Source organism: Peromyscus californicus, unplaced genomic scaffold (genome assembly GCF_007827085.1).
Source record: "Peromyscus californicus insignis strain IS unplaced genomic scaffold, ASM782708v3 Scaffold_3__1_contigs__length_106647218, whole genome shotgun sequence".
Taxonomy (NCBI): domain Eukaryota; kingdom Metazoa; phylum Chordata; class Mammalia; order Rodentia; family Cricetidae; genus Peromyscus; species Peromyscus californicus.
Window position 1 is genome coordinate 79,424,270 of NW_026294551.1, and position 115,792 is coordinate 79,540,061.

The following is a 115,792-nucleotide window of genomic DNA, read 5'->3' on the forward strand; positions in this document are numbered from 1 at the left end:
AATGTGGGAGCTAGTCTCCTACAGTATGTGTGTGTGTGTGTGTGTGTGTGTGTGTGTGCACATGCCACAGCACATGTGTGCCAAAGGGCAACATTGCTGGGGTTGGTTCTCTTTTCCTATCGTGTGGGTCCTGGGGATTGAACTCAGGCCATCAGGCTTGGTGGTGAGTACCTTAGCCCAATGAGCCATCTTGCTGGCCCTATTTTATTATTTCTTAAATTAATCAATTATTATTTTTCTAAGACAGTGTCTCACTCTGGAGCACCCGCTGTCCTGAAATTCTGGATAATCCTTCTGTCTCAGTCTCCCAAGTGCTAAGAATACAGGTATGCACCACAATGCCCTTCTAGATACATTTTAAATACAAGACCCTTTTTGTGTGGTGTGGTGGCATATACCTTTAATCCCAGACCTGGGAGTCAGAGATAGGCAAATCTCTGAGTTCAAGACCAGCCTAGGCTACACAGTGACACCTTGTCTCAGAGCGATTTGTTCCAGGAATATTATGCTTAGTAATCCACCCTTTATTTTTTTTATTTGTTGTACAAAACAATAAGGGTTTCTTCAACATACAGGGCTTTCATGTGTATCTCAGTTTGGTTGGTTCTCCCCCCACCCCCGCCCCCCAGCTCTCATCCCTCTAGCGCTCTTCCCCATTGTACCTTTAATCCCAGTATTTGTCCCTTCCATGTCGCCCTACTGTCTTCCTTACCGTCTCCCTTGGGACCTTTCCCCTCACCCCAGTCATATGGCCCCTGTCTTGCTTAGGAATCCATCCTTAGCAGTAGTCCTAGCTCATTCTCTGATATACACCTAGAGGTATTAACAATAATTACTTAGTTATAATAGAAGAGAATTGCAAACAACCCAAAGATCCAGATAGAAAGTAAATTATCCATAGACTACAATATGATTGATTGATTGATTGATTGATTGTGGTGCTGTGGATAGAACCCAAGACCATGCCCATCCTAGGCAAGCTCTCTACCACTGAGCAATTTAAAATGATATAAACACTAAACGTATTGGTGTGTGTCTGTAGTTCCGCTTTTTGGGAGGGTAAGACAGGAGGGTTGGGTGTTTAAGGTCATCCTAGACTACACAGGGAGTGTGAGGCCTGTCTGGGCTGCTTGAGACTCTGTCTCAGAGAGAGAGAGAGAGAGAGAGAGAGAGAGAGAGAGAGAGAGAGAGAGAGAGAGAGAGAGAAGGGGAGGGGAGGGGAGGGAGGGGAGGAGAGGAGAGAAGAGAAGAGAAGAAAAGAAAGGAAGGAAGGAGGGAAGGAAGAAAGAAAAAGAAAGAAGAAAGAAAGGAAAAACTCATTGGGATAATGAATTCTAGGACTGGAGACTGAAGAATGGGAAAGCATGTGTCAAAGCTGACTTTCATCAGTTTAGAAAGTACTGAGGGTCAGTGAGATGGCTCTTCAGAGAAAGGCACTTGCTGCCAGGCTTGACCTGAATTCAATCTCTGGGCCCCACATGGTAGAAGAGACAGGGAACCCATTTCTGAAAGTTGCCTTCTGACACACACACACACACACACACACACACACACACACACACACACACACACGGCACACATGAGCACATACACACTCAAAAGAAAGAGAGAGGGGTCGGGGACAGACAGAGAAACCACTTAGTCTCAGGTTTGGGAGTCAGCAACTGTGGTCAATTCTGCTTTGAACAGAAATGATGGGCTCTCATAGAGAGGAAACCCCAGAAAAGGAGAGTTTTTATTTGTTTGCTTTTGGTTTGTTTCTGAAACAGGACCTTACTCTGTATCCCATGCTGTCGTTGGCCTTATGGCAATCCTCCTGCCTTAGCCTGCCAAATACTAAGGCTATAGATGTGAACCACAGTATCTGGCCGAAACTTTGTAATTAAAGTAGTAATGATGAAGATGCTGATGAGGGCCTTTGTAGATACATTGCACTGCTATTTTTGTGTGGCCCAGGAGCCACCCAACAAGCAAAGCAGGCAGCCGTCACCCCAAAGACTGGAGCCTCCATTTGTAAAGTGTCACAGATCACATCTAGCTTACACATTGCGCGCACGCGCACACACACACACACATATGCCTTGGGTCTGAGTTGGCCTGGGTGCTTCCTGGGAAAGACGCATGCCTCATTCTTCTGGGTCACCACATACAGTTCAATGCACAGTACTTGGTGAATGAAGGCTAGAACGAGTAAGCGAAGGATGAGGAGAGCATGGGAAAGAGGCATGGTAGGGATGAATGGAGGGTGGGATGAGCAGAGAGGTGAACGACCACACTCAATGGCAGTCCTGGCCCTGACCTTGCTGACAGCGGTAGTGGGTTTGCAGGTGATTTCTCCAGGGTGAATAACCTCAGGGCTCTGCCCCTCCATGTCCTGCCCATATCATAAAACAGCAAACACCTCCTGATTAGGGGCAGGACCGAGAAGTGGGGTGACTTTGGGGCTGAGCCTTGGCAGTTGGGAGTGTTTATAAACTGGGACTCCAGCCTCCTCAGGACCAACCTTCTTCCTCAGCTCGCTGCTCTCTGCTGCCAGCTATCTCCCAGCACTATGGCCTTCAGCGGCAAATTCGAATTTGAGAGTGAGAAGAATTATGACGAGTTCATGAAGCGCCTGGGTGAGTTCCTTTATATCCCTTCCCTGGGGCTGGCTGCTTACAACCAGCTCTGGGATAGGAACCTAAACCCTTGGGGTAGAGTGGGACAGAATTCCATCCATCCATCCATCCATCCATCCATCCATCCATCCATCCATCCATCCTCACTTTTGCTGAGTATTCTGTCCTGTCTCCAAGGATAATAGAAGCTGTAAGACATCCTTCGATTTGAAAAGACTTAGAATCTTACCATTTCTAGTATCTTCGTATTTCCAGTTTGAGCTTGAGGCTCAGACAAGTCACATTAATATTCCAAGTCACATAGTAGTGACAGGTGAAGTAGAGATTTGATCTCTAGTCATTCACATGTTTGTTGTTGTTGTTAGAGATCTGAGAAGCCTATCAAAATTTCCGTGCACTAGCACTGAGGCCACACAATTGTCAAGGGGCAGATGTAAGATGTAGCTCAGCTGGTAGAGGGTTTGCCTAGCATGCATGAGGCCCTGGTTCCATCATCAGCAATGCACAATCCAGGCATTGTCATGAATGCCTATGATCCCATCACTCTGGAGACAGAGGAACGAAGGCCATCCTCAGGGCACTTTGGCAACTTTGCCAAAAAAAAAAAAAAAAAAAGAAGAAAAGAAGGAAAGCTCCATGAGACCTGTGGGCCTTCCTCTTGTGGTCACATCTGTGGTGTCAGAGTGGCCCTGAGAGCAGAGCCTTGTCCCCGAGGCCTTGGGGACAAGCTCCTTTCCCTTCTGGGTCTTCATTTCTTTGGTGTGTGTGTGTGTATGTGTGCTGAAATTTATTTCTATATGTGTTATTTTATATGTGTTTATATGAGTTTTGCCTATATATATGTAACCGCCTGATGTCCCCAGAGGCCAGAAGAGGGCACCAGATTCTTGCAACTAGAGTTACAGATGGTTGTAAATTGCCTGTGGGTTCTGGGAACTGAACCCTGGAGCTCTGCAAGAGCAGTGGTCTCTCTTCAGCTCCAGGTCTCCATTTTCTCATCTGTAGAATAAAAGTATTAGAAGACTGAATCTTGAGCACTGCATCCATTCCAGAACTTTCTGGGCTTTGCAAGTTTCTGCTATATTGGTATATTACTGTAGGAAGATTTGCTATTATTATTATTATTATTTTTTAAATTTAGATTTTTTTAATGTATATGAGTGTTTTGCTCCTATGTATGTCTGTGTACCACAATGTTACAGATGGTTGTGAGCAGCCATGTGCGTGCTGAGAATTGAACCCGGGTCCTCTGCAAGAACAAGTGCTCTTAACTGCTCAGCCATCTCCTCAGCCCCTAAGATTTGCTATTTTTGAAGAGCACCAAGTAGTTGTGAGGTGCTGCAGAGACACAACCACATTGAATTTAATTCTCACAATGGCTCTAAGAGTCAGACCTTACTGTCACCATCTTGTAAACGAAGACAGTGGGGCAATGTCCTGCTCAAGCCACGGGTCTCGTGACAGAGCTGGGATTTGAACCATGTGCTAGCTATGTCTCAGACACTGTTATTAGACCTGCAGGGTTATAAGTAGATCCCGTGTGAACTCTCTGCTTGTCACTGGGCCCAGGCCTTCCAGGAGATGTGATTGAAAAGGGACGTAACTTCAAGATCATCACAGAGGTCCAGCAGGATGGACAAGACTTCACCTGGACCCAGTCTTATGCTGGGGGCAACATTATGACCAACAAGTTCACCATTGGCAAAGAATGTGAAATGCAGACCATGGGGGGCAAGAAGTTCAAGGTGAGAGGCCCCTGGCTGCCCTTTCCTGTCCCCCCAGGCCAAAGGCTAGCTTCTCCATTTCAGATACGGCTCCTCTGCTCCCCAGGCTGAGGCTTCTGTCTATAGTTTAGCCTTCAGTATGAAAAGCTTTCTTTCTTGGTGTTTTTAATGCTGGGTCATGGCTGCCATTAGAAAGGAACACAACACTGAGACACAAATGGCTGATGTGCTGTGTGTGATGGTGCATGTCATTAATCCCAGCACTTGGAATGCAGAGCTAGGAGGTTCTCTGTGAGCTCCAGGCCAGCCTGGTCTACACAATGAGTTCCAGGACAGCGAGGGATACATAGAGAGATGCTGTCTTAAACAAACAACCCCAAAACTCAAACAAACAAACATAGTCTAATTTTCTGAGCATGGTGCATGCTAGTAGTTACAGCACTTAGGAGGCAGAAGCAGGCCATCTCTGTGAGTTCTGAGCCAGTGAAGACCTCTTCTCAACAAGAACAAAAAAAGCTGGGCGGCGGGTGGCACACGCCTTTAATTATATATATATATATAATTTTTATTTTTCGAGACAGGGTTTCTCTGTGTAACAAACAATCCTAGTTGTCCTGGAACTCAACCTGTAGAACCAGGCTGGCCTCAAACTCACAGAGACCCGCCTGCCTCTGCAGGATTAAAGACGTGTGCCACCACTGCCAGGCCTACATGCTATTTTTAAAAGACCTTAATTGATGCCTAAAGACTTGTTAGCCTTGTTAGGCTTTGTGTTCAATGCTCTGTCTCTCTCCCAGGCCACTGTGAAGATGGAGAATGGGAAGGTGGTGGCAGATTTCCCCAACTATCACCAGACCTCGGAGATCGTGGGTGACAAGTTGGTGGAGGTGAGTTCATAGAGCTTCCTATTATTTCTATTTCATTATTTATTTATCTTTATTTTATGTACATTGGTGTTTTGCCTACATGCATGTCTGTGTGTGAGTGTTACATCTTGGAGTTACAGACAGTTATTAGCTGCTATGTGAGTGCTGGGAAATGAACCCAGGTCCTCTGGAAGAGCAGTCGGAGCTCCCAACAACTGAGCCATCTCTCCAGCCTCCTATTATTTCCATTTTTAAAAGGTGCTTTATGAGGCTCAGAGATAGCATGTGACCTGCCTGAGGTCACATAGATAGCACATTGTGGGGGCAGACCCTCTTAGCTGATTTCTAGAGGAAGTTCTCAGCCTTTCCTCGAAGACCAGTGGGTCTCTGCCACCCTGCCATGTTTCTTTCTCATAGAATTAAAATACATCTGATCATGTCATGGTGGCAAATACCTGTAATCTCTGGAGGCCAAAGCAGGAGAATCTTGAGTTCCAGGTCAGCCTGGACTAGAGTGAGACACTGATCCCTCAAATCACACCCACCCACCACCACCACCGCCACCGCCACCACCACCACCACCACCCACCACCACCATACACCACCACCACCACCCACCACCACCACTCACCACTCACCACCACCACCACCACCACCATACACCACCAGGGGATATATTTCAATGGAAACTGTATGCTTATTTGCATAAGGTTCTAGGTTCAACCTTCAGTACTGCCAAAATCAATACTATTTAATTGATACAATAAGACTACAATAAGAACTAGAAAATAAATGTAGTAGTGTTGAAACAAACAAACAAACAAACAAACAAACAAAAAGGTGGTCCAAAGGATAAATTGCTTGCCACCAAGTCTGAGGATCTGAGTTCGATTCCTGAGACCCACATGATGGAAGGCGAGAACTAACTCCTGCAAGCTGTCTTCCGACCCCTGTGCGCACATGGCACAGGCGCCCACACACATGAAAAGAACAAAGGCGTATTCTGATCTGGGTGAACACTAGCCCATTGGGAGATTTGATGAGAGTTACCAGTGAAATGTCAGCCAGTGGGTCCTGACTCCCAAGGTTCCCAGGCCTGAGGTGTGCAGGGAGAGCTGTGGGCAGGAGACTTGAAGCTTCGTGTCCACAGGACTTAATCTTCACAGGCTGAATCAACCTTCAGTTTGCTCCCCTGTATAACGAGAACAACCCCCTGGGGCTCTTGGGAATTACAGATGGGGATAATGTGAAGAGGGGCCTGGCATGCAAGAGTCAAAAGGGAGCAGTGGTAGAATAGGGGCTAACATACCCCCAGCCCATCACTCTTGCTTCTGTTCAGCATATGACCACATTTGCTCTGCAGTGGCTCCTGTAACTGACACGGAATCTAAGCCCCAGAATGCAGTGCGGCCTGCCTTGCATCCACTAGCAATGGCAATGGTGGCTGGCCTTGCTTCCTCTACACCCCATGATCACCTCAGGGCCGCTGCCTGGGGGAGTAGCACTGATGTCCTCTGTTCTGGTTTCTTCTTTCAGATCTCCACCATTGGGGGTGTGACCTATGAGCGCGTAAGCAAGAGGCTGGCTTGAGCCACAAGGCTGGGCTCTGAAGGGCTGCAACCCACCAATAAAAGTGCTCCATGAACTACCATTGCTGACTCCGGAGTTTCTTTGTTTCTGTTGACTGGTGTCTTAGGGCAGCCCTTGCCTGAATGGGAGTAGGAAAGCATCCCAGGATGGCTGCACTGACCAAATGTTGGCCCTGAGATGCCTGTGGGTTCTACCACGGCAGAGGGAGGTGTGAATGTTCAATCTGGAGTGCAGTGCCCCCCATCCTTGGGAGTGGCCACAGGGGGAACATGGTGGCACACTTCTGTGGACCATCTGCCACTGTCTTGTTCCCAGGCTCCTTTAAAGACACAGTTCGGGGCCAAAGAGATGGCTCAGAGGGTAAGAGTGTTCGGCAAATGTGAAGACATGAGTTCAAACCTGAGTAAAAAGGCAGGTGTGGCTGTGCTTATGCCTATAACCCCAACTCTGTGAGGAGCAGAGACTGGAGAAGCTTTGGGACTTCATGGTCTCCAGCCTACCTCCAGGTTCAGTGAGAGGTTCTGGCTCAAGGGAGTAAGACAGAGGGATGGAGCAGAACACCCATATCTTCCTGTGGCTGCCATGTGTGTACACAAACACCACACACATACCCCACACACAGATACACACCTGCACACAAGGACACTGTTGTGCATGCCTGACTGTCCTCTGAGCCAGGCAATCAAAATCTTGGGGAGTTCAGCTGCGCCTACTTGCAAAAGGATTTTCTTAGCTGGGCTTGTTGACTGTTTACAGCCCCTCGTGGAGGGGGAGGGAGGGTCATAGGACCCTTAGAACACAGCTTATCCCTACTTCCTGTTGCATGCAATGCTGTCTTAACTGCATATGGCTCCAGGGAGGGGGCTACAGGATATTGGTCCTGGAAGACTAGAGAAGGGAGGCTCCATCTTTGAATGGGGGAGCCTTCATCTCTGCTGGGTAAGGCTTTCCAGGTACAGCCTGTTGGGGAAGGAGCACCCACACCCCTGTAAGTAACCCCTCAGCTATGATCTGTAAGGTCCAATAAACTTACTGGTTCCCCAGAGTGAACTTTGGCAGAATGGAGCTTGGGTTTGTTCCTGGTATTTAGGAAGGGGTAGACATTACCTTACCTATGTCTTCTGCCTCCACCGGCCCCAGGGAGGAATGTTATCAACAGTCACAGTTGTCTGAGAAGGGTGACATGATTTTCAACACAGGACAAGCCTATCCTGACTCTTGGTGAGAAGGTGTGGGTGGCAGGCAGTTACACCTTTAGGAAGAGCCCTGCCTACCAGGCTCCAAGATAGGGCAGACATGGATTCTTTAGCTCTTACCCAGGGAAGCCATTTCAGCTTGGTTGTGCAACTGCTGTCCTTTGGCCTCGGTGTATCCACTGGTACAAAAGGGGCTGTACGGATCACCCAGGGCTGGAAGAGAACAGCAGCCTAGGATACAGCAAAGGTTCTTAGATGTGGCGAGAGAGACTTCCCCAGATGTCCTGGACTGGAACCTGGGGTCTGGGAGGAAGTGCTAGGAAGCGTGGGTAGGAGGCTGCTGACTCCATGGTGGGTACCAGAGCCATGGGTTGAGAAGGATGCTGAAGTGGTGTTTGGGTTTAACAGCTGGTTTGTGACTGCTCATGGGAAACTCAAGCTCTCCAGGCATGGAGCAGAGCAGGCAGCCTGCTGGTCCTCTCGCTAACCCAGAGGACAGAACTGCTCTGCTTCCATCTTCCTCGCTCCTTTGGAGTGCTCGCCACATCTGGGTGTTCACTCAACTTCTTTTTCCCCACTAGTTTTTGTTTTGTGTTGTATGAAGTATCATTTAGTTTTATTGTGATGGAAACTTGAGGTCACTTTCCTTTGTGGAAACTCTAGCTCATCTGCCACTGGCAAAGCAAACTGTAAAGAGGTCAAAGATGAGTGATGTTGACTTTGCAAGCAGGATTGTTACCCCAGCCCTGAGCTGAGAGAGAGCCATATCAGTACCCACTGGGATGCTTACTCTTAACACAGTGAAATGACATAAGCCTTCTTGGAAGAGGACGAGTTCCTACACAAGAGTTGAACTATTGGCCATGCCTGGTGGCACATTCCTGTCACCCCAGTTACTTAGGGAGCTAAGGCAAGAGTATTGCAAGTATAATAAGGACTATACAGACCAGTGGTTCTCAATCTTCCTAATGCTGTGACCCTTTAATACAGTTCTTCACATTGTGGTGGCCCCCAAACATAAAATTATTCCATTGCTACTTCATGACTATAATTTTGCTACTGTTGTGAATTATAATGTAAACATCTGACATGCGATCCCAAAGGGGTCATGACCCACAGGTGGACAATCACTGATACAGACCACTAAGCAAGTCTGAAGTCAGCTGGGGCTAGCAAGAGTTCAAGGCTAGCTTGGACAACTTAGTGTGACCCTATCTAAAAATAAAAAAGTACAAAGGGGACTGAGAATGGAGCCCAGAGGCAGAGAATTTGCTCAACATGTATGAGGCCCTGAGTTCAATCCCCAGTGCTGAAAAAAAAAAGTTGAATTATCAAAGGCAGGCAGGCACACTGAGATTATCTTGGATACAAATACTGCATGGCAGACATAAGAAATAAGGTGTAATTGGGCATGGTGGCACATGTCTTTAATCCCAGCACTGAGAAGTAGAGGTAGGCATCTCTCTGTGAGTTAGAGGCCAGCCTGGTCTATATACATAGCAGGCTTCAAGCCAGTCAAGGATACACAGTGAAACCCTGCCTCCAAAAAAAAAAAAAAAGTTTACCTAGCACCCATGTAGCAGCTGGCTTCTGCACAGCTTACTAAGCGGCCCTGAAGGCACTTCTCCTTTCATGTAATCTCCAATCTTTTGTTTTCAAGGCTTCCTTGACTTGGACAACAGTTCTGCCCAGTTCACTGGTAGTGTCCCTTGGGGCTTTCCTTACTCTGTCAAGACTTTGCCCATCTTTTCAAGGATAGCATGCAGAGTCTCCTATCCACCCACCCAGCAGCCCAAGAATTCCACCATTTTTGCCAAAACTTACTGCTAATTAAATGAACTAGGTAAGCATTAAATTAAAGGAGTAACATCACTGTTTCCCCTCCAGACTGAATAATGACTCATAGTGGGCTTGGATAATAAGTCGCTGAATAACAGAGTTAACCACAATTAGGCTGCAAATCGTAAGAGGGAGAGGGAGGAAGAAAGGAGAGAACTGAAGAAGGAACGGAAGTGGGGGGCGCAGAGGGCAGGAGACAGAGGAGAGGAAGGTAGTGAAGAGTTCATCATTGTACTTGATTCAAAGATAAATTCAAGGGTTGGGGAGATGGCACAATTGGTAAACTGGCTATCCCCGAAAGCATGAGGTCCTGAGTTCAGATCCCCAGAACCCAAAAAAGGCAGAGACGGTGGCATATGACAGTAACTGCTCTGTTAGGTGGGTAGAGATAAGTGGATCCCTGAGGCTCAGGGGCTAACATGGATAGTCAGTAACCTGAGGTTCAAAGAGAGACTCTATCTTAATAATAAAGGAAATTGCCGGGCGGTGGTGGCGCACGCCTTTAATCCTAGCACTCGGGAGGCAGAGGCAGGCGGATCTCTGTGAGTTCAAGGCCAGCCTGGGCTACCAAGTGAGTTCCAGGAAAGGCGCAAAGCTACACAGAGAAACCCTGTCTTGAAAAACCAAAATAATAATAATAATAGTAATAGTAATAATAATAATAATAATAATAATAATAATAATAATAATAATAATAAAGGAAATTAACCAGATCCAAAGAATACAGCTTAATGAACTTATATAGTTAGAATTCACATTTATTTATTTATTTATTTATTTTTTTTTTTTTTGGTTTTTCGAGACAGGGTTTCTCTGTGTAGCTTTGCGCCTGTCCTGGAACTCACTTGGTAGCCCAGGCTGGCCTCGAACTCACAGAGATCCGCCTGGCTCTGCCTCCCGAGTGCTGGGATTAAAGGCGTGCGCCACCACCGCCCGGCTTCACATTTAATTTTTAATTTGGTGTGTGATGTTCTCATTTAGTTCCAAGTTTTTTTTTTTTTTTTTAAATAATAAAAACAACAAAAAAAGCAAAGACACCTGAGGTTGAACTCTGGCCTCCATATGCACGCCCACATACATGCATGTGCAATTGCACACACTCACACTAACAAGTACACACTCCATACACAAACACTACACATGTTCATGCGTGTACACACACACACACACACACACACACACACACACACACACAAAACAAACAAATAAATAAATAAATAAAATAAATTCAAATAGCTGAAGGAGAAGGAGAAAGTCTTAAGTCTGTGTTGAGAGTCTCCCAGACCCAGGAAATATGTAATCAAAGAACCTTAGCTCACGACTGAGATACATCTCACAGATACAGAAACAGGTTCACAGCTGGGGAGAGGTCCACTTAAGGTCATACAGCAGGAAGCAGGGTATGTCTGAGAGTATTGGGACCGGGCTTCATTCCCTAATGGAGACCACAGTTTTGCAGGTAAATGGAGCGAGGGACCAAGGGTAAAGTGTCACCTTGCTGGCCTGGTAGGGGTTAAGAACTTCCACTCTGGAGTTCAAGGCCCCCTTTGCACTGCCAGGGTTCAAGTCCCTCTTTCGTCATCTGGTAGCAGCGCCGTCTTTCCGAGTCCATCCCTCCTCTGAGCCTGTCTCTTCAGCTGTAAGTGGGGATAACAGGTGAACGTATCCAAATAGTTCCACACCAGCAAGTCAGTGTGACCAGTGGGTCAGGAGAGCCTCTGCCACTAGCTTGTAAGTCATGTGGGAGCGTCACTGGACATTGCTGATGGGTCATCTTGACCCATCTTGTCCCTGTGTTGGGGGGTGGGGTGGGATAGTAAGGCCTCTCTTTCTTAGCCACAGGCAGGTAGGCCACTAGGTGTGAACTGTGGCTCTTTCCTTTATTGTTCTACTTCAGCAAATTTTTTCTGTACTCTGATTGATGATGATGATGATGATGATGATGATGATGATGATTTTGAGATAGAGTCTTACCATGTAACCTCAGCTGGCCTTGAACTCACAGAGATCACCTCCCCCTGCCTCTCAAGTGCTGGGCTTAAAGGCATGCACCACCATGCCCAGCAGCAGCTCCTTCTTGGTGAGGTTTCTAGGATGATTATGAGGGCTATTGGCCAGGGCCTGAAGCCGAGTCAATGCTCAGCTAGCACCAGTAGCCGGGACTCCCAGCACTACCACCATCTACCGAGAGGCGGCCGCTGGAGTCTCAGCTCCTTCCCCTGTGGACTGTGACCCTACATGGAGGATGAAAACAGTAATTTGTTTATATGTTTATATGTGGCAACAGTAAGAGGTTTAAAGGTGCAATCCAAAATGCATTAAAAATCAAATAGATAGCGAACCTGAGGTTTCTGGCAGCCTTTGTCCATGCTGCCCTGTGCAACCTCTCAGCACAGATCCTTGGTTCTGAACACACAACATGCACACTTTGCACCATGCATGCCTGCACACCAACACCACCCACCAACCAATCCTTCCTGAAATACCTCAGCTCACATTCCAGACCAGTTTCTTATGGATTACGGTGTTTGTTCTGTACAGGCTTCTTGCTCCGTTTTTTTGTTTTTTTTTTGTTGTTGTTGTTGTTTTTCCTTTTGTTTTTCTTTGAGACAAGGTTTCTCTGTGTAGCTCTGACTGTCCTGGAACTCGCTCTGTAGGCCTGAAACTCAGAGAGATCTACCGGTCTCTGCCTCCCAAGTGCTGGCATGAAGGATGAAAGGCTTGGGTTACCACCACCGCCCCTTAAGGTTTCGATACACATATAATGCTTCAGTTATGGGAAGCAAAGGCATGCAATGTTTCCCTACCACCACTCCTCATCATGTATCGAATTGGTCTATCTTTCAGTTGTACCATGTTAAAATGTTTAATTTTTAAAAAATTATATTTGTTTATTAATTGATTGTGACAAAGCCTAGCTCAGGCTTTTCTCAAATTCACTTTATAGCTATCAAAGATGCCAGTATGTTCTGAAGTATGAAACTTTCAGCCAAAATTTTAACTTTTTATGTAAAAAAATCTGTAAGGCGTTTCTGTCTTATCAGTATGCAAATCTGTGTTAATAAGTCCTAAATTATACGTACCAAAGAGTTATTTTTAAAATGAATATGATTTATTGTCAGTAAATGTCTTATTTGTATGCTTATTCTATGCCTCTATATACCTGGGTCACATAAAAAATTTCTTGGGTGAAAAGGGCTTGGGGGGGCAGCGAGTGGGGAAGTTCCACGGGCTCCGGCTTAGGGCGTCACTGCTACACCAAACGGACAAATGAGTAAGTGCATCTTAGGGTTGAAGCCAAGACAGGAGTAATGAGAGCACCCTGCACTACTGCAGAGGCTTATCTGCCACCTACCACGACCTCAGTCGGGCTCCTCAACTCCAGAATCCAGCCATCTGTGGTTGGTTCATCCTTTGCCATGGGGGGAGGGGGGCGGTTTGTCCTCTACATGTAATATGTTCAGCAGCACCCCAATCTCTACCCACTGGGTACCAAGAGCAGATACCCCCAGTTACAGGAACACATTGTATCTCTTGATTATTACTAAATGTTCTCTTGGTCCCAGTGTGACTCTGGCTGCAATTTGCTGGGATGGGAAAGGAGTCCATCTCAATGGGATGAAGTGGGAACAGTCCAGATGAGAGAGGTCAAATAGTTTTGCAGTCAGGGACCAGGCATTTATAGTATGATCCTAGAAGGAAGCAGGCTGTCCTTGGAAAAGGAGTCTGGCTGTCTCCACCCTTCACACAGCTCCCAGCTCAAAGAAATACTATATAGAATCAAGGTAGGTTTTGGGGGGTTGTTTTTTTTTTGAGATCTCCACTCCCCAGCCTCCTGAGGGCTAGGAGTAAAGGTGTGTACTCCCATACACAGTACAACAGAGAATCTGAGAACTCACAGGGTCCAAATGTGGGTTCTCCTCTGAGGATGGCAGCCAGGCCTTGCACATTTAACCTTTCCTTGGATAGCTGAAGAATTCTCACATCTGTACTTATGAGGAAGCTGACTAAACATGCTGATTCTGTGTCCCATCCCAATTAGAGAAGACTCCAGGTCATTCTGCAGCTCGTGCATGTCTGGTCTGCCGCATTCATGGAGATAGCAGGCCTGGGGGAGCCTTTAAGGCGTTCTCCATGCTTTGTGGCTGTTGTTTTTGTTTACAGACAGGGTCCTGCTAGGTAGCCCTGGCACCCATTATGTAGACTGACCCAGGGATCAGTCTGTCTGCTGAGATTAAAAGGGAGTGTGTGTGTGTGTGTGTGTGTGTGTGTGTGTGTGTGTGTGTGTGAGAGAGAGAGAGAGAGAGAGAGAGAGAGAGAGAGAGAGAGAGAGAGAGAGAGAGAGACCATGCCCAGCCATCTCTGCTTTTCAACCTTTTCTAGTCATGATCTGGTATGGCAACAAAGTCTTTAAACAGAATACCCATGTCTGTGTGATCCCTCTGGTTGAAGGCTGTAGCTGTGACTCTGTGGCTCAGCTTTACCTAGAGCTCATCTCAGGCCAAAAGTTCAATGGTCTCCATGGTAACGGATGGGGAGTAAAGCCACAGGAAAGGATGTGTCCAAAGTGAATCCATTGTTCTTGGTAAACTCAATTTATTTTATCAGCATTCTCCGAAGCTAGAGCTCCCTGCCTCAGTGAGTCTTGTGTGCAGGGGTTGGGTGGTCCAGTTCTCTACCAATGGACATGGTCCCCAAATGTCCTTCACAGTCTGGTCCTAATCTTCATGTCATAAAATGTCACTCAGCAAGACATCTGTGCTGGGTGAATACCTCTTAACCCCACATGACAGCAGCTCTCACCAATGGTTTTCCTGCAGGACAGAGCAGAGGGGCCAAGAAGAGTGGACTGGGACATTCTCCGCCATAGTTCTAGCACACACATTGTGGTTTTTGAATTAGGGTCTCACAGTGTAGCTCAGGCTGGCCCTCAAAGTCACAAACCTCCTGCTTGATCCCACTGAGTGCTAGAATTACAGGCACAGGCCACCATGGCTGGCTTGTGTTTTACCTTTTTTTAAAAAATTTTTTATGTATGACGTATGTTTTCCTGTGAGTGGATCCATGCCATGACATGTGTGGAGGTCAGAGGGAACTTTCGGTATTGGTCCTTGCTTGAGACTAGGTCTCTTCTTATTTGCTGCTGCATATGCCAGGCCAGAGCATCCGGAGAGTCTCATCTCCGAATCCCATCCTGTTGTCTAAATGCTGGGATTGCAGACGTACACTACTGGATCTGGCACATAAAGAAAGATGTGTGCTCTGGAGACCTGACCTCAGGTTTTCCCTCTTGAACGGTGAGCCCCTTACCCACTTAGCCATCTCCTCGGCCCGTTTTCCCTTTCTTCTTTTTCTCTCTGCCTTTTCCTCCTTCTGTGTTGCTGTGAGCTGTGAGCAGATCTCTGTGCATGCTAGCCAAGTACACTGCCACCCTGTACTCAGCCCTGCCACCAACCTTCATTCCCAGCCCTTGGAAGGTGTCTTAGCCAGGCAGTGTCCTCCTGCATCTGTCTTTGCTACTTGGGAGGCCAAGATGGGAAGGTCAGCTGAAGACCAGGCTGGGCAATATAGTCTGCTATTATTGCAAACAAAATGCCTTTATTGTTGTAATAAATAACACTTCATCTTATGTTTGAGGAGCTGTATAATAACCACCTTTTATTAGGAGGTACTGGCCTTGGTGTACATTATATTGTTGATCATGAGACCCCAATAGCAAGTGCTGTCATCACACCCATTTTAGTAGATAAGAAGGCAGGTTGGGAGGGGCTGGCCAATTTGTCTCCCAACACCTTGGGAACCTATGGTGCTCAGTTACTTGATTAAAAAAAAAAAAAACCAACTAGTTTCGGTGTTGCTGTGAAGATTTTTTTCCAGGTGTGATTATTTCTTAAATGTGTGACTTTAAGAAAAGCAGGGGAGAGGGTCCCTTCCAGCCAGGGAAAGGCCTTAAGAGCAAAGAAAAGGAATTTTGCCTCCAGGCTGCAATAAAGAAATGGCCCAAGTTTCTGGTTTACTGGCCCACCCTGCAGAGTTTAGACTTGACTTGCTGTAGCAGCCTCTTCGGCCTGCTGGCATGCACTCTAAAAATTCTGGGTTTGCCAGCTTCCATGGTTGTGCGACTCAATTCCTTGTAGTGAATCTATTATTGGTTTGCCTCTGGACAGTGATGATTGATGCAGGAGTAGGGTTGGAAGGTCAAGCTTCACACACTCCTGTTGTGGAATATTATTTTAAGATGTGGGGCATTGGTTTCAATGATGCAGAGATGTGTTGCATTCTTTTTTTTTTTTTTTTTTTTTTTTTTTTTGGTTTTTCGAGACAGGGTTTCTCTGTGTAGCTTTGCGCCTTTCCTGGGACTCACTTGGTAGCCCAGGCTGGCCTCGAACTCACAGAGATCCGCCTGGCTCTGCCTCCCGAGTGCTGGGATTAAAGGCGTGCGCCACCACCGCCCGGCGTGTTGCATTCTTTTATGTTGCATTTGTTTAACTCTGTGAAACTGTGTTACTGTGCCTGTCTAAAACACCTGATTGGTCTAATGAAGAGCTGAACGGCCAATAGCAAGGCAGGAGAAAGGATAGGCGGGGCTGGCAAGCAGAGAGAAAAAATAGAAAAGGAGGGAGATCTAGGAGAGAGAGAGAGAGAAAGAGAGAGAGAGAGAGAGAGAGAGAGAGAGAGAGAGAGAGAGAGAGAGAAAAGAGAAAGAGAAAGAGAAAGAGAAAGAAAAGGAGGAGGACTCCAGGGGCCAGCCACCCAGCTACACATCAAGCCACAGATTAAGAAGTAAAGAAAGGTACACAGAAATAAAGGTAAAAGCCCAGAGGCAAAAGGTAGATGGGATAATTTAAGAAAAGCTGGCTAGAAACAAGCCAAGCTAAGGCCAAGCTTATTCTTTATAGGAAATAATAAGCCTCTCTGTGTGATTTATTTGGGAGCGGGGTAGTGTGCCCCCAAAGAGTAAAGAGTAAAAGCAACCAACAACATACTCCTTTGCCCAGGGAAGCCCAGCTTCTGCTTAGAGGGAAGGGCTCAGGTCCAGAGCAGCTGGTGTTGCTGCTGATGTCTCCAATATTGTAAAAGGTCCTTCACAGGCTGACTTATTGGAACATTTGGTTCTCAGCTGGTGGCATTGTCTTGGGAGGTTATGGAACCTTTTGGAGTTGGGACCTAGCTAGTGGAAGTAGATCTCTAGGGACCCAGCCCTGAGGTTGATAGCCCGGCTCCACTTCCTGTCCCATCTTTGCTCCTGACCCATGGAGATGTGAGCAAGCAGCCTCATACTCCTGCCATAGCCATCACAGCTGTTCTTGCCCACCATGGCTTTCCTGCCACAGTGGACTGCATTCTCAAACCAGGAGCTGAAACAAACATTTTCTCCTTTAGGTTGTTCTATCGGGTCATTTTGTCACAGCAATGAGAAAACTCATAAATCCCTTGATCTCTCTAACATCTCATCCAGGGAAGACTCCCACAGAGGTGGGCTAGAGAGAGGAGGGGAAGGGCTGGCCTGCAAAGAGATGTCCAGACAAAGAAGGAAGAGACCAAGAGCAGGTGATGTATTTATTGCAGGACACCTGGGCCTGGGAATCAGGCTAGCTCTGGGGCCCCAGTGGAGATGTTTCTCATAAGCCCCAGCCCAGAACAGACAGATACAGTAACTCCAAACCAGTTGCACATGAATACAAAGAGGCTGGTAATGGGGGTGAAGGGGTGGGAGCCAAAAACACACAAAAAAAAATAACAAACAAACGTGCAGGTTCCTATGCTAACTGACAAAACGGCAGCGCCTCATCTGCATCCAGCTCTTTCCTTATTCACTTCCCGTGAGACATTCATCGGCTCAGAAAAGTCCCATCCCTGTCATATCCGACTCAGCAGCCTGTGGCTGCCTCCCTGGCAGTCCCTGCTATGGTCTCTTGGCTTGGCAAGCGAGTCAAAGAGAACCAAGATGGGAGGCAAGGTGTCATGGCATACAGGGTAAGCTGAAGCACGAGGATCAGGAGTTCAAGGCCAGCCTTGGCTATGTACTAAGTTTGAGGCTAGCCTTAGCTACATTAGACCTGTCTCAAAATTAAAGGAACCTCCCCCCAGCCCCCGCCGCCAAAGAAAGAAAAAAGAAAATCAAAATAATAATAATAATAATAATAATAAAAAAAAAACCAAGACACAATCTTTTCAAAAAGAAAACTAAAATTTGTTTTTGTGGTCTTTTGCACCTCCCTCCCAATTCTGATGGGTGAACAGCATGTCCCCTGACACAAAACAAAACCAACCACAAGAACATCCTAAGCACAGGCTATGTATGAGTCAGTCCTAACATATTGCACATGGTGAGTCTTCCTGAGCCCTCCCACTGCAGATCCCCAGACACCGGCTTTTGCTCCAGCCATCCCTTGCCTGCCAATGCTGGTGTCATAGACCACGTTCATCCCCCCTACTTCTCAAATATTCCACAGTATTATTACCCTTTACTATTGGGCCAAACTCAAACAAAGCTGGGGGCGGTTCACCCTCAGCACTACAAGCCTGTGTGTGGTGGAGGGAAGTGAGGACCCAGCGGTTCAAACCTTTGTCTTCCTTTCCACAACGGCCCCCCACCAGGGGGCCGTGATCCAAGTTCAGCAGGTGAAGCCTAGCACCCCAGGGGCTGACTCTTCAGAGCCACGAGCCTGGGAGGTGCTCTCTCTCCCTGCTGTTCTTACCCACCAGTTGCTCACAAGCTGGGTTCATAAAAGATACAGCCTCAACATGGGACAGACAGTGTGGCAATTCAAACTTTTTTTCTCCTACGGAATTTTCAAGTATCACAAAATCCCTGACACAGTATGTAAACAAGATGTTTTTTTTTTTTTTTTTGCAGGATAGAGAGCTAGATTGTTCCAGGAAGCAGCAGCAGCATGTGAAATCTCGAGAAGGACAAACAAGGTTTGGGGTTCAAAAACAAAAGGGCAAGATAGCCACTGTGCCTCAAGGGGCCAGTGCTCAGGCATAAACATGGGGAATGGGGCCCTTGGTGTGGAGCTAAGGAGGGAAACACACTCAGGATGGATCTTCTAGAGACACAGAGGATATGCCAGGTGCCACTTCTTTCTTTTTCTTTGCTTTTGTTTGTTTGTTTTTCCAGACAGGGTTTCTCTGTGTAACCCTGGCTGTCTTGGAACTTGCTCTGTAGAGCAGGCTGGCCTCGAACTCACAAAGATCTGCCTGCCTCTGCTTCCTGAGTGCTTGGATGAAAGGCATGTGCCTCCACCGCCCAACTGCCCTTTCTTTTTCAGTGGCAAAGCTGTGAAAAGTAGTCTTTGAAAAGTCCAGATGTGCTACTGATCTCTATGCAGTCCTCAATGTCCAAGCCTCTCATCAGGTCTGATGTGCTCCACTGGATCCCCCAACTCAAGGGAGTGAATGGCCACGGTCACGTCTTTGTCCTCCAGGCACTCGTGGAAGAGGTTCCCAGAGAGATGCTGTTGGGTGAGGTATGTCCCTGGATGTTGGCTCTGGGTTGTTTGTTTGTTTAAAGCACACAGACCCTCACTATTGAAGGGTACTAGGTTCTCTGCCTCACCTGGCTGAACTCTCCCTCTTAGGTGCTCACTTCTTCGGTCTGGGTCTTCCAGGGTTCTCCATGTGGTCCAAATGTGGCCTAGCTGTCAAAACAACCTGTGGGGAACATATGGCTCCCGCTGAAGTAGCTGCTTCCGTAGGTGGCTGTAAGACAGTGCCTGGGTTCAGCTGCAATGGCCATCTGCATGCTAAGGGATGCAGGGACGGGCACAGGACACATATCCAAGGGTTGGAGGGTTGGGTATGGGGTGTGGAGGGATGGACCAGTGTCTCCTGAGAGCAGGGTTCCTGAGCGATGGGCCTGTAATGAGTCCCGATAAGCCAAGCACAAGTCCTGCGCTGGACTCTGGAACTGGGCTAGTGTTGGCGGTGGTTGGCTGAGCGCAGGGTAGGCGGGCGGCTGGAACAGCACTTGGGTGGGAGCTGGTGATGTGCCAGGCACCATGGCCAATGCCTGGCTCTTGACTGTAACTGCATCCTTGAGGACATTGTCATATGCTCTGAAAGGAAAAGACTCAGGTGAGCCTTGGAGAGAAAACGTCACCAGACACCTGCTTACCTTCTCCAGTAGGTGGGACGGGGAGACTGGCACACCATGCTATAGCAGTCTGTGACAGCAAGCTACAACACAGCCTCGCCTGCTCACCAACTAGACTCTGGCCCCAGGTCTCAGCTTGGAGCTGCTTCTGTCCCACAACCTCTCTGATCCTGTGCAAGATCAGCTGAACTTGTCCCCGGAGCCCCAGTACCAACACATCTGGGCTGTTAAAACCTCGGAAGGTAATTTGGGTCCCATCTGCTTCTGTTCACTCCTGCATTCCAGCACTTGGCAGAGTACCAGCACTACTCTCCAGGTTCTTCTGGGCCAGTTCTGTCCCCAGCTGGGAAAATCCTTAGCTTCTGGACACCAAGGAAACATTTGAAAAGAGGGGACACAGCGGATACTTTTTGTTATTTTCCCCCATCTTAAACAAACAAAACTTTTTGAGAAAGTAAAGACAGAGTCACCTGGAAGAAAGGAGCCTATGGAGTCTAGAACTTATTTGAGCAAGGATTTCCCAGGGTGAGAGCCAGCAATGACAAACAGGGCTGGGTTGGTGACTGATAATGGAGTAGCCATCAGTTGTCAAAACAAGCTGTGTTCTGACTTGGGGACTTTTTGCTTTTTGAGGGAAGAGTTTCTCTGTGTAGCCCTGGCTGTCCTGGAACTCACTCTGTAGACCAGGCTGGCCTCAAACTCACAGAGCTCCACCTGCCTCTGCCTCCTCAGTGCCGGGATTAAAGACGTGCGCCGCTGCCGCCACCACCACCAAGCTTGACTTGGGGACTTCTAAAAGCATACGATTCAAGATGGCCTAGGGAGCAGGACTAACATTTCAGAGCAGGACTCAGGTAGCACAGTGAAGCTGCTCACATTGGGAAGCTGAGAGATGGCTCTTCAGGGGCTGAAGGACTTTTGTTTCTGCCTCCCAGACCCCTGATCGATTAGGCCAGCACACAGAGGTCATTATTATCCACTGGGAGAAGAGGGAGTTGACTGGAGGTAGCCACTTAAGGGCTGCTCTGTCCTGTCTGCCCTCCTCCTGACAGCCATTATAGACCTCTTGGGCTGCCAATCTCTATTTCACTGTGTTAGATTTAAGATGACCCTTGAAAGGAGGCTGTGACCTCTTAGTTGAAGTCACTCTGGACTTGGCTGGTTAAGTGATAAGTTTTGCAGCTTGCCTGAGAAAAGGAACTACATGAGAGAATGAATTCACGATCGTTCACGAAATCACACTGGACATTAGAAATTTGCCCATACAGGATGAGTTCAGCTGATAAGAGTACTTGCCTGGTGGCACACACCTATAATACCAGCACCCAGGAGCAAGGGGCAGGAAGATCGGAAGTTCCAGGATACCCCACTAGCTACATAATGAGATTGAGGTTAGCCTACGTTACATGACACCCTGTCTCAATAACGAAACAAAATGATAGGATGAGTCCAGACATATAGGAGCAGGTGTCCCCAGCCCCACTCCTCTTGCCCCTCACTTCCCAGTGTTAAAAACACAAAGAGAAATAGGCAACTCTCTAAGACCCACTTCTTAAGTTTTTTTTTTTTGAGACAGAGTCTCACTATTTATCCTAGGCTGGCCTCCAGCTTTCAATCCTCCTGTTTCAGCTTCCCAAGGATTACAGTTGCATACTGCCATACCCCACTGTCCACAATACCACTTCTGTCAAGGGGCACTCTGCTCCTTTACATCCAACACCTTACCTGGGGAAGCTACCATCTGTCCCAGACTCAGGAACACCCCCCCCCCCAAAACTGGGGTGGGGCCCTAAGGGCAAATAGAAGGTCAGTATTTTATAAACTTAGCCAACCAGGAGAGGACTTACACCAGCAGGATTTCGATACATGTGCTGAGATGCTCCAGGGAGTAGCTTGAGACCCTTTGCAAGTCTCTGGTCCAGTAGGGAGAAAGCTGAAGGCAGATCCTGGAGGCCCCAACACAGGCTGCAGCGACCACAGAAGGCTGGAATTTGTAAAAGATATGATCTGAAAGAGAATTGTAGAGGGTGTAAGCACTGGAAAGCGTCTCCATGGAGTCTTCTGCTTGGTCCGCCCAACAGCAGACAAATGAGTCAGTTCAAGGAAGGGCTATGCAATGCTGGCTTTTTACAAACGGGGTAAGAAGAGACCAGGAACCCATTGTTGAGTCTTAAAGGTTTTGGCGTTCAGTCTGTGGTTTCTGGCATCAGCCTAGAGGGACAATTTTTCAAAATGTCTACAGCTCCCAGAATGCTGTAAAGGTGCTTGCTGATGGGCTACAAACAGAACCACAAAGATTTCTATTCTTTTTTTGATATTATTATTAATAGACAGAGTCTGACTAAAGGTTATGTGCATAGCAACCATGTCTGGTCCTTAGCAGACACTGGAAATTGGATGAAAACCAAATGAATGGCTGTACAAGTTTGATATTCATAACTTTGTCTAGGTTTATGAAGTAACATTAAAAAGATTAAATCACATTTATTTATGTTACTGTGTAGGCACATGAAGTGTCTGATATTCATACATGTGGAGGTCAAAGGGAGTTGATTCTTTCCTTGCACCAAGTGAGAGTCAAGGATCAAACAGCCCCATCTTTCCACTGAGCAATCTCACCAACCCAAGAAATTTTATGTTCCATTGAGACATCTGAAGCTATGGTGAATGGATACAATGAGCATTCCTAAACTTTTCAATGATGATACTCAGGGTCCAGTGCATTACTATCTGTTATCAATTGCTCATAACTTTCAATTACTAGAAGTTTTGCCTTTGAAAGTATCAATTAGTTAGAGTGGTATAATTAGAAGTAGAGTCACAGAGTCAGACTTCCAGCTTCAAATGCTGTCAGTGGCCTTGGGGAAGTGATTTCACTTCTTGAGTATACATTTTCTCATTTATAAAATGGGAATGACTGAAACTACTTTGAAAGGGGTCTGTCTTATTAGGGTTACTATTTTTGTGATGAAGCACCATGACCAAAGCAATTTGGGGATGAAAGGGTTTATTTGACTTATATAGAGTCCACTGACGGAAGCCAAGACAGGAACTCAAACAGGCCAGGAACCTGGAGGCAGGAGCTGATGCAGAGGCCATGGAGGGGTTACATTCTGGTTTGCTTCTCCTGGCTTTTTCACCTTGCTGTTAACCCAGGACCACCAGCTCAGGGATGGTACCACCCACAATGGGCTTGGCCCTCCCCCATTGATCACTAATAAAGAAAATGCCCTACAGACTTGCCTACAGCCCCATCTTAGAGACATTTTCTCAGTTAAGGCTTCCTCCTCTCCGCCTCCCTGGCTCTGGGATTACAGGTGTAATGTCTGGCTTTCTATGTGGGTTCTGCATGTTGAACTCAGAACTCCACATGCTTTCACAGCAAGCACATTATCACCTGAGCTGTCTTCTCAGCCCCCAAAGAAGCCAACTTACTGCTAACGTAGATGAGAAGAACACTGTCACCTCCCCACAAACCCTATTTAATCTGTGGTGGCAGCTGTTTGGGAACGAGCCACTTGTGAAAACTTCCCAGGTGAGCTGCTAGTCTCTGGGTACCAGTGGCTTTTGTGTAAGCTGCTATTTTGTTTATGTATTACTCTGCAACTCTGGGTATATCCTTGCATTTCTTTGCAAAGGGGGAGTGATATGGGTGTGGGGACTCTGGGCATGAAAGAAGACCCTCTCTGATTGACACCCCTCTTGAGCCACTGCATCCCAGCCCCTGGGCTCCCCCCTCCCCCCACTGCCTCTGTGCCCTCACCTTGCAGGGTAACTTCCAGGAAGTAGTGGGCATACTCCTTCAGGCACTCTTTGGTCTTTCGGAGGCAGGTGGTGGGCCAGGTGTGGCAGTGGTGGTCCTTCTGGCTGATGGAGGCCAAGAGGTAGTAGTCCAGAAAGTGGGCAGGTGTGGGCAGGCAGAGGTCCCAGCTGAAAGCCTCCAGGAGCAGAAGTTCTGTGGCCAGCAGCTCCTTCTTAGTGAGGGAAAAGTTTTGGCTGCTCAGGATCCTCGTACTGTTTATCTGCTCCAATTTGGGCACACGGTCTTCTCTGTCCTCAAACTTACCTACAGTGAGGCAGAAGCAGAATTTACCTGAGGAAACCGAACCCCGGACAGTAATTTCTCCCCTGGGATATGGGGACGGCATTGGCAAAAGTGACCGAAAGCAACAGGCAGGAAGAACTACCTAGGAACAAAAGGACACATTTGGACCGCGAATCTCCACGCCATCACTTCCTGCTGTGTGATCAGGATGAGGTGTCTCAATCTCTCTGTGGCCCCAGCTGTAAGGCTTTTGTTTGAGCCCACGAGAAGATGCACACTAATGCTCAGATAGGTGCCAAGAACATAGAAGGTGCTGGAGAGCAGCCACAGGCAGCCTTGAGGTTCTAGGGGCGAGGTTCCCACATTCCCTGTCCAGCCCTCACCAATTCAGGCAGAGTCATAACGGCCTCAAGTCTGACCCCATCCTTCTGTGTGCAGAAGAGCCCGTCCGCTGCTCTCCACTGTCCTCTATGGGACTCATAGTCTAACCATATGTAGTTTTAGTTTGGGTTGCCTAGGACACAGCTTGCTTGGAAGATGAGTTCAGAAAAGAGCAGCAAATTGGGGAAGGAAAGAGGGAAAGGAAGAAAGCCCCAAAGGAATCATTAGGAGGTGCTGCTGTGGACAACGGGAGCCTGACCATATACCGGGGTTCTGAGAGATGGTTAAAAGTGCGGGCTTTAGGCCTTGGGTTATAACTCAATAGCCAGAAACAGAGGGGCTTCTCCTGCACTGAGGGTTCAGACCAGAAGCTCCTGGGAGACATGGCAGGCCCACTTTGTGAGGCTCTGCAGGCTGGAAACCTCCAGACTCAGCACTCCTTTCTGGGGGTACCACTCCACATCTGGCAGTGGACCCCACCACTGGCAGTTCTTCAAAAGCACTGTGTCTCCTGGCCTTGTTTGCACAGCTCTATAGCCTGGAATACCTGTCTTTATCCCCTCTCTTCACTCGGCCAAGCTTGGTGTCCTTCACCTTCCTTCCAAGTTACTGCCTCCGGTAAGCCTTCCCCAACTGAGTCCCTTGAGAGTCAGCCTTGGCCTGGTCACCTGTGATCTCTGAATAGCCTTATAGGGTGCAGAGGAGCTGCTGAGCAAATGTGTTGGGAAGGGCACAAGTACCTTTGTGTACCTGCTCGTGGCTGTGGCAAGTGACTCCCTGACCCAATTCGTCACCAGCTTTTCCATCTCCCCAGAAAGGTAAGAAGTACCCACCCACCCGGGGCTGCTCTGCAGACACACCCATTCCAAATGCAAGGATGCCACTGCAAAGCGAAATGAAACTCTGGGCAGCCCAGGATCTGTCTCATTAGGGAGCCGGCAACAACCCTCAAAGAGGGGAAAGATGGATGGACACGAATTCAGAAGCAGAGCGGGGAAGTGGATATACCACAGGGAGGAAGCAGAGACTACTCTGGTCAAGGGCAATCTCCTCCCAGAGCGCAGTGTGTGGCTGCAATGGTGCTACCTGCGGAGCATGCACCCCCACGGAGAGCTGGCAGAGGTAAGGGCAAGGGCAAACTGTCCAAGGGGGAGGAGCTTCTTCTACAGCTGCGATCTGGGACCTACTGGTGTCTGCAGCCTCAGATCCAGGCCTTCCTCCTCATCAGCAGGATGCAGTCCATGGACCAATGACCCTCCCCTGTGGAGTACTCTTTAATTCTCTCTCATCCTGTGTCTTTCAAAGCTTAGCTGAAAGGCCATGTTAACATGAATCACTACCACCAGATTCTAAGACCTCCTGTAGGTAGACAAATGAATGGATGGGTGGTTCTCTCTGATCACTGGAATCCAATACTGTTTGTACTTTCTCTGGGGAGTTTAATATTCCCTATGGTTTTCTCCAATGACCATATATTTATTTAACTTTTTAAGTTTAAAAATTTTCTTTTTAAGAATATTTTTATTAGTCTTTTCATTTTTTGTTTTATTGAGACAGGATCTTTTTTTTTTTTTTTCAAGACAGGGTTTCTCTGACCTGGAACTCACTCTGTAGCCCAAGCTGGCCTCAAACTCACAGAGATCCACCTGCCTCTGCCTCCCAAGTGCTGGGATTAAAGGCATGCGCCACCACTGCCTGGCATGAGACAGGATCTTATTATATAGCTGTGGTTGGCCTCGAACTCACAGAGATCCACCTACCTCTGCCTCCTGAGTGCTGGGATTAAAGGTGTGCACAATCATACTCTGCTTTTTAGTAATTTTAATTGTGTGTGTGTGTGTGGGGGGGGTCTGGGTGGCTGGCTCTGTCTGAGTGTGGTTATGTGAACATGACTACAGGTGCTGTCAGGATCCAAAGGGTATCAGATCCCCTGGAGCTGCAGTTAAAGATGGTTGTGGGTTCTGGTAACCAGTCCTCTGCAAGAACATCACATGCTCTTAACCACTGAACCATCTTTCCAGCCCCTGACCCCTTTTCAAGACAAGTCTATTCAGTAACTACAAGAGTGCAATAGGCAAGATCACATATTTTAATAATCATGTAAAAGCTGCTACATGCCCCCCCCTCAATTGCCCAGCTTTCCCTGAACCTTATACAGAACTGAGCTAATCTTGGCAACATATACTAACAGATATGACCCCCCCACACCCAATTTTGTGCTAATCATTGAGTTCGCACCCTCCCACATATAAGGGAAGTGATCTACCACTGAGTCACACCCTTGTCCCCATGAGGTTTTTTTGGGGGGTGGGGTGGGGAGGCATAAAATGGCAGGGTATTCAGCCCAGGCAGGATGGTACACTGTGCTCAGGGTGGCCCCGAGACCCTGGAGCAGCACTGCTGGCAGTCAGCCATCTATCTGGAGGCACCAGCTGATGTCTTCAATCAGATTAGTTTCCTCTGCTCCTCCCTGCTTTTCAAACCTTTCAGAGCCTTGCTACCAGGCCTCAGAGGATTAACCCCCAAAGGAGGGGTCATGGCTTAGGGAGAAGGGATCTCACTTCCCGGGCTCCCTCTACTCCCCATACAAGTGGGGAGGCCTCTTGGGGACCCTCCACACTGCAGGCGACAGCCAGGCAGGGCTGGGCCTGCATCCTCAATGAGTGTGCTCTGGTGCTAGCGGCATGAAACCCTCCAGGCCGTTCTTTTGTTTATGACTAGGAATATACCCCACGTGGAAAGAGAATGATCTTGCAGAATGGAAAGTGCTTCTTCATTAGCACCCAGTACACAGAATGCACCGTGCCTCACCATGCTGAGTTCTCAAAGGAACCCTAAGCATCCCCAGGGCTCAAAAAAAAAAAAAAAAAAAAAAAAAAAAGGATGGGAGATTTGGTCTTTATCCCCAGAAGTGGCTTCAGAATCCCTGCTCCTTTTTCCTGGCCACAATGACTTCAATATACACATTGTTATCCAACATACATACACTTAGCAGTCAGGAATAGCTCTGAGTTGCCTAGCAGTTCACGTGCCCAGCAGACATTACCTCCCCTCCTCCCACAGCCTTAAGTGGCCTAGCCCTTTGTCCCGGGTGCTGCCACCACCAAGCACCATTGCACTTAGCTGCTTTCTCCTTATGAGCAAAATGCACAGAAAACAGTCGCTTATAAGTCTTCAGGGCTGCTCCCGGAGAGATGCTGGGACCCAAGTGGGAGTCAGATAAAGGCCAGGCTCTCCTCAACTTCCTTGGTACACTTTTGATTTTCAAAGCCTTTTACTCCATAGAAATGAGAGGATGAGGACCACACCTAACCCTTCACCCAGCTGCAGACAGTTGGTCCATACTTACTCCGTTTCTGTGTGTTGTACAGAAAATACAGGCATTGCAGGTTATAGATGGGATATGCCACTACCCCCAGCACCCAAGCATCTCCTCCTGAAGACATTTTCATACAAATGCCAAGACATTAATAACACTAATACACCAACCCCTAATGCAATAACTTCTCTTTTGTTTTTGAGACAGGGTCTCATGTAGCCCAGGATAGCCTCAAATTCACTATGTTGTTGAGGCTGTCCTTGAACTCTGGTCCTCTTGCCTCTACCTCTCAAACACTGGGAGCGGGGCGGGGGGGGGGGGGGTGGGTGGGTTGGGGGGGATATTACAAACCTGCATGCAATAACATTTTAATGTTCAGTCCACATTTGATTTGCTCCAGGCGTTCTGAAAACATATTTACTATCCTCCTTTGTTTTGGATCCCAGAGCCGAACTAGGTTCACACCAAGAGTCTAAAATCTTTCAGTCTTAAATCTTAGTGTTTTGAGAACACAGAGTCCAGATATATTTTAAAGTGTTCCCCATTCTTGATTGGCTGGATTGTTTCCTTGTGGATAGATACATTTTGGACAGTGTGCAGGAAAGCATAGAGGTGCCCAATCCTCCTTGCTGAGTCATACTGGGATTTACAGATCTAGTCGGGTGTATCCCAGCAACAGAAAGCCAGCTTGTATTGCTTGGCTAAGGTGGGGACATGGGTTCTCTCGGTTCTAAAGAGTTCCCACTTTGCCCGTGAAATTCACAAGTAGCCAAGGTGATACCTTGAGACAAAATGTCCTGTTTTCTCCACAACTTTGTCTCACTGGCTTGTCAGCCATGGGTGAAGCTTTCCTGGATACATTGTTACACCGGAGCAGAAAAGGCTGTTTTATATATGTTGTCATTTCATTTACATTTTTTTCTTTTATTTTTTTTTCCTTGTCTCAATTTTAATAGTCAAGAGTCCTCTTGACACTGTTCCGAGATTAAAAACAACCATGGACTTATAAAGGAACTCACGATGGCTCCCAAAGGTCAGGTATGTAAGCAAAGTACCGCATATGTCCATTTTCACACCTGGCTAACTGAGTGGCAACCCCAAGGCCGGTGTACAAAGAGCTGGGGTATTCATGGCAGGTCACACTAGTGGACAAAACAGCCAGCTAGTGACCAGAATTCCAGTCCATTGATCTAAACACCCCCTCCCCCAAAGCATTTACTTTTTCTAAGATAGGGTCTCTTAAACTAGACTAATCTGAAACTCACTATGTATCTCAGGCCTCACATTCATGCAATTCTCCTGCCTCAGCCTCCCAAGTATTGGGATTACCAATGTGAGCCCCCATGCTTGGGTTGGCTTAGGCTCATTTTAAAGACATTTATCTTGTATGTACGAATGTTTTGTCTGCATGTATGTATGTGCATCACAAGCATGCCTGGTGCCCTTATAGGTCAGAAGAGAGCCCTGGATCCTCTGGAAATGGAATTATAGATGACTATGAACCACCGTGTGGGTACTGGGAACTAAACCCAGGTCCTCTGCAAGAGTAACAAGTGCTCCTAAGTATGGAGCCATCTTTCCAGCTCCATTGGCCTAAACTCTGAACATTAGGCCACAGTGGTAAGATATTATTGACCCTGCTTCAGGCTAGCTTGGCTTTCCTTCCCTGCCTCCTCCCCTGGTGGTGGTGTGGGGGCTGGTGTGAGACAGGATCTTACTACATAGCCCAAGCCTTGAGCTCTTAGCAGTTCTCAGGCATCAGACTCCAAATCCTGTGCTTACGGGTTGGGGGTGGGGGAATCTCTCTTCCTCTCACACTCTTCCTCCTTTCCAGTGTGAGTGTGTGTGTGTGTTCAAATGTGTGCACATGCGTTGTGGGATATTTGAACAACATGTGTGCACACATTTGAACACTGAGTAAAGGTGTATTGCTATGATTGGTGTAATAAAAAGCTGAACAGCCAGTAGCTAGGCAGGAGGTATCGATGAGATGTCTGGTGAGGGAGAGGAAGAGGAGGAGGAGGAGGAATCTAGGTGGAGGGTGGGGATGTGGGGGGGCAGAGATGCCATGGAGACGTGGAATGAGTTGTCCATGTAGAATGGGAGAGAGGTAAAAGCCACGTGATAGAACACAGATTAATATAAATAGGTTAATTTAAGTTATAAGGGCTAGTGGGACAAGCCTAAGCTAAGGCCGAGCTTTCATAATTAATAATATATCTCCATGTCAGTATTTCAGAGCTGTCTGTCTGGACAGAAAAAGACTGCTTACACACACGGGTGTAGAGGCTCAGCAGATATTAGGTGTCTCCTTCTACCACTCCCCACATTATTTGTTTTTTGAGTCAGGGTTTCTCACTGAACCTGGAACTTGAACACTAGGCCTGAGTGGCTGGCCAGTAGGCTCCAGGGACCCCGTCTCTACCTCCCATCCTCACAGCTCTGGGATCACAGACACATGCTCCAGAGCCTCCCTTTTACTCCATACAGTGTGGAGTAAAAAAAAATCTGAAAGCACTGTACTCACCGAGTCAGCCCCTCAGCCCCAGCTTTTCCCTTTAGAGGGGGAAAAAAATAAAATAAGACTGTGGTTACAAACTAAAAACCACATTACAGGAAACTGACCATTTTAAAATGTACAGTTCAGTGATATTACGTACTCGACAACAGCTGTAGCCATCACCACCCCACTTGTCCGGAACCCAGCACCTTGCAAACCGGAAACTCTGTCCTCATGAAACACTAGCTCCTGATTTCTGCCCACTTCAGTCCTGGCGACTGCCATTCTTACTGTCTCTATGACTGGGGCTTCCCTAACGACTGGCTAGTCTGTTGCTACTTACTTGTCCTGGCAATTGAGCCACAATGAAGCCTCGATCAGAGCCAAGAGAAGCAACATGGTTAACTGCTGTTCAAAAAATAACTCACCTCTCTATTCTGGAAAATTTATGCCATAGGAACAAGAGTTAAAAAAAAAAAAAAGCAAAAACAGGAAGAAGAAGAGAATGTGTTGTAATAACCACTGGGAACGCATTACTCAGCTTCAATAGTCATGGTATTTATCTATCTACATTGCCTCTGAAAGAAAAAATTTGTAAGTTTAATTTTATTTTGCACATATGAATGTTTTGCCTGCAGGTATATATGTGTACCACATGTGTGCCTGGTGTCCTCAGAGGTCAGGAGTGGGCATTGGATCCCTTGGAATAAGAGTCATGGGTGGTTGTGAGTCACCCCGTAAGTGCTGGGAAACAAACCCAGGTCGTGCGCAAAAAGGAGCCATCTTTCCAGCCCTGCTAAAAAAAATTCTTAAACAAAAACACAGACTTAGAACGAGGTTCTAAGAAACTTCAGTAATTGGCCTATCCCTGCTGCCCAGGTTCCGGCACAGTCCTTTCTCAACTGTTCAGGCTGCACCCAGTTAAGCTCCAGCATTGTTTTGTGGTTGGCAGGATACTGGACTCACTCGAGATACCTGTTGCCCATCCAGGTTCTAAGCCGAGGCTCAGAGGAGGCCAACGTTTCTCGGCTCAAAAGAACTGGGTTTTAAAACAGGCAATGGCTGGCAGTCCTTCCCTCTAAAGGCAGCGATTCTGAAAACAGAACCACCTGTCATCAGGGACGTTTTTCTCTCTGAAAAACAGCTCTCCCTCCGCTCCTCTGAGAACAAGAACCACAACTGGATCAGGAGTTGGGACTCTGTGGCAACTGGTACGGTTGCAGCTGGTTGCCTCCCGCCCAGCACGGTGTTGATGAGGGCAAGAGGGGAGCTGGGTCAGAGGGACAAAAAACTGCTTCACTATCATCCTGGCTTGGCCTCATGCCCGTGGGTATCCTGACATCTTTCCAGGTAAATGTGGGAAATACCAAGCAGCAGAGGCAGGGCCCTCACAGGCCTCACATGGAAAGAGCACTTGTTGCTCTTGCAGAGGTCCTGGGTTAGAAAGCCCACGGCCAGGTTGTAACCCTTGCCAGGAAGGTGAGGCCAGGGTCCCAGGAGTGGCAGCCTAAGCAGGACAGGCTCTCAAGAAATCTTTGAGATATCAATTTTTTTTTCTTCTTCTCAGATTCTACCCTCCTCAGAGGAGAGATGTGGTCACCAGCAGGGGAACAACTCAGCCAGGTCTTTACAGCAGTGGAACCAGTGACCAGAGAGAAGACCCTGGAAGATACTCTCCCTCGAGTCTCACGTTACCTAGCCCCACTCCAGTTATCACTGTGTGAATTTGAGCAATTGAGCTGATGCCTCACAGGGCAGGGGAGTGGGCTCAAGGGACATCCCAGGGAACATAACAAAGGAACCCTGGTACATGGGAGGTGCCCAGCAGTGGTAGCAGCTGCTGCTGTATTAGTTACAGAATATGATATGATTTTTTTTTTTTTCATCAAATGGGCAGCTTTGAGAGACCTGTCAGTTAGGCACAGGTGAACTGTGAGTGTGGTGGCTAATGTCAGAAGACACTTTCCTACAGGTTCTGAAAAGGGTGTAGAAATCATCCCAACAACAGGCACCTTCGGCTCCAACGCGCTGTACAGTGGTGCTGGTGAGGAGAGTGGACGCTACACTCCCAGCCTCCTTCCTCAGGTATGGCACCTTGCACTCGGCCGGTTGGTAATTACCAGGCCCAGAAGGGAGAAGTGAGACAGAGGGTAGTGCTGGGTTCGACTCTCTCCCCAGATCCATGTCTCCTCAGGGATGGGATTTCTCCCAGCTGGTTAGAGCAAGAGACGAGAGTCTGCCCACCAAACTGGGAGCTACAGGAGGTGGAGGACACCTGGTTCTTAGCGGCAAACACGCCCCCCCCACCCTCCCCACCCCCACCCCTGCATCCAAGCAGGATTAAGTCTGGCTGCTTGCTCCATGAGGCCAGGGCACACATCCTCCATGAAAAACACCAGAGCATAGCTTCTGGCCTAAGGATAATACTCAACAGATAGCTCTGGTTTTCTTTCATAAATGGTTCCAAAGTCTAGAATTTTCTATACCACAAGCATGGACCTCATATACACGCTCCCAAGGCAGCCCAGTTTCCAGGAATAACCCTGTGGGTGCAGGCTTCCCACAGGCGTGGGTGTGAGGCCAGCTGCTGCCTCTTCCTGTCTAGCCACTCTGTGCTCCACAATATTTTCACCTCCCGTTTCCTTTATGCTAATGAGCAACTGAATTCCAAAGCTTTTCTGGGGAAGACCTCTAGGGTCAACAGGTTTTAGCTTATTCTACACACAACAGAACTGAAGTCAAAAGGGGGACTCACTACCAAGATACTTTCTGTAGTGAACAAACCCTTCAGCCCACCTGAAAAACACACACAACCAACCCCAACCTTTTTGGCTTTTTGTAGTTAACCGAGGCCGTTAGGAAAGGTGCTTCCTACTCTTCCCCAAGGGAGGCACAGCCAGGAACTGGGACACAGGCGGAACAATATGGCTGAAAAGCCAACCAGACAATAGCCCAGAAACCACCGGAGGGCATCGTCCTCAGAAGAGATCCGTAACCACGTGGCATGCATAGCACAGAGGTCAAAAACGCACCGATGACAACCATAAGGTGTCAGAGGCTCAGCCAGGTCACTTTCTGGCATATGTACTCTGGGTTGAGTATCAACCCCTTGGGTCTATGCTTTCTGCTCTGTGGCATGGGAATAACAGAGTGAGTTAGGGATGCACTTAGAATGGCATTTTTCTAGATCTTACTATATCCAGAACTAGCCCCATCCTCAGTTACAGATACAATGGCAGTTAGGTTTCTGGATGGACCTTGATAAAAGGGACAACGAAAGCCAGGGACAAAGAGAGAGAAGCACCCCCTCCACATCAGTATTTGGTGATCTCTGGGAAAGAAAGAGAGCTGTGATAGCCACAGGGCTTGGGGCCCAGGCAGCACCCAACCCCACTGTTCCTATGGTCCTGCTGCAGCTGGGTACAATATCTCTGGCTTCTGTAAAGATCAGGTTAGGGATGTCCTGGAGGAACAAACTTTCATTACCAGCCGACTTTGGGCTTTGGAGCCTTGGGCATATCTGGCAGGAAGGTGGCCTTGGGACCCATCTGGCTGGGCTGCCTCCTCCCTTAGGAACAAAGAAAAAACTCCCTTCCTTCCCCCATCTCTCTTACAAGCAAAGCCACTCTGTCCACGGCTGTCTCCAGTGAGTGCATACAGCAGGCTGGATAAATAATGCATGAATGGACCTACGGACGGACGGATGGGTGGAGGAATGAGAAGGAGCACATTTCCGATGGCCTGAATCAATTCCTCAGTCTCATTCGGGGGAAGAGCCTAAGGTGAGGCTGTGACTGGCTGTTTTCTTCAAGAGGAAATTGTGGAAATGCCTCTCAGGGTTTGTGGTGGCATCTAGCCAGCTGGGTCACACACAGGCTTCCCTTCTCACTGCAGGGACGTCGCTGCCTCAGGATGTAGAAATAGGAGTGATGACTTCACCGGGCAGCTTCAGCCAATCCCTGGTTCCATTGTGTCCTACTTTATAGGTGACCCAAATAATTCCACTGACCGAAATCGAGCATTTTAGGACAGGAGCCCATTTGTCACGTGCACAGCTGGCACAGGGTTTTGGGTAAGTGCTTTGTGTGGAAGAACCGAGTCCCAGCGTGAATGACGCTCCTTTAGTAGCTGCTGAGTAGTTACTGTCCATTCTCACTTGCGGGCACTGCCTCTGGACTGTGTCTATGGGGCGTCTACTAACAACAGCAAGGCTTTCTAGTGGCGGGCCAAAGGTGCAGACACCAGAGGTCCTGGATCCTTCGTTCCAACATCTGCTGGGAGCAGAAAGAAGGAACAGGAGGGGCAACCTGTCCACTGCTGGAGGTTAGGAGGGGAGCCACTTCCAGACACGGGGATAGTCCTGAGGGCCGATGCAGTCGGTGTGGGTCTGTGGCTTAGAAAGCAGAGGACTCGGGAGCTTGCACAACCTGTCTGCTGACCTGGGTATTCTTGGTACTGCCAAGCACAGATGTCATCCATCGGGTTGAAGACAAAGGCTGTTGCTGTGGGCCAAGCCCCACCAAGCCATTCCAAGACATTTACCTGGTCCCCCTTCCAACTAACCTAGGTGTGTCTTTTTTATACAAGTTATCTAGTCCTTGAGCCTTGGTTTCCACCTCTGTTACGTAGGGAATATAACACTTACCTCTTCAGGGTTTGTTTTGGGAATTAAATGAGTCAAAATGTATAAAGAAGAAAAAACTTCACATAGCACATAAATTCAATAAACATTAGCAATTCCATCTCTCACAGAAGGTTAACCCACCACCTACACATTCTGATGATGCGGACAATATAGTGAAGCAATAAAAGACACTTCCATTTTTTTTTCTTGTCTTCTAAATTTCCACAAGAAACAAAGACCACTCTCCCACAGAGGCAAAACATCTTTAACTCCTCAGAAGGCAAGGCACGCCTGAAGGGAAGCTAGACTCCAGAAGTGGCAGAATAAAACTGCCAGAGAAGGTTCCAGAATGTGAGACTGCTGAGGCCAGGAATATCCTGGCATGAACCTGCTTTCACAAGTGCCCACAAGTCAGGAGACGTCAGATTTTCCTAGAAGAGTCCCAGAAACCCCATCGTGCTGGTGACAAAGAGGAGACTTTTCCTGTCTAGACATCAAAATGCTTGTAATTAAAATTAAGACGTGAAAGGGGAAAGGCAGTACACGCTCCCCAAAGTCAATCTTAAAACTCTATGCTGATAGAACAAACACAGAGCAATGAGTTCTCATCTCACCGCCAGGCCAGCGCATTTCCCCTGAGTATGAAATTTTTTTTCTTTTTTTTGGTTTTCTGAGACAGGGTTTCTCTGTGTAGTTTTGGTGCCTGTCCTGGATCTCGCTCTGTAGACCAGGCTGGCCTCAAACTCACAGAGATCCGCCTGGTTCTGCCTCCGGAGTGCTGGGATTAAAGGCGTGCGTCACCACTGCCCGGCTTCATGAAATGCTTTTTAATACTGGCCAAAACAACCAACCATATTAGCTAGGTGGTGATGGGAAGGGTCTGACGAAAGGGAAGCTGACGTGACCAAGGCTCACCCCTGAGGCTAATGAAACCTTTACTTGAGCATCCCAGAAAGCCATGTCAGGGCTCTGATCTAGAAAACCCCCAACATGGTTTTCCTGGAGAGCACAGGGTATAATAAACAAGGCCTTCTGGGCTAGTCTTTCAGGATGTCAGCAGGAAATAGGAAAATGGGGTACAGGGGAGGTAGTGGTTTAGCAGTACATTGAATGTGTAGCATCTGGAGGTCCTGGGTTCTATCCCAAGCCATCAAAATAAAACAACAGGAGAATGGGTGTAAGATAGTCTTGGCATTAATAAGGTGCACAATGTGGTCAAGATGCCAATATTTGGGGCTGGAGAGATGCCTCAGCAGCTAAGAGCACTGGCTGCCTCTACAGAGGACCTGGGTTCAATTCCCAGTCCTGACATGGTTGGTGGCTTACAGCTACCTGCAACTCTAGTTCTTAATATTTTTTAAGATTTATTTATTTATTTTATGAGTGTTTTGTCTGCATGTATGTATGTATGTATGTATGTATGTATGTATGTGTACCATGTGTGTGCCTGGTGCCTGAGGAGGTCAGAAGATGGTGTCAGATCCCCTGGAACTAGAGTTACAGATGGCTGTGAGACACCCTGTGGGTGCTGGGAGTCAAACCTGGGTGCTCTCTAAGAACAAGTGCTTTTAACCACTGAGTCATCTCTCCAGCCCCCTGATGCTCTCTTTTTGCCTCCATGCACACAGCCAGCCACCCATGGTACACAGAGATTGGGGATGGGACCCATACACATAAAATAATGAAATCCAAAAAGACATTTTAAGAGATACAAATATTCACCACAGAGGGACTCTGTAGCTGAGCCTAGCTCCTACCAGCCCTCAGGTAGCATAGCGCAGAGAGGGGGCCCCTGTCTCCAGTGTTCTGTATTCTCCCTTAACAGCAAGGGCACATTGTTCTCTTAGAAGGGCTTGCTCTTAGCACGTGTCCCGAGCTCTGTTGGTATTGCAGGCCTAAGCCTGCATCTTTAGGAGAGTTTTTTCAGACGATGAGCAACTTGAAGATAGGGGCTTAGTTTGTTTTATGGACCACTCCCTATCAAGCAGGTACACAGGTTCAGGGTGACTAGTCTTTATCCAGGGATGCTGTGAACATCACTTCCATTCAGTATCACTTCTCTAGAGTCCACATCATTCCTAATAGAATGGAGTGTGTGTGTGTGTGTGTGTGTGTGTGTGTGTGTGTGTGTGTGTGTGTGTGTGTGTGTGTGTTTAACACCTGTGTGCGGTGGGAGCTACTGAACACTGCATATTCAATCAGTTGAAATCTAATACTCCTGGGGGGGGGGCGCGTAGGAGCTACAGATACTCAGAACCCCAGTTCCCAGACAAACCAGTCTGGGTTCTTAACCTGCTAAGGCATTTTGTACACTTTAAGAGCTTCGGGCCCAGTCAGCTGTCTGACAGGCAGCTCTCACACAAAATCCCTCCCCTGAAATAGCTCCAGGCCTGTCAGCCGGCAGAGACGGGAACAGGAAATGGAACAATCACCGTGTCCCCTGCCTACGGGGCTATCATTTTTGAGCCGGTGCCGGGATCTGTTCTGCGCAGCTCTCAGCAGACAGGCCACCCCTTCCAGGCTGTGTGGCCACCACCGGAATGGCACCACTGAGAAGAGGAGCTGCAGATGCTGTAGCAGCCCTTGGGTGACACCGGTGACGGGAAAGAGAGAAGACCCCCTTGTGACCCAATCCCTAAAGTGCTGAACCTTTCGCAAGTGATCCCCATGGCAGGACAAAGGAGAGGGGGTGTTCCTCCTGGTTGCTTTTCCAAGACTTATGAGGAAATAGTAAGTTGTTCCCTGTATTTTCAGGGTCTGTTTCCTTTCGGACTTGGGTTTGACTCTAGTAAGAACTCTGACATCTTGCCAGAACCCTTGAAAAAGATCACCTGGAAAAAGATCACCCCTTTGCTTCTAATGCCCGCATCAGCGAGAGCCTTGGAGGCATCTCAAGCATTCTTAGCTGGGGGGGGGGGGGGGGGGGGGGGGGCGGGGGCGGGGGCGGGGAGCTGTTGAGCTCAGTCTCCTCAGGCTTAGTGCTTCCCTGCCCACCACAAGGGATTAAGACTGCTTTCAAGTTTCTGAAATCTTCAGCAAGATCTCCAAAGGGTGGCCCCCTCCCGCTCTGTTGCCAGAGCGGCAGCTCAGCTCGGCAGAGGCAACAGTTTGAGTGATCAAAGCAGGGGGGAGATGCTGTGAGAGGGATGCTGGGGTTGTGTGAAGGTGATTTCCTGGGAGAAAGCCAGGCTTTTCCTGTAATCTCCTGAGACCCTTAAGCCGGAGCCTGGCAGGCATCAACCTTCACTGGTTTCTGCCTGAAGAGACACGACTATTGATTTCTGCTTTAAGGAGCCTTAAAAGTAACTAGTGTCGTTCTCTTCCTTCTCTGAACATCACAGACAGAGCCAGGAACATGTGCAAAATGGAAATGCACCGCAGAGGGCCAGCCACCAGGACACCCTGGTGAGAGCCAGGGACAGGCAGACACACCACTCAGGTTTGACAACGTATTGCTTAGGTGGAGAATGTATTGAGGGGAGTGGTACATGTACCACTTGGGAGGATGAAGCAGGGAGATGGAGAGTTTGAAGCCAGCCTGGACTAAATAACAACTTCCAAGCTAGCCTGTTCAATAGAAAAAAAAAAATTCCTCAAAACAACAATCAAAAAAGGATCACCCTCAGGAGGCAGAGCCAGGCGGATCTTTGTGAGTTCGAGGCCAGCCTGGTCTACAGAGCGAGATCCAGGAAAGGCACAAAGCTACACAGAGAAACCCTGTCTTGAAAAACCAAAAAAAAAAAAAAAAAAAAAAAAAAAAAAAAGGATCGTCTAGACCTAGCTCTTAGTTCAATTCAAACTCTTGCGAGTGCGTGCACACACACACACACACACTCGTTTTTTTGAGACAGAGTTTTTCTGTGTAGCTCTGGCTGTCCTGGTACTCTGTAGACCAAACTGGCCTTGAACTCAGAGATCCACCTGCCTCTGCCTCCGAAGTGCTGGGATTAAAGGTGTGCACCACCACTGCCCAGTTGCCAAAATATTTTTTAAGGATTTATTTTATGGGTATGAGTGTTTGCCTACATGCCTGTAAGTATACCATGTGTGTGCAGTGCCAGAATAAGGCATCAGGTTCCCTAGAACTAGAGTTATAGAAATTATGATCAGGTCGTCACTGGGAACCAAACCCAGGTCTTCTGCAAGAGCAGCAAGTTGTCTTAACAACTGGGCCACCACTCTACTATCCCCTGTCAATATCTTAAACATGCATACACATTGTGTGTGTGTGTGTGTGTGTGTGTGTCGGTAGTGCTGGAGTTTGAACCTGGGGCCTCACACATGGCAGGCAAACACTGCACCATGAAGCTATGTCTCCAGCTCCTCACTTGCCCTATGTGGGACAGGACTTCCTCTTACAGACTCACGTAAGTATGCCGTGATGCAGGGAACAAGACAGTGGCCACCTGGCTGTAAAGAGCAGGGGAAACAGTGGGTGCCAACCGGAAGTTCATCAATGCAGATATCATTAAATAAATGCGGCTGATAAAATGGGGGATCACAGACAACCAAGGGCAAAAACTGAAGAAAGCGCTTTGTGTAAGAACCCATTTAGATACAATTCATTCATTCATTCATTCATTATTGTGTGGGCCCATGCATTTACTTATTTATTTATTGACTGACTGATTAATTGATTATTGTGTGGGCACATGTACCACACATGCATGTGGAGGTCAGAAGGCAACTTTGTGAAATCAGTTCTTCCTTTCCACCCTTATGTGGGTCCTGGGACCCAAACGCAGGTCATGGGGCTTTTTACAAAGTGCTTTCACCTGCTCCCTGAGCCACCGTCTCTCAGGCCCCAGTTAGGTGTCTTTATCCTGATGGGTTTTGTTCTTTGTGATGGTCCCATTCTATAAAGTCACCCTGAACACCGAGCCACTGCCTTTAGGGGGAAGACATGGGGTGAGGGGTCCCCATGAACCTCTGACAACCACATTTCATCCGTCAGTCACTACACAGCTTACCTAACTTTGAATTGTTCCCACTGAACACGCTGTATGGATGACTCATTAACACTGAACTCGGGGCAAAAAGCACAAGTAACGCCTGACAAAGAAACACATGTACCTTCCCGGAGAGGCACAGCACAGCTTTCCTGAGCAAGGGAAACAGGGCGACAGCCTTGCAGGACTAGGTGTGGGGACATCTGAGACAGCAGAGCCATCCATAAAAACTCACGAGCATGAGGAAACCCAGCCCTAACCGGAACCCAGAAGAACTCTTGTTTACCACAGAAGAGGTGACACAAAGGCAGAGCGCGGCCCCTTTCCATCTCCGCTGGGAATACACACACAGGACAGTTAACAGCTTCTCCAGCTCGGCCCATGGGCGTGAGTGGAGGCAACAGCATTGATTTTTGCTTATTATATTATTATTATTTTAATGAAGGCTGGGAGTGTAGCTCAGCAGTAGAGTGTTCGTCTAGCATACACAAGGCCTTGTGTGTGATTCCCCAGCACTGGGGGTGGAGGGGTGGGGGTCGGAGTGTTGTTAGACAAATTCATAAGCACCAGAATCAACGAATAATGAGGATCGGCCGACTGTATGTCAATACAGACAGAGAATATTTCCACAAAAATATACCAGCTCAATTTGTAGGAAGACACAGAAGCCTTCTAGAGGTTTCCTCCGTCCAGTTAGGTGGACAATGATTTTATTTTATTCTTTGGATCTCATTTCTAACTGATAACGCATTTCTAATTTTTTATGATTGATTATGTATACAGTGTTCTGCCTACATGTAGGCCTGCAGTCCAGAAGAGGGAACCAGATCTTATTATTACAGATGGTTGTGAGCCTCCATGTGGTTGCTGGGAACTGAACTCAGAATCTTTGGAAGAGCAGTCAGTGCTCTTAACCACTGAGCCATCTCTCCAGCCCGCATTTCTAATTTTAAAGACCTGTACTGAGGAGATGAACCCCTGTGCAGGTAAGCTACAATTGACAGACTCACTCTAGGCTGAGGGACCCTGGCTAAGAAAGGACCGCCATCCAGACAGGGGTCCTTTCCTGACAGAGATCACATGACTGCTTCCCACTCTTCTCCTGGGGAGGGGCTAGGGGCTGACGTGAAGGCCATTGAAGAACTCAGCCTCACCTGTTTAAAACTAAGGTCTGGGGCTGATGAGCTGGCTCAGAGGGTAAAGGCACTTGCTGCCAAGCATGAAGACCTGAGTTTGATCCCCAGGACTGGGGCTCAGGATGGAAAGTGAAAGTTGATCCTTGTATGAACTGTCTTCTGACCTCCACCAACACACACACACACACACACACACACACACACACACACACACACACACACACACCGTCAGAACTTGACCCTGAGAGGCAGAAGGACCATCATCCCACTACCCCCACCTTCCATGGCTTTTCAGTGGTCAGCTAGGGGCCGGATGGGCTTCCAGCCCACAGGAAACCACTCAGCAGTGAGCACTGTTTTCCCAGGGACGGTGTGGGGTCTGGAAATGACCACAGAAGGCAACAGAGGTCTGTGCGGACAGAGCCTGTGGATTGAGACGAAAGAAGGGCAAAGAATTGAGAAGACTGGTGAGGGGCCCCGGCACCGCATTTACTGGGGGTTTACGAGGATATGCTAACCCATGGCTTGTCTTCCTGCTAGGAAATGAGAATGGTTTCTCTCTTCCCTCCAATTAGGAAGACACACCATGCTCACCTAGGTCAGGAAGAATAAAAACCAATTTGTGGATATAGACTCTGAGTACAGGGGGAAATTATATACACAGTTTGTATATATAATTAAAAAAATATTATTGTATACGGGTACACAGATGTGTTCATGATGTGTATATGTAAGTATGCAAGCCATGGTGTAAGGTCAGAGGGCAACTTTGTGGAGTGCTTTATCTACATTAACGCCTGAGGTTCGAAAACTCAGGTTGCTGGGCTCAAGCCGCAGGCACATTTACCCGCTAAGACATCTCACCGGCTCTGTAGATTTTTAAAAATTATTTTTTTTTAATAATAAAAACTTCTTTCATTTTTTTTTCTTTTTTTTCACCATTAGGCCTTACATCGAAGGCCGAGGGATCTTGACACAAAGGCACTGGCCTCTCTGGTTTTCTCTCCCGAGTAACTCCCTCTGGTTCCTGTCCAGGGCTAAGGATTCAACAGTTCCGTTCCTTTTTTTCTTTTTTGGCTTTTCGAGACAGGGTTTCTCTGTGTAATCCTAACTGTCCTGGAACTCACTCTGTAGACCAGGCTGGCCTCGAACTCAGAGATCCGCCTGCCTCTCTCTGCCTCCCGAGTGCTGGGATTAAAGGTGTGCGCTACTACCTCCCAGCTCAATCTAGTTCTTTGAGTCAGCTCCAGGTGACTTCAGGGTCTCTGGAGGGTTCAACACAGACTTAACACAGATCTGGAAAAGGGGTTCAACTGAGACCCACACCTGAATGTTCACAGCAGAAGCATAAAAGTGACAACCACCCAATAATCTTCGAGCAGAGGGTTGGTAAAGGGACTGCGTCATCCACAATGGACGCGAGTCAGCAGAAGAGCTGATACGTGCTGTACCATGGACACGGAAAACACTGTTCACATACTGTACAATCGATCCTTCCTACATGAGAAGCCAGAACACACAAGTCCTACAGCTAGAAGGCCGGGGAGGAAAGGAACAGCAAACGCCTGTCAGGACACGTGCTTCATCACTGAGCTACATCCTCAGCCCTCTTTTTACCTTTTTTGTGAGACAGGGTTTCACTAAGTTATCCAGGCTGGTCTTGAACTCACTTGTAGCCCAGGATAGCTTTGAATCTGCCTAACCCTCTGGAATATTTGTGATTTCAGGCTCAAGTTGCTATGCTCACAAAGATTTTTTCTTTTTTTTCATTTTTTAGTTTTTTGAGTAGGATTTCTCTGTATTCTTGGCTGTCCTGGAACTCACTCTGTAGACCAGGCTGGCTTCCAACTCAAGAAATCCTCCTGCCTCTGCCTCTTGAGTGCTGCGATTGAAGGTGTGCACCACCATTGCCTGGCTGGAATTACTTTTAAAGGGATAAAAACTGTTCTAGAGCTAGACAGAGTGGCAGCTGTGCACTACATGGCATGGACGCACTACATACCACTGAACTGTACTCTTTAAAAATTATTAAACTGCTGAAATTTATATTATGTTATGAATTTTACCTTAAACATAAAACAAACTAAGAAAACAAGCTGTGTGACTTTGGGGTGAGTGACAAAGCCTCTCTGAACCTAAAATCACAGGCATATGACATCATGACCACACATGCTGGTTGGGTGGACCCTGAGGAGGGCCTATGGAAAGAGACCAGCACAGAATGAAATGGGCCTCCTGTAATGGTTATTAGGATGTGCTGGAGCAACTTACCTGACATTTGGAAGTTTCCATGTTGTCAAATGATCCTTTTAAGTAACAAGAACACCAAAAAGACAGTTGGGGGATGGAGGATGGGTAAGATGAAAGATAAAAAAGGAAGATGACCCTACTCTATAGTATTTTGTTTTTGTTATTGAGATAGGGTCTCACTATGTAGCCCCGGCTGACTTAGAACTCACTCTGTAGATCAAGCTGGCCTTGAACTCACAGAGATCTGCCTGCCTCTGCCTCTACCTCCCCAGTGCTGGGATTAAAGATGTGTGTCACCATGATGTTTATTGTTTGGGATTTTTTTGTCTTTTTGCTGGGGGTGGACACTAGGGCTTTGCACATGCTAGGCAAATTCTCCACCACCAAACTCTACCCAAACCCCGTATCATATTTATAGTATGAATCTATCCTGTGTGGAGGTAGAAGACAAATTAGTCATGGAGACTAAGGGGCCACTTTGCCATAAGTTGACTGCCTGATCACCTAAAGTTCTACTTCTTTTATGAGAGCCTCAGGACCCTAGGCAGGAAGAGAAGTTCCATCTATGCAAAAGCCCTAATCTGGAAACAGCTTTGTAAACCTCAGATTTTGGAGTTGGGGAGATGACACAGCCAGTAAAGAATACCAAGGTTGGATCGCCGGCACCCTTGTACAAGTGGCTGTGTGTGCCTGTAAACCAGGGCTGTGGAGGTGGGGACAGGCGGATACCTGGGGCTTCATGGTCAGCCATTCTAGTCAAATGGCAAGCTACTGGTTTGGTGAGAGACCCCATCTCAAAAAATAAACTAGAGATCAGCTGAGGAAGACACCTGAAGTCAAGCTCTGGCCTCCATATGCAGCTGCACAAATGTGCACACGCACACACACGTGCACACACACACACACACACACACACACACACACACACACACACACACACACACACACACGTATACACCTACACATAAAACCCTGAGAACCTGGGACTGGAAAGATGGCTCAGTGGTTAAGAGTGTGTTTGCTCTAGCAAAAGACTCCAGCAGTTTGGTTCCCATCATCCACATTAGGTAGCTTACAATCACCTGCAACACCAGTTCCAAGGAGATCCAATCCTCTAACCTCCATGGACACCTGTACTCATGTACACACACACACAAAATCTTTAAAAAAAAAAAAAAAAAAAAAAGCAAAACCCTTTGAATTCACAGGTGGGGACAGGGAGGCCGGGTTTTCTTATCTCAGAGTAATTTGACACTGAATCAGCAGAACTCCAAGCTTCCCTAGGCAAGGTGACCCACCCTACCTACCCCTGTGGCTGACAGTGAGTCCAGGAAAGAGGGGAGGGGCGAATAGGATTTCAGGCTGTCACAGGAACTTTTCTTTCCCTGAGCCCTGGAACATATGGCAGGTGTTCTGAAAACTCCATTTCTGCCTCCCTAGGCTGGCTGAGGCCCATCAACATGTGGGGAGGGGGGAAGGGGGGGCGGCGTCTGCCTCTCCATCTGGAAGGCCCTCTTCCTCCACCATGGTAACTGCAGCACAATGGAGTCTCCAGTGTGAGCCTTACATCCAGGCTCCCCAGACAGACGCTGGGGGAGAACTCCAGGGCCCCAAGGAAATCTAAGTCTCCTGCCCCCAGCAGGCCTCGATGCAGTCCACAGATCACAGAAGCAGCAGGCCAAAGGCCATGGTGTGCCTGAAACACGAAGCCTGTGTTGCCCTTCTCTGATGGAGACGTCTCACAGGCCTCTGCATCTCTTCCTGAGATGATAAGATGCTACAAAAGGCTGGGCTCTGAGCAAAATTAGCTCCCACTGATAACTTGCAAATTCTAGCTGGTCCAGATTAGAGACAACTTACAATAGGGTGGAGGTCCTAGGGGAAAATAAGACAGGGTTTGGGAAATTTGAAAGCCACTCTCCTGCCAGGCACTGTGGCATATGCCTGAAACCCCAACACTGGGGCGGATCACAAAGTTTGGGGGCAGCCTGATCTATACAGGGTCTTCCAGACTCACTAGGGTTACATAGCAAGACCCTGTAGTAATATTAGGTATGTTTTCAAGGTCAAAGAGATATATTTTAGATAGACAGGTCATCTTCAAACACTTCAGAGATCTGCAGAATATAGCATTTAAGATGTTTTAATAACATAGGTTCTTTTTTTTTTTTTTTTTAAATGACTATGAGACATGTCTGCTCCTGGCAGCACCAATCTACTTCAGAGAAGATGATGGGCATCAAAGAAACTCCATATGGAGTTTACTTTCTTTGTGGCAAAAGATAGCCACTGGGCAAGAAAATGCCCTTGCCTCAACTGCTGACAGTATGCTGTCCAAATGAACAAGCAGGACACAAAAGAAAAGACTGCTGAACCTTGCCAAGACAAGGTAGGACAGCTTCACAGAAAAGTCTGTCAGATATGCTAGGCCTGTAGGCCAAAGATGAATGTACCAACATTGCAGAGGAACCTTGGGTGACTATCCAGGCAGCCAGCTGTTTCTGTCATTTCTCATTTTTTGGAAGTCGATTGCTTGTACTTCCTGCTTACTCAGTTAATATTATTTCCTTCTTGGGTCTCTGATGGAGTTGATAGTTATAGTTTTCCTTGTTAACAAATTCAGAAAAGAAACTCACTAAAGAGATGCAAAGTGTATAAATTTGAAAGACATCAAAAGATAGTTTAGGGTTGGTAATACAAATTAGGATAGAAAATGAATTAGGTATAACATTTTGGATTCACCAAAATAGGATAAATAATGGAGTATTTTTCTCTAAATTTGTCATATGCTTATGGACTGGACATTGCTAATGTAGTTCTTGACTATATAAATTATATGTAGTTATTGCATTTACTGTATACAGTTTTTCTTATATTAGTTATAACCTTTATTATTTTAGACAAAAAAAAAAGGGGAAACGTGGTGATATATTGTTTGTAATATAGGAAATAAAGCTTGCCTGAAGATCAGAGGACAGAGCCAGCCACAGAGTTAGCCATAGAGATCAGGCAGTGGTGGCACACACCTTTAATCCTAGCACTTGTGAGGCAGAGGCAGAGATCCGCCTGGATTTCTGTGAGTTCAAGGCCACAGTGGGCTACATGAGATTAATCCAGTCTAAAAGAGAAACAGAGCCAGGCAGTGGTGGCATGTCTTTAATCCCAGCACTAGGAAGGTTGAAAAAGGAAGTATATGGCTGGGCAGAGAAAGGAATATATAAGGTGGGAGGAGATAGGAACTCTGGCTCTTTCAGGCTGAGGAGCTGGTGAGGTAAGGTGGTGGCTGTGGCTTGCTCTGCTTCTCTGATCTTTCACCTTTCACCCTGATATCTGGCTCCAGGTTTTTATGATAAGGCCATTTAGGATTCATGCAACAGGGGGAGGTTTCCAATGGGGTGGGTAGCCCAAGTTCACAAATGCAGCAAGAAGCAATGAAGGAAGAGGTCTGTGATGGGACAGAGCTTCACCAGTGTGCCTGCCATCCAGGGAGTGATGAGGAAAGAAGACATGAATCCAGAGGGGAAAGAGCCTGAGATCTGGCCATTATACTGAGGCTCTTGGTCGATCCTAGAGTGGTTTTTAAGTAGCAAGATGGCATAGCAGACCTCTGTGAGCTCATAGAGACCTCAGGAGCTCACCCAAGCTACAGTACAGTGATAGAGCAATCCTCACTAAGAAGGACAGATGGCCAGAGATCGACTGTTTTCAGTGAGGCCTCTTGGGAAGGTGTAGGCCCTACAAGGAATGTGCTCAGGCCTGGTGGCTACATCATGGATGCAAATCAAGCAGTTCTACCTCTAGACACCTCTAAACACAGTGAGTGCTAGGGCCCATTCAGAGTCCTCATGGAAAGAAGCAGGAGACACGAGGTCAAGGACACAGGCCTGGCATCAAGCAGCTACAGTCTCAAATACTATCTGTCATATACTAGCTGTGCAACCCAAAACAAGTTTCTAAGCTTCTCTGAGCCTTGATCACACCAGTTACCAAGACTGTCTTCTAAAGCCACTATGTAGATTCATCAAGATCCAACTGTGAATATCCTTATTTGCTGTGGGACTAATCCTTCTGTGTACTGTGAAGGTGTTTTGCTCTCATTGGTTTAATAGAGAGCCAAATGGCCAAGAGCTAGGCAGAAAGGTTAGGAGGGAGAGCCAGACTGAGAGAATGCTGGGAAGAAGTGGGCAGAGTCACCAGTCAGATGCAGAGGAAGCAGGAGATGAACATGCTATGCTGAAAAAGGTACTGCCACATGGGAGAACGTAGACAAGAAATATGGGTTAAGTTGTGAGAGCTAGTTAGTAACAAGCCTACGCTATTGGCTGAGCATTTATAATTCATAAGTCTCTGTGTGGGTATTTGGAAGCTGGCTGGCAGGACAGAAAACCCCACCTACACTTATTAGTTTCTCTGGTATATTAAAGGTGCAAAAAATATTAAGACAGTTATTAAGACAGTTCCCACCCAGCAAAGGATGAACACGGAGGCCATGGAAAGTGTACGGAAATAAGTAGTGGTTTAGCAGCAACTCAGCGGGCCACAAGTAAGTTTCTACTTACTTGCCAGCAGGAGGCAGGAGACGGCCACAGTATACAGCTGCTTGGAGGTGGTGATGTTGTATTGGTCCATGAAGTGGTCCAGCAGGTAGATGGCCAGGTGCCGGGCTGAGGGGCACAGATGGCAGTGTTTGCTCAGCAGGGTCAGAATGTCTACAAAGAACCGACGGCTCTTCAGGAGCGGGGAGTGGGCGCGGAAGGTAGGCAGCTTCAGTTCCTGGAGGAAAGTGAACAGAAAAGGGTCAAGGACACTGAGACCCAGGGCCTGCCTGTGGATTGGCAGGGGTGGGCAGCGATTCCCTCTACGTCCCGCTCATTTGTTTCAAACCTCAGGTGGTAGTGCTTCTGTTCTAGAAACTCTAGACCGGTTCCCATCCACCCTCCCTAAGCACAGGCCCATGAGTCCCATCATGATGACAGAGGAAGCCAGGCATTTTCCAAAGAAAGGTGCTGTGCCAATACTTAAAGCTACGAAAAAATGGTGGTTTGAAGGCAGAGACCCACATCCAAATTCTGATTCTATCGAGCAGCCAAGTCACTTCTCTCTCTTTTTTCTTCTTCAGTAGCCGAGGTTTAATGAGAACGTGTGCCAGATGTCTAGCACACAGAAACCTCTCTGGGTTCTCTGCTAATTCCCTCTGTGTATAGGATTGTGAGTGGTTGTCCCCCCCCCAACCCCGTTTGGGAAAAAAAATAAAAACAAGACTAAACTAAAAGGTGCTGTTGGACATGACTGTAACCCCAGTACCCAGGAAGCAGAGGCAGGAGGATGGCTGAAAGTTTGAGGCCAGCCTGTTCTACACAGTGAGTTCTAGATAGCCAAGGCAACAGCAAGGACATGCCTCAGTAAGCAAACAAACAGATTTGAAAGACTAGTTCAAGGAACTAGCAAGTCCTGTCCACCGTGACCACTCACAGTGGACATTTTGCCTTCTGTTTCCACCCTTACTGTTTCCCACTACAGGCTCTGGACACCACCATTCTCTTCTCTCATGGTAATTTCTACACTAGCATGGTTTCTGAATTTATCTGCTGAACACAAGAAAAAACAGGGAAAGAAATATTAAATCAAGAATGTGTTTTCCTTTTGGAGACAGGGTCTCACTCTACGGCTCAGGCTGGCTAGAACGTACTATACAACATGGCCTGTCTTGAAGTCAAATCGCTGTCTCAGCTTCCCAGACACTAGATTTCAGATGTAAGCCATCAAACCTTCTTTTTCAAAATTATTTTTATTTTATGTGTATGAGTATTTGCCGACATGTATATGTGGGGTGTGTGTGTGTGTGTGTGTGTGTGTGTGTGTCTACATACATTCATGGTGCTCAAGGAGGCCAGAAGAGGGCATCAGATCCCCTGGATTAGATTCTTGTGAGCTGCTGGGGACTAAACCTGGGTTCTCTGAAAGAGTTGAAAGTGCTTTTAACTGCTGAGCCATCTCTCTAGCTCCCCACTTTTGCCCCCCCCACACCGAAAATAAAGGACTATGTAGCTCAGTCAGGCCTGGAACTAGTCATCCTCCTGTCTCAGCCTCCCAAGGGCTGGGATTACAGCTGTGCACCACCACAGCCTGCTCCAACGAAGATTTTTACAATAATTTTTTCTTATATACCTAAGATATTTGCCTTTTAATCAGGGTAGGTTAGATATATCTGTTTAGGAAATATCTCCACGGCTCTTGGCTTTAGTGCTACTTTCCTGGTAGAAACTCTGGTGTTAGGAGAGCAAAGTGGAGGAAGAGAATGGGCAGATGGAAGCCCAAGAGAGGATGAGGCAGAGGTCATACATCAGCCTGTACAGCCCAAAGGCTGCAGGCACAGAACTAGGGAATGCTGGAGGCTGGACGCTGGTACAAGCTGCTGGGCTGTCCATAATGTGTCTCACTGGATCTGAAACATCACCACCATCTGGTTGCTGAAACCACTGAGACTGTTTTGTTCACAATCCAAACAGTCCCCATTGGTCCTCTGGCCTGGACCTGTGGCATTCTGGGCTAGTTCAGCTCTCATGTGTGGCTGAATGTAGCATGTATACTTTTCTATCTCTCACACACATACAAATTTTTTTTTTCATTTTTCTTTATTAAGAAATTTTCTACTCCACATACCACCCACAGATCCCCCCTCCTCCCTCCTCCCACCCCCCAGCCCTCTCTCCCAAGCCACCCCACATCCCCACATCCCCCAAATTAAGGTCTCCCATGGGGAGTCAGTAGAGCCCGGCACACTGAGCCTAGGCAGGTCCAAGCCCCTTCCCACTGCACCAAGGCTGCGCAAGGCGTCACACCACAGTCATTGTGCTCCCAAAAGCCTGCCCAACACATACAAATCTTATTGGCATTCTGTCAACTAGGGAAACAGAAGAAAAAACGGAAGGAAATTGGCAGACAAGGAATTATGAGGACTTACTAGAAACATTAAGCAAACTGGTACCTTCATTCTATGTCAGCCCTCTTATCAAATGGTGCTGAGGATCAAACCCAGAGCCAAACACATGCTAGGCAAGGCCTCACTACTGCACCCAGCACATGCTTCTCTAACTCTTTACTCAACCAGCTGCAGACTAAGACTAGAAAGGAGTGTCTGTTCATTCATTCACTAGAGATATGAACTCACTCATTTCACTCAGTAAGTATCACGAACCTTCCACATACTAGGCATTATTTTAGGCTCCAGGGATATAGCTGAATTCAGTAAGGCAGATTCAAACCTAACTGTAGGATTTGAAACTAAAAAACTCTTAAAGGGAAACGGAGTAGATGCATATGACTAAGTATATGCATAAGACAAAGCAATGGTTTCTTAAATATGATTCCAAAAGCTGAGGCAGCAGAGAAGAAGAAATATAAGGTAAATTTTAAAATTAAACTTTCATGCTGGAGAGACAGCTAAGCAATTAAAAGGGTTTGCTCTTTTCCCAGAGAACCTGAGTTTGATTCCAGCCCACAGTCCACAGCCACCCGTGTAAATTCAGCTCCAGGGGATCTGACACCTTCTTCTGGCCTCTGTAGGCACTTACACACACACACACACACACACACACACACACACACACACACACACACACACACACAGATACAAAATAAAAACAAATCTTAAAAACAAAAATAGGCAAAGTATGGAAAAGGCATTTCTCTAAAGAAGATTAAAAATGGCTAGTAAGCAAATGAAAAGACGCTGAACATTGCTAATCACTAGGGAAATACAAATAAAACCACAGAATACTTCAAATTCCTTGGAGACGAGTGTTACTTAAAAAACAATGAGCTGGGTGGTGGTGGCGCATGCCTTTAATCCCAGCACTCTGGAGGCAGAGCCAGGTGGATCTCTGTGAGTTCGAGGCCACCCTGGGCTACAGAATGAGTTCCAGGAAAGGCTCCAAAGCTACACAGAGAAACCCAGTCTTGAAAACAAAAACAAAAACAAAACAACAACAACAAAATCAAACAAACAAATGAACAAAACAAACCCAACACCAAAAGCACAAGTTTAAAATAAACAAGTGTTGGTGAGGACGTGGGAAAATCGGAACCCTTGATTACGGGTAGTGGGGAAGTCCCATAGGACACCTCCTGTGGGAAGCACATGGCAGATCCTCCTATTGCACCCAGTCACCACAGGAGCCAGCAAACCCAGTCCTTGGTACAGACCTAAGAGAAATGAAAACACGGTGGCACCACCGTGAAAGCTGCCCCTGCATGACAACCATACTCCCTACAGGGAGGGAGCCCGGTCTGGCAGAAGCTTGGGTTCAGATCTCCCAAACCTCTCTTCTCTTCTGGTTTGTCCTCAGAGGTCAAGAGGTCAGCATCAGCTCTCTCGGCAGCTCTAGAGCTTTGCTCCTAGAAGGTGAACAGAGCCTGGATACATTTCTTCCTGTCTCTTAGTTCATGTGGGAAGAAACCTAATTAAAAAAAAAAATCCCTTAATCCCAAGGCTTTGCTGAACTAGAAAGAGAACCAGAGGCCAGAAGACTTTCAAAATAATGGGTTTCATTCTGACATTTTCCTATGTGTAACATTGTATATTGCTGTGTGTGTATGTCTCATTTAGTTTAACCAGGGCCATCTGTGTGAGCACTAGATTGGAACTCTTCCTAAGAGCCTGGTGGGTACACAACTGAACGCAATGACTTTCCCCCTTCTCCAATGCATCAGAAGCCAAGTGTCCACTATCTTGGAGCCTTCAGCTGTACCCTCTTGCAAAGGATTATCCCAGCTGGTCGTGTTGACTGTTTATAGCCACTTCTGGTCACAAGCCCCTCACCTGAGTATCTAGCCATTCTCTACCACTCTTGCATACAACCCTGCCTTAACTGCACATGGCTTCTGGGAGGGGCTACAGTATACAGGCCTGGGGAGTCTTGGTGAAGGAAGCTCTCACCTCTGCTGGGTCAAGGCTTCCCAGGTGTGGCTTTTTTGGGAGCAGGGAGGAGTACTCACACCCCTTTAAGCAACTCCTATCCTCTGTAAGGAAGACAAACTCATTTGGTTCCCCCAGGATGGACTCTAGCTGAGACCTCAGGGGAAGGGATAGACCAACTTCTTCCACCATGAAGGGATTTTGGCAACAGTAGCAAATTCGGGAGAAAGGGATAAGGCTCTTTGAACCTCTCCTCCATCGTGCCTGCCTGACAAGCCCATTCTTGTGCAGACCCAGCGCAGGAACTGGCAGCTGCTTTGAGTTCATAATTCCGATGGCTCTGTGTTACCCAGAAAATGGCTTGTTTGTTTTTTGAGACAAGGTCTTGGGTAGCCCAAGATGGCTTCAAAATCACTGCGCAGCCCAGGATGACCTTGATCTCCTACCATATCCACCTCCCGGATGCAGGAATTACAGGTCTGAGTCACTATGCATGTTTTTTTTTTTTATTTTTTGAGGTAGTCTCTTACAATGTAGTCCAAGCTGGCCTCAAACTTGCTAAATTGGCCCAGGCTGACTTGAAACTCTGCCTTAGCCTGCTACCTTCTGGGATTACAAGTGTGAGCCACCATGAGCAGATCAACATTTTATTTTTGAAGTCATGAAGATATTTTGTTCCCAACTTAAATTAAGGAAATGGCCTGCCAATGCTGCATGCTTTTTGTCTACATTGTTCGGTGGATTCATGTGCTACTCCAGGAGTTCTAACTCCTTTAGGGCAGGATTCCATACCCCAGCACCTTAGTGTAAATACAACAGCTGGATGTCCAATAACTAACTGTTGAGGAATGGAGGAAGGAAAATGTACTCAAGGTACAGCTCGGAGTCTAGTAGATGTCAGGGGACATCAGGACATCAGAAAATGAAACAGAGAAGTTTTTCTTTGGTTTTGCTAGTCTAGAACTCACTATGTAGATTGGTCTGGTCTGGAATGTTTGCTCCCCCACCCCACTCTGCCTCCTGAGTGCTGGAATGACCAATGTGTGCACCACCTGGCTAGAGAGACAAGTCTTGAAAAAAGTCTAAGACTTTGCCTCAGAAGATGCAGCAAGGAAAGGTTGCTCAAGCTGCACAGAATCTGTAAAGCAGAGGTAACATCTAGTGGTTAAAAGAGCCAGGCAGGCCGGGCGATCGGTGGTGGCCTACACCTTTAATCCCAGCACTCAGGAGGCAGAGCCAGGTGGATCTCTGTGAGTTCAAGGCCAGCCTGGTCTACAGAGCAAGATCCAGGACAGGCACCAAAACTACACGAAGAAACCCTGCCTATAAATAAATAAATGAATGAATGAATGAATAAATAAATAAAAAATACCAGGCAGGCCAGGTGAGCGGTGGTGTCACACACCTTTCATCCCAGCACTCAGGAGGCAGAGGCAGGCAGATCTCTGAGTTTGGGGCCAGCCTGGTCTATAGAGCGAGTTCCAGGACAGCCAAGGTTACACAGAGAAACCTTGTCTTGAAAACCCTAGATAAAGCAGACTGGGAAGGTGGGTAGGATATGATCTACGAAATCTACCTGGTCTGAGGCATCTCTGCACCAGCCCAGTACTGGGCTCAAGGCAGGCAGTCGCAGCCGTTGTGTAGGGTTGCAGCTTCCCCAGCACCCCTCCCGACCTCCAGCAGACCCCACAACCCTGCAGACCCCACAACCCTGCAGGCAGGCTGCCTGGGGATTCCCTCTAAGCACCGGGCTCTAAATTCAGGCCATGGGTGTCTGGCAAGCTGCAGCTGCCATATTAGCCTTTGCCAAATGACCTTTGCCCGAGGCTGTGCTACCCTCATCAGGGCAGTTCAGCCACAAAACACAATCACATAGAAGAGTTCCCGGCTTCTCTCCCTTGGAGCTCAAGGAAGCAAAGTTCAGCGCCTTCTCCATATCCCCCCCACCCCCCTGCTCCTGTCAAGTGAGAAAAGAGAGCTCCATGGAGCACCCTATCTGTCCTCACACAGGTTCCTGGGAAAAGGCTCTTTTGCCTTGAGCAGCTTCTGGAAGAGGAAACTCAAAGAAAGGTACACAGTGCATGCCAAGGAGCAGGGAAAAGGCAGGCTTTCTAGAAAAGACTAGGCACCAGCTGATACAAGACTCTGGCAGCCACAGCTAGCTCTTGGAGATGTTTTTCCTACTTCATCCTGACCTTCAAAAACTTAAATGTCATTTCCTGAGAAGACCCCCTGACTCCTATTGTTCCAAGTGGGATTCTCCTTTCTTCCTCTCCTCACACGCAGCTTATCCCCCCCCCCCCCCCCCCCCCCCCCCCCCGCCTCTTTGGAGCAGTGGTTTTATGTAGCTCACACTGGCCTTAACTCACTACTGTGAGGCCAGAGGTAATCTTGAACTTCTGATCCTCTTGCTTCCACCTCCCAAGCGCTGGGATGACAGATCACGAGTATATACAACCACAACTGGTTGATGTGATGTTAGGGATCTGGTATGCTAGGCAAGCCCATTACCCACTGACCTACATTCCCAATGTTTGTTCTTCATAGCTCAAATTCTGCTTATTTACGTGTCTTCCCACTCAACAGCAGATTCCAGACAGCCAAGGCCAGGTGCTATATATACAGTTTGCCCCACGCCCAATTCAATGGCTGACGCACAAGCAGGTGCTGAAAACGTATGTTGAGAGAAAGAGAATGGTCGTCCTTCCTCACGCCAAAAGATGTGTGGAAGCAGCTCTGGCTGGGAAGCTGAGTTCTACTATTTACTAACCTTGGGTACAGAATTCCGACTTTCAGCGACCTTGTCTGAGAAATACAGGGTCATGTTGCTATAAATTTAACGTATTTGGCACACACCAGCGATCCAAGTGAGAATGGAGAATGGCCCTTCCCTGGAGCTGAGTAATCAAACTCCAGATAAGCGGGGTTTATCTGAGGCCTGGAGCCTAGTAGAAGGCTAGAGTACTCTCAAAGGAACCCGCTTTGCGTAGAACAAAGTTTTCTACCTTGGGGTGTGTGGACAGCTGGGGCCAAGGGAGCCTCTGGAGAAAAGGACAGCTGTCTATTAGCTTGCTCTGCAGGGCCCCCAAACCAAATGAAATTAGTCATGCTGAGCCTGAGTTTCTTCCTGTTCCCCCAGAGAAGGGCGCTGCTACTTTGGCGTAGGAACAGCGGTGGAGGGCTTGCAGCGGGCTCTCGCCCTGTTGAGTTTGAAAGTCCAGCTGATTATGTTGCTAACCCAATTAGCAGGGGAGAGGCACTCATTACGCGGCTTTGCCCTCAGGACCTGCATTCTTCATTCCCCAAGCACTCTTGACCTAAGCCTTCTCAGGCTGCAGCAGCTTGAGTACAGGAAGCAGGCCTTGCTGGCGAGTGGCCTGGATTTCAGGGACAAAGGAGCAGCATGCCCAGGGCGGCTTGCAAAGCTCTCTCAAGATCAGGCAGGCGCTTGGCAGGCATCAACAACCAGCTTGGCAGGATGGGCTGCAGGAACGAAGCCAGGCAGGGTGACCTTCCTCTCGGCACCGGTATAGCCAGCAGCAAGGTTGCAAAGGGGGGTGACAACAGGGACAGATGAATGGAAGGCACTCCCAGATGATCCCCACTCCCCAGATGTTGGCCCCTTATCACCTGAGCCAGGCAGGAACACCTTCTGTCCCAGGTGCATGTAGAAATGAGCAGATGGAGGCCAGGGACAGATGGCCACGGTCACCAGAACTCAGGGAAATGTACCTTACAAAAACCTGCTTTTGTTATCATAGCCAGTTTTTGTTTTTTAATAATTGACTAAAATATATATATATATTTTTTATTAAGATACACACCAAAATGTTTACAGTTATCTGGGCAGGTAATGAAATAGCCTGAAATAGTGAATGGTTTTTGTTTTCAAGCTTTTCAACACTGTCTGAATAAAAAAAAAATATGTAATTTTATAATTCAATTACTGGATTTGTAGCTAGAAGAAAAGGAGAGGTATGGACAGGGCTAGGTCACTACTGTATTGAGGCCCAACTCAAATGTTCTCCCCTCCCCCTTAATCAGCTCTTCAATTGTGAAGCTGCCACACAATTGCACCCCCCTAAAATGCATACAGCATGCCAATGTCTTCCTCAGCAGTTGCCTACTACTGAGTGATTTTTGTTAAGTTTTGTGTTCACTGATGAATTTTAAGATTTATTTGTCTTTTTGTGTATGTGGGTGTGTGCCTCCATGAGTTTATGTGCATCATGTCTGTGCAGTGCCCTTAGAGGCCAGAAGAGGGCATCAGACACCCTGGAACTGGAACTGGAGTTAGAGGCAGTTGTAAGCCACCCAATGTGATTGCTGGGTATTAAACCTGGGTCCTTTGCAAGTGCATCAAGTATTCCTAACCACTGACTCATCTCTCCAGCTTTTCACTAAAATACCCAAATGATCTTTTATGACTTCTTCCTACCCCTGTGCCCACCACCACACACACAGGGTTTCTCTGTGTAGTCCTGGCTGTCCTGGAACTCAAGAGATCCACCTGCCTCTGGGATTAAGGGTGTGGGACCACCACCAGCTCCTTTATGATTCAGAGGGATTCAGAATAAAAGACAACGTATTCTCTAGAGTTTTCTTTAGATAACTTTCAGAACATAGGATCACACACAGCTTCCTGCTTCCCCCTCAGAGCCATTTTCAATGACTGCATAGTATTTCGTGGCAATGTACTGTGAGCCCTGATTTTAGAAATGTGGGCTGCTCCTCTTCCTTTGGCCCTCTGTTGTCCCAGTGTTCTTTAGAGAGACCTTCCCCAACCTCTGTCCCATATGACTGCATCCCAGGAGTTTCTCACAACCGACAGGTATTTCTAAACAGTGTTACCTACCACACAGTAAGGACGAATGAATACCGATTGAATTAGTGAAGGCATGTGTGAATAAATGAATGGAATGTCTTTGGCCTTTTATGCTCTCTTTTTCCCTCAGGTACTCTTAGCTATCCTGCATCCTTCTCTTGGTAACCAATGTGGGGGTGTCAGGGCCCACAGAGGGACTCCCCCTTTCTGGGACACAGGGGCAGCACTTCTGAGACAGGAAGAGCCAGCCATTCAGGGGGAAGCGGAAGTGGTGATGTCAGGTCAGGTTTGATTTCTTTAGAACCACTGCTTCTGGGGCCAGGGAGATAGCCAGCTCAGAAGGAAAAGGTGCTTGCCACCATGCCTGATGATCCTCGGGACCCACATTGTGAAAGATGAGAACCAAGTCCTGCAAGTTGTCCTCTGGCTTCCACACAGGATGCACACATCTGTGCACACATACAGACACACACACATACACACACACACACGCACACACACACACACACACACACACACACACGAGTGCATACACAAAGCAAGTGAAAAATAAATGCAATATATATTTAAAGAAACCACCGTTGGAGAACCAACCTGGGAGTCCTCCAGTAGAAAGAGCATAACCCCCGAGGGAGAGCTCAGGGAAACAAGGACACATCAATCATAACCTGCACAAAGTCCCCACACTGAGCTACATATACAGGCAGTGGGGATGCCTGGCCAGGTCTGCAAAGATCGCAGATATGTGCCCCATCCCCTCCGCCATCCCTCCTGCACAGTGGCACCGACCCTGGTAGAGTAGCAAACTCTCCCATGTCTGTGTTGGACTTAGAAGGGCTGACAGCACTAGTGTGCAGGGCCAGCCCCAAGTGTGGGGGCACAAGACGGGAGCCAGAGCCAGCCCTGGAGCTGCTCAGCCACGGAGGGCAATGACCCCCTGAAACCTTGGCATCTGAAGGTCAGTGCACTCTGAAGTCCAACCAGTTACCACTAGCTTCCTCTATCAGGGGTGGAAGCGACACCCCCAATTTTCACCCCTGGTGTCCTGGTCTGCATTCTTTCCTTCAGGCAGTGGCTTAAACGTCGTCATTTCCCTGTCAAGTGTCTGTCAGTCACTCCCTAAGCATCTCCAACTTTTCATCCATTCATGTCCATGGGTTCACTCACTCACTCTCACTGCCCCTCCCTGACAGACTGTTAGCAGCATGGGGGTGGGGATGAGGCTCACATCATTCAGCTTGTGACCCCAATATGTGATACAAAAGAGACGCTCCACAATTGCCCGAAGCTCCTATTTTTGAGAACGGCACACACTAGTAGAACTACATAGGCGAGGGCAATCTCAGCGCTCATCTCAGTGGGCAACTGTAACACCCATGAAGAGCAGCGGGGAAGTCTGAGAAACTGGGTGAACTGGAGTCCAGAGAAAGAGGAAGCATTTTTCTTGCTTAAGTATAGATAGGACAGGTGCTTTCACAGAGCCTTGTGAGCCTCAAGAAGAATTATAAGTATGAGCAAAGTACAATGACTGACATGCATGAAAATATCATAATGAAACCAACCCATTATTTTTATGTACCTAGATATATCTTGTGATGTTTTTAGTTTTAATAAAGTTTATGAAGAATTTATTAATATTAGAGAAATTTCGTTTTTTTTTCTTTTTTTTTTTTAACTTTAAAAAGAACAATACAGGGGTTGGGGATTTAGCTCAGTGGTAGAGCACTTGCCTAGCAAGCGCAATGCCCTGGGTTCGGTCCTCAGCTCCAGAGGAAAAAAAAAAGAACGATACATTATTTACCTACCAGACCCATCAAAGGCAATGTTTCCCAATGTGTGTTCCCTGAAGGCAATCAGTCCTGTGACATGCTTCCTAAAGAAAAGGGTTCCATAGGCCAGTTTGGGAAACAACGCACACCACACTGCTCACTCCTAAAGTACCTATCAACACAGTTCCTGAAACATTAGTATGGTGAAGAATCTTTATATAATTTGGGGGAACCATACATTAAATTTATTTTGCCACAGAATACCACCACCTCTTTTTTTGGAGGGGCAGAGTGACAACATTCCAGAAAGCCTGGACCGAAACAAAGCTTTAGGGTGGTTGGCTGATAAGCCACGTGTGGGAAAGGGAAACTCCAGAGCGTCCTCAAGGCGGGACTCTGGCGAAAATCCCTGGTGCAGTGCTTCATAATCTGATGAGTCCTTTAAACCCAGAGATTTATGAAAAGCTGGCTGAGATTAAGAACTGCAGCTTCCACCTGCTAAACTGCCTGGGTACGAATTTCCCTGTGGCCATGATATTAGCAGACCGAGAGATGTCTTTGACATCTGGTATGAGGAAGCCCCAGGCAGCTAAGGGTTCAGTGCCTACCAAAGGTACAAGGACTAGCATCAGGATTAAACACACAGCTGTACCCCATCTCATACATAACACTTTACACCTCACAGTCCTGGTGGCTTCCAGTCCTCTGTAAACACTGACCTGCCTCCCCCACGGAAGCCCTGTGTGTTACAGATTGCTAGACAATGAGACATGCCGCCTTAAGGCAAGGAAGGACAGCACCTTTCTTGTTGCTCACTGAAATCCAGCTCCCCAAGCTTCTACACCTCTCCCGGCATTTCATGTGTGTTTGAAATTTCTCAGTATGATAAACAATTTTGCATCGTCTTCTGATAAATACAGAGTTCTTCGTCTTCTGATAAATATAGAGTTCCACTGGACATTCATACAGACAGATTTAAACACAACATTTGGAAGCCTATGTGTTTATCATAAAGCAAGAGGTGAGGAAACACCATGTGCAACTAGTGACCGACAGGAAGTGGGGACTTGCAAATCTCAAAAGAAAACGCAAGGAGAGGGAGGGGGAGGGGCTTTTCAAAGGCCTCTGAGCGAGGCCCCTGCCTCCCCTCCTCCCCTCAGCCTACTGCTTCAGCCTGAGGAGACAGACAGTTTCGACATTCTCCAAAAGCCAACAGTGCTGGTAACATCCCCTTCTGCGGAAGTTGGGCCTGACTTCCTTCCAGCAGGGTGAGAAGTCACGCCTGTGACACCCGTCACTGGCCCCCTGGACTCCTCAGCAAATGGCAGATGGGTCAGTTCCCCATATCTCCTCATTCCTGAGAGCCCCAGTCGCTGGCCCTCTAAGCAACACTCAGTACCAGGCCCAGCTACAGCCAGGACAGCGACCACACACCACACCTGCCTGTTCGCTCCTCACTGGTCTGCCATCCCACTCAGACCCCTGAGTCCCCTCCCCAAACAGCCCCACAGATAACATTCAGGGTCTCCTTCATCACACCCCCAAGGTCTTCAAGTCAGCCAGTTTCCTGATATGAGCACATCCCTCATACCTCCTGGATGGAGGAGACTCCTCATCCTCCTACACCCTCTTATCTGGGGTCAGACCAATGTGACCCTGCTTCACTGCTGGCTTTCTAATTGATCCAGTCTTACCGCTCTCTTCTCTGGGTCCCTCCTCCACCACCTCCTGCTCTTTCTCTTCCTCTCGACCCCCCTCCCTCTCCCCTCCCTTTAACAGCCAGGCTCACCCCCTTCTCTGTCTCTCCCTCCCCCCTCCCCACCTCCCTCTCTGCTGGGGAGTGAACCAAGGTCTGCACGTGCTAAACCATCCCTCTGTGACGCCAGTCAGCATTGCTATTCTGCTGAGGGCCCTGAAGCACCTCACTGATACTCCTAGCTCCTGTCACTCATCTTCAGATTCCTTTTATGGCTTCTCTTGGGCACCTTAGTGAAGCCCACTGTGGATCGATAGGAAATTAACTCCCACCATTACTTCCGAGTTGGGACTATTCTCCCCTGCTCTCAAATGACAGTGAGTTGACCACATGCATCAGGATCTCCTAAAGGCTGGCTTACAAATAGCGGCTCCTCCCGATGCAAGGGTCAACGGGGTCTCCTTTAAATTCATGTCGGCCTAGAACTTCAGAATGTAACCTTACTGGGACACAGAAGCCTCCCAGGTGAACTTGAGTTAAAATGGGGTCATAGTGGATCAGGACAGTTCCTCTAGAGCAAAGAAATAGGGACTAGAGCAAGGGCTCAGTAGTTAAGAGCACTAGTTCCTGCATAGGATCAGGACTCAGTTCCCAGAACCCATACAGTGGCTCACAATTATTCATACGTTGAGTTCCAAGGGATCCAATGCCATCTTCTGACCTCCAAGGGCCCCAGGCACACAAGTGGTATACAGACATACATGCAGGCAAAACACTCACAAACAAGATAAAACAAATTTTTCATTTGTTTGGTGTCTTTCAGACAGGGTTTCTCTGTTTAACAACCCTGGTTGTCCTGGAACTCCCTCTGTAGACCAGGCTGTTCTGAACTCACAGAGATCTGTCTGCCTCTGCCTCCTTAGTGCCGGGATTAAAGGCGTGCACTACCATGGTTGGCAGATAAAATAATCTTTAAAAAAGCAAAAAACTTTTTTAAAACACAAAACAGACACACAGAAAGAAGACAAAGTAAAGAGAGACACAGTGAAAACCTTGTTAAGACAGAGCAGGAACTGGAGAGACTCAACTAGAAGTCAAGGAGTACCACAGACTGCCATCGAGCACCGGAAGCTGGGGGAGGCAGGAACGGACCCCTCTGAGCGCTGACGCCATGCTTCAGACTTGTACCTCAGAACCAGGAGAGTACATTTCTGCTGTGTGAAATCCCCCAGCCGCTTCTTTGATGCAGCAGCCCTACGAATGACGTTCATCTCTCCAGCTCCCGACTCAGGGAATCGAGAGTTCAGGAAACTGCACCAGCACTTGGCTGTACTCTGCAAGCTAGTTCAAAAAGGGTAAAAGTCTCTACATTCGAATCACAGAGGTTCCCAAGGCTTCGTGTGCAGTCAGCTGAGGGCAAAATAAAAAGTACCACATAAAAGGGCTGCCAGGAATGTTTGAGCAATTATTTCTTCCTCCTCCCCCTCTTCCTTCCCTTCTTCAGACACGGTCCTCATCTATCCTAGGCTGTCTTCCAATTTGCTATGTGTACAGAGATGACTTTGAATTTCTGATCCTCCTGCCTCCACTTCCTGAGAACTGGAATTATAGGTATGTGCCACCATGCTGTTTTATGTGATGCTGGGGATAAAATCCAGGGTTTTGTGCACGCTACACAAGCATTCAAACTGGTTCCATTCTTCGCCTCTCCGAAGCCACTTCCATAACCAGATGAAAATATGTGTACTAGGCATTCGTTTGGCAGTCTATGGCAGGTGCCCTGTAGGCATCCAATAAACACCAGCGACTTCCTTTAGTAGGCAGCTTGTCTTTCAACATTACTAGACAGGGTTTCCTTTTGGAACTCTCCAAGAACAATGTTTGCTGGGAAAATGCTGGGCATCTCCAGCTATGGATCCCCTTTATCCCAACCAGGGAGCAACAAGCAGCCTTTCGCTTCTGTGGCCTAATGCCTAAACCTAAGGGCATACACACTTCCTGCACTGGTTCACACGCCACTGCCTTGGATGACTACAAACCCCCTGAGAACTGGGGTCCAATAACCGTGAGCCAGCACGCCTGTCTCACATTCTTCTCACAGCTCTCCACGTGCTTTGGGGATAAGGTGTAAACTTCTAGGGAGACCAGCATCCCCAAAACTCTCTTGGTCCATCCCCATCTTCCTCTAAATCACCAAGATAGTCCTCGTGGGGATCATGCTTTGTGTAACTGGCACATGCTGCCCTGGGCCATGCTAGAGCAACTCTTCCATATCTGTCTCTACCTGCCCTCATCTTTCAAATAACATTCTCTATAGCTTTTCATTACTCCCCAGGCAAACCCTCTCGCCTATTGTACAGGGACAGTGTGTGTGTGTGTGTGTGTGTGTGTGTGTGTGTGTGTGTGTGCGCGCGCGCGCGTGCGCGCGCTTGTGGAGCCATATTGAACTTCCCAAACTACCAGCTTTGTGGTCTTAGTAAGTTATTCAATTGTCTAAACTTAGCCCGTCCTATCTGTAAGATCCCAGGGCACTGGAGAGGGCTGCAAGAGGGCTTCGCAACAGAATGGAAATCTAGCTCTTAGCAGACAGCTGAGCACTCATTAAATGGTAGCTACTACCTACAGATATCAGCTTGTGTGCACACAGTAAGCACACGTTAAAGGTATACCGTCACTGCAGACTCGTGTGGGCATTAGCATATGGCTGTAAGTGGTTTTATAGAAATGTCCTTATGTATGCTAAGGTTCTCAGGCAGGGCAGATTTGGGGATATGGTTTCCCCTGGCAGAGCATCAGGAATAGTGAGTTATATATGGAGCTCATCAAATGCTGTAGATGAAGAGGCTCCGTAGTAGGCCATACTGAGTGCTGTTAAAGTGAAGACAGTCCAAAGAGATATCTCGAAGATTGCTTCCCCCAACTCAGGGGCAGGAAAGCCTAATGTGGATGCATTGACTTCTTCCCTCCTGATTAGAATCTCCTCCCTGAGAAATGTTACCTCCTGGGTGGCCCCCATCCTCGGCCAGGTGTCCCCCACTGATCTGATGAGATCTCCCAGAAACTACTTCATGGTTGGGTTTTAAAGTAACCACAAGAGATGGGCAAAATTTTACAAGATTCTAATTTCGGAAGGCCAAGGCAGGAGGATGGCAAGTTTGAGGTGAGCCTGGGCTACGCAGTGACTCTGTCTATAAATACACAGGACTATGAGAACTGAAGCCTGGAGTGCTCAGGGTGATGGATAATTCTCTCAGCGGCTGGGTTCAGGAAATGCACACAGAGAAGAGCATGAGAAGGCAGAAGTGTTAAAATGTTCATGAAATCGAGTCTTCGCTTGCAGCTCTGTCTAAACCAAAGTTAGTGGGAAAGGAGCCTGATGTTAGCACCAAGTCAAACGCTTTGGACACCACCGACCTTCACACCCAGCTCAGGGAAGGCCCTGGTGTCATCTGTGTGAGGGGGGGTCCATGTTGTGCCACCCCCAACCGCAACCCTACAGTTGTAAAATTCTGCCCATCTCTTAGTACATGGGGGAGGTGCTTAGCCTAACTGCAACTTGATATGCCATGTTTTGTGGGCATCTGAACAGAAACCGATGAGGAGTGGACTGGGAGGTGGGAACAGAGCAGGGAGGGAGGAAGGGACTGGGAGGAGAGAAAGGAGGGGAAACTGAGGCCAGAATATAAATAAAATTTTAAAAAAAGGTAAGTCTTGAGACAGGTGTGGTGGCACAAGCCTTTAAACCCAGCACTCAGGAGGCAGGGTGGATCTCTGTAAGTTCGAGGCCAGCCTGGTCTACAGAGTGAGGTCTAGCCCAGTCAGGGCTACTCAGAGACAACAACAACAACAAAGCTGTGTCTTGGCTAAGGTGGCACTCCAGAGACAGTGGGTGGCAAGGTTTCACAAATCTAACTTTCCTACTTACTAAGGGCCTGAAGTACGTATTTAAGGTCTCGAGGCTGCTTTTCTACCAGTATGACAGAAGTACTAGTACCTAGGCTGCGTGCCCTTCCAGACTGTGGCAATGGGGAAGTTCAAGGAGGCAATGTGGGCTGTGATGCACAGTCCTTGGTTGCAGAAGGCGTCTGTGATGAGCACACACTGACAAGGACCCCTGTGCAACAGCACGCCCTGCTCAGGACAATGAGGTGCAGTCCTTGCCCTCAGGAGCTAACCACATGGAAGGGAGGCAGGGGCAGGTGGACCCCTGGGGGCTTCCTGGAGGTCAGTGTAGGGAACAGGTGAGCTCAAGAAACTTGGTCTGATGTCTCAAGTGAGCAAGGCATAGTGGTACACGCTTTAATCCTGACATTCAGGAGACAGAGGCCAGTGCATCTCTGTGAGTCCAAGGCCAGCCTGCTCTGCATAAAGAGTTCCAGGCCAGCCAAGGTTGTAAAGTGACAGACTGTCACACACACCCAAAAAAGCAAGAAGTGACTGGCTTAGATAACACCCCTCCTAACACACACACACACACACACACACACACACACACACACACACACACGAGAATCTGGGGAAGGCAAGCAGAGAGAGACAGACCAAGGAGGGGAATGCAAAATAAATTTGTCTAAAAAAAATTTAATGGGTTAAAAAAAAAAATCAAGGGAAAACAAACCAACAAACAAAAATCATAATGGTTAGCTTCAGAGTCAGAGGTGCTCAGAATTGATTGGATTTTTTTTTTCTTGTGACCAAAATTGTCAGCAATAGAAAAGATAAGGCTATCTATGAGGTCTACTCTAATGACTCCAGACTCTGGCACCATCTGCTCCAGCGACCTGCATGAGACCCCGAGCCTCGGGATAATTGAAACTCTGCTTCCAACGCATCCAATTACTGAGTGGCTGCCACTTGCAGTACACTGCAGTGCCAGGGTTAAGAGGGGGCAAGAGTTTTCCAGCAAAGGCTCCCGACAGCCCCTACCCAGCCCCTCACAGGGTCTTAGGCCCATTCCTTACTACAGAGGCCTAAGAGAGTGCCCTTCCCCATGCCTTTGTGTTTGGGGGCATTCTCACTCTGGGGTCCTGGTCATTTTTACACACAGCCAATGAGACATCACTTTTAGCTGATCCAAGGGCACTAAATTTTTTTTACAGGGATTCTACCTGGGCTAGCAACGTTAGTGGTAAGCAAGCTTCATCACCATCAATAGCATACATTGCTGTACCCTCTTGAGAATTTGACTGGTGACAGGCAAGGTTCTTACAATTCTATCTTGTCATGCACAACTTCATTTTAGGAATTTATCCCTAGACAGGCAGGCAGATAAGGCTCATCATCACAGTGCAATAGGCAATTAAGTGATTCACTGGAAATAACCCAACAGATAATCAAGGGAAGAACGGCTGCTCAAACTGTTATAACAGACCCCCCCCCACAAAGGCAAAATGGCACAGAAGAATCACAAAAGCATCGTGTTATGCCGAAAGGCAGAGAAGAGGGCATATGTGACTCCATTTACACGCACATGAAATCATAGAAAAGACTAATCCTAAGCTGCAGGAGGAAGAAGTAGGTTATGGATGATCTGGGGTTGGGAGCAGGAGTGGGTGACTGAGAGGAATAGGGAGCTTCCTAGGTTCAGGTGACATCTGTTCTGATCATGCTAGTTACATGTTTATACACATCCTTGAAAACTCACAATACACTGTGAACTGTGTGCACACTTCACACCTGTGCATCCTACTATATGTCAGCATGTCAGTCACACTTGAACTTGACAAAAGCAAGTGAGCATTGGAACTTAATCCTACAGCAAAGAAATCATGGTACAACTATGAAGTTAAGCATTGTGCACGATGTTGGCAAATTCCTAAAGACACAGGCTAGACATGGTGGCATGTTAATTTCAGAACTTATAAGCTACAGCAGCAGGATCACAGGTTCATAACTAGCCTGGATCTTTTTTCTTAAATGTGTACGGATGTTTTGCCTGTGTGTATGTTTGTGTGCCAAGTGAGTGCAGTACCCAAGGAGACCAGAAGAGGGTGCTAGATCCCCTGGAACTGGAGTTACAGATGGTTGTCAGCTACTATGTGGGTTTTGGGAATTGAACCTGGGTCCTTTGGAAGATCAGAGCAGCCAGGGCTCTTAATCACTGAGCCATCTCTCCAACTCTTCTTGTGTTTATTTTTGAAAATTTCTAAACAGACAAATTCATATTCTGTGTGTGTGTGTGTGTGTGTGTGTGTGTGTGTGTGTGTGTGTGTGTGTGTGTAAACCTCAGTGTCACCTCATTCTGCTAGGTGCTCATATTCGGGAAAATCTCTGGCTGCGTTTCCTTTGCCCAAGGGGATGATACATGACTTTAGAAGACAAAGAGCAAGTCAAGGGCACAGGCTCAGGGCCAGCTCCAGCCTTCCAAGCTCTGCCTTCCTTTAGCTAGTGAGTACAGGCTTCCCCAGCAACCAGGATGCCAGCCCAGTCTTTGTATCACATGCTTCCAGAGGCTGGAGGGTCACTAAAAGCACACATCCTTGTCTTCTCGCAGGGACAGTGTGTGGTCCAGAACTCAAAAGAGTTGAGCTTCCTCAAGACAAGAAGCATGGAGACCAAGTCTCCCCTGGGTGCTGTGTTCACACTTTGGTACCCTAAGGCCTGAGGTCTCACGTGAACACACATTTTATCCTATCCTCTTATGTGACACTTACAAGGAGTCGAGCCTCATGGTACAGGCTGGTCATTCCAGCTATATGGGAGGCTGGGGCAAGGGGATCAAAATTCAGGCTAGCCTGGGCAACTGAGGAAGATCTTGCCTCAAATCAAAAAGTGAAAAAAGAAAAAGCGGGCTGGGGATGTAGCTCCGTGGTAGAGCACTTGCCTAGGATATACGAGGTCCTCAGTTCAATTACCAGTAACACACACACACACACACACACACACACACACACACACACACACATGAAAAAACAGATGTGATGCACTGGGCTCAGGGGCTGCACAGCTGGACAGCTGAATGCCATCTGGAATGCCACTTAGCCCCCAGCAGCTTTCCATCCTCCTTGGTCAGTCTTCTATCCCATCCGTATCCCCCTCCTGGGCAGCTCAAGTTAGCTCTGCAGCTCAGACAGCAGGAAACTCTCGGTACTATAGTCTTAGTTACTTTCACTTCCAGGAAGGGGCCACCAAGACAGCCGCTTAGAGTGACACTGAAGGCCACAGCCATGAGACAGCCCTGCTGTTACGGCGGGCTAGGGCTGGTCGAGACCAACACTAGACAGATGCCACCGTCAACAGTGGCCAGGACATCTTCTCACTGGAGCACTGGGTGTGTCTCAGACGTATGGAAAATGGCCCCCTGTGTACCAAGGGGTTCAGAACTCAAAAGAGGAAAGGGAGTGGAAAAGTCAAACGGACAATAATAGCCAAGCTGGGCTGTTTTGTTTAATGGCCAGTTTATTTTGTTCTTTCAGGAATTTAATTTAGGGTCTCAGGAATACTAGGCAAGAACTCTTTGGCTGAGCTGAATTCCTTACCTTTATATCATTACTTACTTATTTGTTCATTCATTTATTTATTTTGTGTTTTTGAGGCAAGGCATTCCTCTGTAGCCCAGGATGGCCTGGAGCTCTCTATGTAAGGCAGACTGTCCTTAAACTCATGACAGTCTTCCTGACTCTGCCTTCTGAGTGTTGGGATCACAGACATGAGCCACCACACCCAGCTGTCCTCTGCCCTTTTTAAACTTAACTTTTGAGACAGGATGTCAGTAAATTGTCTTGGGTTGGCCTTAAACTTGCTCTAGGCAGGCCTTGAACTTTCAATCCCCCTGCCTCAGCTTCCTGAGTAGTGGAATTGAAGGCCTGCACCACTAGGCCTGGTTCCTAGTCAAACTTTTGAACATGAACTTGGGTCACATTTTTCTTTTAGGAGACAGAGACTCAGGCGAGTGTGAAGAAATAAAAGGAATTTAAGACAGGTGACAAGAGCCCACTGTGTCTACCCAAGGGCAGGCGGTGGCAGAGGCCATGTTTCTTCAAGGCAAGAGATATCTTACACTGGTAAGGCCCCAAGCATGGCCAGGATCCATCAAAGAGGGTGTGCTTGACAACAGCCCTTCTGAACGCCCAGAGTGAAGCCAGCACCTGCAGCTGCTAGCGTCCGAGGGTGGTTTAGGAAAAGCACAGTTCCTTGAGACCATGGCATAATGAAACAGACTACAGTGTCTTGGACAACAGAGCTTAAATCCCCTTCCGGCCCAGCTTATGTTCCCACTCCTTGCTAAAACATTTTTTCAAAAGTGACTTTAAGATAGTTATTCATTCTGTGCCTTACAGGTCCCCATCTGTAAAATGGGCTGAATCCCAGCACTGGAACCAAAATGGGGGATAAACAAGATATTACGTGGACAGATGTTAGCAAGGTGTAAAACGTATAGTAAGTAGAGCAGCTGTAATAGTTTCGTCACTGAACAAAACCTTTGTCGTCGCTGTGCTGGAAGATAATTGTAATAAATGCAATCACAAACTACTAAAAATGTCCTTTACTAATCCACCGGTTCAAGACATGGTTTTGCAAAGCTGGGAACCAGCTTAGTGGGAGAGTACCTGCCCAGCAATCATAGGCCCTGGGTCTGATCCCCAACAATGCAAACAGAATCACAGCAAACAGAAACAGTCTCACGTGGGCAAGGTCTTCTCAGTGTGCAATGAAGTAGTTTCGGGAAGTAGGAGAAATGTGTCCGATGATACGGCGCTGAACAGATCTCACTCAGTCTAGGGCAGCACGAGAAGACCCTAAGGTACCCCATGACTTCCACCCCAGAAGACAGGGAGCAACTGGTGGAAAAGTGTCTAGGCTGTAGGCTCCTTCGAACCCAGAAAGCTAGATCCACTATGTCGTGTCAAGGTGGAGGAGGGGCGGGGGTCACATTGTGGGTTTAGGAGGAATGACTTCATCCCGAAAACCTCTAAAGTCAGGTATTTATGCCAAGCCAGCATGAAATCACAGGCATGAGGGAGGGTCCTTAAACATTTTCTTTGCTGGCTTTCATACCCCGCTCCTCCTAGTTGGAGAGTAAGGGCTACAACCTGGACAAAAATCCAGAGGACATGAGAGCGAGCTTTGTCTATACTTGCTGCTCTTTGGGGGATAAAATTCAGGAAGGAAAACGGTTCCCCTGGCTGAGGTCTGGGAGAAATTATTCCTATTATCTGAGCTCAATTTGTAGTCATTTCTCCAAGATCACTACAGTGTACTTTGGTCCAGGCCAGGACACCTGCCTCTGTGGCTAATTGTTTTCTTACGACCCCACCCAGCATTATCTGAGAGGACAGTACTCAGGTGTCTCCGGAGCTGAGAAGGTGCCTTCCCCATGGTCCGGTGTATGACGCTTTAGCCAGCACTACAGTCAGCTCCAGCTGAACCAGGAGCTCCCACCATGCCAAAGACTAGGAATAGAAAAACACTACTGCACAGCTATTCAACAAGTCTGAGTCAAGTCCTCGGGTTCCTTTTTCTAGACCCTCGGCATGCTGTGTGTATTAGGTGAGGCAGTGACCCCCGAGGTCCCTCTGCACCATGATGAGGCATACCTCATGCCCAAAGGCTGCTCCCAGCCACGTTTGAAGGAGTAGCTCCTGTATGGACGGCAAAGATCATAGAAAAGTAAATGCAAGATCAGTGAGGCTGAGACACAGTGGGGGTGAGCCTCAAGGTAGGTGCCGTCTGTGCCCCACTTCTGTGTGCATCCCAAACTTCTGTGAACCTATTAGGTAGAAGAAGACTGAAGACTCTATTAACTTTAAACTTAGGAGGACACATTTTTTAGGGGGACAAAAAAAAGAGCTCTAGGTTTTAATCTGATACTCAAAGGGGTATGGACCATAAAAACCATCACTACCACCATCCTCCACGCCTCCCGGGTGGTCATGATCTGCTCCTCTCTCAGGTTCAGCGCACAGGTGAGGGACAAATTTTCCTGTAGGAGCTACAGCTAGTGTTCAACCCACAGCAGACAGGTCGGAAGGGGTGAAGCTAAGAAGGGGCAGTGTGTTTTAGGATTAAAGGGGTCTTCCATGGAAGCTTCAGGACCGAGAAGGAGGACCACAGGTGAAACTTAAGGACTTGGTGTGGGACAGAGGTGGCCTGGAAAGGGAGAAGTGGGAGCAATTTCTCCAGAGACATTTGGTAGAAAGGCACCCTGCCCCCAGTCCAGTCCTGAATCCTATCTAGGCTGGGTGGAAGGTCTTTGGATGAACCATCTCATTCCTGGGTCCTGCTCTCACTAGACACAGGGCTGTTAGCAAACTACCATGTCACTTTCACTTCTGAGTCTTACCCACCACTGTGCACTGGTCTCATGAGATGACAAACACCTTTTTCTGGGAGAAAGGGTAAGGTAAGTTCTCATGGAGTTCAGGTTGACCTCCAACTTGCTATGTAGCTGAGGCTGGCCTTGAACTCCCAATCTTCCTGCCTTCACCTCTCGAGTGTTGGTGTTATGGTTCTGTGCCACCACAAACTGCTAAGATGCCTTAAAAAAAAACAAACAAACCTGAAATATGTGTGGTAAGCATGCATGTTTGCGTGCGTGTGTGTGTGTGTGTGTGTGTGTGTGTGTGTGTGTGTGTGTGTGTGTGCACATGTGTGTAGAGGCCTGAAGTTAGCACTCAATGTCTTCTCCATTCACCCTTTATTTATTGAGGCAAGGTCTCTTGCTGAACCTGGAACTCCCCAATTCTGGCTAGTCTAGCTAGCCTGGTTGCCCTTAGCGTATCTTCTCTCTGCCTCCTGAGTTCTGGAATTACAAGTGGCTACCATGCCTGCCTGGCTTCTATGTGTATGCTGGGGATTCGAACTCTGGTCCTCACACTTGCATGGCAAGTATTTTATCCACTGAGCCATCTCTCCAGACCCCTAAGATTCCTTTCTTACAGGGATCACTGTCACATTTAGGGACCCCAGGAGACTCTCCACAAACCTAAGCCTTAGCTGAGCACATATTATATGAAGGAGTCCACTGGGCTCCCACAAAACAATCCTAAGGAGGAAAGGAGACCAGCCACACACTTTCCACATAGCTCATATTCTTAGATTGTCTCCCTTGACCTTTAAATTCCTATAAAATATTTCTCCCCAGTTTAATGAATGATTCATTTTCCTCACTTTAAACATACAGGGAAGGCTCCATTCTAGACACGGAGGCCCCAGAACTGCATGAGACAGACTTCGGTGGACTCTTGTGAAGCATATATGTTTGGAATCAGGGGAAAGACAGCAAACTAAAAGTGGACAATTTCAGATGCTAGTAAATGCTGTAAAGAGAATAAAACAGGGCGATCTAACCGTGGTGTGTGTGGGGGGATAATAAATTAGTGGGAGGATACTATGAGAATGGCTGAGAAACACAGACTACAAATGAATAGCCAGTACAAAGGCCCCGAGGCACGAAGAAGCCTGACACGTTCAAGGGACGGAGAGGAAGTCAGTGTGGCTCCAAGGGAGGGACACAGAGACAAGATAAGAGAGTAAGCCAGAGAGGCTATGTCAGGAAGTCCAGGTAATAGTGGACTGGGAATGTTGTTTGAATATTGTATTTATTCATAATGTGTACGGACGTTTTGCCTGCATGGATACCTACCCACCATGTGCACACAGTGCCCACAGAGACCAGAAGAGAGGGCGTGGGATGGCCTAGGACTGGAGTTACAGTGAGTTGTGAGCAGTCACATGGGTGCTGGGAATTGAACCTGCGTCTTCCCAAAGAGCCGCCAGTGCTCTTCATCACTGAACCATCTCCCCAGTCCTCTGGGAATTCTATTTGAAGAGCAGCAGGTCTTGAAGGAAGAAAGTGACACAATGGAATTCTGGGTATGGGGGAAAGAATGAACCAGAGCATCTGGGCTGAGAGAAGGCTAGAAAGTCAGCTCAGGAGATGCCACCGTTACCAACTTGCATACAAAACCAAGACTTACTTCCACGGTGTTAAATTTTCCACATTACTGTATGACGCTACACCAGACTCTCCCATCTGATGACGTGGGGCTCCCACTGTTCCCGAGACGGCAGCTGTGCCCTCTGCGGCCATCAGGAGAGGATGGCTGGTAGCAGTTCCACCAGAACAATGGCACAGCCTGTATGCAAACATGCTTTGTGCTTGTCTGGCAACAGTCAACCATGGGTGAGTGTCCAGTGTGTGCCAGGCACTTGGAAAGGTGTTCTACAGTATTAAGAACACATTATTAGAGCTGATGTGTAATTAAAAAACAAAAGATAATAGGCCAGCCCTTGTTCCTCAAAGACAGTAGACCAGCCAAGGTACCAGTCCCTTTACCATGCAATTTTCACTCAAAACTTGCATCAAAGCCGGGCGGTGGTGGCGCACGCCTTTAATCCCAGCACTCGGGAGGCAGAGCCAGGCGGATCTCTGTGGGTTCGAGGCCAGCCTGGGCTACCAAGTGAGTTCCAGGACAGGCGCAAAGCTACACAGAGAAACCCTGTCTCGAAAAACCAAAAAAAAAAAAAAAACTTGCATCAAGCCAAACACTCTTAAACATCTTTGAAGAGAGAGAAGAAATACAGCAAGAATACAGTCCGCAGGATTTGGAGGAAGTGGGACATTGTAAGTAATGAGATTTGACCCTAAGGTCAGCTTCAAGCCTGGAATGTCTCAGGCAACTGAACCCTGAGTTACATTGTTTCCACAACGCTTTCTCTTCCCATCCGGCCCTAAACTATGTGCAGAAATGGTAACCACTTGAGGCATGTTCAATCAGGAAGGCAAGTTCCCCAGTGGCCCTCACTACCTGCATTCATTCAGCCAATACTCCTAGAAAAGGACTAAGAACCTACCTCCTCTGACTCTGCTTTCTGGCCTTGACTTCTGACCTCCAACCTCGGAATGCTTAGTTAAAGGTGTGCAGTACCATGACTTGCTTTTGAAAAGAACTATTAGGACTCAATTTTGTCTCCACATCCCCAGACTGGAACATTCTATTCTGGAAAGAGCAAAGTAACATGGGAAAGCTATGAGAGAGAGAGAGAGAGAGAGAGAGAGAGAGAGAGAGAGAGAGACAGAGAGAGAGAGAGAGACAGAGAGAGAGAGAGAGACAGAGAGAGACACACAGAGAGAGACACACAGAGAGAAAGACAGAGAGAGAGAGAGAGAGAGAGAGAGAGAGAGAGAGAGAGAGAGAGAGAGAGAGAGAGATCAACAGGTAGAGGAAAAGAGAAAAAATAAAGTATTTCTGTGACTGGAAGACACTGACTATCTGATAAGTCGTCCCCCCTCCCCCAAGAATCTGGGGACTCTTTCAACAGGACTGCCACAGAAGCTCAGTACACATGTGCTGGAAGGGGGACTCGATTCCACAGGGAGCCACATGCCCCAATAAGACAACTTCTGTCCTACATTGGGTTGACAAACCAGTTGAGAACACCTCTCCCCTAAATTCATGTCCACTTGGGACCTGAGAATGTGAACTTACTTGAAAGTCATATCCTGTCAGAGGTACCAGTTGAAGGACAGTTGTGTCCTACCGGGTTAGGGTGGGCTCCTATGAGAAAACGGACACAGACCCTCAGGCAGACCATATGAGATGACACCGAGGCAGACTGTGAGGAAGCTAGGAGCACTCAGAACGCTGAGGCAACAGGGCCAGGAATTTGAGAACGGCTTGGACCATACAGTAGGCAGACAGCTAGTCTGAGCATGTTGCACACCAAGACCCTGTCTCAAAAACAAGTTGGAAAGGTCATCTCTGGACCCTTCCAACATCAGAGAATACATTGTTGCTGCAGGATGTCCTCCAGCTTCCAGTACTTTGTTACAGTAGCTCTACTTCCATAGGCACAGCAAGTGTCCAAACGACTCTTCCCAGCCTGGTATAAGAAGGAAGAAACACAGAGAAGCCTCCAGTCCACTGGGCTTTTCCAGCCTCCCAGTGGCCACCAGCAGCCTGGGGAGGGGAGAGGAGCCAGGATCATGTTTCAGGCATCCGTACCTTCTACCACAGAAAGCCAACCAGCAGGGGAATTTCTGTTCTCTCCCTTGGCTTTCTAGCTTGCAACCTCTTCCAGTTGGTGTTTCTTTTCTTTCTCTTGTTTTGTGACAAGGTGTCACTATGTAGCCCCCAGTCCTTCCTGGAATTCACCATGATGACTCCACTGGCCTTGAACTTGTAGGATCCTCCCACTTCCTCCAGGCCTGGCTTTTAAATCCCAATCAGTTCCTACCTTAACAATGCATTCTCATCAACTACCTAATATTTCTAACTTTACTACTTTTATATAAATTTATTTAGGCATCTGCTTTACCACTGAGCTAGGCACCAGCCTAATAATTTTATCTTAAAAGCCATTGCTACATCATTATTACAATAAAAGGAAAAATCAGCATCATGTATGGCATGCAGACCTGGTCTATTATGTGTCTTTGAACTCCACACTGAAATGAGTACACAGTATTTTTTTTTAAAAGTCCATTCTTGTACCATTTAAAGTAATCTCCGGAGGTAAATCCAATAAGATAAGATAACTATTCTCCATTTAGTTGCCTGGAACTCTGCTCTCTTAAAAAAAAACGACTTCAAGTTCTTGGATCTCCAGGTCCTCTCCCTGGAGGAAGATCACACTCCCCCATGAAGGTAAAAGGGCCGGCGCACAAATAGGCACCAAGAGTTCCGAGTTCCCACGCGGGGCATCCTGAAAACACGTACACGAGAGCGAAAGTAATTCTGAATACCCAGCCCTTGCGAGTGACAAGGGCTGGGAGGGACTGACCTTTTCGCGTAGGGTACAGTGGACGTCCGAGGCGACGCGCCCTTCCCACCACGGCTCATCCATCACCGCCGCAGATCCGAGGCTACCGGGACCTCTGGGCGCACCCTACGAGGACACAGGGAGCTTCAGCAGCCGGAGACACTTTCCCCACCCCGCCTTCGGTCACCCTTATCCTAGTCCGTCCCTGTCCCCGTCCTGGACGGGCGCCCCCCCCCCCCTGCTCTGCGGAACCGGTGGTCGCCTCCTGTCCTGAAAAGAGAGCAGTGTACCCTCCCCTCTCTCCGCCCGCCCAACCTGGGGCGATCTAGAACTGTGTGCAACAACTTGCAGAATTTCCAATGTCCCCTTCTGCAAAAGTTGCGAAGTTGCTGGCCGCAGTAGCTCGCCCGGGGCTGACTGGGTCACCAGCTCTGAGTCCCCAACTCCTCCCCCGCCGCCCAGCCTTTGTCCTGCTCGCACATCCTGCCCTCGAGCCGGGGCGAGACTCACGCATCGCTGTCCCCGCGTGGGGGGCCGCGGGTGGCGGGTCCCTCCCCGCACCGGGAGCGCTGTGCCCTCCGGCGGCCGTCCGGCCCTTGACCTCGCGTGCTCACGACCGGCGCCTCCGCAGCCCGTCCAGCCCGGCCACCGGCGCGCCCCTGCGTGCGCTCGGTCCCGCCGCGGCTCGCAGTTCGGGCCGCCGGGGGCCTCCCTCCTTCGCTCGGGGAATTGGGGGCCGGGCCTCGCGCATGCGCCGCCGGCGCCCCGCGCCCCGCGGGGCGGGGGGCTGGGAATGGCAGTCTTTCTTTCCCCAGCGCTGGGCTGAGCTTCCTGCCCACCCTCCTCCCTCGCCCAGGAGGAAAGCTAGGCTTCACCTTCCCCGAGACTCAAGGCGGGGAGGGTCCCCAATCACCCCTCCGGCTTGATCCCGGGGCGGGGGGAAAAGGCGCCACCTGCGCACGCCGCGCGTGGAACCAGCGGCCGGGACGCCCCCAGAAAGTTCTGACTTCCGCATGCGCTGCTCCTGCCAACCTGCCGGCGCTTCCACCTGTCTTTCTTTCTTTTCAGCCTGTCCTGCGATGGGGAGGTAGATTTCCAAACAATTCCCACAGGAGCCCCAGAAAAGCCACCCTTGGTTACGCACGAGTTCCTCCTTATAAAGGGGGCTCAGTGAGTATTTTATTGTGCTCTTAAGCAATGCATCCATGCCGAGCATGGCAAGGAAACAGTCCTTATGGCGGGTTGCGGGATAGAAGCCCTTTTAATACACTTGTTTTCAGAACGGTATTTTCTGGAGTCAGCCGTATAATGGCATAGCATCCCGCTGTGCTGATTTTTGTGACCCCCTTTGGTTATTCCACTAATTTGGAATCAAATCCACCACCTACCTGGGTGTTTTTGCCCAGTTCCGCAACCACTTAGAGCTGGGCTTCAGGTAATGGGGGCGGGGGATACAAATTGCAATAACCTGCTGAGGATACATTATGATTAAATGAGAAAACGCACGAAAGAAGATAACCACCAGGCCCGTTAGAATGCGAACAGTCAATAAATAATTACTACGAGAAAGACTTTAGTTTCTGCCTAGTTTTCTACAAGTAAGAAAACTTTTTTTTTAATCTTTTTTCTTTTTCGAGACAGGCTTTCTCTGTGTAGCCCTGGTGGTCCTGGAACTCACTCTGTAGACCAGGTTAGCCCAGAGCTCAGAGATCCGCCTGCCTCAGCCCCCTGAGTGCTAGGATCAAAGGCGTTTGCTACCACTGCCCAGCTACAAGTAAAAATTTACTGGTTAAAAATATAATTCAGTTTTGAAAGCTTACCATAGTGGTGCATGCCTGCAATATTAGCACTCAGAAGACTGCAGTTTAAGAACTAGGAGTTCGGCCGGGCGGTGGTGGTGCACGCCTTTAATCCCAGCACTCGGGAGGCAGAGCCAGGCGGATCTCTGTGAGTTCGAGGCCAGCCTGGGCTACCAAGTGAGTTCCAGGACAGGCGCAAAGCTACACAGAGAAACCCTGTCTCGAAAAACCAAAAAAAAAAAAAAAAAAAGAAAGAAAAAGAACTAGGAGTTCAAGGCCAGCCTGGGTTACACAGAAGTTCAAAACCTGTCCAGGATATATGAGATTTAAAAAAAAAAAAAAAAAAAAAGCTTGCACTGAAAAAAGTTTTAGCATTTATGAGCCCTCATAAAAATAAAAAATACTCGGGATTAAACGAATGTGATATATGTTCATGAATGAATGCGTATCTTTAGACCAATGTGTAAAAACCCTAACACCTCCATGTAGAAATGGATGGAGTTCATGAATAGGTGTGCCAGCAAAGAAAAAAATTCACAAGGACAATATGCATGCCCACAGTCACTAACAAACACAAGGTTTAAAAACTGGAGCATATCTTTATCAAGGTTGTTTTTGTGTTTCTTAAGTTTTTAGGTTAGCACGAAAAGGAATGGCATTTCTCACCTATGTGTCATTATACTTAGTTCTCAATCGTTACCCTCCCCTACTGTCAAGGGTTTATTTTTTAGCACAAGACTCCTAAGGTTGGTAAATACACAGTGTTCTAGGGAATGCAGATGCCATCTTTCTGAAAAACAGCATAGATTGAAAAGTTTAAAAGTATCATTTGATCCAACTATTCCACCTCTGTGAGTGTGAGGCCAGGCTGAGTTCTAGGCCAGCCAAGGCTACAGAGTGAGACCTTATCTCAAAAAACAAAACACTCTCCCCCTCCCAACACACACACACACACACACACACACACACACACACACACACACACACACAGTGGTAAAGTGTTTGTACAAGAAACTAGCTAAGAATGACCTGCTTATAAAGGTATTTTTTTTTTATGAACGACTATGTAATGAGTCAGGGTAGGGTAATATACACAAAATATGTAGTAATCAGGAGGATAGAATATGGCTTTACTACTTTCGTACATATTTATTCGCACACAAAAGAAATTGGAAAATATCCATAGAAGTATTGAGTATAACCAGAGTGATACTTATGAGGGAGGGGAGGGGAAGGAGCTGGGCTAGCTTTTGAACCTAGGGATTTGCACATCCTAAGCAGGCACTCTCTACCTCTTCAGTCCTGGAAATCTTTAATTTACCCCCTGCCAGTATATCTGTGTTTTCTAAATCTCCCACAAGAAACACATACTGCTTTCATAACTACAAAAAAAAAATGTGAATGTTATTTTCAATACCTATGTGCTACATTTTCGGGGCGGGGGCTCCCCTGAACAACAGTTTGCGGTGTTGTTTGTGTTGTGCTCACTTTTTTTTTGAAATCATATTATTTCGTTTTCAGTAATCCCCCTATTCTGGGTATATGGAAAGAAGAAAGGCCTAGATTCTTCATTAGTTTATTGTCTCCCTTTCCTAAACGTCAGCTATGAGTTTATCAAGGCTGCTGATAACAGAAAGAGAAACACACACTTTGGGCTTTTCTCTAGAGGCTGTTTTAAGAGGAGTCTAAACACAGTCTCCCAGCCCTCTTTTGTGTATCCTCATTTTCCCACTATCTCTGAAGAGTAAAAACACATTGCACCAATAAACTCATGCTTTTAGAGGTTGGTCACTGGCCACAGGTGCCCTCAGCAGAGGCGATTTCCTGTGCTGGTCGCTGGGAAACAATGTAGCTGGAGTTACTTCTCCCAGTCAGGCCAAAAGGTTTGGATCATTCAAAAAACTAAACTTTTATTAAGTGCTTATTATAGAGCAATGACCACTTCTCCACCCTCCACCTCAAAAGCTGACCGTTAAGGAATCAAAGGTTTGAAGTAAAGACATTCTAGCTACCTTCCAACTTCCTATGTATAAAGTGAGAAAAAGAAAATCTCTGCTGCCCATTACAATCTTACTTAGAGGCAAATGAGTCTAGTATTTCCACCATGTTATTATTGACTGTTAACTCTGCAATAAACTTGCCCTCTCCTTCCTCCATCTGCCCCTTTCATGTGATACAAGCTCGCCCTGGTCCCAGGCCCCATTCTATTGCTAAGGATAGCCGTTAGCTTGTCTCCTTCAAAAGTGACTGGTGGGGATCGAACGCAAGAGAGATGGCTTGGTGGTTAGGAGTACTTGCTGCTCTTGCAGAAGACTGGAGTTCAGTTCTCAGAGCACATGAGAGGCAGCTCACAGCTCCCTGTAACTCCAGCTCCGGGGGACCCAATAGCCCTCTGATGCCGCCTTCTTTTTGGGTACCTGCACAAAATTGTGTGTGTTTGTGCATGCACAAAACCCCGAGTTCAATCCCTGGAACCACACTAACCAGTTGTGGTGGCACACACTTGTAATCCCAGCACTCAGGAGGCAGAGACAGGAGTATCAGAAGTTCAGCTACGTAGTGAGTTCAAGGCCAGCCTGGGTTAGAGTCTGCTTTTTTCTCCTCAAAAGTGCCTGGTGATATGGGCACAGGGTATGTTGTGCTCAGTTGTCGGGGACCCCCAAAAGACCACCATGGAGACCAAATCCCATGTGTAAAAGCAAAGAGGCTTTGTTTTCAAGCTCCAGGGCTTGGTCCCTCTGTCTCTCTGATGCAGTGGTGAGAGCAGAGAGCCCTGAGCTCAGGCCAGGTAGAGTTTTTATCACAGCAGAGGTTGGGGTGAGGGGATTTCCAGGGTTCAGGACACTGACTGGCTGACATTTGTCTAGGGGTATCTATAAAACAGAAATAGGTGTGTGCTAGATTCAGGGACATCTGGCCACCTTATCTAATGGTTGGAATATTGGGGATGTCAAGTACTCCCCCTTAGATGCTGGCCCTCCCTGGGTGGGATCAGATTATGGCTTTTCCTGGGTCTGGATGTTGCCTGCCAGTAAGCCTGTCACAGAAGCTGTGTCTGGGCCTCGAAGTCTGTCATAGCAGCTGTGTGGTCAAGCTGTTTTGGGGCCCCTCTACAGTGTACACTCCTGTAATCTCATTAGTCATCAGGTTGAGGCAGGAGGATTGCTATAAGTTTGAGAACAGCTTGAGACAGTTAGCAAGTAAAGGCCAACTAGGGATATGTAACAAGACCTTATCTTACCTTCCTCTATTCTCCAAACACCACACACAGATGCGCACGCACACACACACACACACACACACACACACACACACACACACACACAAGCACACACATGCATGCAGACCAACCTTAGTTTACCAACGTAGAGCTTATTTCTTATTTCTCCCTTTACACCAATGGAGCATGCTATTCACATCCTTCTGCCCCTGTTCTTTCATGGCCGTGGCCCTAGAGCTGCATGGTACCCTAGTGTCCCACAGTGTGGATCCATCTTCATGGGCATTTTCTTTTGCTGGACACCATGAGTGTTCGTAGCTCTTTGCTGCCATGTCCACGCTGTAGAAAATATCCTGGGCCAGTAATGGAATGACTCAATTCCTCCAATACAGCTTCTCGGGGGAAGATGAAGTATATACCTTGAGTAGTGTTTCCTCCGGGTCTGAGGAGTTCATACTGCTTTATTTAGAACCCAAACTGTGAAGCCTGGCTGTGTTAGTAGGGCTGAAGGAAGACACCTGCCTTGTTACCACTTTGGTCTTTAACCAAAACCAAGCAACCCTTTCAAACTGTTTTTAGCCATGCGGTCCAAGGAACCAAGAGTATTTGCCAAATCTTTTAACGATCCTGGCCTAGATAATAATTGTGCAAATTAAGCTCAGCAATCAAAGAGGAATCATAAAAAAAGTGGTATTTTGCTTCACAAACTCTAAGACATTTGCAAAGCTGGTCCACATGACCACACATTCCCCCTTTCTTTGTTTGCTTTGTTTTCTTGTTTTTCAAGACAGGATTTCTCTGTGTAACAGTCCTATTCTTGGAACTTGCTTTGTAGACAGGCCACACTGGCCTTGAACTCATAGAGATTTGCCTGCCTCCACCTCCCAAGAGCTATGATTAAAGGTATGTGCCACCACTACCCGGCTCCACATTATTCTTTTTTTTTTCCTAAAGTAATTTACTAATTTTTTTATGTCCATTAGTGTGAGGGTGTCAGCTGCCCTAGAACTGGAGTTACAGACAGTTGTGAGCTGCCATGTGGGTGCTGGGAATTGAACTCGGGTCCTCTGGTAGAGCAGCTGGTGCTCTTAACCCCTGAGCCATCTCTCCAGCCCCTCCACATTACTCTTTTAAGTTATCATCTATATAATACATTTGAAGGGTTTTTTTTTTGGCAATTCTTGGGATCAAATCCAAGACCTGACCCATGCTAGCGTGCTAGGCACATGCTCTGCCACTGGACTACACCCCCAGTCTTTTGACATTAAGAGTGTGTCTTTGATTCTGTCTTCTGTAATGACATCTTCCAGAAAGGTTGACTGTGTGCATAAAGGCAGCAAATACGTGCAAAAAGTGTCTTCTGTTCCTGTAGCCCACTGGGATGTTACATCCCCTATGCCTTGGGAGCACAGAATTCCTCCAAATCTATGATGCATGAGACTCCAGGGGAGTTAGAGGCAGGTGGGCTAAATCTACAGTCAGGCATGAGCTGGGAGCAATGGTAACCTGCAGAGGCCATGCATTCCATTTGAACCAGGACTTGCTTTGAGCACAGAAAGAGGGCGTTTTGCATTCTAGGGTCTCTGTGACAGAGCACCTCACGAGGTGGCCTAACGTCACAGGAAGGGTTCTTTCCGTCCTGAATGCCCGAAGTCTGGTCAGTTGGCAGCAGGGTCACACTGCCACCGAAGACACTGAAGAAGAACCTTTTTTTCCTTTTCCGCTGTTCTGTCCTCTGCTCCGTCCTCATGGTCTTCTTCCTGTCCTCACTTGGACTTCCAAAGGTCTACACCAATCATATTGCACTGTGGGGCACCCTACTCCAGAATGGACTTGTTTTCTCTTCTTTCTCCATTTTCATGTGTGTATGTGTGCATGTTTGAACATGTGTGTGTGTGGGGGGGCATGTTGTGGGGACACATGTGCACTAGGCACACGTGCATATGGAGGCCTGAAGCTTATGTTAAGAATCATCATTGGAGCCGGGCGGTGGTGGCGCACGCCTTTAATCCCAGCACTTGGGAGGCAGAGGCAGGCGGATCTCTGTGAGTTCGAGGCCAGCCTGGACTACCAAGTGAGTTCCAGGAGAGGCGCAAAGCTACACAGAGAAACCCTGTCTCGAAAAACCAAAAAAAAAAGAATCATCATTGGGGCTGGAGAGATGGCTCAGAGGTTAAGAGCATCGACTGCTCTTCCAGAGGTCCTGAGTTCAATTCCCAGCATCCACATGGTGGCTCACAACCATCTGTAATGAGATCTGGCTCCCTCTTCTGTGTACATAATAAATAAATAAATCTTTAAAAAAAATCATCATTGATCATTTTCCATCTTATTCATTGAGGCAGTGGCTCTCAATCAAACTCAGAGCTCTGGACACGACTATTCTTGCTTGTGGGATTACTCTGAGGAATGCTCTGTCTTTGCTTTAACCATGGGATCATCTTCCCAGTCCCCAGGCCCGCCTCATTTTAACCAATGACGTCTACGATGACCCTGTTCCCAAGATAAAGTCACTTCAGCACATTGTTTGGAGGACATGGTTTATCTCCAGAGGAAACAGCATTTTAAGAAACCCTGTCATGCCGGGCGGCAGTGGCGCACGCCTTTAATCCCTGCACTCAGGAGGCAGAGCCAGGTGGATCTCTGTGAGTTTGAGGCCAGCCTGGTCTACAGAGTGAGATCCAGGACAGGCACCAAAACTACATGGAGAAACCCTGTGTCGAAAAACAAAACGAAACAAAACAAAAAAGAAAAAGAAAAGAAAAGAAAGAAGCCATGTCATATGCTCTCTTACGGGGAAAGAGGACAATGGGACAACCCATATCTCCTTCTCTTTCAGCTCTGCTTAACTCCTCTGTAAGCTGGAGGCAGGGAGGGTTGATAGGGATTTCATGTATCAAGAAGTCAAGCAAAAGCACTGTGGTGTTGTGTAGTATTTCTACCCCTGTAAGAATTAACATATTCATGCATGAACCACTACCAAACAGGAGATTGTGCAGTTCAGCGATTCTGAGTGTAAATTAAAAGTGTGTTTGCAATTAAATTTTTTTTTTTTTAAAAAAAATTGCATCTACTTATTTTATGGGGTGGCATGCATGAGTTCATTCTCTCTTTCTACCATGTGGGTCCTGGAGATTGGACTTAAGTTATAAGGCTTGGCAGCAAACATCTGTCTGCTGAGATCTCTAGCCCTATATATGCATTTAAAATGAGAACTTCATAATATAAGAATGAATGATAAAAATTCACACTCATAGGTCAAAATTTTCCTTATAAGCACATATTTTAAAAATGATCCTCCAGATTGGGCTGGAGAGATGGCTCATCGGTTAAGAGCACTGGCTACTTTTCCAGAGGACCTAGGATTGATCCCCAGTACCTATATGGTGGCTCACAACTGTCTATAACTCCAGTCTCAGGGGATCCAGCATTCTTTTCTGGCCTCCAAGGGCACCAGGCATGCAGGTGGTTTACAGTCATACAGCCAGACCAAGTACTTATACACGTAAGATAAATAAATAACATTAAAAAAAGGATTGCTAAAAAAATCTAGTCAATTCGAGGGAGATAGGATGAAAGGAAAAGAAAGCCCAGATTTCTGTAACTTTTCCTGCTTTTTGAGCAAAGGCTCCATATTTTCACTTTGCATGGCTTTCCATCAATTATGCACTCAGTCCCCACATTGTTCCCCCCTGAATTTTATCCTTGGAGGAGATCCATTTATATTTCCTTCTGAAGACGTTCCATATTGCCCTGCGCTTCACCTGAACTTTCCATTACCCTTGTGGGGGAAATCATTTGAGCAAAATGTTCCCTTTGCTTGTTTAAGAATTATTTGATTGCTATGGTAATTCTTCATGTGTGTCAATAAATATGAGAAGATGTACCGTTTGTGGAGTGCCTAGCGTATACTAGGTACCATGCCACAATATGAGGTTGTCCCTAGTTTTCAAACAGCGCTCCACCCCCTCCCTCTGCTTCTCCCCATCCATTTCTGTCTCCTCTGCTCACTCGAAGGCATGTGTTTCTTTCACACTGGCATCGCTGGCACACAGCACATGCCTATAGTAAAGGAGATGCCAATACAAGTTTCCCGAGTTAATAAACAATGGTCACACGGTTAGCAGACCAGTGGGGGCGGAGGCTAAAGGAACCACCTTGTACAAAATTACTGTCCCCATTTTCCCAGTGAGACCGGGAAACATATGTCACCTTGGGTAAGCCACGTCTGCCCTGTGAACCTTCTTGATTAAATTAGTAAAAGGAAAAAACCCTTCCTTAAAGGAGCTCTACAGCCGTGAAAGGAAACAGGAGTACATCTACCGCAGCCTACTGTGGTTTTTGTCTTTGATCAAAATAACAAGGCACTCCACAAATGGTACATTCTCCCCCACTTATTAACAAATATATTTTACATTTTTTAAATAAAAAAATTAAAAAGTGACAATTAAATAATAACATTTTATTACTAAAAAAAATTCTTGTGGCATTGCTCTTCAGAACCGGAAGCAAGTTCTGTGTAAAAATCCCTGTGGCACCTGGGTAGTATCTATATCCCCTGATTATAAAATATTGTTTTTCTTTTTAACTCCATGTGGGCCACACACAGTCTCAGCCCCAACCGGGGAGCCCTGGACAAGGTGTGTGTGAAAGGAGCCGGCCAACCCAACTAGGCTTCTGTGTGGGGGACGTAGTGGAGCAAGATGCTGAGAACTTCATGGCTGCAACAGGCGGAAATAAAAGGAGCCATTAACTTCAAAGACCCCAAGGGAGCCTTCCAAGCGTCCCTCCCCTGACAGACAGACAATGGACAGGAAGAAGGCTGAGACTGGACAGTAAAAAGTGACCAGACAAGTCTCCTTCAAGCTGGGGAGACTCTGACCGCCAGCCTCAGGGCGCGATTTCCCTTGGGCCACCAGGAAGCCAAAGATTCCAGGTGTGTAGAGAGCAGAAGAGAAAGGAGCTGAAGAGGTGGGCGTGGCCACTCAGCAGAGGAGGCTGAGGCCATAGCGGAGGAAGGTGCCAGTCGGTCTATTCTTTTAAAATATAGTTGGGTGTTGTAGCTGTAAATCCCAGCACCCAGGAGGCAGAGGCAGGGGGAGGGAGGATGGAGAGGCCCAGACCAGCCAGGGTACAACGGGCTCTACCTCCAAAGGAAAGTTATGGACAGTGTAAGGAGAGAACCAGCTTTGAGTCGAATTGAAAACATGGGCTGGTAGGATCATCAGGTGGACCAGATGCGGGGCGTGAGGGAAAGAGGGGAGTTGGAACGGCTCCAAGTTTTAGTGCCAAGTACTTAAAGAGTGAAGTTAAGTTAGCCTCACCTGTCAGGACGTTTCGATGTGTGGCCTTCCCTCCTGCATCCTTCCAGCCTGCACCACCACGCTCCATTTCCACCAGCTCAGCGGGGAGAGCTAAAGCTCTGAGGAAGACCGCCTCAGATGTCACTTCTGGCTTCCGTTCTTTCCCATCAATGATTGCCGAGAAGTTTGTTGAATCCAGATTCCACATTTGCAAATGGCAACGACAACCAGTACCTTCCTTACAGGGTTATATGAAGTACAGATGATGATAGTACCCATCATGTAGTGGGTTACTGTGTTAGGGTTCACTGGAGTCACAGAACTTACAGAACGAATCTCTCTCTCATATATATATATATACGAATGATTTATTGGAATATATATAATTTATTGGAATGATTTACAGGCTGCAGTCCAACAATGGCTAGATGTGAATGGAAAGTCCAAAAATTTCGTAGTTGCCCAGTGCCATGAGGCGGGTGTCTCAGCTGGTCTTCTGGATATGCCGGAATCCTGAAGCAGTCGGCTCCGTGGAGGAATGGGCGTGCTGACAAGGCAAGGGCAAGCAGGAGAGAATGAATGAACTGAACCCTTCTTTCTTCCATGTCCTTACACAGGCTTCCAGCAGGAGGTGTGGTCCAGATTAAAGGTGTGCCTTCCAGCCTCAAGATCTGGATCGAAGGCATGTGCCTTCCATTTCTGAGTTGTAGTTCATTCCAGATATAGTCAAGTTGACAACCGGGAATAGCCATTACAGTTATCAAATAAATATGAGTCAAAATTATTATGGAATCATTCAATTGTTATCAGATGTATGCATAGTTTATTATCCTTCTGCTCTTAAGCCTCAAATCACCTCATGATAAATTTTATGACACCTTAAAAAAAACTTTCAAAAAATTTTTTCTTTTTTTTTTGAGACACAGTTTCTCTGTGTAGCCCTGGCTGTCCTAGAGCTTGCTTTGTAGACCAGGCTGGCCTATGAATTCACAGAGATCTACCTGCCTCTACTGGGATTAAAGATGTACGCCATCACTGCCCAGCCAAAAATGTTTAAAATTTTTGATTAAATTTTTATTCAATTGGTGAGCATGCGTGTGTGAGTATACATGTGAGTATACTTGAGCATTCATGCAAGGAGGTTGAGGGACAATTTCCAGGGATTGAGTTTTTGCTTCCACCATGTGGGACCCAGGGATTGAAAAATATTTTAATGGCTTCATATTTTAACATAAAACTATTGGTTTGTTATTAATACATGCTAGACAAGTATGATACTACCAAGTTATAGCCCAGCCCACTAGTGTATTTAATCAGTTTGGATATTTTGTTTGTTTGCTTTTTTTTGTTGTTTTTGTTTTTTTTGAGACAGGGTTTCTCTTTTCTAGACCAGGCTGCCCTTGAACTCACAGAGATCTGCCTGCCTATGCCTCCCAAGTGCTGGGATTAAAGGCATGTACCACCATTGCCCAGCCAGTTTTTAAATTGTTAAATATTTTAGAATTTAACTTAGATCTATCAGATACTCTTATGCAGATCCTGTCTTTTCTCTCTGTATTATAAACACTGAAATGAAAATCCTAAAAACATAACGGCTTTAGGCTGCTGATATGGCTCAGCAGTTAAAGAGTACTGGCTGCTCTTCCAGAGGACCCACGTTTGGTACCCAGCACCTGATGGTTCACAACCATTTGCAACTTGTTTCAAGGGATCCAATGCTCTCTTCTGGCCTTTGAGGGTACTGCACACATGGGGTCCACAGACAGACATGCAGCAAAAGCCACATCTATAAAATTTAAAATAGTTAAAGCCACATGTTTCAGGTTTTGTCAAATGTATCCTAAAGCTAGCTGCCTGTTCTTTTTCCTTCCTTCCTTCCTTCCTTCCTTCCTTCCTTCCTTCCTTCCTTCCTTCCTTCCTTCCTTTCTTCCTGTGACAGTCTCATTCTATATCCCAGTTTGGCTGGGAACTCTTGAGGACACATTTCTAGAAGTGAAAATTGCTGTGATCAAAGGTGTGATGGTTGATTTTGTGTGTCAGCTTGATCATGCATTGGGATGCTTACATAGTTAATCAAACATTATTCTGCATGTGGCTAGGAGTCTTTCTGGCAGAAAGTAACCTTGGGCTCAGTAGACTGAAGAAAACAATCTCCTTTAAAAAAAAAAAAGATTTATTTATTTATTATGTATACAGTGTTCTGCATGCCTGTATGCCTACAGGTCAGAAGAGGGCACCAGATCTCATTGTAGATGGTTATGAGCCACCATGTGGTTGCTGGGAATTGAACTCAGGACCAGAAGAGCAGCCAGTGCTCTTAACCCCTGAGCCATCTCTCCAGCCCCCACAATCTCCTTTTACTCAGCCAATTTAATGTCTAAAATAGAATAGAAAGGCTGGATTGGAAAGAATCTTTTCTGCCTAGGCGCCTTTGAGTTGAGACATTGCTTTCTCCTGTTCTCCGAGTCTAAGCAAAACTTATTATTATTATTATTATTATTATTATTATTATTATTATTATTATTTGTCTCTTCTGGAGTCTCTAGCACTCAGAACATAACTCCACCATGGGCTGTCCTGTTTTTAGCCCTAGTACTTGTGGAACTTTACCATCTACCTGGAACCTATCAGCATCCATAAACGGTTGAGCCAACTCTGTGTAATCATTCATTCATTCAATGCTGTATTGGATCTAAGTCTTTGGGAAATCCTGACTTTACATAAAGTTCTTAACAGCTTTGTGAATTCTGAGACAGATCATAAATTGACCTCCAAAAAAGCTGTACCAAGTCGGGCGGTGGTGGTGCACTCCTTTAATCCCAGCACTCGAGAGGCAGAGGTAGCCATATCTCTATGAGTTCGAGGCCAGCCTGGTCTACAGAGTGAGTTCCAGGACAGGCTCCAAAGCTACACAGAGAAATTGTCTCGGAAAAAAAAAAAAGCTGTACCAAAACAAATTCCATCAAACACCATGTTAGAAAAGGACCTTCACCAAGTATAAGTTGCCATTTGAAATATAATATGAATATATGAAATATATGTAACTATGTGAAATATAAAAATATATGTGAAATGTATGACTATATGGAATATAAAAATATATGTGAAATATATATTTTACATATCAAATATATAAATATAAAATGTATGTTTTTCAACTTTCTCTCAGATTGGTTGTGAAATTAAACACACCATTTTTGTTCATACTTCTTTGCTCTCCAGCAAAAGTAGAGTTTTAAAAATATGAGTATCTAGAGCTGCAAAAATGGCTGAGTGATTAAGAATGTGAAAAACACATACTGCTCTTTCAGAGGACTGGAGTTTGTTCCCAGAACCTATATTGGACAGCTCATAATTGCCTGTCACTCCAACTCCAGGGGACCCAACACCCTCTTCTGGTCTCTGTGGGAACTTACATCCACAGTCACAGACACAGACACAAGCACATGCATATACACACATGAACAGAAATAAAAATAAAAAACAATTTAATAAAGTGTATGAGTGTCTGTCACTTTTATTTCTCCTTTTAGAAGTTGTCCTTTAAATTTTTAAAATTATATTTATTCATTTTATTCTATGTCTGAGTGTTTCGCCTGCATGTATGTATGTATACTACATACATGCTTGGTGCTCTCAGAGGCCACTGTGGTGGTATTGTGTTCCCCAAAATATTGTGCACCCTAATAAACTTATCTGGGGTCAGAGAACAGAACAGCCATTAGATATAGATGCCAGAAAATGGTGGCACACATGCCTTTAATCCTATCACTTGGGAGGCAGAGATCCATCTGATTCTCTGTGAGTTCAAGGCCACACTGGAAACAGCCAGGCGTGGTAACAAGAGGCTTTAATCCCAGGAAGTAATGGCAGAAAGCAGAAAGGTATATAAGGCGTAAAAACCAGGAACTAGGCTGGGTAAGCTTTCAGGCTTTCGAGAAGCAGTTCAGCTGATATGTGTTTGGATGAGGACTCAGAGACTTCAAGTCTGAGAAAACAGGATCAGCTGAGGAACTGGCGAGGTGAGGTAGCTGTGGCTTGTTCTGCTTCTCTGATCTTCCATCATTCACCCCAATAACTGGCCTCCGGTTTGATTTTATTAATAAGACCATTTAAAATTAATGCTACAGGCCACAAGAGAGCATTGAATCCCCCTGGAACTGGAGTTACTTGGATGGTTCTGAACTACCATGTGGGTACTGGGAATTGAACCCTGGTCCTCTGCAAGAGTAACAAGTGCTTTTAAACACTGAGCTCACTCTCCAGCCCCTAAAAACTGTCTTTTCTCCATCTTTGTGTTGGCATACTAGAGTCTTGGTAAGGAAAAAAAAGTAGTTATATATTAAAATCAGTAAGTTTTGTTTTACTGAATTTCTTGCGTGTGTTTTTCCTGCTGTCTTCAAATTTTACGTTGGGTTGCTCTGGGACACATGCAGTCGAACCTCTGCTTTTCTTTTGTGAGAGTGTATATCTCCAAAGCACGGTGGCTCGAGTGCTCGTGGGAACACAGGCACCAGGCTTGCCTCTGTTCTTGCTTACTGCGTGACCTAGCATCTGACATCTCCTTAGCTGCATCTCTCCCATCTGTCACCGGGGATGGAATTGCCTTGGCCTCTGAGCTTCCTCTCTGCTCTGGCATTCTGTGATTCTAGTTTAGAGCTAGAACCCTGCGGAGCTGGGGCTAATTGACAGAAACTGTGACAACGGTCTCTTTAGTGGCCTCTTCCTTTTGACTGCTCCATGCCACCGTGTTGAATGGTCTCTGCTAGCTCCAGTCTTTCTAAAGAGTACTTCTGAACCCACTGCCCAGGGTCTCTATTGCAACGTCTAACCCATTTGGTACCCTCTTGGTCCTCCTCCTGTTGTTCCCACCTTCTCCCCCATTGTGCCTTATGCACAGGGATGCTGTGATTCAGACCATTGGTTGCCTTTGCTGGGAATGTTCCCACACACCACTGTCACAGGAGAAACCTTGCTTTCTTTCTAAACCTCAGCTAGCGGTATCTTTTCTGGAAAGTCTTTAGAAATGCTTCCTGGTTCAGAGGCATTTTTTTTTTTTTCTCTTTTGAGCTGCATTGCTTTTCACATGTCATGGACATTACAGTTATTGATATTTATATCTTATTTGGGGGAAATTACTTAAATGTATTTATTTCCATTTTCTCTTGAGAGATCAGAAGATTATCATATGTTCTTTTTAGGGTTCTAGGCATTGAACCAAAGTTCTTTTTTTGTGAGGGTGGGTGGTTCTCCGTGTTGTCCTGGCTGTGCTGGAACTCAGTCTGTAGACCAGGCTGGCCTTGAACTCACAGAGATCTGCTTGCCTCTGCCTCCCGAGTGCTGGGATTAAAAGCCTGTACCACCACCTCATGGCTGAACAGGCCTGATAAATAAATACTCTAGACCTATAGCCCCAGCTCTCTTTTTACTTTTTAAAAAATATTGAAACAGGGTCTTACTAAGTTGCCCAGGTAGGCCTTGAATTGATGCTCCCCCTGCCTCAGCATCTCTAGTTGCTGGGATCTGAGTCTTGTATCATCAAGTCTGCTGTGTCGTTATTAAAGGTGAGAAAACTATAGCCCACAGCCGCATTTGATGTGGCCCCTTTCTTTATAGTTTTAGTAAGACAGATCCGTTATCATCTCTTTCTATGTTCTCACTTGCTGTTGCTTCCCTACTGTGGTGTCAGAGATGAGGGAGAAGCTGAGAGGGGAACTGGATGGTGTGGAAAGTCTGCTTACTATGTAGCACCTCACACTAGAGGTTTCCTGACCCTTGCACAACTGTGGAGCACACTGAAGGGCCCTTTAAATGGGGCCATGTAGAAGAGTGTGGTGGTGTATGCCATGATCTTAGCACTTAGGAGACTGAGGCAAAATTTTTAAGTTCATAGTCAGCTCAGCTACATAATAAGTTCAAAGCCAGCCCAGGCTACTCAAAACCTTGTCTCAAAAAGGAAGCAGTGGTGGTACACGCCTTTAGTCCCAGCACTTGGGAGGCAGAGGCAGGTGGATCTCTGTGAGTTCAAGGTCATCCTGGTCTGCAGAGTGAGTTCCAGGACAGCCAGAAGTAAACACAGAGAAGAGAAACTTTGTCTCTAAAAACAAACAAACAAACAAAAAAAACAAAAAAAACAAAAACAAAATCAGAAAAGGAAGCAAGCAAGAATAAATGACTAACTAAATAAATAAACAGACCATAATTTAGGACATTCCCCCCTTCACCACATCAGACCTAGTCAATTGCAGATATTTATGCTTCCCTCTAGGCATTTTTGATTGTTGCTAATACTTTAAATATTTGCTAACGTGACAGGAAAGCCTTTGCACCATGTGAGCAAGGCAATCTCTAAACATCACCCAGAAGCATTATCTTTCTAGTACAAACCTTGATGACCAAGTTCTTCAGTATTGCTCAGGAATGATTAACACTGTCCCTCAGTAACTACAGCTACTGTCAGGGGATTCCTGCAGTTAAAATTGTGAGGGTGACACTGGGCAGTGGTGGTACACGCCTTTAATCCCAGCACTCGGGAGGCAGAGCCAGGTGGATCTCTGTGAGTTTGAGGCCAGCCTGGACTACAAAGCGAGATCCAGGACAGGCTCCAAAGCTACACAGAGAAACCCTGTCTCAAAAAAAAAAAAAAAAAAAAAAAGAAAAAGAAAAAGAAAAAATTGTGAGGTTGAAAGGCAGAATTCCCATCATCCATCTGTGTCACCTGTGTGATCTGCACGGCTGCAGGAAAGCATGGCCTCATGTAAAGACAAGGAAGACAGCAGTGCTGAACCAATGAAAGGGTTAAGTCCATTCATTGACACCTACTGTGTGCCAGGCCTGCACGAAGCTCTTGGGATCATCAGTGAACACTGCCAAAAGTGTCCCCACATGTGAACTTGCAGTAAATAGAAGAAATGGATCACAAAGCAGGCACTGGTCCTTAACACAGAACACGCTTAGTCCACATCTGAGTTCAATCACAGTGGTGGCAAATGCTCCGATTCCCGGATGGTTGCCAGAACCTTCTCCAGTGCAGAAATGCAGTGAACCTTAGGCAAGCATGACCCTGGGGGTCAGGGGAGTTAAAGGGGTGTGGGGGTGTGGGGGGTGGTCGATGACAGTTTTAATGCCCCATCTTTCTGGTAATACTCTGTATGTTTCTTGGAGGTTCTGGTGAGATCCAGTTCCTGGAGTATAGTAGTGTGGCTGGTAACTCCCATCCATGGACTTAGCACCGTACTATCTCATGTTCCCGCTTTCTGGCCGCATCTTCCAAGCACACTCCCCACACCTAAATCTTTATCTTAGTATCTGCTTTGGGGAAAGTCCAAAATAAAACAAATTATAAACAAGCAAGTGAAACAAACAAACAAAACAAGAGAAGAGTAAGAGCCGCACAGAGAATTAAAATGGGAGTGAGCAAAATGAATGCTCACAGGCTACAGGACACCAGGGCCCTTGAGTGACAGGACTGTAGCCACAGGTGCTTAATTAGGCGGGAAACTATCCAGACAGGGGACAGTGGGTGCTGCAAAGGCTCAAAGCAGTGATATGTTTGGCGTGTCAGAGAAAGAAAGGGCAGCCGGTCTGGTGGATGAAGATGTGGAGGCAAAGGCCATATCATGAGGGCCTTTGCTGCAATCCACATATAAGGATTTGGGATTTTATTCTAAATGCCACGGAGAAGGAATCAACAGATAGTTTTAAGCAGAAGAGTGGCATGGCTTGCACTGTACTCTCGGCTCATCTCTGTGGCTTTGGCATGACAGCAGTTTCTGTAGGGAGTGGGTAACAGGTATCTGCCAAAGGAGACCGTTGCAGAACTTCCGGCCATATATGGTGGCTTGGCCTGGTGCTGTGCAAATAAAGATGGAGATAGGTAGATTTGGGAAATGTTTCTGTGAAGGATAATGACAAACAAAATGAGAATGGCGTGTCTTCATCCCGATGAGAGAGAATCATTCAGCGCCCACAGAATTCTCCAAAGATGGACACCGTTCTTAGCTTCATGTTCCAGAGGGTGAAGTCAAGGCACAAAGACGGCCTAGAGTAAAGATTTGAATCACCACTTTAGTTACCATAGGTCTCCATACCTATATTCTACAAGCTACAATCCGTGTGTGTGTGTGTGTGTGTGTGTGTGTGTGTGTGTGTGTGTACAGTGCTAGGGCTTTGTGCATAATAGTCAAGCACTCACAGTCTGTGATCTAACCTCTGAAGTGGTATAGCCCATCAGAGTCTGTCTTCTTTCTCAGGGATTGGAAATGAGGGTGAGGGTGTGGGGATCCCAAAACAGCTTGACCACACAGCTGCCATGACAGGTTTAGAGGCCCAGACACAGCTTCTGTGACAGGCTTACTGGCAGGCAACACCCAGACCCAGGAAAAGCCATAATCTGATCCCACCCAGGGAGGGCCAGCATCTAAGGGGAAGTACCTGACATCCCAAATATTCTAACCATTAGATAAGGTTAAATAAGATGGTCAGATGTCCCTGAGTCTAGCACAGAGCTATTTTTGTTTTATAGATACCCCTAGACAAATGTTAGCCAAGCAGGGCCCTGAACCCTGGAAATCCCTTCACTCCAAACTCTGTTATGATTAAAAACTCTACCTTGCTCTCTGCTCTCACGCTGCGTCGGACAGACAGAGAGACCAAGCTCAGACCTTGAAAATAAAGGCTCTTTGCTTTTATATATGGGATTGAGTCTCCATGGTGGTCTTTTGGGGGTCTCCAAAATTTGGGCATAACAAGGGCAAGAGGAAGCAAGGGGCTAAGCTGAAACCCTGGAGTTCCTGGTGTAAATAAAATTTATGGGTGGTTATTACTGTATAAGTAGCAGTACTAAGCCCCAACTGACCAGACTCAACCAGAATACAGTCATTCATGTGTTAATGCCTTGTAGTAAGCTAAACTTAGAATATAGGCCAGTTTGCCAAAACAGGAGATTCATCACAACCAGCCTAAAGGGCCTTGATGAACCTGAGCAGACACAATAGGGAAGTCCCCCTGCATCAGATGAATACAACTGAACTCCATGTCTGCAATCTGGGTACTCAGGAGGGTGAAGGTGGAGGGTCATGAGTTCTAGACTAACCTGAGCTACCGCGTGAAGCCCTATCTCAAACAGCAACAAACACCGCAAAAACAAAAATCAAACCAATCCAACCACACAAAAACCTTTGAGATAACTAGTCAAGCTTTTGCCTTGGTTACTTTTCTATCACAGTGAAAACAAAAACAAACGAAACATGACCGCGGCAACTTATAGAAGAGTTTATTCTGGTCTTACGGTTCCAGAGAGTTAGAGTCCATGACGGTGGAGCAGAGGCAGCAGGCAGCAGGTGACCAGAGCAGCTGAGAGCTCACACCTCGGACCACAAGCACCAGGCAGAGAGAGTCGACTCATTATGTCGAGTCTCTTGAATCCATCAAGCCGCTCCAAGTGACACACTTCTTCCAGCAAGGCCACGCCTCCTAATCCTCCCCAGTCACCAACTGGGACCGAGCATTCAAGTGCCAGAGACTCAGGGGGAGGGGAGGCAGCCCATTCAAACCACCGCAGTTTCTGTTTTCTGTTTTGTATCTCTTCAGCCATTCTGCCAACAAAACTTGCCTGTTAGCTTCGCTCATGGAGCATCCCTCTGTTTTGTAGACATGATGTCATCCAATGGATGAGCCACTAATAACAGCCAGTCAGATCTTGGGAGGTTCACTTGGTTGATGGTTTTTCCTTTAATATAGACACTGCTGTTAGGAGGACCACCCTGTCTCCAGCCTTTACACCACCTCTGTGACATCAGGGTGGGACCTCTCCCCACGATGGCCTTGTGACCATGAGGAGCTCAGCCCTCCCACACCTACCTTGTTCATTCAGACTCAAATTCTCAAGGCTCGCTCTGCCTTCTTCTGGCTCTGTCGCCTGCAACACGGCTGGGCCAATCCTCTCAGAGCCTACTTTCAGCTTCTTAGCTCTTTCCCCAGGCTGAACATGCAAAATTTCCTGAGGGGGAGTTAAAAACAGCCCAAAGCCTGGGCTCCTTGCCAGACCAATTATGTGCTCTATGTTTCCCAGGTGTTTAATTTAGGGACCAGTGGCGAACCACAGACGGACCCGGAGTGCTCCTGCCTCGGAGAAGATTTGCTTCTCCGGCCGCTGCCTGGGTCGGGGTGCTAGCCCCGGTTACCTCGGCACCGTGGGCTTGGATGTGGCGTGGGTTCCTCCTAGGTCCCCTCACTATGACTGCTTCTTTCTCTGTCGTTGTTCCTGTAAAATCTTCCGGCCGTGAATGTCATCTCTTACCCTTTTCTCCATGGCAGTCACCGCTCACCCGAGATTCCTCGAAGAGGCTGGCTTGCTGTCTGTCTGTCACCAGGCAGCACAGCCCCTGCTTTGATTCTTGGTGTCGTAAAGAACTCTGCCCTCCCCTGCGGTCACCCACCTTCCACCATTTCTTGCTCTGGTATCACCTCACCCCCAAATCTCAACTTTGAATCACTCCCTGGGCTCCATTTCCCCCCCCCATTCCCCAGCTCACTTCTAAGCCCTAGACACCGAGCAGCCTTGAAGCCCTGGATCCTTCCCCATCTCTCAGTCTCACCTCCTTTCTTCACTTCTTCCAGATTCGACTCCAAGGAGACTCAGTCAACACCCCCCCACCCCCCACCCCTGCCATAAGTGACCACTTTTCGTGCCCTTGCCTCTTTGGTGACTTGAGGTAACATGCTGTCAGCTGGAGTTCCTTCAATTCAGGTTGAACAGTCTACTTGTAACACACCAGCCAATAAGCAGCCGAGCCTGGCGGGAGAGCCACACAGTCGCAGTGATAGCCTTCCGGTGAACTCACCACCCTGAGATGCGTTCGCCGACTGCAAACCTTCCGCTAAGCTGGGCAAGCCTCCTGTATTCTTGTTCAACGGCTCTTAAATGTGGCCCCTGGACCAGTAACACGGGTACCACTTGGGAATTTCTAAGTGATCAACATTCCCAGGCCCCAGCTTGGCCCTCCTGCGTCTGCCACTCGGCTTTGTTAGGCCGTCTGGGTGAGTCTGATGTGTGAATTCGAAGTGAGACCATTGTTCTAGTTCCATTCCCTCTTCCTTTCTCTTAGGTGACTGTTTCATCCTGTCTCCTCTCCGGGCAAACACTGAATGCTTCCTTTTTATATGTGAGAACAGAGAAGCACGAGGGGAGTTGTCTCCAAGCATCTGCTATTCTTCTCAACATCTATAAAATGAACTCTTACCTTCTCTGGGTGAATGGGCACTTGCAGTCTCCGTCCCTCTGTGAGTGACAGTTCCTCCGACACTGGCCTGGTAAGAACTAAGCAGCCTGGTTAAGGGATGGGTGACTCACCTATGACTCTGGCTGGTACCCCCGTGGCCATGCACTCTACACTTCCTTTTGTTAAGGATGTGCTGGGGTCAGAGAAAGACAGTAAGGTCCTCCAGTGAGCCTGCTCCACAGACATATCAAGTCAGACCTGCTTCCCATACACCAAACTGACTTCCCCAAAGTGAAGGCAGTCAGGTGAGAGAGCATGCTGCCTGCTGTTAGCCAAACAAAAGGAAAAGACACATCGGGGGGTCCTAGCAGCATGGTAGGAGACACCTACAGCTTGGAGGATGGAGAGGGAGTTATGCTCAGGACTCCCATCTTGGAAGCCAGTACCAGGCTCACCATGGGGAAACCGACTTCTGGGCAAAGCCATGGAACTTCTGCTCAGTCAATAACCACACTGAGCCTTTGAAACCATTTTAGGCTCAGGTCACTGACACAGCCAACACTCCTCTCTCAGCAACATGAGGCTGTAGAGTGTAGACTAAGGTATTACCAATGGGGAGGAACAGAGCATGAAAGTCAGCATAGACAGGCCTACCACAGTGAGATCCAATGCCTTATAGGAACTGAGGTCCCACGTACATCCCCGGGTTCATGATGGAACCCCCTGGACCGGTTTAGCATCCGACGGAGAGATGGAGATCTGTGTGCTGGTGAGATAGACTCCCATCTCTGCCAAGGCGTTTCCCCGCTTGCTGTGGGTTTGGGGACACCCATCCTTCTCCCGAGACTGTGCAGGTCACCCACACTGTGAGATTCAGATGTTGTCATGCTTACCAACCACCTTGGTGACCAAGGGACTGTCTATGGTGATATTTTATTTGTACTAAAATGTTATTTGTATGTTAATAAATAAAGTTGCTCAGGGGTCAGAGCTATTAGCAAGCCATAGGAAAGCCAGGCAGTGGTGGTGCATGCCTTTAATCCCAGCACTTGGTAGGCAGAGCTAGGTAAGTCTCTGTGTGTTCAGGGATACAGCCAGCATTGGATACACACGCCTTTAATCTCAATACCAACCATAGAAGACCTGGAGGTCTGTACAGACAGGCAGTGACGAGTCGGTCATGTGGTTGGGTTTACAACCAATGAGAAGGCAGAACAGAAAGTCTCTATAAAGACTTTAACACAGGAAGTAGCTCTCTTTTGGAGAGGTAGGACCACCGCAGGAGGGAGGGTAAGGTTTTAGCTCTTAGCTCTGACCTCTTGGCTTTCTTCTTTGCATTGGTTCTGTGTTTCTTATTTAATAAGATGGTTGGTTACATCTACAACTGTCTCCATCACCCATCCCTAACCCCAGGCAGCTTAGCTCTTGTCAGGCAGTGTCTGAGAAGGACACGGCTTTAAAACTGTCACTGACAGAGAGATGGATGCTGCAAGCTCTCACTCACTCACTCACTCACTCAGAGAAGGTAACCGTTCATTTTATAGTGCTTGAGCAGAAAGGCAGCTGTCAGAGGTGAGTGGGGTATGTGTGGGGGGATGGGAAAAGGTTGAACAATGGCCACTGAAGTACAGTAAAGCAGGATCAGGAAGCTGTGGGTCACCATTGCACAGCAGGGTAACTGTAGACCACAATCCTATGCTAAACATTTCATAAAAACATTTTCGAAGTTGTTTTCTGAGATAGGGTCTCAAGTAGTCAAGGCTGTCCTCAAATTCACTCTGTAGCCGAGGATGGCCTTGAATTCCTGATCCTATTACAGATGTGTGCCTGGCTTGGGATGGCTTAGCTTTTTCCCCCTCCCTCCCTCCTTTCTTTCCTTCCTTTGTTTCTTTGAGACAGGGTCTTGCTAAGTAACTTTTACTGACCTGGTCAGGACTCACTACGCAGCCCAGGCTGGCCTTAAACCCCCAGTGATCCTTCCGACAGTGTTAAAATTGCAGGCATGAACCACCAAACTGACTGGTTCTGAAGCTTCTCAGTAAAGGAACGATAATCTTTGAGGATATAGACAATTTAACATTATTAGAACATTATACAACATATGTATTTACCAGGCATTACATGGTACTTGTTAATGTGTTCAACTTAAATCATTTTAGGCCCTTTAAAGACCTCTCCAGTACAAAATATGCACTGATGATCCAGGATTCCCAGCCAAGTCCCACCATTATCTTCTCCAACAATGCCCATGTGTGTTACATATGGCCAGTTATTCAGTCCTTGCAACTACCATATTGTTAAGAGCATCACATTTTCAAGATATGAAAACTAAGTTGGAATGGTGCCAGGCTCTGTGTTGCCAGCATCTGAGAGGTAAAGGCAGGAGGATCAGGGGTTCAAGGTCATCATTAGGTACATAACCAGTTCTAGGCCAGCCTGGGATAGATGATATTATTCTATCTCAACGCGCGCGCGCACACACACACACACACACACAGAGCCTTTTAAGCGCTTAAATGTGTAGTTCAGGGTCATTAATTACGGTCAAATTGCTGTAAAACTGTCAGCACTGTTTTTAAATCTTTGCCTATATATAGAAAACCCCGAGGACTCCACGCACACACAGCAACTGGAGCTAATATATAAATTTTTCAAAGTCTCAATCCCAATCAGATCATTTTTCCCCTCCCTCCTTGTGACCACCTGGTTTTAGCCAACACTGTCTCTTGTTTGGATGATGACAATGACCTCCTCTATTGGTTCTTTTGCCCTGGTCCTTTCCAGTCTATAATCTAAGCCAGACTGCATTCCTGTTCTATCCAGAACTTTCTGGTGGTTATCGTGTCTCCCAGCCCGAGGAAAGTAACATCCTGGCAGGGCCTTCGTGACCTGGTGCTTGGAGCCTCTCTGATGTCTTTTGCCGCCTCTAGCACTCAGATTCTGAACTAGCCAAAATGAATTGGGGCCTAAAGGGAGCTAGCAGGATCACCAGGGTACGTTTTGTTCCATTTGAGATTTGTAGACTCGTGTGTGTGTGTGTGTGTGTGTGTGTGTGTGTGTGTGTGTGTGTGTGTGAAGGCCAGAGGTTGATATCAGTTGCCTTTCTCGATCACTCTTTATCTTTTTCTTTCTTTTTTATAAGAACAGGTTTTACATCCATGCACAATTCCAGGGACTTGGATCTGGCTAGGGTTGGTGAGAGAGACTGAAGAAAAGGCAGATTCGGACAGACACGCAGGGTGAAAAGCTGGCATTGGGTGGTCTGGGCTCTCTCCTAGGTCTCCAGAACCTGGTGTTGTGGATGAGTGTGGGGAGCCATGTGGGTCCTGGGAATTGAACCTAGTTCTTCAGGAAGAGTAGCCAATGCTCTTAACCACTGAGCCATCTTTCCGGCTCCACAGCTGTCCTTGAATTTCCTTTGTAAGGGTGGTCCTTCTACTTTAGTCTCCTAAATGTGTACCTAATGTGATAAATCCACGGAGTCTGTTTAAAGGGCAAGAAATTTATTAGGAATAAAACTCAGTACAGCCCGGGAGATTTATCTCAGGGTCCTGGAAAGCCGAGCTATGGTCCACGCTGTTCTTCCACCTGGTCTGTCTCAACTTCCAAAAACCATGACGGGAGAGAGAAGGAGAGGGAGAGGGAGAGGGAGAGAGAGAGCACATGTGATTCCTATGTGCATCCCAGGGCTTAAGGGTCCACAAGGCCATGCCCCTGGGACATGTACTTCAAGGTCATAGGCAGGTGGAGCAGTTACCTGCTGCCTCTCTAGAGGCCGTGCTTCAAGGTCATAGACAGAACAGCTACCCACTACATGTCCCACAGTATGAGGCTGTTTTGAATTTAAGGTGAGACTCATCAAAACAGTTGTGTGTTCTCTTTCCATATTGTTGGGAGGGTGTGATTTGGAGAAAAGGGGAGGTTAGGGTTAGCCAGACTCATATTTTCTGAGAATGAATGACAGGGGAGAGGGCAAGGACATTGAAGCTGTGGGTGAAAAGGGATGCTCACTAATGCAGGATCAGCAAACCGCAGCAGGGAATGATGACATTAAGTCAGGTAACACGTAGCAAACATTTACTGCAGGGCCTGGCACATTATAAAGGTTCAAGAAACATGAGCTGTTGTAACCACAAGCATCCATCCTAAGCCTTAAGTACCCTTAAGGCCCCAAATGTCCTGACCCAATTACCTTCAGTACTTCACTCTAGCCTAGCACCTGTAACGACACTCCGGTCTCTAAGATGGAGACGTGGCTTTGAAGATGAATCCATAAAATCCAAGACAAGGAAAATATTCAAGACATATTTACGTACTTTAGGTGAAAATAACTAAAACATAATTTGGACTTCACTGCCACTGCCACCGCCACCACCACCAGCACCATTGCCACCAGCACCACCACCAGTACCACCACCAGCACCACCACCACCAGCACCACCACCACGAAAAGTCATTATTGTTTTTCCGCTTAAGAATTTACCACTAACATGTTCTTTGATTTCAGTACATAAAGATACCTCTTCGAAATATTACAGCCTGATAATACTGTGGTTTTCTGTGAAATGTGTACCTCATTTTGCAAATCTTCCCTCACTTGGCTTCAGTCACGCATTCATGCAGATACTTGAGGTGCTTTCTCATCTGTGACCCGTAGCTGCCAAGTCCCAAGCTGTGGCGGACTAATTGGAAACACACGGCCAAATAGAGGGACTTTATCATTGTGTTCCAGACAGCCAAGGCCATGGCCCATTTTCCTCATGCTTCAGGATTATTCAAAGATTTGCCTGAAAATGTTCTGTCTTTATGTTTGTGCTAACAGAGATATGAAAGTGTAGTGTCAAGATCACATCGGTTCTACAGAGTGACACGTAGCATCAAAGTTCAGGAGCAGGACTGTGGAGCAAGGAATCAGAAGGGAGAAGCTTCCACCTGCCAGTCCCAGGTCCCACTGATACAGGATTGAAGTAACCCCTTCGTGGTGGAGAGACTGATTGACACATTTCTGCTCTGGATGGGTGGAGCTGTAAGTCACTAAATGGAGGAAACTGCCAGGAGAAATGGTTATGGGTCCAAGACCTTTCCTCATTGCTTCTTCTTTATTAAATATTTATTTATTTATTTATTTATTTGTTTGTTTGTTTATTTATTTATTTATTTATTTATTTATTTATTTATTTATTTATTTATGTTTCTTGAGACAGGGTTTCTCTGTAGCTTTTGGAGTCTGTCCTGGAACTCACTCTGTAGACCAGGCTGGCCTCAAACTCACAGAGATCCTCCTGTCTCTGTCTCCTGACTGCTGGGATTAAAGGCATGTGCCACCACCACCCGGCCATGGATGAGATTTCTAAAAAAATCTTTTATACTAAATTAAGTGTATATGCATGTCTCTTGTGGGGGTGATATGTGCATGTAAATGCACATACCCCTGAAGGGCAGAAGAGAGTGTGGGGTCCCCAGGAGCTGGAGGTTATAGGCATCTGTGAGCTGCCTGATGGGGGTGCTTGGAAGCAACCCCAGGACCTCTGCAAAAGCAGTATGCACTGCCAAGTTCCCTACCTCTCACCGTTGCTTCTAATCATAAGGGCCTGGATTTCATTATTTGTAAAGTAGATGTGGTCACTCTAAATTTCCTCAGTTCTATCATTCATTTTTGACATTTCTTCTCATGAGAATGTGTGTGAAAATTAATCTATTGAAGAGATTGCCTTTTAATGGAAAAAAATCTTAAAATTGAAGGTATCTCTTATACATGGAATTGACTTAATGGAACCAAATAGCTAGGACCTAGATCATATGACTGCTGTAGGGATTGGATTTATTTAAATGAGATGCTGTCTGAAGACTGGTGATGGAACTCAGTGGGTAGAGTGCTTGCCTGACATGCACAAAGCTCTGGGTTTGATTCTCAGCATCACTTAAAACCCGGCATGGTGATGAAGGCCTGTAATCCCTGCACTTAGGAGGCAGGCACTGGGGGATCAGAAGTTCAAGGTCAGGTTACTACACACTGAGTTTGAAGCCGACCTGGGCTCCAAGACACCCTGCCACACACACACAGTAACTGTAAAATGAGATGATGTTTGAAGAGCATTTGGGAGAGTGTCTGACCCTGGGGTGAGGGAAAGAGGAGGGCAGAGCTGCAGGCTCAGGGTGTCCCACTTCCCCGGGCTGTTAAGATTCCCATGTCACCTTATCAGAGTACAGCCGATAAAGGAGGGAGAGAGACGTCACCAGCCTGTCCTGTGGGATTACCTCTTATCTGTAATTTGTGGCAACCAGGTTCAGGGGAATGCCTGTCCATTGAGCTGTTTCCTACACACTTGCTTTTTTCTTAATCCGTTTGAATCCCACTTCAGTGCACAGTCATACTCTGGTCCCTCTAATTGGCATCTCTGCAGGGAGGTCTGGAGCTATCATTTGTTTCCTGCTTATGCCAAGTCATTTATTTAAAACCACTGGTCGAAACATTCCGAAGGTGAGTGTTGGATGGATAGCCCATGCTCCCTCCATGATCTGCTCCCCGAGATCTCTCTGATGGGCTCCTCTGACCACAGTTGCTTTTCCTTCAGCTCAGGCATGCTCCTGTGACAGGCGCTGGCATTTGGTGTTCCCTCTGCCTGGAGTACTGTCACCGTCAGCAGCCTTATTTACACACGTCCTCACATGGTCTCATCCTATCATTAAAATGCCACCTCCGCAGTAACACCCCTGATCAGCCCCCCAATTGGCTCCCCGCCCCTCCCCTAGTTTCCTCCTGTAGCGTCTGCCAAGCCATTTTGCCATTTACTTGGTCATCTCTTTAGTAGAACATAGCTCCAGGAAGAAGAATGTTTCCCTGTGTCATCCAGAACGGGCCCAGGTATTTATGGGCACCAAGTATTTACTTCAATAGCTGTTACTTATGCACTTAATATTTTTCTTCCTTTAGTTGGTCTTTGGGTCAAAGGGAATAAATAAATAAATACTTGTTTTTTTTTTTTGTTTGTTTATGTGTGTGTGTGTATGCTCATGCCACATAATGCACTTTTGGAGGACAGAGGACAACAATTCTCTCTTTCTCCCATGTGGGCTTTGGGGATTGAACTCAGGTCATCAGGCTTGGTGGCAAGCTCCTTCACCCACTGAGCCATCTCACTGGCCCCAATGATGGGTGTATTTTGTATAGTTCTTTATCTGGCAGCTCTATGTATTGATTGTCTGTACTTTTTTTTTTTTTAACTGCTGAATAGCATTTCACTGAATAGCATCCAGGCTTGTTGAACTGCTCACCCATCTACTGAAGGACATCTGGGCTGTTTCCACTTTGGAGCAACTGAGACCAGGAACAAAGCTGCTACTGATAGTTGCTGGTGTGAACGCACTCTTTTCTCCAAGATAAAAGTTCAAGTGTGAGCTGGGCATGGTGGTACACACCTTTAATCCCAGCACTTGGGAGGCAGAGGCAGGTGGATCTCTGTGAGTTTGAGGCCAGCCTGGGCTACAGGGCAGCCAGGGCAGTTACACAGAGGAACTCTGTCTTGGGGGGCGGGGGAGGGGAGCACAGGTGTACAGTTGTTGGTTGATGGGTAGTTATGTTTCTTTCTCCAGAAACTAAACTGTTTACCAGAGGATGTGGCATTTTTGCACCTCCACCAGCAGCACAGGAATGATACAGTTTTTCTGCACCCTTGCCAGCCCAAATCTGTTCTCTCCTTCCCCCAGGGAGGCTCTCAGGTCATCAAGCTTGACAGCTGGCACCTTTAACCTATTGAGTTATCTAACCAGCTCTTACTGCCATTAAAAAAAAAGTCTGTGTATGCATCTTCTGCCTACATATATGCTTGTGAACTCTGTGTTCCTGGTGCTCATGGAGGTCAGACGTGGGTGCCAGACGCCCTGGAACTGGAGTGCTGGGAACTGAACCCAGGTCCTCTGCAAGAAGAGCAAGTGCTCTCAACTGCTGAGGCGTCTCTCCAACACTTTAAAAAAATATTTCCATGGGTATGTAAAATGTGCTTCTAATTTTCACCCTTCTTCTGTGTAGGATCTTGAACATCTTTTATGTGTATATTTGTGGTACTTCTACATACGTTCTTCAGTGTCATGGTTTGAATGAGAACAGCTCACATAGGCTCAGATATTTGCATGCTTAGTCTCCAGATGATGGACTGTTTGGAAGGATTAGGAGGTGTGTCCTTATTGGAGGAGGTGTGTCACTTGGGATGGGCTTTGAAGTTTCAAAAACCCATGCCAGGCTCAGTCTCTCTGTCTCTCTGTCTCTCTGTCTCTGTCTCTCTCTCTGGATTATGTGAAGCTCTTAGGTACTGCTTCAGTTCCATGCCTTTCTGCTTCCCACTGTGATGGTCATGGACTCACGCTCTAAAACTGTAAGTAAGCCCCCAGTTAAATGCTTCCTTTTATAAGAGTTGCCTTGGTCATGGTGTCTTTTCACAAAAAAGAACAGTGACTAAGACATCCAGTGACATGTCTCCATATCTTTTGTTGATAGTCTCATTGGGTCTATGTTTGCTTTCTCACTACTGGATTTGATGGTTTAGACATTGCCTATATTAGTCCTTTGTCCTAGATATGGTTTGGAAGTAGTTTCCCTCCCTTTGAAGGAGTCCTTTACAGGATGAGATTTCCTCCTCCCCTTCTGTATAAGTATGTATGGTATTGGGCACTGGTCCCAGGGCCTGGCACAAGCTAGGCAGGTGCTTAACCAGTGAATCACACTCCAGTGCTGCTGCTTCTCCTTTTAAGGGTCATTCACAAAGTAAATGTTTTTTATGATTTTTGGTGAAGTCTGTGGCAGTTTGAATGTAACTGGCTCCCATAAAGTCATAGGGAGTGGCACTATTAGGAGGTGTGGCCTTGTTGGAGGAAGTGTGGCACTGTGTGGGTGGACTTTGAGGTCTTGTATATGTTCAAGCCATGCCCAGTGTCTCAGACTACTTCCTATTGCCTGAGGGTCAAGATGTAGGACTCTCAGCTCCTTCTCCAGCACCATGTCTGTCTGCATGCCACCATGTCACACCATGATGATAATGAACTAAACCTCTGATAATGCAAGCCACCCCAATTAAATGTTTTCCTTTATAAGAGTTGTCATGATCATGGTGTCTCTTTATAGCAATAGAAACCCTAACCAAAACAAGGTCCAATTTGCCAATTTTCCTTAAATTGGCTATGCTTTGGTGTCAAGGCTAAGAGCTCTTTGCTTAGCCAGGTCTTCAAGTTATTCCACTGTTTCTAGCTCAGTGGTTAATTATTCTAACAGCTGTGATCCACTCTGAGGCCATTTTGAATGAGGTATGAAGGTAGGCTGAAATTCTTTTTTCTGCTTATGTATGTCTAATTTGAAACTTGCATTTTGACAAACTCTTCCAAGGCACTGGAAGCCTTGGAGGGATTCATGGTTAGACAGAGATGAAATGGTAAATAGTAATCCACTTTTCGAGGGGAGAGGGGCACACTTCTACTCTATAAACATAACTGCAAGGGTAAAGGCAACTACCATAAGTGGATTTTAAGTCACCGGTGTGATGTCACTGAGTACAGTGTTGGGGAAGACATGCATACATTCAATGTTGACATCTGCACAGACAGTGAAAGGATGCAGAGGAGAGGCCAGAGCTCAGGACCTGCATCTTTCTTAAGAAGCTACATTTTTTTTTTTTTTTTTTTTTGGTATTTTTCGAGACAGGGTTTCTCTGTGTAGTTTTGGTACCTGTCCTGGATCTCTCTCTTTAGACCAGGCTGGCCTTGAACTCATAGAGATCCACCTGCCTCTGCCTCCCGAGTGCTGGGATTAAAGGCATGCGCCACTACCTGCCCCGGCCAGCGGGGTCTTCAATGGGGACCTAAAGGGAGGGCTGGCGAATGAGAGGGACAAGAGACACAAAGAATGAGAGCAAGACAGGACGCCTAATCAAGCTCCAAAACTTTCTTTTTCTCTCAAGGCATGTATAGGTAGGCAAAGGGGTTTGCAAGCAGGAAGGGACTTAGTTATGGGGGTCGCAAGCAGGAAGGGACTTAATTATGGGGGTTGCAAGCAGGAAGGGACTTAATTATGGGCTATTCGGCCAGCAGGAAATGTTGCTCTGAAGGTTATCTATCTACCCTTGTCTAACTGCCTAATTTCTTAACTGCAGCTCATTCACCTGATATCTGAGAAGAGGTTCTGGTATCTGTGGGAAGAGGTTCTGGTGCTATGGAGACTTAAGCAAGGCCTAGATCTAAGAAAAAAGGAGAGAAGCCCAAATATGGCAGCATGTATGTCAAGGGTCGCTTAGGCTTATGGCTCCCGTCAACTGCCACCCGGCGAAGCTACATTTTTTTAAAGACTTATTTTTATATATGTGTATGTGGGTATTCCTAAAGTTGGAAGAGGGCATTGGATCCTCTAGAGCTGGTGTTACAGGCAGATGTGAACTTCCTGATGTGAGCGCTGGGAATTGAAGTCAGGTCCTCTGGAAGTCTGGAAGATTCACCAACTCTGCAGTCCTATAAGTCACCTACTTAATAGTTCTACAGAAGTATATAAAGGTGTGTGTGTGTGTGTGTGTGTGTGTGTGTGTGTGTGTTTGTGTGTGTGTGCGTGCACACATGTGTATGTGAAGGCCAGAGGTTGATAATGGGGTGTCTTCCTTGATCACTGTCTACTTGATTTTATTAATGCTAGGCCTCTGACCCAGAGCTCACTGAGTCTGGGTACCACAGAGCCAGCTTGCTCAGGGATCCCTGATTCTCAGAGTGCTGGGATTACAGACAGTTGCCATGCCTGCCTGGCTTTTATGTGGCTGCTTTAGATCCAAACTCTGGTCCTCCCCACCAAGCCATCTGCCACCCATATTTTTATTATTCCGGATAATGAGGAAGTCTGCCCTTTCAGGAGATAAACTCTATGGAAACAGTTTTGAAAAGACAGCCCAGAGCTGGGGTGTGACTCAGTGGTGGAGTAGTTTTGATAACACGTGAGAGGCCTTGAGTTCATCCCTAGGCCTGAACAAACAACAAACAAACCAACAAACCAGAACAAAGACAAAGGTGATGTTTAATAATGGCTGTGCTTCAGACCAGGCATCTTCAAGTACATAAAAGACCACATACTGGAGAGAAACGCTATGAATGTAATCAATGTGGTAAGGCCCAGTCACAACACAGAGCAGCTCTATAACTGTAAAACTTTCAGTGTGTAATTGGTCTCTTCAAACCTTTGAATATAACAGTGGAGTTTGAGGATCTGAAAAAACTCACACCAAAGGAATTCTGAATATATATGAATTGGTATGATCTTTAGCCGACACGCTTACATTCAGTTACACAAGATTATTTATTTTGGAAAAAAACTAACATGTGTCAATAATCTGTTCAAGCATTATAATATCTCTTTTTATTTTGTTTACACCTGCAAACTTGTATGGACAAAAGGTCTATGAATTTAAAGGATAAGGTAACCCTTTTAGATTTCATACTTCTCTTCAAATACATGAGATAATGAATTCTGTTGTAAAATTTCATAGATGCGTATCATTGCCTTTTCTGTTGCTTTGATAATAGATCATATCTAACTGAACTTAGAAAAGGGTTTTATTTGGCCCTTGGTTCCAGAGCCATACATGAACCCTGTAAAAGTGTCATGGAAACAAGTGTCAGACATGGCAGCTAAAGCAGGCATTAACATTCTTGTCCTGAAGCATGAAGCAGAAAGTGTAAATTGGGAGTGGTGTGCAGATGTAAACTCTCAGGCCAACCCCTGTGACAGATTTCTTCCAGCAAGGTAATATTTCCTAAATCTTCCTAAATGATATCACAGACTGAAAATGATTGATTTCTCTGACTTCAAGCCTACATGCTTGCTTTTTGTTACATGGACCAATTCATGATGGAGAAAAACTGTAACCCTTTAGATGCCTCAAAACCAATGTTGCCAGAATTACAATAGAAAAACATTCATTTTTTTCTTTTTTCTTTATTTTTAAAAAATATTTATTTATTTATTACATATACAGTGTTCTATCTGCATGTACACCTGCAGACCAGAAGAGGGCACCAGATCTCATTACAGGTAGTTGTGAGCCACCCTGTGGTGGCTGGGAATTGAACTCAGGACCTCTGGAAGATCAAGCAGTGCTCTTAACTGCCGAGCCATCCCTCCAGGCCCTAGAAAAACATTCATGATTGACAGTTAGTTTAAAGATTTGTTTTTATTTTCATTATACAATGTCTCGATGTCTTTCTGTGGGTATGTACATGTGCATTCTGGTTCCCAAGAAGGTTAGACCCTTGGAGCTTCTTGTAGCAGGAGTTGCTGGAAGTTATCAAAAGCCAGACCTTGGTCCAGGGAATGAACTTGTATTAAAGGCTTGGCCATATCTCTATCCCTGTCAATATTTTAAAGCCTTTTATATCATCTTGATATCAGGAAACAGGTAGGTACTCATACAAAAGAAAACCCTATTTATGTAAACAATTGGGTTAAGACTTTAGATATCACAGTTGTTTTCAGTTTCAAGGAAAAAACTTGTTGTAAGTCTTTTTCACTGTAGCCTTGAAGTAAGTAAATTATTAACCAACGTCACTAAAGACTGATGTGAAGACCATATTGTGGCTTCTGTTTTGCAACATTTGAAATAGATATTGAAGTATGCTACATGTGTGGCAAATTCAACTAGCAACGTTTATTTTGTGGTCCTTATATTCCTTCTGTGGCTTTTGTTCATCTTCTTTTGCACTTTCACTTAGTGAGAGGTATTTATCTGCTGCATTTTATAGAATGGGATGTCTGTCATCTAAGCAGTTCATTTTTATATAACTCTCAGGCAGTACATGATCATATTTTTCAAGTAAGGGTTTTTGTGAAAGGGTGGTGGATTTTTGTTCATGGTTTTATTTTTAATATTTTTTTTTCACAAATTCCCTTAAAATGTTTGTTATCCAGCCTGGCTTGAATGTCAGTAATTAGCCATGAATACATTAGAATTCATGATCCTTGTGTGTGTCTGTCTCCCGAGTACAAGTCTAAGGGTTGATGATGTATTTCCAACGATTGTTGTTTTGTCAAAACATTTTAATGATGTTAATGTTAAAATACTTAATAGAGAATATAGAAATCATTTAATACTTTATGTATGTATCCAAAGAAACATTTTCATGTATCTGGAAGAGATCTAATAATTTAAGGTAGTCAGTAATCAACTGTATATTTCACAATAAAGACAGTTTACAGGAAGAATGAGAAAAAAGGACACACACACACACATACACGAGGGAGAGAGAGAGAGAGAGAGAGAGAGAGAGAGAGAGAGAGAGAGAGATCGAGATCACAATCACATCTCTTGCTGATTTTTCTAGCTAGGAGCGAGGAAATGAGAGGATGTTTATGACTTGGGGTGGCCTTTTCTAGAAAGGTTATTATGATTGGAAATTGTAATGATGACAAGTAAAACTAAAACAGATACTCATTCTTGTCTGCTAACTGTGAGTAAATAAGCATTTGGGGCTTTTCAACCGGAGTGCGTGTTGGCTCGGTCACTGCTCTCTTTTGCTCCCATTTTACTGATTGGAAAACTATAAAACTGAGCATTTTGGTAAGTTCACTCATATCCTACAGTGGGTGTATATGGAGTCTGCATTTAAACCCAAGGCTCCTAAGGAAGTTAGTTTTGAGATAGGGTCTCACTCTGTAGCCCGGGTTGGTCGTCAACTCACAGCTACCCTCCTGCCTCAGCTTCCTAAGTGCTGGAATTCTGGGATCTAGGTGTGAGCTCTAGTTCATCTTTAATCACAAGTTCTCCTGGCTCCTCCGTCTCAAGTGGCCACATCAGCAAGCAGGCCTATGTCTGGTGCACCTCTAAGTGACGGTTAGACTTCTTTTGGGACTGCCAGCTCACAAATCATGTCATGGAGACTTATTAATTATGAAACTTGGCCTTTAGCTTAGGCTTGTCCCCAATGAGCTCTTATAACTTAATTAACCCATATTTTTAAATCTACATTTTGCCACACGGCTTTTTATCTTTCCTCAGTAAGGCATGTCCGACTTGCCCTGAGTCTCCTGGCCAAATCCCTGCCTCTCTTCTTCCCAGTCGTTCTCTCCACGGAAGTCCCGCCTATTCTCCCCTGCCTAATTATTGGCCATTCTGCTCTTTATTAAACCAATCAGAAGGTGCCTTAGGCAGAAACACATCTTTACAGTCTACAAAAAGATTATCCCACAACACGGGGCTGTGGCTCCCATCTAGACTCTGCAGTAATGAAGCCTGGTCACAAAAGGCCCTTACGATAAACATGGTTCAGTGGGTAACTGTGCTTGCTGAGCAAGCCTGGAGATTCCTTGAACTCAAGTAATGGCTGAAGGAGAGAACCTACTCTATGAAGTTGTCCTCTGACCTCCACATGTGCTCTGTAGCATGTTCCCCGAAAGAACGTGCAATGTGTGTACATACACACACACACACACACACACACACACACACACACACACACACACACGCACACACACACACACACAAATAAAAATTAAGATTGAGTAATTAAACAGGAAGCCAAAGAGATGGTTCAGTGGGTAAGAGCGCCTGCTCTGCAACCACGAGGACCAGAGCAACCACATCACAAACTGGGCATGGTCCTGCATGGATGGGACAGGGGCAAGAAGATTGCTGTGGCTTGCTGACTGCCAGCCTAGCCAAACAACAAACAAACCAAAACAGCACCTAAGAAATGAGAGCTGCAGGTTTAGGGAGAGACTCTGTCTAAAGGAATAAGATGGAGAGTGATGGAGGGAGGGGGACATCGGACACTTTCCTCTGGCTTCCATATGTGTGTGCAGGTGCGTATACACACACACACACACACACACACACACACACACACACACACACACACACACAAATTAAAATAAACAAGGAAAATAGGCTGTAAAATAAAAGAGTTAAATGGGCTATGTGCTCAAGAGTGAGGTAAGCAAGGCTGGGCAGGGACTTGAGGAGGCCAGAAAAGATTGCTTGAGGAGGTGATCTCAGAGGAGGACCTGAAGGAGGCCAAAGAAAGCATTCAAATGGCACGAATGGCCTTGCAAAGCTGAGAACTGGCCAACGCTGTAGACTAAGGAGGTAGTCACATGCAGGGTCACGTGACAGATCATGGCAGGCCAGTGATGGGGGACAGGATGAGGAACAGTGTCCCCAGTAGCAGAATCGTCAAGAAGCCACAGAGCCTTGGGCAAGAGGTGACTTAGTTGATAATGGTGACAGCTGTCAAGTCTGACAGCTGGAGGTTGATTCCAGGGGACCCACACAGTAAGAGAGAACCAAGTCCTAAAAGTCGTTCTGTGACCTCCACGTGGGTGTGGTGGCACATGCATGCCCCCGCACCCCCAAAGTGAATAAATAATGTTAAATAAAAGAAGCAGTTACAGCAGCCATGGAACGATAAGATGTGTCAATCATGGCCTTTCTACCTTTTCACCACACACGATGAGACACAGTCCCCCTGAGCTCACCTTGGAGATGGCCTCCACCTTCCGCAGTTCCCAACTTTCTCAAAGAACAGCCAGCGGCATCCATCTGTGGCAACGGCTGCTCGAGATCTGAGCTCTCGCCGTCTTCCTGTTCTCTCACTCAGCTAGTCTGTGCCCGGCTCTGGGACTGAAGGAGGCCACTGGCTTGGGCTCAGAGAAGCAGCCTTGAGGCCTTGTCTCCACCTGTCCTGCCATTTGAGCTGACAGAGTGCCGCTGAGGTCCCCTCATCCCCCCTGTCTGTTCTAGAAATCCAGTCACCTTAGAGAAGAGGTTTATGGGAGCAGAACTGGCGAACCTCAGAATCACAGAACATCTGAGCTGGACATAAACTTGGAGTCACTAGGTCCAGCTTTGGAGGTGGCTCTGCCTCCATAAACACTCCTGTGCTGATGCTCCTATGCTGTGCTGTACGCTGGGGTGGAGTGAGTGGGTAGAGAGGTGGTGGAGGTGGGTGTCTTAACTCCCCTTGGGGTTGCCAGGAATTTCTAAAGCCAAAGTTGCCTTGTGGAGACTGCATCAGAGTCCTGAAGTGTGATGGATTTTCACACTCTACCTCCTGATCCTGATTCGCCTTTGAGTGAGGACCAGGGCTGAGGCTCCCACAGCTTCCTAACAGAGTACTGCATTCATTATGCACTGGGCTGTGGGGTTAGACTGGCTGGGACTGGGCCTGTTGTTCTGCAGCATCTCTGCTGGGTGACCTCTACTAACTTCCTGAACCTCTCTGTCCTCACCTGTCAAAAGGTGTCATTGGGATGCGCCTACCTTACATGTCTGTGAAATCTCCTGTACAATGCTGAGCTTCTACCGAGAACTCCAGTAAGTACCAGCTTTGATTGTTACGGCTTTTTCTAGGCCGAGTACTTCAGGAGACAGCCCTTCCTCGGGTTAGACTGAACTGTTCTTATAGCTACAGGAGTGACCTCCAAAGCCATGTTGGTATATGCCCCGTGCCCACTTCAGATCATTCCATGGTTTTCTGCTATTCTCAGGGTCAAGGGGCCTTTCATTTTTCATCCTGGCCTTTGAGGTCTGGGCTCAGCTGCCTCTCTTTCTCATCTTGTTTCATCCCAGAGAGAGAGAGAGAGAGAGAGAGAGAGAGAGAGAGAGAGAGAGAGAGAGAGAGAGAAAGAGAATGTTTTTGACTCTCCCCACCTGCCATGCTTTCCTCCCACGGGGCTTTTGCTTGTCAACACCCCTATTCCCCCAACACATGCTGCCTTTTCTACCTGGCTCCCCAGCCTAACTCCCACTCTCCCTTCGGCTCTGTTGGGAGTCTACCAGTAAAGGTCGACCTTGTCAGACTAGTCCTCATCTTGCCATTCATTCTTGTGGCTTCATGTCACAGTGGACATTTTGCTTTTATCTGTGTGGACATTTAGCCAATGTCTGTCACCTGTGTTAGACTCTACTCTGACCACAGGGTCCCCAATGCCTAACGTGAAGCTTGGCAGAGTTGCAATTAATGATTTATTGACTATTCAAATTTGGTAAAGGCTAGCAGCTGTTTAGGGGCTATTCTCCAGAGCTCAAAAGCAAAGGTGGCCTTCTACCCCAAGGCACCCAGGAGGAGGTGTCGGGGGAGTCCACGGGACTCTTGTTTTTATCTCATTCTTGTAACAGGCAGGTTTTTCCTGAGTCCTCAGCCAGGTTCAGGCTGAACAGCACTCAGCCCTGCATAGTGTAGGGCGTTGTGAAATTTGCACATTTGCACATATAGCTTTGCTGAGGGATGGTGGACCAACTGGGAAGATGACCCCCCATCTCAGGTGAATGTCTTGGATAGCCTTTGACCACTGAGACACCCCCCCCCCCCCCCCCCCCCCCCCCCCCCCCCCGTGTATAGATATGCTCATAGCCTGAATGTTTCACATTAGGAAACCATGTTGGAGGGTTGTCAGCCTGAGCTGGAAAATTCCACGTGAGGCAGACACAAGGGGCCTGCTGGGGTTAGGAAGGCGTCAGTGATGACTTTGTTTTTAAATTAATGCTAATGTGAGAAACGTTACAGAGTAGATGAAGACTGTCTTAAATGGGAAGAAAAAAAGGCATTTGCCTAGAGCCATCCGTGGCCCCTTCTGGAAAGTTCTTCTGAGGCTTTTATCACTACTGCAGGGAGGGGAAGTAGCTACTGGAGAGTGAGGGAGCCACACCAACTTGGGGGCTCCTACCCTCAGAGCCTATGGGCGGGGAGCTGGCTCTGCGACCCTGACTATGGAATCAGAGGGTCCCAAAGAGGCAATCCACCCTCAGCAGACTCTGCTCTGAAAGCCTGGGTAGGCTGTGGTGCATGCAATATGGCTTCCGATTGGTTTAATAAAGGACTGACCAGCTAATCAGAAGGTGCCTTAGGCAGGTGATGTAAAACAGAGGCACATCTTTACACCGTGTACAAAAAGATTATCCCAGTAGTTTCCTGAGCTACAACATAAATGGGAAAGAATCTGAGGTGGGGGATTCGCCAGCCAGATGTGGAGGACTTCGGATATATGGTACTGAGGAGATGTAACAAGCCACATGGCAGAACATGGATTTATATAAACGGGTTAATTTAAGTTTTAAGAGCTAGTTGGGAAGAAGCCTAAGCTAAGGCCAAGCTTTCACACTTAATAAGAAGTCTCCATGTCATTATTTGAGAACTAGAGATATTAAACAACAACAACCAAACACCCGCTACGTAGAACTTAGCAGTGATTTGTTATAACCGATATCTTCAGTGAGGGATGGTAAGATGGTTCAGGGTGTAAGAACGAACACTGGCCAAAAAAGCAAAGGGACCTGCGGCCTGTTACAGGTGATGAGGAGAAAACATGGGCCTGCCTGGTGTCTTGTGGCTCCAGGCAGCCAGGCACTATTATGGTGAACAGCTATATGGTGGGGTATGGGAGAGAGAGACAGAATGGATCATGTTCTGTGGAGAGACGCAGATCTGAAGAGGTGGGTGGCCTGCTTGCCACTTGAGGCCATGGTGATGCAGCCCAGTCCCATGTGTGGGCTGGTGACCCTGCCACAGCTGTGGTCTGCACTGGCTCCTGTTCCCACCGAAGGCTGAGAGGATCGGGCTGCACAGAGTGGGTCTCGGCCCTCACCGGCTGTAGCACTAGGGAGAGTGAGTCCTATCCCTCTCCTGGGCAGCACAATAAAGCTGACCCTGTTCTGAAGGGCGAGGGTGAACTGGCCTTGAGGGTATGGGAGTGGGAGAGCTTGGCCCCGCCCCCCACTGGCCATGTGGTGGCAAGGGTGAAGGAAAGATGCCCTCCCCCCTGCCTCACCCCTGCACACCTGAAGCCGGCAAGAGAGCTGACCCTCCTCCTTACTAGAGGCAGCACTTGGGAAATCGGACCCTGCACACTGCCTGGGCAGCACAATAGAGCTGACCCTGTTGACAGGGACGTGGGTGAGCCAGCCCTGAGAATGTGAGCATGAAGGAGCTGGTCCCACCCCTCATCTGTCATAGGGTGGTATGGGCAAGGGAGAGATGCCCCCCCCCCCCCCCCACATCTCCCTGCCTAAGGCAGGTGGGAGAGCTGCCTCTGAGGCATTAAGGAGAGATAGCTGTCCCTGCCCCTCACCAGCTGCAACACTCGGGAGAGTGGCCCCTGCACTTCATCTGGGCAACACAGTAGTGCTGGTCTTGGTGGTGTAAGTGTGGGTGAGCCGGCCCTGAGGGTGAGAAAGCAGGAGAACCAGCCC

General features: G+C 47.0%; 2 protein-coding genes and 1 long non-coding RNA gene across 4 annotated transcripts in view; 1 reads left to right on the top strand and 2 right to left on the bottom strand.

Annotated features, from left to right (window-relative positions):
* Positions 1 to 6,851, top strand: part of Fabp6 (fatty acid binding protein 6) — a 39,822-nt gene extending 32,971 nt beyond the window's left edge. The window contains exons 2-5 of the mRNA XM_052757768.1: positions 2,516 to 2,618; positions 4,188 to 4,363; positions 5,140 to 5,229; positions 6,745 to 6,851. Of these exons, the coding sequence (XP_052613728.1) occupies positions 2,516 to 2,618; positions 4,188 to 4,363; positions 5,140 to 5,229; positions 6,745 to 6,798 (423 nt within the window). The 3' untranslated portion in view covers positions 6,799 to 6,851. The remainder of the gene's footprint in view (positions 1 to 2,515; positions 2,619 to 4,187; positions 4,364 to 5,139; positions 5,230 to 6,744) is intronic.
* A 10,528-nt stretch (positions 6,852 to 17,379) lies between these two features.
* Positions 17,380 to 75,985, bottom strand: Ccnjl (cyclin J like). Its single transcript, XM_052758622.1, has 6 exons — positions 75,557 to 75,985; positions 75,068 to 75,172; positions 47,696 to 47,909; positions 23,696 to 23,998; positions 21,780 to 21,939; positions 17,380 to 19,894 (listed from the first exon to the last, which is right to left on the bottom strand). Exons 2-6 carry the CDS (start codon positions 75,128 to 75,130, stop codon positions 19,474 to 19,476), a joined length of 1,161 nt encoding a protein of 386 aa, XP_052614582.1. The 5' UTR covers positions 75,131 to 75,172; positions 75,557 to 75,985; the 3' UTR covers positions 17,380 to 19,473.
* Positions 75,986 to 92,090: 16,105 nt separating this feature from the next.
* LOC128122059 (uncharacterized) lies at positions 92,091 to 95,748 on the bottom strand. 2 transcript variants are annotated; one of them, XR_008222324.1, is made up of 3 exons: positions 95,230 to 95,733; positions 94,658 to 95,098; positions 92,091 to 93,409 (listed from the first exon to the last, which is right to left on the bottom strand). It is a non-coding gene; the product is annotated as an uncharacterized LOC128122059 (long non-coding RNA). The 2 variants fall into 2 exon arrangements; XR_008222325.1 differs by lacking the exon at positions 92,091 to 93,409 and having other exon boundaries at positions 94,626 to 95,098; positions 95,230 to 95,748.
* Between the last annotated feature and the right edge of the window lie 20,044 nt (positions 95,749 to 115,792).

Bases quoted from the DNA above. Each gene is read 5' to 3' on its own strand.
- Ccnjl (XM_052758622.1), bottom strand. From the start codon at position 75,130: ATGGATGAGCCGTGGTGGGAAGGGCGCGTCGCCTCGGACGTCCACTGT. The intron at 47,910-75,067 runs GTCAGTCCCTCC...ACTTTCCTCCAG, and splicing joins ACTGTACCCTACGCGAAAAG to GAACTGAAGCTGCCTACCTT. The intron at 23,999-47,695 runs GTAAGTAGAAAC...GCCTCACTGTAG, and splicing joins CTCCTGCCTCCTGCTGGCAA to GTAAGTTTGAGGACAGAGAA.